Genomic DNA, 121,896 nt, shown 5'->3' with positions numbered 1-121,896 from the left:
ACATTAGATACCCACATAATTTACTAACAGTCATCATGCACAAGTATAGTGTTGTTTTTTTAACTTAATGATCCTAATAACTCAGAAGAAAGCAGTTCAATTGTATTTTCGAATGTCTTTTAAAATCTTCAAACGATCAATATTAATCATTATAGTCAGACAAATGTGCGACCCTCTTTGATTGCAGTAGATAATGTAACTACCAAATTGGCGCTTTTGTCACTGTGCTTAAACATGTTATACAGTTTTACATAATAGCTCAGTTCAAGCGTGATGTTCTGACTACAAAACGGTTTATTACCTCGTATACACCTGTTTCGATTTAAACTAACAGATCGATACAGATATTTATTACATACCTTACACAAAATAGTATAACAGAAGTACATTGATATTGTTCTCATATACACAAAAGATGTAAAAGTTACCAGTTGGTATCTATAGCATGATCAAATCACGGGCCGTCTTAAACTAAAAATGAAGTCATTTAAAACGTGTCCAGTTGATCATAACATTTGTAAATGTGATATTTGTTGCATTTTAAGAGTCGCGATGAAGTGGACTATAATTTGTTTCATGTGTCGCTGCATATATATTGTATAAGCCGCTGTATTGGTAAAAAAAACGTTGCAATCAAAGATTGAATAGATTATTAATAACATCACTCGGAAGCATTCGATTTGCTTCTAACACTTGGGTAAACAATTTCAGACATTTTTATGGTTGATTTTTTTAACACTGGTTAATTGTTAAATAACCATGTCTATTTTAGACCTCACTCTTGTATGAACATTCAACAATAACACCATATATAGACTATTCCATGATCTTTTAAATATCTGATTACGTTTCATTTGCGCGTCCCCTAATCAATAGGTATTCCACTTATTCAATAGTGGTCAATTTAAAATGTTCAGTTGTAGTAAAACAAATAAACATTAATAAATATCATTAACTCATCATTGATTTATTTCAGGTTCCCTTATGGAGGTTGTTGTGGTTTCAACTCGATCATAACTGTGTGAGGAACGCTCTAGCGGACAAGGCTAATACATTTATTTAAGAAACAAATATATATCTCAAAACAAAAAATATCCGTTTTATATCTACAGGAAAGCATACTGCTTCCATGCAATACATATTTTAAAACGGATTTTGTTTAAACAATAAAATAAATCGTTCCTACAGTTTTTATCGTTATTTTGGAAAGCGCATATATCAACCAATTACTTATTACAGTGTTAATATACAATGTGTTACGTGTAAAATAGCAAGGGGTAAATTGTGCAAATCTGTTTAGATCACGACGGTTCACTTTTAAGACACAATAAAGACATAGCATGATTCAGTATTGTATAGCTAAAGACATTAAATACAGTAACCACCATGGATAAGTTCTTCTGCCTTTTACACTTCTTTTGATTGTACAATACAGTGGAAACATGTTTGCATATAGTGAGCGGACGGACGCATGGACTTGACGAGAAACTAGTTTAGAGTGTAAATAAATAAATTTATTTGAGAGATCTAAATATATCATTGTGTGTTGCAGATCTAGCTTTCAGATGGATTCCTTAGTGCTAACTTTATTAATTCCATTACAGTATCAAATTGCGACGGCCGACCGGACAAGACATAGAGTTAAAATGGTTGAATCACTGTTAATTTAATATATATCTTCATCATAGTATATATTGTCTTAATAGCCAGGTAAAATTCTCTCTCTCTCTTTATATATAGGGAATTCAAACGTGTTACATGTAGCTAGTTCAAATAATAATTATCATTATAAGATCAATAATATTAAACGTATTATTCATGAATAGTTTAATATAAATGAGCATGTAATTGAAACATATTCAATTATGTTGTTTGTGTAGTATGTATGGCGCATCAGATATTTCTTCTGTTGAACATTATTTTAAGTGACAATAAGATAGCGCAGCATAATGACATTCTTAAACTCGCATTCCTTCGGCATATGAAATGAATATCAATGTAAAGTGAAACTACTAACAAAACCAATAATGTCGTCGAAACATATATCTGGTTGTATACACCATGACAATGGCGTTTAGAACCATTGAAAACCAACGTTTCATATAAAAATAGAGGATATTTGTAAATGTCAGCGTAAGATCGATTGTTATTTCACGAGTTATCATAGAAATATTATTTTTCTACGATCACGAGTGAAATAACAAACGATCTTACACTGACATGAACAAATTTTCTGTTTATTTTATGCCCCTTTTTTCAAGAAAATAATTAACAGGTGTTTTCTTTTCGCTGAAAAGTTACCCTTTCTCCCGTGACGTGCCTCAATACATTTCAATACACAAAATGACGTCATTATAGCAGCGGTTTAACTCTTTTACAATGTAAATAAACGATGAAAAAGCATTAAATAAAATAAAAAAATGTGTTGGATTCGATGGAATATCGTTTTTAATTCACTCGTAATCATAATATATATATATAAATATTGAAGTGAATCTTGATATGATAATCTAAAAATAGAAAAAGTAGTTCCCCAAATTTATTTTCACCGATGAAAATAACAATTTGTTTTTATTTTCGCTGCTGTTATTTCACTGAAGAAATGTCATATTTTAAGATTAGGTATAAAAGATACAGTGTTTTTTTTGCAATTATTCACATTAAATGTTGTGTTCGTTCAACGATGAATAAAACATTAATATTCATAAAAGCTTGTATTTTCCTTCTGTTCATGAACAATGCTTGTTCAACATTGCAGACGTCACCTGAAAAAAATATTTGGCGGAAAAGAGTAGTTTGGATAACGTTGATACTCTTTAAGATTTAATGGAGCATCATACATACATCACGGTGTGGATATGTTCAGCGATTAGTTTTAATAACATTTCACGTGATACAAAACGCAATGGTTTCTTTCAGCGAATCTGTCAAGAGATGGTTTGTTCATCGTTAACAATGACAACATATCAAGGTTTTACAACCATCTTCCGACCGATGTAGAATGCTGTTTTTTAGAGTAATGTTTAATATCCAGTCAAACTTAAAAACTTGATTTCATGAACACCTGTACGAGTATATTAATGCAGTAGATGTCGTAGCCTTTGAACTTTAAAGGGATCTTTTCACGTTTTGGTAAATTGACAAAATTTAAAAAGGTTGTTTCAGATTCGCAAATTTTCGTTTTAGTTAGGATATTTGTGAGGAAACAGTAATACTGAACATTTACCATGCTTTAAAATAGCCATTATATGCATATTTTGACGATTTAAAAACCTGAAAATTATAAAGCGTTGCAACGCGAAACGATTGAATAATTTGGAGAGCTCGGTTGTTGTCGTTGAATTTTATGAAACTACGCAGATTGCCTATATAAAGTATAAAATACGTCTGTCTATTATACTTGGCAGGATGGCCTAGCGGTCTAATTGGTTGTTACTCCAGGACTCCGGGGTCACTGGTTCGAGCCCAGCTGCGGGCTACTTTGTTTTCCTTTTTTAAATTTTATTCTTGATTTTTTACTGGAGTTTTTTAGATCCAACGTTTACATTTATAAATATAAAGCATTTAATGGCAAACTTCAAAACATGCCAAAATCTGTGAAAAGGCCCCTTTAAGATGAATTTAAAGTGGATATCGATTTTTGGATCTGGATCAACGTGGTAATCGGCGTTTCTCTTTTGAATTGGCGTTTTTCTAGCAGGACTTGATCTCTCACATACCTAACGGCCCTGCATTCTGCCAATCGCATGTACAAAAAACTTCATATAATGTATGTGCATGTGAAAAACGTACTGATAAATGTGGTCAGTAGGACCATTTACGCATTCCCGGATACGAGATTTGCGAATCAATACACACATGTACGACCTTTGAAGTTACTATACATCACGAGAAGAAAATCAAAATTGCAAATACTAATTGGCAAAATATGTTACAATATTCGCATTGACATTTCGGCATTCGATGACATTAATGTTAAAAGTGAGTTCGATAAAATAAAACGTACTGGGGGCACTTAGTAATGCCTGAATTTCAGTACCAACATGCGCTGGTTTGTGCAAAAGAATGTTTGCTACAAGTAGACCCAATTACAGGCCAAACGTTTCGTAATCATTAAACTCTCTTATACTATTCGGCTGGCTGCCTTTGGTTCCTTGCTTCTATTATGTACCACATGTGTGATATGCAGGTGGCTTATAAATTGAAATAATTAGCTGTAGAATGTAACGGTTACTGCTTTCGTTGTTACATATAAGTGTGTGAACAATTAAACACATGAATAAGTTACAGCGGAGACATTCTCTACTAGGTAAGACCTGACACCTCATATTTTCTTGTTTATCGAGCAAAACTAGACAAAATTCAAAGCAAGCCATTTCAACGACGGTTAATAATTCATCGATTTTAAGTATTATTTTTAAAAATTATAATTACTTTGGACTGAATGCAATTGTCACATTTTAATCGAAGGCCGTTCTCGACGTGCTTTGTCGATTTAGAATATACACATTAAATAATCAGTTATTACATACATCTTAAATGCTCGCTGTGAAAATTGAGTAGCTCACTAGAGTATGTCAATTATTGGATTGTCTGAAACCAGATAAAAAGTGAGAATCGAGCGTTTGGTGGCGAATATTTCATAGAAGATAAACTGCAATGTTAAACATTTCCCAGCTAGCACAAAAACGTTCTTATAACGTTATCCTAACGTTAGTCCAAACGTTCCAGAAACGTTGCACTGCAACGCTCTCCTAACGTTAAAATGTATGGTTCGCTTATCGTTCCCAAAACGTTGCGGAATAACGTTATCATTTAACCTAAAACGAACCTAAATCTAATTTTCATATTGAGGTTGAAAACCAACACATCTGTATTCTACACAAGTTCATTGCATGAATGTAATTTATACAAATATATATCATCGCAGTGTTGTTGGTTTTTGTCTTGAATCTGTTCGAGTGTCTTCCCAGTTGTCCTGGAAGTGCAAAACATATCAGAATAACCAACTGTTCTTTTTTAAATAAAACGGAGAAACAAAAGACAAGGCATACATGTACCACATGAATAACACCACGGACTCTAGATTACACGGATATGAAACGGGACCGTTACGCCAAATATCTTGTTGTGTCTAAGTCACGTGACCGTGTCGTATCTGTCGATCTTTTATCGAAGCGCCGATGTTATACATTTGATGTACCCACTCACGTATTTTGTTAAATTATAGTTTCATTTCTAGGCCGATTTTGACAAATTATATATCATTAGAAAGCTTACGTAATGTAGTTTTCAGATATATAAATATATATTAAGTTTTTCTTCTGATTTTGGCAGCTCGGCGAGTTATAACTTTAACTTTTGCAAATATCATACCGTTTTGGAGTTTTAGAATCTAGATTTACGGTTGACATGTTCGTACTTTATACCGATTTGTAGCGTTTATATTTGGAGTTCAGTTTTAAAAATAACATCTTGCTTAGGAGAATAGAATTCTGTATATGATAGAAAAAAAATTGGTTTAAAAATGAAAGCAAGTAAGGAATGAAGGCGGAAATAAGTAGCGCGCGGTCCTAACGAACCGAACTGATGGCTATTATGCTTTTGTTTAGATACCGGCCATTGAATTTCCTTTGCCACGATACTCAGGCCCGTACCCAGGCCATGGGCCCAGGGGCTCGGGCCCCCCCCCCCCCCCAGCTGGCTGTCGAACTATGATTTTTTTTAATAATCGGCCCACTGCAATTTTTTCTCTCGTGCAAGGGCCCACAGTACACTTTCCCTCAAAACAAAAGAGCAGCTATGTTTTATTGTCTCTGATAAACAAGGGGATTAACGCTCGCCAATCGAGATAAGCCTCTAGGCAATGTTTTCTTATCGCCTTGTACCCACATCCCCGATCAGTCCCCCATTGTGATCATGAATGCTTCATCTATCGATGGTTGACATGCATTTTGATACGTGCAGCGAATGGAAGCAACTGCCACAGGAGTTCGTAGACTATGGTCTGATAATTGCCGACGCAAGTTATTTTCCTTCTTTGAGAAGGCCCTAGACGTATTTTCCCTTCTAAAAGTTTAATTTTTTTTTTAAACATTTTATTGGGAGTTTTTAGGTCCCAATATATACTTTTTGCATTGAGAATAGGGCCCTGAATTTGAACCGGAACGAAAACACTGACAAAGGTATTAAACATAGTATTTATAGTATAGTATTTATAATTTTTGAAAGGAAATCCCTGAAAAAGACTACGATGAGATAGTTAACATGTTTGTTTAAAAGAAAAACAGATTCATAAATTTTCCGAGCAACAGATAAGAATTTGGCAGAATTCAGTATTTAATATAATTGAGTACCGAGAATTGAGTAATATCAACCTATTAATGGCTCATTGGTAAAAAAATGAAAAATGAATCAACAAATCGATCTCATTATATAAGTTAACCTGATCCAGTGTAGACAAAATATTGTATAGTTAAATTATCACTTTCCTTGAATTTGTTTGAAAACAGTAAAATATGTTAAATTGATTATTTAAGACTTTCATTATTTCCCCCAAAAATTAGGCGTTTCGCGCAATTTTTTTCCTCAAAAATGGCAAGGTCTTACCCAAAAAAAATCAGATTAAAAAAAACTGTGACGTTATTGATTTGTGAAAAAAATGGTGGAAGCAATACGAGAGTTGATGTGGATAATCGTCAGTTTAAACTTGTAAGTTTCGGAAATCTAAAGCTTTTAATATTGTTGTGAATTCACACCAATGTTTAAAGCTTAAGACTTCCGCAATGTGCTGATTTACTTGTTATATTCCATAAATTCATATCACAAAATACGTTTTTATAAGCATTAAAATTCACCTTGCAAAGTGCCAAATTAAAAAAAGTATATATATAGGGATGGGGGGATCCCTCCCAAACTCTCCCCGGTTGGGCCCCCCCAGTAAAAAAATCCTGGGTACGGCCCTGATACTTATATATTTTATGGAATATATTGAAATATTTTGTTCTAGAGACATATCCATAAAGCTAAGTATTAATGAAGCTTAATAAATTTACGATTTCAGCTCTTGATTATAACACAGAAAGGGTGTTAATTTTATGATGAAACAGCGTATACAAATGTATAGCGGACCCTCTTGATATTTTTCGGCTTTGCATACTTCAAATATAATGGGTGTCAAAACATTCATCGTTTGTTGTTTATTATCAAAAAGGTAATTATGTAAAATTATATGAAAGGTTATTAACCATAAATTATCAATTAATTAAAATTATTTAAAGATTCTTGAAAATCACGGTCAACTGTCTATGCATGTATATTGAAATATCTTTATAAGTTCACAGAGTTATAAATATATAGAATTCTAAATTAAAACTCTGTATTATTTGTATTTTTCGGAAAGATTATTTAACCCCGTTGTGGTCAAATGAGAACGCTGTTTTTAATTATGTTGTTCCGTACACTACCATACACTCTTTATAGGACTACGAAATGACGGATTTTTTTTTACCGGTACCCGCTAAATACGTTAAATGTTAAGTATTAGATTTTTTAAATGTTTAAAATGTACATGTATAGGTATTAATCACTTATAAATAATGTGATTTAGCTGGCTGACATCTATACAGTATTTAGTTTATGGCAATCTGTATGGGCAGATGACTATAAATGTTTTCAATACGCTACATATCTTATAAACGCAAAATTGAGTATTTGGCGTTACATTACTCCAAGAAATGACCACTAATACCACGAGAAGACATGGATGTATCATAAAAAGTGTAATCTGACCAGACATTGCCACCTGTGGTTAGGGACCAATATACAAGTATAGGTCCCTGCTGTGGCGTATGACACCATAGTGTTATTTAGTATTGGTCGGCACAGTTTCTGATCATAACGAGATAATTGGTTTGTGCTGAACACAGGGGCAATAAAACCACAGATCTATCAATAAACAAGATTATTGAGATATCTTTTTTTTGAACACCGCGATAAAAATGCTCAAACCATGGACTCTAGATTACACGGATAAGAAACATGGCAACATTCTCAGAATCATCACTGCTATATGTGTAATCAGATAACAATTCGTCTAAAAATAATTTATATATTTGAGTTGAAGACGATGTACTGTTGTTTATGTCTGAATAAACTATCTGTCTGCCTGTCTAAATCCAAGCCGTCATCGTCCCGGTGAAAAGAAATCTGATTTTCAATAGTTGGACATGATGCCCTGATGTCAAAATACGAAATGACCCGCGTAACACCGACCGTGATTTTCAAGAATCTTTAATAAATTGATAATTTAAGGTAAATAACATTTCAAATAATTATACATAATTATCTTGTTGATAATAAACAGCAAACGATGAATGTTTTTGACACCCATTTTATTTCAAGTATGCATGCAAAGCCGAATAATATCGAGAGGGTCCGCTATATACGCTGTTTCATCATAAATTTTACACCCTTTCTGTGTTATAAACAAGAGCTGAAATCGTTAATTTATTAAGATTCATTTATAATAAGCTTTATTGATATGTTTCGTGAACAAAATACTACAATATATTCCATAAAAAATATAATAAGATGGCAAAAGAAATTCAATGGCCGGTTTCTAAACAAAAGCATAATCGCCAAGACCGTAGCATCAGTTCAGTGCGTTAGGAACGCGCGCTACATTTTCCCGCCTTCATTCCTTAATTACTTTCGTTTTTAAACAAATTTTTTTCCTATCGTATACAGAATTCTATTCTCCTAAGCAAGATGTAATTTTTAAAACTGAACTCCAAATATAAACGCTACAAATTGGTATTAAGTACGAACATGTCAACCGTAAATCTAGATTCTAAAACTCCAAAACGGTATGATATTTGCAAAAGTTAAAGTTATAACTCGCCGGGCTGTCGAAATCAGAAGAAAAACTTAATATATATTGATATATCTGTTTACTACGTAACGTAAGCTTTCTAATGATATATAATTTGTCAAAATACGCCTAGAAATGAAACTATAATTTAACAAAAGACGTGAGTTGGTACATCAAAATGTATAACCTCGGCGCTTCGCTGTACGCTAATCGTAAAAGATCGATAGCCACAACACGTTAAAACGCGCGGTGGTAAAACATAAAATGTGTATTTCTTGTGTTTAACTCGCTATAAATCCATTAATAACAACGGGAATATACTAAAAGTTATATTTTTTTGAAAGAGGAATTAATAAGCAACAAGATAACGTATAAACCAATAAAATCGGATGAATAGTTTTTGCATAAGATTGAATTTACTACAGTAAGGGTCAAATACTCGATTCATCTCCTGTCAATATACACTCCGTGATAACACCAAGAAAACACGCATATCATATGCGTCATATTGAACATACACATATATGAAACCGAATTTTCTCTCATACATGGTAAAATAATCAAGCGTTACAACATCTTTAAATTAAATAATATTATATATATATATATATATATATATATATATATATATATATATATATATATATATATATATATATATATATATATATATTATGACTGTATCAATTCATAACTAAATTTGAAATTAACCTACAAGATCAATATTTTAATCATGTCATGACCAACAAACACTTTTTATAAACTACATTTTACAAAATTATATATTTCAATTTTCGAATTCAATAAAATTTATTATTGAGGTTAAGATAAAATTTTGATTTGTATTTCTTTTTCAATTAACGGTGTATTCGGATTATCGGTGTTCGAAATAACGGCCTTGAAGTGTACCTGTTTATTTTTCACGTAATTACATGTGTTTTCAAGAATGCTTTCAACAACAAATTGCTACCAAAAATGACTTAAAGTGAACGTTAGTATATTCAATAGTGGTACGAAGTCTCCATGGTACGAGTTTCCCGATAATTCCGAATTTGAATTTAAAGCAAGTGCATAATGATATCAATTTAAATATTATAAATTGAAATAACAATAAAAACCTACCTCGCAAACTGTTGTTTATCGTCGATTGTAGGTTCCAACTTCTCTTATTATTGAACAAAAAGGTTTACGTTCAATAACAGCAAAGTTTGAAAATCCCATCAGCCAGTAGGTCAGTGAACAAAGGAATCGAGTGGCGCGCACGAGATCTGCTGGTTTAGATAACAAGAGAATCGCGCATGCAAACATTCGAAGATACACAAACGGGTCGTGTGTGAATGTCAGAGTTTATTTACAGGTCATCGCTGTGTCTTCACGACTACCTTATGTGCTGACCTGGAACTCACACAAACGGGTCAAAATGCAAATATACTTATAAGCGTATTTTGTAAAAAAAAAAACGAAAAAAAACGTCAAATTCTTTATGAAACATATTTAATGTACATGTTTATATTGTGTGATTTTTATACGTTCTTATAACGTTCTGCGAACGTTAGGAATGTAACGTTGAAATTTGGTTTCCCGATAACGTTCCGAAAAAAACGTTGTTAGAACGTTACAGGAACGTTACACTTTTAAAGTCCACCAATATATCCTAGGATCGTAAAAAATACTGTTCAAATGTGACTTTCATAACATCTATTTCACACAACTAAAATAAGTTACAAATACTGATAGTTTTATTTTTGTTACAACGTTCTGGGAACGTTCTGTGTGATCATAACCTAAATAGAACTTAAGCGTAACGTTATTTGAACGTTACGTGCTAGCTGGGTTGTTTGTGTATAATTTAGAATCTGAGTTTTAAATAATACAAAACTGAACGGAGTATTGCATGCTCGTTTAATGAATATTGCATTGTATCAATAGTAAGCCTATATACTGGTCATCGCATTAACACATTTTAAAATAGTTTTTATGATAAGAAAGTATTTGTGTCTTTATATAAAATAGTGAATATAGAAATTTAACTTACTGAGTCTCATACTGGATAATATTTCTTCATAATGGCCATTGTATAGGCATTAGGTATTTGCTATATCTATTCAGATAAACCAACGCATATGCGTGTTCCTATAGTGAACAGTCTACAAAAAAAGTTAAGATAAACGATAACCCTTCATTTTTTTTTTTAATATATGGAAATATAAAATAAAACAATGAGTGACACAAATATCTAAGTAAAAACATCAAACACACAAATATGTTTAAATTTAACACTCACTATCTTTATAAAAACATAGCTATTTATATGCTTGGGTCTTTAAAACTTTTATCCAAAGCAAGGGTCAAACATTCCTTTTATTGTTGTTTTAGGTGTTCTTGTAAGATTCATTTATAAGAGACTTGAAATAACATTAGGTTTTATTCTCAGAGTGAATAAGTTCAAACCAGGGCTTCAAATAAACCTAATAGTGTTTCGATTCTTTAGAATGCCACCCGACAGAAAAAGTCCTGACAGCATCCAGACTTTCTTTTATTAATTGTATTGTTCCGATAAACAATATTCAACTTAGGCTTAAAAAAACAGCAGATTATAATAAATATGTAATTGTGTATAATCAGAAGAAAATGCTATAATTATTAATTTCAAGAATGATAAACTTACTGATATTCAACAGGCATAATGAGTATTTATAGTTGCCATAGTTGTATAAAATTGCGCTTAAATTGACTTTTTTATTGGTGAACAACACTTAACAACAAAAGAGCAGACAACTAGGGTATTATGTGCATTGCATAATCTTGTAAATGGAGGATATATATTTGGGTTGTTTTGTTACAAAGCTTATTGTGAATAAGTTTATATCAATCATATTACTCCGGATGTGGCCAGTTTTGTCCGTCAATAGGGTCAATAGTTGAATAATCATGCTGAAGAAAAGAATACGGGGATATACACCAACTATTTAACATCTGGGTCATGTATTTGCATCATTATTATAATTATAATATTATCATGTATGAATAATTTGGTTCACTTAATGCGTAACTCCACCTATTTGCGTAGTTGTAGCATTTGGTAAGAATTTCGTGCTTACCGGCGACAGCAGAACAATATCATCACCAGTTAAAGGCCGCATATTGTCAGATCCCATTTTCACTGTTAGAGTTCATTCATAACGTCATTCACAAAACGGTATAGTACACAAGAGCTCCATTTACTTGTGAAAATTGAATGGCAGTGACAGATCACCAATTGCGAATACTCTACTTGAGCAACCACAAAATATATTGTGTATTATTCTGAGAAGCTGACTTAGGATACCACGTTTGTGCAGCTTTTATATGACATTTTAAACCCGCACCTTATGGAAGGAAGATCATCCATTTAGATGACAGCCATGCAAGTCGCTGCTACGCTGCCAGCGTATGAATATCAATGTACAATGATAAAATGAAACTTAAAACAACCAAAACAGATAACTTGTTTTTTTACACCATGAAAATGGCGTTTTGATAACTATCGAAACAATGTTACATATGAAAAACAGTGATGTATGCAAGCATTCACATTAAGCGTTTTATGTGCTCAAAGATAAATAAAACATCAATGTTCATTTAAGCAACTTGTATTTCACTTCTCTGTTTAAACAATGTTTTTTTTTAATTTTGAAGACGGTAGTTGAAATGAAAATTATTTGGAGGCGGCATCAACATACTTAAACAATATCCTGGAAAGAGAAAAATATTGCATTTGAATATCAACCGTGCTTTCGTTTTGACAACTGACGACAGAAATGATTCGTTTTACGATGTGAATCTAAATTAAGTTTTAGTGTAGATTCGTTCATACGACACAAATACACTATTTTGTTTTACGGATCATTTCTGCTAAGAGGACTGGGTGAGTCATGTAAAATATGGAATATAATATGATTTTTTTAATGAACAACTGGTAGCAAGATGATTTGCAGATACTTGGCCTGTAACCACATTTTAACTAACTCGTTTGACCTGTTAATTCTTTTCAGCGTAATACAACAGTGAAAGATGCCCATAATCTCACTTTAATACCCGGAAATACACGCGCAAATTATTATGATCCGCACAATATACAGTGATATAAAACAACAACAACAACGACAACAGCGATGAGTGCTTCAAAAGTATCAGATTCAGAATCGAAAGACAAAGATTCTGAGACAGTTGACGACCTAAATCCTGAAAAGGTATGTATTGGATTTTTAAATTGATGGATATGTAAGACATTGATATACAATTTTGTTATTATGATCAGAATATCATTGCAACTTGAAACGACATTCGTACCCTGTGCAATTCGACCTAAAAATGAATTTCCAACCACTATGTACGCGATCGAGGTATGATAAACCATAGCAAAAATAAACAAATCATTTTTATGAACTGTGTAAACTTGGTATGCTCAGGATTACTCTATTAAAATTTAGATATGTAATCAATAGTCATCTCTGAAATAGCATTTTTGCGGGATGTGTTGAATTGAAACAATGAAAAGGACATTTGCCAAATGATTCAGTCACAAGTTATTTATTACAGTGTCCGACAAATCCATTGCCGGGAGCCCGGGGGCTGCCCAAAATTTTTTATCGGGCTTCTGAAATTTTCCAGCTGATGCCCGCCGGGCTACTATAAATCTATAAGAGCGGTAGCCCGGTTTATTGACAGACATACGTAGAAAAAACACGCTGACCATGTGTTTGTACACTGTGTTTTTCTTATAACCCGATATCAAAGTGCAATTAATTATCTAATCAGTCACCGATCACTTGCGGTAATGTCGATTGTAAACAGTAACAGTGTATTTTAATCATCCAATCAGAATCAACATTTGTCGTCTGCTAATAATATAATGAGAGCCGGTTGGATAGTTAACGCACATGATGCAACGTCATTTCGCAATTTGGAATTCTTTGTTAACCGCAACAATGAGTAATAGCAACAACGTTTTTGATGTCGTTAAATATCCAAGGACGCCGAACATTAAAATATCAAAACAATAGCGGATTCTTCAAAACGGTAAAGAAACCGAAAATGAATATTAATTCCAACGGTGTGAACGCGGTTAATACCTGCTAATTAGTTTGCATTGTCAATTAATAATTGGATTAATCGACTGTTAATCGATAATCCCATATATGTCGATTTATATTTTTTAAACCAAATTATGGGTGGGTAATATAGACGATAAGAGTCAGAAACACAGACGTTTGAAATTTTCAAAAGTGTCAAATGAATTTCGGCATATGGTTCTATTTAAAACTATGATGAAATAAGCTCCCAATCAGGACCGTTGTATTGCAACATGCGTAAATCACCTGACATGGTTTGCACGTGTCGTGTACAGCTATTTTATGTTACAAATTATACATTAAATAAATGAATTTCTTTGTCCAGATAAAAAGCGCGCAAAAATTGGCGTGGGTGAATTTATTTGTAAATAAAAATTTCGTAGCGGTTACAACATTGAGATAATTAAATTTCCATTAAAAGTTTCGTTGTGAATTTTAACTAAAGTACCGGGGTATCTCGCGAATTATTTGGCATTGACATTTCCTCTTTATAAAATATAATGTAAACAAGCTGTATCGTTACCGTTACGCTGTATCAGTTCCTTCATTATTGGAACAATTATTGTATTGTATACTGACTGCACACAAGTGTCGTAACATACGGATGCAATACGTAAATTCGGACAGTACTTAAAGTCGGACACAAGTAAATAAATAATTTAATACTCTCTTGATTTCTTTGAAACTCGGTATTTGTTGTTAAAAAGGGCAATGGCATTGATTAACACCATAAGAGTCAATAGTATTGATCATCTAAACGCTTTATTTGCGTTTCCGACTTTACGTACTGTCCGAATTAAAGTACGCATACATGTGCACATACATGTAATATCTACATGTAGTATATGATTTTCTTTTGTACATTTACGTACGGTGCCTGTACTGTAACATTAATTTATGATGTTGACTGTGTACATCAGACTACTTGCTGTATTATATATATGTATGTATACAACTATACATATTATGTATATGTAAATGAAGAAATAAAATAAAGATGAAAACTTGCCTCTAATTATTTTGTAGGTAAATTTTATGGGCTACCAAATATTTGTATTGGTAGCCCAGTGGGCTACCTGAAAAATAAGAAATTTTTCGGACACTGTTTATTATATTCATAATGAATGATTGTTGTATGTTGTTTAATTTATAAATTGTTAGGTTCATTCGGCAAACAAGTGGGAGGCTGTAGACCTTGGGGATGATGATCGCAAAAAGAAGTTTTTAAAGCTTATGGGAGCTGCAAAGGTGAGTCATGGACTTCAGCCACAGTTGTACAAACATATAAACCCTGTATAACAGTTCTTTTTTAACAATTAGTTCATTTATGCTGAAATATCAATTTTTTATATAGCAGTACCAGTGCTCCAGCTAGGCCTAAATTGAAGGGCGCCGCGTCCTGCCCTCCCGAACCTCCGCCCTGCCCCCCCGAACCCCCGCCCTGCCCCCCCCCCCCCTCTCAAAAAAAAAAAATTTTTTTTTTTTTTTTTTTTTTACATATGATAATTCATAAATCTCTTATTTCAGTGTAATTATTTTAATCCTCATTGTAGACATTATATTTGAATGGTTTAATAATAATGGGAATAATACAATTATTTATAACATATAAATTAACATGCAATAGGAAGCATTCCAGAAACACCTGCGCGCTCGAACGTGCCCTTTTCACAAAATACTGCGCGTCGAAAGTGCCCTTTTGACAATATTCTGCGCGTCGAAAGTGCCCTTTTGACAAAAAAGCCCCCCTGCCCTTTTCAAATCCTAGCTGGAGCACTGCAGTACATTTGTAATAAATTATAAATATATTTTAGCTGTGAATGTTGCAATATTTGGATGCTTTCCCTGCGTTTATTTTTGTAGAAAAATATTTTCCTGTTCAATTATTCTAATGTGGCTGCAATCATGAAAGCCCAAAGCACTGTCATATTTCAATCGATTCTTAAAATAAGATCCATGCACCCTTAACCTATTATAACAACATTTTCTGGGTAGAAGTAGTAGTGCTTGTTTCTAGTGGAGATCACTGGAAGAACTTTTGCAAATCCTTGTACGTAATTATATAATCTTAACATGCCCTCATAAGAACATGATATGATAAGAAAATCGTAACATTTCAAAATTGGTCATTTGCTTTCAAGGACATCAACTCAGAATGATTTTCATATCATTGTAATATTAATTTAAAATGTTTGTTGTCTGTATATTTTTCTTCATATTGTACTGTATAAGATGAAAATTACTGCAGGCGATGATTTGGACAAATTAAGAAATTCACAATATTCTTTAGCTTTACGATTGACTAGAACGCATATTTGCATACATATTATTGTTTGAAAACGAAAAAAAGGGCAATGTCAAAATGACTTTTTTACCGGCTTAAATGGCATTTTTTTACCGTCTTAAATGGCATTTCAATATTTTACTCTTGAAAAATGCACTCCCATTTGCAGACTAGCAATAGATGAATCAAGCTCCCTCTTCAAAATTGTTAACTGGCCATAGCAATCTGATGTGTAGCATTGTACATCCCTGGAACTGATTTACTTGGACAAGAACGATGTTAGAAAAGTCTTCAAGTGTACACTTACACTGTCACTTTGAATTGTATTTTCTTGCAGCAAGAGCACAGAGGCAGGTTTGTGATTGGTGACAAGGAACCTGTGCATGCACATACCAGGGACAGTAAGTTTGTGTTTTTGAGGAATACATGTATATGCCACAATCATACGAATTGGTAAAATGCTGATCTAAGTATTTTATCAGACCTTTTAACATATACCTGTATATAAAAGATTAAGTATAAGTTATACATATTTCTGTAGCAATTCAAAACCAATTAAAGTTTTTTTTAAATAGGAAAATTTCATGGTGTTCATTATGTTGAACACTGCTTTTTTTAACTTGTAGGGACCTGATAAGACACTTTAAACCTATACAGAGGAAGTTTAAAATAGTGATTATTTCTTTTGTGTACTAAAATTGAAAATTCTGCATGCCAGTACAACACAAGTTTTTAAGAACATATACCTGTATATGAAGGGTTGAAAATGTTGAGATGTCTGTTTGCAGTTAGCTTGAGGTTTTTAGGATGAATAAGTAGGCACAATTGTAGTCCTGAATTAAGATTACAGCTTGATTGCGCCTTTTGTCAAAATTTACCTTTCTTGATTAGAATTCTTCGCATTTTGAATATCTTATCTTGTTGGTTTTGAATATATTATCTGGTTTAATAGAGAAAAAAATGTAGCCAATTGAACGTTTATTCAACTGTATTTGCTTAGTGGCAGCCAATGACTTATTTTATACTTCTGTTGACAGATAAAGAGACTGAAGAAATCAACAAGCATCTGGAAGAACAGTTCAAGCAAACGTTTGAGCATCGGGTCACCAGGCATTCACACAAAGGGCTTGGGTTTGCAGATGGAGAGTCAAACTCGTCTTCAAGTGGCCTCGACAGTAAAACTGATAAAGATAATGATAGCTTGGAAGAAAAACAATCAGAAAAATGTGAAAAGAACACAAGTGAGGATGTTAATAAAAAGCGTCAACATGATGAGGCTGCTGAAAAGACTGAAACTCCTCCCAAAAAGCCCAAGATGATCATGAATTTTGTAAAATCTAGCGATTCAAACTAGTGTAGAATGCAGGGAAAAAAAGCAGTACTAGTATATGAATTTTATGAATTGTGCATCATATTTCATCCCATCATTTAGGATTGGATATACCATTGTTTGACTTGCATTTTATTATTAAAATGACAAAATGTAGTCTGTCTTGATATTAATTTTTCTTCTTAAATATTCTTTAAAAAAGGGATTTCTGATTTTCACAACATTGGATAGGTTAATCTAGATTAAGGAAATGATGTGTTAATTTCACTTCTGATTTGGTCAATGGAAGGTTGAATGTTATGCTTTTGAACTATTACCACTTCCTTGAGTAAGACTGTTTTAATACGTTTATACAAATGTCATTTAGCACAAAGTGGATGATGATCTTTACGGGATTTGTTGTCAGATTGTAAAAATTACATTTTAAAAGCGTCTTGTCAAACATTAAACAAATAAAACAACACTTTTATTATATAAGGGAGCGAAATGGCAATAATCACCTAGACTCGTAATGAAAATACAGTTTCGGTTATGAAAAATGATGATTTGTTGTTGATAAATCAATAAATTATACATGTGGGTTTCTGATGTAAAGAATATAACGCAAGCATCTTATGACAGTTTTGGCAGCTTTTTAATCCAAAAGACACCGTTTCAAGCCCAGATAGGGAACAACATTTCTCTTTTATTTTTGTTCTTGTTAATTTATTGGAGCTCAAGAATTGTTCAAATCTGAAAAGTCCTTTTAACTAACTTCACTTTTTGTACGACTAGAATTACTATTTTAAATTGATTTTCTACATCATAATACAAGGTATATATCACGATAGGATTGAAACATCCTAAAGCAACTTGAGAAGGGAATGTTTATGAGTAATGATTTTTGAATAATTATTTTTGCTCTTGTTTGAAGGACAGCTGCGACAGATGCAGAAAAAGTAAAGTGGTGCTTTATGAACAGTTCTAATTTTTTTCCCAAGTTGTACCTGTGTCAGGATTATCATGGATTTTACTGGAACTGTTGCAAGAAGATTAACAAAAATATCACAACTTAAAGTGAGAGATAAGCATATAGATAAGAATTTTTTTTGGGGGGGGGATGTGTGGAATTTATTGACCTTGATTATTGATGACTTGTTTAGTATTTTTTGTTACTGCTTGATACCTCAGGAACTAATGATGCACCTGGACATATTTTTAAGTAATAGTGTTTTGAATTTTCCGATTTTTGTCCGATATTACATTAGAAGTAGGAAATTTACAATTGTGTACATCTCTGGAACTAATAAAGCAACTTCAATGACATTTTTAGGCAGTTACCCTACCATGGTTTGATGCACACATTACGTAATTTTGTTTCTTCCTGTCCAGACAATCAGCCGGTACATTGACAAAAGGCATTATCAAGAAGCATTGATCACATCAGTTATATGAGCGGCACTCTGGCAAAATAGAGTTAATGGAAAAGTGCAGTGTTGTCTCAGATAAGCCTGTGCAATCCGCACAGGGACAAAAAAAATTCCATTCTAATCAGAAAGTGTCGTCCCTGATTAGCCTGTGTGGACTGCGTGGGCTAATCTGGGATGACTTTAGACTACAAACCTGCATTAAGCACTGTTTTTCCAGGGCAATACTTATATTCTTGTTACGATGTACATGTACAGCAGCATCAACAAGAAGTCACAGAAATACTGTTAGACTAGAATTGGTGAAAATTGTTCTGCATGAAAGTCTTACCCTTTTCCAAGTCAGTCTTCCATGAGAATTAAATGCAATAACAACAAGATAATTATTGTTCGTCATTGTTGTAGATCTTTGAAGGGCTTTTCAGATGCATCATCTTGAAATATAAGGCTTCTTTCCTATATTTACTCAATGTGTCAAAAATTGTGACCGATAGCACTAAAACAGTTGTCATATATTGAGGGCTTGCGGATTCAATTTACTCCCAATTATTGTCACATGACTTCCTAACTAGGAAACACGGAAGTTCTAGGACTTAAAAAAATACAGATAAAAAGCTAAGAAAAATAGAAAAAGATTCCTCAATTAAATGATTAAGCATATGAACACCTTATAACAAACAACTTACTGAAGTCTGAATTTCTTGTTTAATTTCAATTTTGAAATGTTCAGGATTAGTATTGTGCAGTCCAGTCAAAACTTCAAATGTTATGAGGCTAACTTTCATAGTAAATTTATCAGAGAGTTTATTCTTTATTTTTGTTTTCAAAAGTAAATGCAACTAATTTATACTTTAATTTTGTCAGATTTCTGTCTGTCAGTCTGCAATATGTAAAATATAACAAACAAACTAGCATTTTACGCATTTAATAAACATAAGGGTATTATCAATAAAATTGGCCAAATACTGCCTATTAACAAAATAGTTCAAATTGATGAAAATGATAAAAGTTGTTGATATTGTGTTCAAAACTATACACACTATAACAACCAAGATAGGCAAATCCTTTGGATCAAGTTTTGAATGATATAACAATGGCTTAAACCTTGAGGCAGATATTTCAAAAAACAATATTTGTAGCAGATTTAAAAGATTTAATGAGCTGCCAAGAATATTGATAAATTTCACACATTTATGCAATTTAACACATTTGTAGAAAAGCATTTGCCAACTTTGGTCAATGAAAAAGTGACAGTTAATCAAATCAACAAAAATAAATGCAATCTTTAACAACTCTTCACAGAAAAATGACCACAGGCATTATTTTTCTGATGACCAAATTATTAATAATAATCATAAACTATACAAACAGTTGGTATACATTTTAATCACACTATTTTATGTTAAATTACAAATCCTCTAAAGATGACATACTTAAGATATAAATGACATTTTCTTTCTCCTTGTAAACTGTTTTAAGCAATAAACCGTCCATCCAAAATAGTAATGATATTTATTACACCAAACATGTCCAGGTACATGTAGATCAAATCAAAACAGAACATAATTCTCACAATGATGTTATTTCTTGAGGCTTCCACTGTAAAATACGTTTTCAAAATTCAAATTTGTTTGGTTGTGTTTTCAAAACTATCTTTTGACTCTCACTTAAATTAAAACATACCAATGAAATCAGTTGACAAGCAAATTGAGTATAATGCATCATTTGTATCAGATACATTGTACTTGAGTTAAATGATGAAGTCCTCATCCAATTAATAGCTTTACATTTGAGCCAGCCCTAAGAAAAGAGGGCTTTATACAAATGTGTAAAGTTTCATCCCGTATTAGCCTGCGCAGTCCCCACAAGCTAATCTGAGAAAACACTTTCAGCCTAGACTGTGTTTTTGGAATGGAGAGAACTGCACAGGCTAATCTGGGATGATACTTTACGCACATGCCTTAAGCTCCATTTTCCCAAAGCTTTGCTCATTTACAGTAGACTATAAATATAAATCTTGCAAAATAGTCTAATCACACATGGCTAGTAAAAATCTTTGTATAAAAATTCATGTTGGAGTCAACAGCACTTTGAATACACAATAAGGTCAATAACTACGTTCCTTTGTTAACCTTAAATAAATGACCAGAAGTAATCAAAATGATGAAAAAAAGTGAATAATTAATGGAAATACGCTTGCCGTGTGAAACTAAAATTAAATGAAACCAAACAAATATTAAAATCAAATGGCATGCATTTCTATTGATTGTTATTGTCAGATATGCTATCTACCCGGGGCTACATATTAGTATTATTACCAATACAGTTTCTATTAGTACACTCTTTTCATAGCATTTTCATAAATAAAATAAAAATGTTATTTTTAAATCTATAAGGACAAGTACATAATTTAACACTTTGCCAAAAAGCAAACGTCAGGCTATCTTGAAACTAAAACATAATTATGGTTATTCCATGGTACTAGATCCTTCATCTTGATACCAACATGTATTCATTTTGAAATTCACTGGTATTATTGATTACACTGTTAGTAACTGATGGTGCATGGGATATACACCCTCAGTAATTTCATACCATACGATAGCGAAGCTTGAGTATAGTATGAAAGTACTGAGGGTGTATATCCCATACACCATCAGTTACTAACTAACGATTATATCTCAACTGACTACTCGATTACTCAGGGTGTATGGAAATTACTCGGGTGTATGGAAAATACACCATGGGCACGTGACCGCTCAAAGCCAATCGGATAAGGTCATTTTTGAAGGAGGTAAGATATAAGATGTCATTTTTTTAATCCAAGCAGGACATAAATTCACATACTTGACCATTGGAAGTGCACTTTACAGTGTTTTAATGTGGACATCATAACAAAAACTATATATGTTCACAGTATTTAAATTCCCATTGTTTTATTTGATAGGACAATTTAGTTATAATTGAAGTCTGATCAATCCAGTTCATATAGAATTAGCACACAATACCTAGGAAGCATTAAATGGTAATGTTTAATTCATGATGTTGAAATATTATAAGGTGTAATATTTTAACATTTTGAAAACAATGTCAATGGAAGTAAATGAATTCAAAATTATAACCTATAGGAAAGTACATTCAGATTCAAAATAATAGTTCATTTGACATATGTTGTCAGTAAACTAACAAGAGGTACACAATTGGAAGAAAAGGGCATTGAAATACTGCATAAGGAATAAAGGTTTCAAGTACGCTCTGGTGGCCATGTATTGGTCACGAACATTTTTGAAAATAGTTAAATGAAGAACCAGGAACATTATTTAAGAAGAACCTTTAGAGGTATCGTTGTTTATCAGTTGATAAACATGATAAGAACTTTTCATGTGTAGGAATACAGCAACATGGGAGCCAGAATTGATTTAAAGGCCTACATCAGAATTGTTTATTGACCGACTCATGAAAAGTTATACACACAAATTTTTCATCTTAACATGAGCTATATTTTACCATTTTGTGTTCAGATTCGGTACATTGTGTAACTATTTCTTTTATGTCTATGAGTAATTTTACAACGCTCTTGCATCATGTCATTCTTTGTCTTCATGATACCAGTGTCCCACTAATTGTTTTGTAGCAGGGTCATTATAAAGACAACAGCCTTTTAAGACATGAAAGTAATTGTTATCCAACTGATACTAATATGTCACTTGTGTTTTACGTTTTGACAGTGAAGTATAAAGTGAATATTCACAATAAATAAATGCAAACATGTGCAAATATCTGCACATGGGTAACAAACAAATGAGGGTATGCTATTTTTATACAGTTCATTAGAAACAGTAAAGTATTCTCCTGAGTCACTTTAACATGATTTTTTGGTAAACAGGAACAAAATTATGAATGCCTTTATGCACGAGGTGTAATGTAAAGACTTTGGCACAAAAGTGCAAGCAATATGGACAGAAGACATGAATTGATACCAATAACTGTACAAGTAACTTTATATAACACGATATTTCCTGAAAAATTTGACACATTACGGAATAAATAATGATATATTTCTAATTTGTAGGTTGAGTTATAGATATTTGCATATGAATACTAAGTTTAAGTCTTTATAGTTAGCCAAAATTGTACGTTCTGTTTGTGATAGCGCCTTTTTTAAGTTTTAACAGACAAATTAAAACGTTGATACAGAATGCACCAACATGTTTGGTCAATAAAATGAAGAGGACAAAAATTAATCTACTCCAAAGGAGAGACCATTATGATCAGAAGCACAATGGTCTGCAGAATAAATCCATAGATCAGACTCCCAAGATGCCAATAAAGTTGTACAAGAACAATGCATATGCACCTTGTTCAGGGAAAATGGGGCTTAATGCATGTGCCTTAAGTGTCATTCCAGATTACACAGTGCAGTCCACTGATCATGTACCACACATTCTGTCTAAACTGGATTTTTCCTAAGAAGAGTCTTTCTTAAAACAAAATATACCATAAAAGCGGAGAATGTCATCCTTGATTAGCCTGCGGAGACTGCACAGGCTAACCTGGGACAACACTTTACACACATGCATTAAGCTTTGTTTTCCCACAGCCAGGCTCACATGGACCTTGAGCAATCATACACATTGTAATCACACAGATTACATAAATGAGCTGTGCTCTGTGAAAAGGGGGTTTAATGCATATGCGTAAAGTGCCTTCCCAGATTAGCAGGTGCAGTCCTCACAGGCTAATCAGGGACAACACTTTCCACTTTTATGGCATTTTTCGTTAAAAGAAAGTCTCTTCTTAGCAAAAATCCAGTTTAGGTGGAAAGTGTCGTCCCTGATTAGCCTGTGCGTACTGCACAGGCTAATCAAGGATGACACTTTACGCACATGCATTAAACCCCCTTTTCACAGAGCATGGCCAAAATATACTTGACACATGAAAACGCTAATACATGTACATTCACAAACTGATTGTTTAAAAAACACATTATATTTGGACAATAATCACAGCAGAAAAAAACAAGCCTATCTGGACGGGAGAGTATGAACACACTTATCTGCTACACAGCAGTCTTTTAAATAATTTTCCCATTCATTGGCTTTGCATGCCAACAAGGCCATGCTTGATGATAAGCTGAGTTTAAATAATGCTGAAGCTTCAAACATATAAAACACTTTAACTTATTATTTCACTCGAGTCCTGTTTTCGTGAAAACTTCGTAGATGGGTCACAGTTCTATCTGTCAGTCAAATGCAGCATGTCAAAGTAATGATGTCGAAAAATACCCATTATTACGTGAACCTTGCATTAGACAGCTGAATATTGGTCGCCAGTTGTATATCAACTTAGTTTATGAAGCAGAATGTTTCAGTTTTATCACTAGCAACCAGTCATCAGCTCTTGAGGCTATAAAACACTTATAGGCAGCAAAACCTTTTTCTTTGATCATTTTTTTTTTAAATACACTTTAATAACAGCAGTTTGATCACATTCAGCAAACCTGAAATGATGTTCACTTTAGTTTTCAAGATGATATCTCTCTGTTTTGCATTATTTTTTCGAAGGATTTCCTTTTGTAGTGGGTCTAGACTGTGTGTTTAGTTTGTTAGGTGTGGGAGTGGCTGTGGCCCGTAAGCCCATGGGTGTGCCTGCAGTGTTCCTAAGGGGTTGGGGGGTAGCCCGGGGTTGACTGGCCCCACTGGAGGTCACCTTGCTTTGCATGGGTGACCGGGTATTGTTGGCCCGCGGGGTTGTACTCGGAATCTTCAGGGAGTTCCCTGTTGTCTTTGGAATGCTTCCTGTTGACGACCGACCAACTGAACCTCTGTTTGAGCTCTACAAAGGAATACTGGATATTCAATGTTAAATAGAAATTCATTGGCGGCTTAACATCCCCAAAAGAAGTTGAACTTTTAAATAAGTGCAAAAACGTTCCTTTTCTTGCAATATGCAAAAGAATTAAGACTGAAGGTTCAAAGTATATAATTTATTTTTAGAAATAATGATGATAATATTCATTTGTTTCTTATATATTTCATATTATTCAATACACAGTATTCCAGATAAATACATCTTATATTCAACAATTGATATAGTCATATAACAACAATTACGGGACAACACAAGCACACAAAACTGACGAAAAGATCTAACATCCCTAGAAAAAGCAGCCCACCTGTCGCCATTAATGTTTGCTATGGCATAATGGATATGGTGTCCATCTAGCAACAGATAGGTCATGGGTAAGATCCCCACTGCCAGAGCGTTCTTTAAAACTCCCTTATGTATCAAGCGCTGGTTTTACCCAGGAAATGGACTTGAGATCATTTCAATAAGCCTTAGACTCTCAATGCAATCAAGCTGAAATAAATAGGTTTAAATCTAAGCCCACCTTTCCTTCTGAGCCAGGTTTCTTGGTTCCCCCTGACCCCGTCCTCTCTGTGGAGTGGTCTGCCTCGTTGTTATTGGCCTCGTTATGTCCCTCCTCGGACGGTCCTGAGATGACCCCGTTTATTGCACTGTTGTCGTTGTCAGCCACATCTCTCTCTTGTTTTATGTCGTCCTTCCATTCCCTCATCAGTTTCAAGACATTGGTTGACTTACTTTCGCTGTCACCCTAATTTTGACAAAAGTGGACATAATTTTCCAATGATATATTGCCACATTATAATTACCAGTACTGGGGCCTAATCCCTGCCTAAGAAACATAGATATGTTAATGACTCAGACTGATCATTTTAATTTAAAGGTCACAGAATGACATTCAATGATCTTGTTGTAAGTCCTTATCTGTTAATGTTATATTTCTTTGAAAGTCCATACACCATAACAGACAAGGGTTGTAATTTGCACATTCCCATAACTGTTTCATTGTTATTCATCAGGGCTTGTTAAGACACTGTTTCATATTGTAAGTCAACATTTTCTGTCTCTCAAGTTATAATATCAAGAATTCAGGCCTCTTCTTCCACACTGCTACTACAAGACTGCCTACAAGGGTCCATTTGAAAATACACATATATCTTTGTTAGAAGATAATCTTTGTGTTGAGTTTTCTAAATTTTATACTGATGTACCGGTATGATATTAGAACAAAATTAGGTCTGTAAATGCACACTGCTATTATGTTGAACAAGGGACAAAATTGTCACAAAACCAGGTTTTCATTGTGAAAAAAAAATGTGATAAAGGGAGAAAACTCAAACTGAACTTTTGAAATGAACAAACAAAATTAACCCCCTTTGTAAGTTTGTTTTTAAAAAAAATCTATTTTTAGTCGTGGCGACCTTGACATTGGAGATATTGACTTGATTCTTTCGTGCGACACACCGTCCCATGATGGTGAACAAATGTGCCAAATGATTTTAAAATCTCACAATGAATGACATAGTTATGGCCCGGACAAGCTTGTTCCGCCAGCCAGCCAGCCAGCCCGCCAGCCAGCCAGCCAGCCCGCCCGCATTCGCCAATCTAATAACCAGTTTTTTCCTTCGGAAAACCTGGTTAACAAAAAGACATTATTTTGGATTTGGTGGAGTATAAATTTTAATTCATGAGTGGTCATAGAAAATATATTTTTCTATGATCATGAGTGAAATAATATCAATATTCCACCAAATCCAAAATAAAGTCTATATATCTACAACCTAGGAATGCAGTAATTCTTTGTTATACCGTAATCCAGTGATGGCTAAGTATTTCTCCCGCTGTAAATCGATGGGCTGGATCTACGATCAGCATACCTCGTATACAGTCTTTGGCTGCAAAGATTATTTTAATTATACATCAGCAGCGTTCATGGAAAACTGAGTTTCAAGCATGTGACTCAAGTGTCATCTTAACGTAAAAGCTAATCAGGAACGACACCTTCCGCAGTTACAGACTTTTTTAATAAAAGAAGTTTCTTCCGAACTAAAAATCCAGTTGAAGCAGAAAGTATCGTCCCTGCACAGGCTAATCTGGGACGAAACTGGGCACATGCATAACGCCCAGTTATCTAAGAATTCTGCTCATAAAAGCATGTGTACAGAAATTAAGTTTGTCAGTCATGTTAATGTAACAAATGCTTGAGACTTAAAACGATTCTCTGATGAAGAATACAAAGATTTTAGCATTTTAATCAACAACCAAATTTTGCTAGGTGAACATGAACTTTGGTTTATACAAAATTTACAAGACGATTAATTTATATCTATACACAGTTTAGCAATATTTTGTAATATAATAAAGTCAAATAATTATTACTTTATTTCAAACTCATTAGTTAAAAAAATTCCTGATATACAACAGACTCAAAGCATTCCTTACTGAATCTTTTTTTTGTCATTTAAAGGATCTATTATTTGTTAACCGTTTCCCACTCAAAAGCAAAGTAAAAATGGCTCTGTGAAAACAGCATAAAACCAGAACAGCTTGCCAGTAACTCGCAGCCTGTTTGGTTTTATGCTGTTTGCTGCTCATCAGTATCTAAGGGTTGGAAATGAAGCCTTTAAAACTTGAATCTAGAAAGAAAGGTCTTTAATTAAATATAACTTTCTAAGGGACAAAATTGCCTGAAAATAAGAATTTTAGTGGTAAAGGGTTTAATCACATCAGAAACATTCATGGAAAACTGGGCTTAATGCATGTGCCTTAAGTGTTGTACCCGAGTACAAGATAATCAGGAACGAGACGATCCGCAGTTACAGAATAAAAAAAAAGAGTATCTTCTAAACTAAAAATCTATTGTAGGCAGAAAGTGTTTTCCCTGCACAGGCTATTCTGGGACGAAACTGCAAACACGCATTCTTAGAACACTGCTCATATTAGCATAAGCACAGAAATTGAGCTTTCAGTCATGTTAATGTAACATATGCTTGAGACTTTGGATGATTCTCAATGAAAATTACAACAATATTTAGGCATTTTATCGACAACCAAGTTTTGCTAGGTGAACATTTTATCCAATTACAGTTTGTCAATATTTTGTAATATAAAAACTTCAAATTACATTACATGTATTTCAAACTTATGTGTTAAAAAATTCATGATACACAAAAGACTCGAAGCATTCATTAATGAATCTTTTTTGTAATTAATGATTTATTAACAATTTAGTCAAAAATAATTATTTAACTCAAAGCTAACAATTTAGATTTTGTAATAGAGGTTTCCATCGTCTCTTATTACCACACTTACAATATCGCTGCATGTTAACCCTTGGCCACTCACTTTGACAATATCGCTGCATGTTAACCCTTGCCCACTCACTTTGACAATATTGCTGCATGTTAACCCTTGCCCACTCACTTTGACAATATTGCTGCATGTTAACCCTTGCCCACTCACTTTGACAATATTGCTGCATGTTAACCCTTGCCCACTCACTTTGACAATATCGCTGCATGTTAACCCTTGCCCACTCACTTTGACAATATCGCTGCATGTTAACCCTTGCCCACTCACTTTGACAATATTGCTGCATGTTAACCCTTGCCCCCTCGCTTTGACAATATCGCTGCATGTTAACCCTTGCCCCCTCGCTTTGACAATATTGCTGCATGTTAACCCTTGCCCACTCACTTTGACAATATTGCTGCATGTTAACCCTTGCCCCCTCGCTTTGACAATATTGCTGCATGTTAACCCTTGCCCCCTCGCTTTGACAATATTGCTGAGTGCTAACCCTTGCCCCCTCGCTTAAACAATATCGCTGCATGTTAACCCTTGCCCCCTCGCTTTGACAATATTGCTGCATGTTAACCCTTGCCCACTCACTTTGACAATATCGCTGCATGTTAACCCTTGCCCACTCACTTTGACAATATTGCTGCATGTTAACCCTTGCCCACTCACTTTGACAATATTGCTGCATGTTAACCCTTGCCCACTCACTTTGACAATATCGCTGCATTTTAACCCTTGCCCACTCACTTTGACAATATCGCTGCATGTTAACCCTTGCCCCCTCGCTTTGACAATATCGTTGCATGTTAACCCTTGCCCACTCACTTTGACAATATTGCTGCATGTTAACCCTTGCCCCCTCGCTTTGACAATATTGCTGCATGTTAACCCTTGCCCACTCACTTTGACAATATTGCTGCATGTTAACCCTTGCCCACTCACTTTGAAAATATTGCTGCATGTTAACCCTTGCCCCCTCGCTTTGACAATATTGCTGCATGTTAACCCTTGCCCCCTCGCTTTGACAATATTGCTGCATGTTAACCCTTGCCCACTCACTTTGACAATATCGCTGCATGTTAACCCTTGCCCACTCACTTTGACAATGTTGCTGCATGTTAACCCTTGCCCACTCACTTTGACAATATTGCTGCATGTTAACCCTTGCCCACTCACTTTGACAATGTTGCTGCATGTTAACCCTTGCCCCACTCACTTTGACAATATTGCTGCATGTTAACCCTTGCCCACTCACTTTGACAATGTTGCTGCATGTTAACCCTTGCCCACTCCGAAGCGAAGTGTAAATGGCCATATTTAAACAGCATAAAACCAGAACAGCCTGAGAGTTACTTGCAGGCTTTTACGGTTTTATGCTGTTTGCTGCTCTTTAGGATTGGAAATGAAGCCTTTAAAACTTAAAAAAATTAGGAAAGGTCTTTCATTTAATAAGATTTTCTAAGGGACTACAAAAATGACAAAATACGAAACTGAGTGGTAGAGGGTTAAAAAGTGGTAGAAAATAAAAAACATTTGAGGGGTGTCATGGAAAACTTGATTTCATTGACAATTCAAAGAATTCTATTCTTCTCACAACTGTATTATTGATGACAGTACCTAGCTGTGCTAAGCCTGGTTATTCAGAGATATCCCTCATTTGGTCAACTGAAGATTCTGATTTAGTTTTTGAGGTTTTCGACATTTCTTATAACCAAATTTGTACAATATTCCTGGGTGTTTAATTACCACCCAGAGATGCCACCTCTCCCTCAATAATTCAACGTTACCTTCGTCAGAGACCTCCTCCCACACGTCACTAGACGTGAAGTCCAAATCTCCCTTCTTGATAAGCTCATATAGGTTCTCCTCGTCTTTAGACCTGAACGGTGGAACACCACAGAATCTGCAACGCATTCAGCACAGACATCACTGATTGATTAAGAGCTAAGAATACTGCCCATATCTTGTTTAAATAGTTCACAACTTTAACCATAGGACAAAAATAAACCAGTCAATTGCATGTGAATATTTTGAAAGCTGACAATACAGAAATACTAAGCAAAGATACAGTTTTACCCCATTGTATACTCACAATATATAGACTATTAAAACATTGTATACTAACAATATATATACTAGAACCCCATTGTATAATCTTAATTAATCAACTATTACCTCATTGTCTACTCACAATTGATAGACTTTAATCCTGTTGTCTACTCACAATAAATACACTTTTACCCTATTGCATACTCACAATGTATACACTATTATCACATTGCATACTCACAATGTATACACTATTATCAAATTGCATACTCACAATGTATACACTATTATCACATTGCATACTCACAATGTATACACTATTATCACATTGCATACTCACAATGTATACACTATTATCCCATTGCATACTCACAATGTATACACTATTATCCCATTGCACACTCACAATGTATACACTATTATCACATTGCATTCTCACAATTTACTGTAAACGTATAGAAATTTGTTGGTACGAAATTTCGTGGTTTAATAAAAAACAACTAATTCATTGACACGTAATTTCGTGGATTTCAAATTTTTGGGGAAGACTGACCGTCATAATAGTTACACTTTTATTAAAACAATCAGAGTGATAACGAAGCATATTCTGCTAATCTGTCTTGACAGCAAGATGTGTGGTTAATGTGCACTGAAGCATGAAAGTATCGCCGATAATTGTCGATAAAAGCGATAAATCGGCGCACTTAACTTAAATGGTGGGTCCCCGCTAGCTAATTGCCATCAATGTTGTTTTGACAATATTTGCAATTCTAAGCGCAATCGTTCCCCTAGTAGTAACAATTGAGTAATAAGGTCCCCAAAATACACATGTGAAAACTGTTATGTCTCTTTTAACTTTAATTGGCACTAATTGACATATGTGATAAATCTGCAAACTGTTAATTTGACGATGTCACGTAAAAAGAGAACAATCGTTGATGTACAGTTTAAATACCGTGCTTGATTTTTCAAGTATTATTACTAGGGATGTCAACAAATATCCGAATATCCCGGACCGAATATTCGGATACTGTTTTCCAAATCGAATATTCGGAAGAAAAAATAAAAAATCTAGTAATTTCAAAGACTTTGTATTCGTAAAATTTGCTTCAAACATTGTCAAAAAAGTTGTTCCTCCTCACACTTTTACCCCATTGTATGCTCACAATGTACACACTATTACCCCATTGTATACTCAAAATGTTAACACTTGTACCCCATTGTATGCTCACAATGTATAAACTATAACCCCATTGTATACTCATGATGTTCACACTAGTACCCCATGTATACTCACAATGTATAGACAATTACCCAATTGTATACTCACAATGTATACACTATTACCATAGCATACTCACACTGTTCACACTTTTACCCCATTGTAAACTCACAATGTTCACACTTTGACCCCATTGTATGCTTACAATGTACACACTCTTACCCCATTGCATACTCACAATGTTCACACTAGTACCCCATTGTATACTCACAATGTTCACACTTTTACCCCATTGTATGCTTACAATGTACACACTATTACCCAATTGCATACTCACAATATTCACACTAGTACCCCATTGCATACTCACAATGTATACACTATTACCCCATTTTGTACTCACAATATTCACACTTTTACCACATTGTATGCTTACAATGAACACACTATTACCCCATTGCATACTCACAATGTTCACACTAGTACCCCATTGTATACTCACAATGTATAGACTATTACCCTATTGTATACTTACAATGTATAAACTATAACCCCAAGGGCCCACACATCACACTGCTGACTGTACATCTTGTTATCGATAATCTCAGGTGCTGAAACATTCAACAACAGTGAAAACATTTCAACTGGAACCAGTGTTATAAATTTTAAGCATTGGTTGAATCAACCATGGATAACGTTTAGGGCAAACACATCTCTTTCCTTACTGGTATTATAAAGGCTAAAATGTGTAATATTTTGTGCTAATTTTGTATGAGTAAAAAAAGTTTACCTAATATTATGTGGGAACTTTGAATTCCTACAAATGTGTGAACTGTGTAAATTTGAGGTTAGTTAAAGGCCTCAAATAACCATGTGTGTACTGAGTGATAAAAGTCTCACATACCCATGTGTGTACTGAGTAATTTAAGTCTCACATACCCAAGTGTGCACTGAGTACTTTAAGTCTCACATACCAATGTGTGTACTGGGTGATTTAAGTCTCATATACCCATGTGTGCACTGAGTGATTTAAGTCTCACATACCCTTGTGTGCACTGAGTGATTTTAGTCTCACAAACCCATGTGTGTACTGAGTGATTTAAGTCTCACATACCCATGTGTGTACTGAGTGATTTAAGTCTCACATACCCATGTGTGTACTGAGTAATTTATGTCTCACATACCCATGTGTGCACTGAGTCCTTTAAGTATCACATACCAATGTGTGTACTGGGTGATTTAAGTCTCATATACCCATGTGTGCACTGAGTGATTTAAGTCTCACATACCCTTGTGTGCACTGAGTGATTTTAGTCTCACATACCCATGTGTGTACTGAGTGATTTAAGTCTCACATACCCATGTGTGTACTGAGTGATTTAAGTCTCACATACCCATGTGTGTACTGAGTGATTTAAGTCTCACATACCCATGTATGTACTGAGTGATTTAAGTCTCACATACCCATGTGGGTACTGAGTGATTTAAGTCTTAACATAACCATGTGTGTATTGGGTGATTTAAGTCTAACATACTCATGTATGTACTGATAGATTTAAGTCTCACATACCCATGCGTGTACTGAGTGATTTTAGTCTCACATACCCATGTAGTTTGGAGTTCCGCAGAAGTCCTGCATCATATTATCATGACCCACTCCTGACTTCGTAATAGACAATCCAAAATCTGTAACCTGAAAATGTTTGGAATAAGTGGTAAACTCAGAAATGTACATTATTAGATATGACTATCAAATTGCTCTATTCAACATACTTTGCTGTCACTCAATTATAAAAGTAACATCCTGAACAAAAAAGAAACAAAAGGCTTAATTGAGATGTAACAACTAGGGATGGGAATGAATATCGAATATTTGAAAATCAACAGAATATTAAAATCCCAAATTCATATTCGAATATTCATTTTTAAGCAAACTTGCAAAAATATGTATAAGTGCAAATTTTTTTTTTTCAATGCAGACAACTTTTGTGTATCAATACTTGTTGAGATAAGAGCTGCCATCAATCAATGAGATGATAATTGGCACACTGCAGTTTGCAAGATGTTTATACACCAAGATAATTGACATGATATGCACAGTTCAGCGTTTACAACAGAGGCAACCCGGCTTGCTTTAACTAAAAATGACCAATCATTTTAATTACGGGTTCTATATCCATGTATATAATCCATGATTATCTAATCAGGATCTAGTTACTCAAATGTGAACCAATTAATTTTGTTTGGAATGCTCATTTGTTTCTATTATTTTACAAGCTCAAGTGATACGACGAAATGCATGAGAACTACATAAATATGTATACCAGAAATATCTTATATCTTTTGAAAATGTAAAATTTTAAGTGAATATAAAGAATATAACAAGAGCACCGCATATCGGGTGCCAACTCACAGCTGCGGGTGCAGTTTTGAATAAATGGAAGCTTGTCAGAAGAATTTTTTTTTTTAGAGGTCACAGTGACCTTGACCTTTGACCTAGTGACCGAAAAATGGGTGTGACATGTAGAACTCATCGAGGTGCAGCTACATATGAAGTTTCAAAGTTGTAGTTGGAAGCATTTTGATTTTAGAGCAATTGTGACAAAACCTTAGCATTTTGTTTAGGTTTTAGCACACTGTGGACGGCGGACGACAAGCTGGCTATGACAATACCTCGGGTTTTCTCCGAGCTAATAATCAATTATCATTTTCAAAATGATTACTCTATCCTTTTAATAAAAGCTGCATATAAGGTTATAGTGGCATTTGTGCCAAATAGGAACAGTACTTATAAACTTTGGACATTCGTAAATGCGGATATTTAAATCTAATATTCAAAAATAAAATATTCAAATATATTTGAATAATGAAGAACTAATATTCAAATAACATTTTCAGTAATCACTCCCATCCTTAACAACAATCAAATTTGCTAACATTAAGTTTCTTTCATGACCCACTGATGTTAGGATTGTAACATGATTTTACTAAATATATCACATAATAGTCAGTTATTCCCAATAATTAATTAGGCAATTATCAGATATGGAAAAATCCTTATTTATTTCTATACACAGTTACTTACCTTGATTTGTAGGCTGTCTTCTGGATTTGATGGTGAAGCAGATTTACTGACAAGAATATTTTCTAATTTAAGATCCCGGTGCACTATATCTGGAAATATAAAAGTACATTAAATATAGCTATGAACAAGATGAGGTGTTAATACTTAGTGAGAGAAATTAACGACACTATATTTAGACGATTCTGTCAGACAATCTTAACAGAAAGACATTATCAATTTACAATAAATCAATCATTGCCTCAGTTTACATATATGAAAAATACTGGCCAATAAGATTTCGCTTTCTTGTAATTTAAAGGGGCCTTTTCACAGATTTTGGCATATTTTGAAGTTTGTTATTAAATGCTTTATATTGATAAATGTAAACATTGGATCTTAAGAGCTCCATTAAAAAATCAAGAATAAAATTTAAAAAAGGAAAAAAAAGTAGCCGGTACCAAGGCTCGAACCAGTGACACCCGGAGTCCTGGAGTTAGTATGAAGTTAAACGCATTAGCCCTCTCGGGACTTGAAAAATCTAGTGCATTTAAATAAAAACAAAATCAAATAAATGTCATAACAAAAGTTGATATTGTTTCTACCCTAGTTGATGACAAATTTTGCAATTGAAAAATTCTTTTTGTAAGCTAAGTCCATTTCTGCTATAACAATTAAATGGGCTGAGAATGTGCTAATGAATAATCCAAGTAAAATCAATGGTGAAAGTATAAACAATCTATTTTAAAAAACTATTATGAATAATTCACAAAATTCCAGAACATCAAGGCACCATATTTCAAAGGCTACGTATTCTGGGTAACATGCCAATTTAGGTCGCATGAAATATGAGCATAGCTAATTCAGGTCAAATCCCATATTTATGAGGCAATAAGTCCTCAAGAGCTTAAAATAAAACATGTAAGATATTTCGAGATGATTGCCTGAGAAATGTGTTACTTCCACCATCATTGCTTCATAAACGATTAAATTTCAGTGACATGTCGTATTTATTGTTCAGCAAAAAACCATAAATAGTAACAAAGTAACAGTTATGACAATAAACTGTAAGCTGTGATAAGGCCATACTTTTAAATTGTTAAAAACGGTGAGCAGTTTACATCATATAATTTCGTCTCAATAATGTGCATTATTGCAATTGAGCTGTGTAATGCAAAAATGAGTTTAAAGCCATTTATTATGAAGTGGCCGGCCTAACTCCAGACCAGCCTACCCATTAGGACAGTCTGGTCAGGAGCTTCCCCGTCTGCAGTAAAGTCACACAAAGTTTTAAGTAGTCTCATTCATGGACAGACTTTAGCTCCATACCAGACTGCACAAATGTGTAGTCTGGTCTGGAGCTACGCTGGCTGCATATGGTATGAGACCCCATTTCCACATTATGCCACTTAATATAAGTCACTGAGATCTTTACCGAAGGTCAAAATGGTCTCTTATCAAGTAAGTCTTGAAATGGCTCGTGCTCTAAAAAAGGGGTTTAATGCATGTGGGTAAAGAGTTGTCCCTGATTTAGCCTGTTTGGACTGTCAGCTTAAACTGGAGTTTTTATAAGAAGAGGCTTTCTTTAAATGAACAAGAGATGTGTTTGTCAGAAACACAATGTCCCCTAATGCGCCGCTTTTTTTTTTTACCTTGAAGGATGACCTTGACCTTTCACCACTCAAAATGTGCAGCTCCATGAAATACACATGCATGCCAAATATCAAGTTGCTATGTTCAATATTTCAAAAGTTATTGCAAAACTTTACTGTAAGGTTTAAGTTTTGGGACAAAATGACAGACAGAAAGAAAGAAAGACAGACAGACAGGCCAAAAGCAATATTCCCCCGATCATTCGATCCGGGGGCATAAAATATCATTAGCTTATAAAGTGTCCTCCCTGATTAGCCTGTGCGGACTGCAGAGGCTAATCTGGTACGACACTTCACACAAATGCATTAAACTCCCTTTTCACAAAGCACAGCTCAAATGTATTGCCTATCCCGCTCCTCTTGTCGGTCTTTTCTACCGTACACCTACTTGAATATTTATTAAGTTACCATCCATACAAAGCTGACTTCAATGTGACACTCAATGCCACTTAAAATTAATGGTCCAAGATGTATTTTGACAAATAGACGTTGGCTCATTAAACTATTTGAAGTTCGGTAAAACGACAAATCAAATAAAGTGTCTACTGCATTATATTTGCATTATAATTGAGAACAACTTTGAGACTTTAATTAGCAGATTGTGAGGTAATCTGGGTTTAAACAGATACTTGATGGAAACTGTATGAATATGTACTTTGCTCGTAATGCTGGGTAACACTGAGCATATCTCTCATGATCAAACATTCATTTAATAGCTTGTTATCTGCAGTTTAGAGATTTGACTGTAAAAAAGTCCAATTTTTTTTTATTCCTGTCATTAATTTACACCTTGCATTCAGTATGCATGTTGCTATATAAGTGTACATGAGCTTAAAAAGCTAACACTGAAGACTACTAGTCAAAGCAATAATTGCTGTGAACACAATACTTGCTGTGAACACAATACTTGCTGTGAACACAATACTTGCTGTGAACACAATACTTGCTGTGAACACAATTCTTGCTGTGATCACCATTATTGCTGTGAACTGACAGAACACAATACTTGCTGTGAACACCATTATTTCTGTGAACACAATAATGGCTGTGAACACAATAATGGCTGCAAACACAATAATGGCTTTGAACAAATTATTATTCTTGAATATTTGCAGTAATAGGTACAATAAAGAAGGTTACTTGATACTATTATTCATTATTTACACAGTTACCAAGTCAAATCACTTCATACTGTGTTTTTTTTAAAGGACCTCGAATAGAAAATATTAAATATGCAAAAACTTGAAACATGCTGTAAAATATTGAAATGTTGCAAGCTTGGAGAATATATAATAATAAATTCATTGTCATTTAAGTTCAAGCAATGTTTTCATATGCATGGCAAGGAAATCAGACGTACAGCAGACATTTTCAATAAGTGCCTTGACATGCTTATCTGCTCCTCAGGATTATGACGAGGGATCAGTTAATTGATCCAGCATTCAAAGTATACTTTGGTTACATCAATAACCGCAATAACAGACACAATCCATTGAGCCATGCTTCAATTTATTTCTTAGCTGTAAAATATTGAGCGATTATCCTGATGTATGGAAGTCTCTGATTTCCTATTAAATAAGACAGCAAAAAGGTCCTGCTGTCTAACTCATAAGCCTTGACCTCGTCAAATAGGTAAATGGTAAGGCCATAAAGTCCTGATAACAACATGGTTTGACATTTGATGGAAAATGACATGATATGAAATCTAACTCAATTTTCAAATCATCACTTATGATACTAATATTAGAAATAGTTTCATTTCAACAACAAGGTAATCTCTATGAAGCCTTGTACCAATTAAATGCCACATTTCTGTGTAAAGTAATATCAACTATGCTTTTGTAAAATTGTAACCAAAACAATTGAACAATGGATTTATAACATATTCCTTATCAAATATTGACCACAGTTAACTGTTGACCCCATTTAATTATCATCTGAAAAGAGTGCTACATATCATGCACTTAAGATCTGTTTTAATAAATTAAGTGCTCAACTTTTCTCACCAACACTTTAATGTGAGAAAGGTAAAACTGTCAACGAATATGATCAATACAGATGTTCAAATATCAATTATCTAAATTTAGTGGAAGAAGTACTGATACATGAAGTATCATGTCAAGTCCAGCATGTGGTCATGAAGTCTAGCATAAGGTCATACAATTTGGTACTACAAAATGAATTAACACTTTATCCCTTAGATACGTATTTTGACGCATTTAAAGTCCCTTAGAAAGTTAAATTTAATTAAAGACCTTTCTTACTAGATTCAAGTTTAAAAGGCTTCATTTCTAATCCTTAGATACTGATGAGCAGCAAACAGCATAAAACCTGAACAGTCTGCGAGTTCATCGCAGGCTGTTCTGGTTTTATGCTGTTTGCACATAGCCATTTTCACTTTGCTTCTGAGAAAAGAGTTAAGTACAGATCAAGCTAATCACACCACAAGTAATTTGTCTGGGAGGGCATATGTGAGCTGCATAAAATTGCACCAAAGCATAAATCTACATTAGCTATCACATCTTCTATAAGTAGCATGGGTACTGTATCACCCTGTTATGATACTAAATCAATCCTCATAAGCTAATCATGGGCACTGCTTAATTTAACAGTGGATGGAGCCCCGTGTAGATGACACCAAATGATTCTCTTTTTTTTCAACAAAACATAGATTTTGACCAAAACCAAACAATAAAATATTTGTTTTGTATAAACTGTACAGTAATGGATAAGACACAATTGTGAATAGCTGCACATGTCACTTATAATGACCATTTGTTCAGTGAAAGCCAAATGTTTTCTTTGAACATAGATTGAGAAGGTTTTCTGGCTTCCACACGACATATATCCACTTATATATTATTGCTGACAGCAATTCAAAAAGTTCATTGTAAAGAATAATATGATAGGGCATAACATGATATTAATGCATGATTGCTGGTGAAAGTGAAGTACCTGAATATAACAGCTGTAAGAAAACTCCAGGAAAAAAAGCAATCATAACACAAAGAAAACAAGAGCATCGCATAGCGGGTGCCAACGTTCGGCTGTGAGTGACCTTGACACAGTGACCTTGACCTTTGACCTAGTGACCCAAAACTGGGTGTGGCGTGTAGAACTCATCAAGGTGCAGCTACATATGAAGTTTCAAAGTTGTAGGTGGAAGCACTTTGATTTTAGAGCCAATGTTCAGGTTTTAGCACGACACTGACGGCGGACAAGCTGGCTATGACAATACCTCGGGTTTTCTCCGAAAACAGCCGAGCATAAAATCACTTTTCGCCATGAACACATTAATTCTGCCAGGTATTGATACCTACCGTTTTTATGCAGGTAGGCTATTGCACTTGCTAGTTCTTTAGTGATGAGTCTAACTTGGCTCTCCACGAAGAATTTTCGTTCCTTGAGCGTATCGGCCAGCTCGCCCTCTGTACACAGTTCCATTACAAGGCACATTCTCTGAAATAAACAAATTCAAATAAACTATATTCCTTCTATACTAAATACCATTCTAAAGCCACATTCTTTCATACTTTCAAATCATACTGTTGTTTTTTTACTAAATTTCATTTTACCCATGAATTTTTATTTCCCCCTGCATATTTGTTGCAATTTAAATGCTAAGGAAAAAGCTATTTTCGTAAAAGGTGCTAAAATAAAGCCATTTTTAATCAAAATGACAAAAATAAAGCCATTTTTAATCAAAATGACGAAAATAGAGCTATTTTTCCCCAAAATGAGATGGCATTCCTAATGCCAAAAATAGGTACAGAAGGTTTAGAAACTTGCTTCAGGATTGTTCAAAGTCAAGAAAGCATTGCACAAAAATAGTTGAAGATATAAAGGTCTGATAGCATTCATACCACAAGATAAAAACAAATATTGTAGCAAGGTTCACACATTTCTTCACAAGATGCCATAACCAAAAAAATCTGACGAAAAATTTCACTAGATGTGATAACTCAAAATAAAAAAAATTCAGAGGGAAGTTTCTCTTCATACTTAAAAACATTTAGACATATTTCTGCACGATTCAGCTTACAATCCCATCATTAGGTGCAATCACTGACATATTGCAGAAATTGAAAATATTCTGAATAAGATAGTTAATGGTTTTGCAAGGTTTTGGACAGGATGTCTTCAATCGTGTTTGAATGAATAACCTAGAAACAACCCTTGTCCATACTGCAGAACACAAATATTTTAAGAAACGACAAAGTCATATGCAGATTGATAATGAAACTGTTGTGTTGTCTTAACCCTCTCCCAAAAAGAAGCAAAGTGAAAATGACTATGTGTAAACAGCATAAAACCAGAACAGCCTGCTAGAAACTCGGAGTCTATTAACAGTTTATGCTGTTTGCTGCTCATCAGTATCTATTAAAGGGTTAGAAATGATGCCTTCAAAACTTTTATTCGCAGTCTGTTCTGGTTGTATGCCGTTTGCTGCTCATCAGTATCTAAGGGTTAGAAATGAAGCCTTTAAAACTTGAATCTAGTAAGAAAGGTCTGAAATAAAATTAATCTTTCTAAGGGACTACAAATGTGTCAAAATATGTATGTACATGTACGTGGTAAAGGGTTAACTGAACTATATAATTGAACTACCAAATCTAAGAGGCTGAGATAACATTCAATTCAGGTAAAACATATCTATCGTAGTACTTAACTGTGATTGAAAGGCTCAAGTTTGATCGTATTTTATCTTCAAGCTGAACATCTGTTTGTAATGTTTCTTGACCCTAAATTCTTTAAAAAATACTTGAACACTTCACATCCCCTGTATCGCAATCTATTATATTAAATTTATCAATGATTGCTGGGGGATTTTGAATTTTTTACAGTCAACTTCACAATAATTTTTTGTATCACCCAACTCCACCACCCCCCCCCCCCCAAAAAAAAAATCTAGTTTGTTTTGGATACTTGCACCTACATTCCTGTTATGTGTATGTACATGTTCATACATGTACATAGAGCATGCCATCCATAATAACGTCTTCTGATTAAAGAATGTTTAAATAATTCTAAGCATATCTCAATGTATTATGCACTCAATTTTTTTCATTGTCAATCCAAATGACCATACTCTTGAGGGTGAAGTTGCAGAATAGATGCAAATATGAGTCGCATTCTGAAACAAGAGATGTGTTTGTCAGAAACACAATGCTCCTTAATGCGCCACTTTTTTTTTACCTTTGACCTTGAAGGATGACCTTGACCTTGACCTTTCACCACTCAAAATGTGCAGCTCCATGAGATACACATGCATGCCAAATATCAAGTTGCTATGTTCAATATTTCAAAAGTTATTACAAAACTTTACTGTAAGGTTAAAGCTTTGGGACAGAAAGACAGACAGAAAGAAAGAAAGACAGACAGGCCAAAAACAATATACCCCCGATCTATCGATCCGGGGGCATAAAAACTGGGCATAATGCATCTGCGTAAAGTGTCGTCCCAGATTAGCCTGTGCTTTAGCCTGTCCGCACAGGCTAATCAGGGACGACACTTTCCGCTGTTATGACATTTTTTAATTTAAATGAAGTCTCTTCTTAGCAAAAATCCAATTTAGGCGGAAAGTGTCGTCCCTGATAAGCCTGTGCGGACTGCACAACATAATCTGGGACGACACTTTACGCACATGCATTATGCCCAGTTTTCTCCTAACGCGATTCATATATCAAATATGTTGCAGGGTTTTCTCCTTGATAAAAAGATGTTCAAGCCTTGATATATAACTATATTTATACAAATGGTTTGCATACAAATCATATACATGATATTTTTATTTATTCAAGCAAATGCCACATTAATTGTTATCCTTCAATTGAAGATCCTTCTCAATAAAAACATTCAAAAGCTTAGAAACTTAAATACTTCCAAGAAAGATTTACTTTATTAATTAATTTACTCTTTTTGGATCAACACATTGCTTTCATGTGTTTTCAACCGGAATGGAACATGTAGCAGTATTGATTAACACTTGTCCTGTTTATAGTACAAATCAAAAGCTCAAAAAGAAACAAACTTTTAAATCACTTTCCACTCTTCTAGTTTTATCTAGCACTTGATAGTTGCATTCAAATTTGCATTTTTATCTCACTTGTTAACAAGTCATTAGATGGCCATAATGTATGCATTCTTGACAGTGAATGTAACAAACACAGAATTTGGTTGGTTCTCAATTTAATATTCAAGCTTAAACCAGAATTACCCTTCTCAAAATAAAATACACTTTTTAACAAAATACGCTTTAAAAAGTGTATTTTTTCTGCATTTTTACCGAAAAGTGTATTTTTTCTGCATTTTTTTCATAATTAAGTGCACTAAAGTGCATTTTTTCTGTATTTTCATTATCTTTAAGTGTATTTTACTGTACTTTAAGTGTATCTTCTGTAGACAAAGTGCATCTTTTTATGCAATAAGTGCATTTTTTCAATAAAGTGCATTTTTTGTGCATATTAGTGTATCTTCTGATTTGCAAAAAAAAAATTCTTTCTGTACAAGTGTAGTTTTAGTGCATCTTCATAAAAAAGAGCAACACTATAGCAAATAACTGAAGTTAAAGGACAGAGATATAGTGTTTAATAGGAGGATTGTACTGAATTCTTTTTTATCTTCACATAACGTTTATGGTCTTATTATTACAATTTGTCTGCTCATAAAATATGTGATTCAGTAGAGCAGCTTTTAAAGGGAAAAGTACAACTAAATCAGGCTGTGGGTAAATAATTAAAAATATTGAAAGTGTCAAAAAAATTATGTGGTCTTGCCAGAATCAATTATATCTTCACAACATAAAAAACAAGTATTTGAACTTTCTTACACTGATATTTAACCCCAATTCAATTAATGTCTACCACATTGACTATTAACATACATTTTAAAAGACAATTTAAATAATATTTATAATATTATATTTATTTCCTAACACCATTCAGTATGTTATATTGAAATATTCACAATTAAATATAATATGCTAAGTGTGCTGTGTATTATTCAATAAATATCAGATAAGATCAGGATCAGATAAGAGATCAATTAGCATCATAAACACTAATCCCTATCAGTGCTCCATCTAGCCAAAACAAAGGGGTGTTTATAGAATTTTGATTGGTTCTGGGACCATCTATTTGAAAACAAACCACTTTTGATTGGTTGGAGCACAGCAAGTTATTTGGAGCACAGGAAGTTATTTTTGTAAACAATTTGGTTTCAGCAACTTAAATTGAGCTAAATTTTTAGGTATAATTCAGCAACATTAATTCTAGTGTCAAATGTCTTGAAATTCTTTCAGCACATGAACTATTGTGTGATGAAAACAATGTGTATTTACTACAATGTGTAAATCAACAATAAGTTTGTTGCAAAGAAGATTCAAAGTGGGTGGTTAAAGTGATCAACAACTGCCGTTTTTGTTTTTTTGGAATGCTGAAGAACAGCTGTAACAGGTTTGTATTTTCATTTCTGCATCTCTTTTTAATTAAATTAATTATGATCATTATCATATTTATGTATTGTCACTGGGAAATGTAACTGGATGAGTAAATGTAATGCAATTTTAAGGAAAAAAACACCATTTGAATTATTATGGCTGTATTTTATGGTTATTGTCATCTTAAAATTTATTTATACCTATTTCTTGTCATTAATGAACAGATTTCTTTCCCCCATATTTAATCAGAACTTTAATATTTTATATTTGAAGGTTAAACCCCAAGGTGAAATTTACATTGATCGGAAGATCCATTGGACAGAATGTGCATCATCGCCTGCCAAAAAAGGGAGCAAAAAAGGGACTACCTGATGTATGGACATGTATACCAGGCCAACTTGAGGGGAACAGGAGTGGGAAACCGTGCCCTGTAGCTTGTCCTTGACCAAGAAAAGATGGATTTGTTGAGAGATAAAACTATATAATAAAGGTTATTGCAATTCAAAGAAGTCACACTTCCGACCAGTCCACACAGCCAAAGGAGACCACATATATTAGTACATTTATTAACAGTATTTTCTATCAAACGTAATTTCTTTAAATTATTTATGAAAAGCGTTAAGTCACATGTGATCACGAGATTAAAATTGCAAAAATAAACAAACAAAAACAACAAGCCAACAAACTTGTTTTGATTTAAATTTATGATATTTATAGCAACTGTTGAACAAGATTACCATAACAGCAATATTTAACACTTACATTATAAAATATCTTTCAGGACCTGAACCTGATCTCAAATGAGATCATGCACGAGAAGCGCCTCGCAGACCATGACAGTAGTATTCAGACCTGATCAGCTGGTGAAGTGCTCTATAAAGGGTTGTTTATGAATGCATTCTTTGTAAGGAACAGTGTATAACAACAAATATAGTGACAGGGGCTAAGCTGCTAAATATTGTCAGCATGTATGCAGTGATTTTCTTTGGAAATTCAAAACAACCTGTACGTACTGGCTCTCAGAAGGGCATGTTTTAGCGCAATAATGAACAAAAAAGGAAGATCTTAAAAATAAGGTATAGATTTATATAAATTTCACGAATACTGTTCATTTATCATATATTAGGATCCAGAATATGATTGAATTAAATGTACTGCTTTTGTCCATATTAAAAAGGAATTAATGTAATATATAAAAATCTAGTAAATGATAGGGAAAACATTTCAGCTTAAGGAGGGGAAATCTTTAATATTTTTGAAGTGGAAACCACCTGTATTTGGCTGTTAATCAGTTACCGATAATCAGGGGGGAGAAAAATCACTGGTATGAGCTTGATATTTTCAATTGTTAATTCCAGATAGGCAATAGCCCGTTTGAATCCTCTCTTTTATGTAGATATGTAACATTTGTTTTTGTTTTTTAAGGTTTAACATTCTAATAAAAGTGTGTATTTATCTATTGAATTGTACTTTTTGTTTTTTATGTATGTGTTTACACTAACCTTTCATTTAAAGAATGAATGCTGACTTCAAAATGCTGGGATTTTTTTTAAATTTGGTTAATTTTTAAGCATATTAATTTGAAGTGATGAAAAGTACACTTGAGCGTATAATGCGCTTAAAAAATTCACTTCCAACACTTCAAAAAGTGTATCATTTGTATGACTGAAAATGCACTCAAGTGTATTAATGCGCTTAAAAATTCACTTTTAATATTGTAAGGTGTATTATTTGTATGACCGGGAATGCACTCAAGTGTATTAATGCGCTTAAAAAAATTCACTTTCAATTTTGTAAGGTGTATTATTTGTATCAGTGGAAATGCACTCAAGTGTATTAATGCGCTTACAAAAATTCACTTTGAATACTCAATGAAGTGTATTATTTGAATGACTGGAAATGCACTCAAGTGCATTAATGCGCTTAAATAATTTGCTTTTAATTCTGTAATGTGTATTATTTGAATGACTGGAAATGCACTCAAGTGTATTAATGCGCTTTAAAAAATTTACTTTGACCATGAAGTGTATTATTTGTATGTCTTAAAATACACTCAAGTGTATAAATGCACTTAAAAATAAACTTAAGCGCACTTATTATCATAATAAACGCACTTAAGTGTATTATTTCGTGGAAAAAAAATACACTTAAATGTATAAACACACTAGTAAAAAGTGTTTTTTTTTAACAGATTAAAATGCACTTGTTAAGCAAAAAATATGGTGCCAATAACATGCGCATTAAATGCGCATTTAATGTGCATTTAATGCGCATTAAATGCGCATTTAGTGCACTTTTTCGAGAAGGGTATGCTTGATATAATTTCAAGGTTATTGAACCAGACGATAAACAAACATGTTAATTAACAGAAATTTTCATGTATGAAATAATGTAAACCAAAGGTAATATTCAATTAACATACCAGTAACTTAATGGTTCCCATTGAATAGAATTTTTTTTGGAAAAAGCACATTATTCTATATACCAATTAATCATTGTGTTTATACATGTAAACTCTTATTCATCAATCTGAATGTCAATACTTTGTCCAAATATTATTCAAAATGAGAGTTTACTAGTGGTCATTACACATTTCGTACAAACACAAAAATATGTTTCATACATTATTTATACAAGTTCAAAATTACATTATCAATTTTGAGTATTTTTATGTATTGCATTTTTGAAACTAAATACAGGTGAGGGAACATACATTTTGGAGAGCAGGTATTTTTGCTGACAAAAATATAATAGAGCGAAGCAAATTGTTGCAAATTGGTAATTTCATTCCTTTACAGTACTTTTCGCATAAAGGATTGGTCAGCTGAGCAAGTGTAAGCAAAATTCCCCAAACATTAAGCATTTCCCACTCAGAAGCAAAGTGAAAATGGCTATATGCTAACAGCATAAAACGAGAGCGCCGATGGCGTTAAAAGCATAGGTGCAAGATACAGGGAAGAATGGCGTCACGTGGTATAATGTAGTTCGATATCGCCATCCGCGAATTTCTCAAATCAATAATTTCAAACAATTACCGACTATTTAAATAGATAATCTTTCCATTTTCATCAGTGTTTGAAACGCTTATGAAAAATAATTACCCAAGCCTTTCAAAATTTAAGCACGGACAGATCTGTATCGAACTATTCTTTTCACAATGAAAAAAGACGCTACCCTATTTGTCTGCGTCAAGAATTTGTCGTAAAACTTGTGGTAAGCGTTAGATGCAGACGTGCACAACAGATTGAGTTCTGAATACATATGTCTGAATGCAGATTTTTATAGAAACTCCTCACAGAAGTTACTTCCCTTGCTTCGCCCGGTCAGTAACTTCTAGTATAAGGGAGGCCACTGCGTAGGAGATTGAGATTTATAGTGCAGATAGAATTGTTTTACGAACGAAATTTGTTTTAGGTTATAAGAAGATTTTTTAACATAAAACGGTCTTAGAAAAATTCACTAAAAACGGTGTCAGCAATATTCTTGGAAGAAAACGTTAGAAAAACGTTTCCAAAAAAAAATTGTAAGAATGACCATATACTAAATTAAATAGATATTTCGTCTGATTTTTAATCAGGTAAGGCTTCATAAAGGGCAACCGATCGATGTGGATTTTCGAAATGTGGTATATACCATAAGCATAGGTGCGTAAACGCACCTATGCTAACCAGAACAGCTTGTGAGTAACTCGCAGTCTGTTCAGGTTTTATGCTGTTGGCTCCTCATCAGATTCTAAGGGTTGAAAATGATGCCTTTAAAATTGTAATCTAGTAAAAAGGTATTTAATTGAATTTAACTTTCTTAGGGACTACAAATGCTTCAAAATACATATCTAAGTGGTGAAGGGTTAATGAGATGTAGAGTCTACAAACATGGACCAAAACCCAGCATACTTGTGGCGAATAAAATTTAAATGTGGTATTTACATACACTGAACAACAAGCCAATGTTATTTTAATCTCCAGTGATATTTAACACTACACAAAAATAAATGATTTTGCCCACACAATCATTATTAAATATACAAGATCATTAAATCAGTAAATATTTGCTATTGTTTTGTGCCTGCATGTCCCATCTCCAGACTGTCGGAGAGACAATGGAAGGAATGTCACCAAATAAGATACAATATCAATATGTTTAGATTTATAAATATTATGAAAAATCCTGTCCTTTTGCCAATCAAATTCATTTTTTTAAGCCAAAAAGGCTACACATGTCCTTAACAATTAAGCCATGTTATCTCCCTTGATTGTAAAGTTCTGTTTGGACCAATGATTAAATTGTTGCTTTTTTGGGTGATCCTAAAAATAGTCCAGGACAATTTTTGTTTAGGTGTAATAAAGTCCCATTTACTTTCTACTAATTTCTTGCCTAATTAATAATAAAATCCCATAATAAATGGCCTTTAAACAAACAACTTATGTTAAATGACATGGAAATCCAAAGCAATGCTATCTTCTAATCATCTTATTCCTCCCACTTTGTCTTATGTTTAAAAAAACTGGGTCAAACTTTAACTGAATTATCAGATTTCTTAATGGCTTAATTAAATAATAGCCAATTTAAACCTTCAGGTTGATGGAATGTATTGCAAAACTAACCAGCGATAATTTAGACTAATTAAACATGAACACTGCCATCATTATGTTACTGTTGTATTAGTTTCTGCTTTGAACTGAATGGGACAGTAGAGGGCAGTATAGGATATGGCAATAATGTATCTGCTTCTGATGTAATGATTCATACACATTGCTTCATACATGAATTGTGCCTCAGTCACTGTTCACAAACATTTTGACTTTGAACTTTAATTTTGAAGTTGTTATTCTTTTCTGTTGTTTTTTGTGAAGCAAGTTTTTATAGCTTAAACACTATTGTGCACTCAATGATAATAAAACTGACACTGTTGCCTAGATTGGCTTAAAAATGAAATATTCAAACACATATAACACTTGTACATATGTATTCATTGTAAAAACACAAGATCCACAGACCAGACACAGTGGTGATTAATTTATTACAGAACTCTACATCAAAATTATACCCACAAACGCTATTTTCAAACAGGCATAAGGCAATTTGAGTGCACTTAACTTGAAAGTGGTTTTGACAGTAAACAAAAAAATAATGTTTTTTTATTTTAAAATACAACAAAGCAACTGCCTAAAAAACTCCTTTTAAGTCATCTCAAGATTGCTATTCAGTGCATTTGCTAACATTTTTTTGATAATATAAACCTCATTAGAAAGCAGTTTACAATTGTTATCAGTCAAAACATGATTGCAATGACACGAATAATCTGTAGATCGATGACTAATTCAATGTTTTATCTAAAGACAACATGGGCGCGTAATAGAAGTGAATTTGCGGAGCTTTGGCCAACATGCATTTTATCATGGCATTAAATGCAGACTACATGACACAGAACATTGATTATAATTTCAATCATCTTGATAAGCAAACATGGCTCTCTGCATCAAAAACATTCTAATCAAAAGTCCACAGTTTCATGTACGCCATGTCTCCCATATGACAGATACATATTTTACCTGACAATACCATGTATCTTCATTTTAACACTTTGCATGTTGGGAAATTTGTCTTCTGCTAAAATGTCATCTGCTGAATTTCTAAAATAAGCATTTTCTTCGATTTTTTTCAAAAAATACTATCAGAATAGCAAACAGTTTGGATCCTGATCAGACGCCACGTTTTGTGGCGTCTGATCAGGATCCAAACTGTTTGCAAAGGCCTTTAAAATTCGGTTCCAGAACTGAAAGAGTTAAAACTGTAAGCTAAGAAGCTTTTGTAACTAACTAATAAGCTGCCTGTCTGCAACATTTTGCACCGATTGTAATAATGCTTGCAATGATTTGACAAGCTGAACCATGCCCTTGTTTGACCTTCAATTGGCCTTTAGTGTTACCTTGACCTTTGCACAAAGGGTGTCATGCCTTATCCACATGGTGTACATTTGTGTTAAAATATTTTAAAACTGCATGCTAAATGATGAATTAAAGTCTGGACAAGCTGTTTCATGGCAAGTTTAGAGCTTTGACCTTTAAGTTTGACCATTACCTATGAGTTAGTGGGATGGATATTACACTGGGCATATTTACAAGGCATGATCAATGATGATTGGAAAAAGTCCAGACAAAATGTTTTATGGCAAAATTTGATCTTTGACTTCTAATAGTGACAGGTGTTGTGTGCCACATGCTCTCTCATTTTGGCGGTCAATTGTGTTCAGTTATTTTAAAATTGAATGTTGAATTACCACAGACAGGACAAGCTGTGTTATGACCAACTTGACCTTTGAGCATGTAAAGGTGGGCTTTAAATTTATGGTAGAGAGACAGTTGTTACAATCAACTTAATATCTTAATAGCATTTGTGGCAAATTATTTGGAAATTGTGTGTGAATATGACAACTGTAGTTCCAACAAGCTCGGACACATACAAAGCTTGATGCACACACGCACATATAAACTGGTCTGGTACCACTAATTTGAGTGTTAACTGGGATGCCGGTAAATTGTATTTTTTTATTTTCCTGCATATAGGATGTAACACTACACAAACAAGAGACCACATTTTATCGTGATATCTTTAAGACAAAAATCTGTCACTGCGGGTAATTGAACAAGAGCATCACAAAACGGGTGCAACGCTCGGCTGCGGGTGCAGTTTTGAAAAAATGAAAGCTTGTCAGTTTTATTTTTATTTTTTTAGAGGTCACAGTGAATTTGGCCTTTGACCTAGTGACCCCAAAATGGGTGTGGCATGTAGAACTCATCAAGGTGCAGCTACATATGAAGTTTCAAAGTTGTAGGTTGAAGCACTTTGATTTTAGAGCCAATGTTCAAAACCTTGACAAAATGTTAAGGTTTTAGCACGACGCGGACGACGACGGACACGACACGACAGGACAAGCTGGCTATGACAATACCTTGGTTTTTCTCCGAAAACAGCCGAGCTAAAAATTGTTGTTTCAATTAGCAAATGTTAAGTGGGCAAAAGAAGTATTGGACAAGACAATATTTATAGTATTTTCACATTTGTGGCAAAAATGAGAAAACAAAGATCCAAGGTATGTACCCACTATAACAAATTGACAAAATTTAATGTCAACAAAAAATCAAACTATAGTAATTGAATAAGACTTTTCACAGAGGAACACCCAAATGTATGTGACATGCAGTAACGTTTGTAATTCATCACATATTCAGTCATTGGTTAAAGTTTGTCTAAGTACATTTGTTTCCTTTCAATAAAAAGGCAATATGACTTTGATCAAGACATAGGCATTTTCTAAATGATATCTATTGAAAGACAAGTGCCTTAAACAAATAATAGCATGAAAACAGTCTTGAAAGCATTTTCATTAACTTCAGGATTTTGATATATTGATACTCAAACGCTAACATGAATAGGTTTAAAATGAGTAACTTTGATCCTCTCATTCTTACTTTGGCAATATTAAAGTTGTAATATATTTATGACAGTGGATACATTTTTTGTGAAAATGTGTTGATCAACATTAAAAAAAACTAAATTGTTTATCTATGCCTTGTTTTTTTAAAGTATGTAAATCCTAAGGGATTATTTAGATTATGTCTTGCCTTGTTGCTGCAACATACAATCAATATCTTATAATAAATTGCTAGAAGCCCATTTTTAATCGGTAAAGATTAACTCTTTTCAATCCTTGCAAATCGTTTCAAAACAATAAATCAAAACCAACTCTGACATGATTTAAGCAAGTCAACAAGAACATATTGGACTAATCTCATGTGCCATGGTGAAAATCTAAATTGATTTGATACAATTACAGTGCATGGGGCAGGGATAGAGGCAGCAAAGCAAATAATTCTATCCTTTATTCTCTTAGTTACTGGATAGCTAGCTGCAGACCATTTATGTAAAAAAAAACCTGTGACTGTTTCTGGTTATCTGGACAAGGTTATAAATAAGCGGTTAAAACAAACATTTTAGCACATGAAATAACTTTTCCAAAACAAAAAGGTTCAAACTACTTATTTTTGGTGTCTAAACACTACAAAAGCCACCAATTTTTTTCTCTTACAATTAAAGGGGACACTATGATAATTTCCTGCACAATATTACGCACAAAACAATTATAAACATACATGTGACATGTTTAAAGACTAAAAAATACTCATACATCCATTTAACATCTTCACATTTAACATTTTAACCATATGCAATCATGAGTCATATGTACCTTTGATGTTTCAAAGACTTCGTTGAGCTGTATGATGTTGGGGTGTGACACCCGCTTCAAGATGGCCACCTCCCTCTCCAACAGTTTGATTCCTGACCCTCCAGCCTGCAATATTCATGGAAGGTTAAATCACAATATTTCACCACACAAATAATCCATTACATTAAAACAAGAGCACCGCCTTGAGGGAGCACTGACCGCTCATCTATTTTCTTTTTAAAGGTGAAGGGACTCTCATTTTCAATCACAAAGGAGGGAGGGGTGGAGTGAAGAGGGGTGTATAGTGTGGGGGGTGCGATAGTTGTACTGTATTTCAAACATAAAATAATAAAAATAAATATTTGTGTTTTTTAACCGTTTCAAAAAAAAAAAAAATTGGGGAGGTCGGGTGGAGGAGGGGTATAGTATAGTGTGAGGGTGTGGTGGTCATTTGTGAGATGATCTTAAAAAACAATTAGGGGGGGGGATTCAGGGGGGAAGGTGGGGGGGTCTAGTATAGTGTGAGGGTGTGGTGGTCATTTGTGAGATGATCTTAAAAAAAAAAAAAAAAAAAAAAAAAAATTAAGGGGGGGGGGGGGGGGGGGGATTCGGGGGGGGGGCACGGGGGATGGTTTGGGTGGAGTCTATTGTGGTATGTCAGGTAAGAGTAGTTTTGTCAAAGTATCAATCAAATCTAATCATAAATAAAGAAGTTATGGCATTTTTAGCAAAATTTAATAATTTGACCTTGAGAGTCAAGGTCATTCAAAGGTCAAGGTAAAATTCAACTTGCCAGGTACAGTAACCTCATGATAGCATGAAAGTATTTGAAGTTTGAAAGCAATAGCCTTGATACTTTAGAAGTAAAGTGGATCGAAACACAAAATTTAACCATATATTCAAAGTTACTAAGTCAAAAAAGGGCCGTAATTCCGTAAAAATGACAACCAGAGTTATGCAACTTGTCCTTTTACTGTACCCTTATGATAGTTTGCGAGTGTTCCAAGTATAAAAGCAATATCTATGATACTTTAGGGGTAAAGTGGACCAAAACACAAAACTTAACAAAATTTTCAATTTTCTAAGTATAAAGGGCCCATAATTCCGTCCAAATGCCAGTCAGAGTTACATAACTTTGCCTGCATAGTCCCCTTATGATAGTTAATAAGTGTTGCAAGTATGAAAGCAATAGCTTTGATACTGTAGGAATAAAGTGGACCTAAACACAAAACTTAACCAAATTTTCAATTTTCTAAGTATAAAAAGGGCACATAATTCTGTCAAAATGCCAGTCAAAGTTACATTACTTTGCCTGCACAGTCCCCTTATGATAGTTAGTAAGTGTTGCAAGTATGAAAGCAATAGCTTTGATACTTAAGGAATACAATGGACCTAAACACAAAACTTAACCAAAATTTTCAATCTTCTAAGTATAAAAAGGGCACATAATTCTGTCAAAATGCACGCCAGAGTTATCTAACTTGGCCTGCCCAGTCCCCTCATGATAGTAAGTAAGTGTACCAAGTTTGAATGCAATAGCATTGATACTTTCTGAGAAAAGTGGACCTAAACGCAAAACGCCGACGCCAAGGTGATGACAATTGCTCATAATTTTTTTTCAAAAAATAGATGAGCTAATGAAACAAAAAACATGTGCTTCTTTTGCCAGTGTTTGTACAAAAATCATACAGGAACACCTATTTAAACTTTGGTTCCAAGGATGTTTACAGACGACAAGGAATGGAAAACAGGTGAAAGACAGAAACAAGGGCACAATAAGGGCAATTTTACTTGCAATAAATTGTCTTATGCAAAAGACTAGGTGTGAACAAAATAATAGATTTGTCCAGTGCATGTGTATTTTGAAGTTTACGAGAAGCGTGTCCAAGCACTCCTAACTAATGAACTATTTGACTCACAAAAGTTGGGCGAATTTTGAATTTTAGCTGCCATTTCCAGCCATTTTTTTTAACGACCAATGCTTTATGATTGTTAGTGTGGTCTTGTGTTGTGTGGGGGAAACCCCACTTGTCCAGTAAGGTGACCACCAACCAAACAAAAATGCTTCCTGAGGAACGGAGAAAGAACCAGAGACGCCGTGGTGGGATGCACATGTTCTAACCACTTTGCTCATCGGACAGCTAGATAATCAATTTTTCATTAACAAAATGTGATGAGAAATAAATTTTGATTATCTTTTTTCATATTTTAGAGCAAATTGGAAGCAAGCATTACACATTTTTCAAAATCCTCTATACATATATCACACCAAACACTCACCTTGTCCTTATTGACAAACTTCATGGCCCACATGACGTTGGTGGACTTGTGGCGCACCTGATAGACCTTTCCAAACGAGCCCTGACCCAGTTTTCTGACGTTCTCGTACATCTCCCAGATCATGGTCTCGTCCTCGAGGCGGGTGTGCGGGATTGTCTTGTCCGCACTGCCCTTTCGCTGCAGCTGACCTGTGGTGGATGTCATCCTTTTTCGTGTGGAAATCTCATCTGCAATTAGAAACACGGGAAATTAGAGAAACAAATAAATTGATGCATTTTTGAGATGAGAACCTTCTGGGTGTGACCAGACAAGAAATTACTGTCACGGTTCCATAAGATGACAGACAGTTTGATAAAAGAAGACAAACATAAATGTGATTCCATAATAGTCATTACAACAGAAATTAGGATTTTCAGAGAATAATCAATTCAACAACAATCTCTTCAGAAGTCCTTAATCCATAGTTTGCCACAAGGGCTGATAAGCTGGTTACTTTTAATGATATATGAATTCCAATTTAATTTTCAGTAAACAAACAAGAAAACCGCATAACGGTGCCACGCTCGGCTGCGGGTGAAGTTTTTAATAAATGAAAGCTTGTCAGATTATTTTTTTTAGAGGTCACAGTGACCTTGACCTTTGACCTAGTGACCAAAAAATGGGTGTGGCATGTAGAACTCATCAAGGTGCAGCTACATGTGAAGTTTCAAAGTTGTACGTTGAAATACTTTAATTTAAGAGCCAATGTTCAAAACCTTAACAAAATGTAAAGGTTTTAGCACAACGCGGACAGCGGACGACGAGCTGGCTATGACAATACCTTGGGTTTATCTCCGAAAACAGCCGAGCTAAAAATTGGAACTAATTTTTTTTTACTACAAGCGCCAGTATTCTGGATATGTTTTCGGGACCTCATAAAGTTTCACATACTTTGTGCATGGGCTGAAGACTTTCTACCAGATTGCCACGTCAAAAAATACTATTTGAGCACACAAGAAAAAGATTCCACAAGAGAAATAATGATTCCATAAAAGTTGTTAAGATAATACAAATTAACACAAATTATGCTTTTTCTGCAAGAAAAATCTTCAACAACATAATACATTCTGACATTACAAAAACAAGAGGCCCATGAGGGCCTGAATCGCTCTACTGGCTGGAATCAATAGGGCTCAAGCCCTTGATAGTATGAACAATCTGAGTAAGTTTTAGACAAACAGACCCAAAATGGGAAATTCATCGCATAAACAAGAAGAAACCTAAAATTTAAACTTAAAATGGCTCCTTTTCAACAATAAGTTGTACAAATTTTCTTCACTCTCAATTGGGTTCTGGCCCTTGATGATATATAACATCCGTTGAAGTTTCAAAAGGATTATGAGAACTTTATATGTAAACAAACAAGAAATGTGTTTGTCGGAAACACTATGTCCCCTTCTGCGACGCTTTGATTTTTTATTTATTTTTTACCTTTGACCGCGAAGGATAACCTTGACCTTTCACCACTCAAAATGTGCAGCTCCATGAGATACACATGCATGCCAAATATGAAGTTGCTATCTTCCATATTGCATAAGTTATGGCAAAATGTTAAAGATTTTCATTTTTTTCTCAAATTCAAGAGGAGATAATTCTGGACTTACAACTCCGATATTGCTCATTTCCAAAAGGGTTTGACTCATCATTCAGATAAAGACACTGTGCAAGTTGGGAAATGATTGGATGAAAACTGTGGACTTTATTGCGTAAACAAGCCTTATTTCACAATTTTCTCAAATTCAAGGGAATATAATTCTGGACTTTTTATTCTGATGTAACCCATTTTCAATAGGGTTCGAGTCCTCATTAATATCAACACACTGAACAAGTTTGAAGAGAATCAGATGAAAAATGTGGACTTAATCGGATAAACAAGAGAAAGTCTAACGCACAGACAGACAGACAGACAGACAGACAGACAGACAGACAGACAGACAGACAGACAGACACCATGCCATCCCATAAGCTCTTCTGGCCTTTAGCCAGTAGAGCTAATGACATGTTTGTCTTTTCTTTGAACGCAAAATGTAGTAAAAATTTCAAATTTCATACACTCTCTACAACAACTAAATAAATGCAATTAATGTACACATCTGATGCGCTCCTTCATGTGTGTTTAAGTGCCTCTCCAAATGAGAAATAAACAAACTGTGGGAAATTTAAAACCTTTGAATGGATAAAACTATACCTATTTTAACATTCCCATAAATGTACTGTACCTTTCCGCACCCAGAACTGTCTTTAGCATGAAACTGATATCAGGACTAAATTTTTTTCTACTAATTGTTCAATTGGAAGTTTGTTATTGGTACATTTTTGTTCACCAGTTACATCCTGTTTCATTTCTTTTTATGATTATTAAATCCTGTATAAGGCAATACACATCTTTTTCTTAACATAAACTACAGCGATATTTTTTGCCCAATTGAGAAAAGTACAGGAACATCATGTACCAGTACAATTGGCAAAATTGTGTGAGGAAATCCCGGAAAAAGGGAAAATTCGCGTCGTGAAGTCTTCATATTGGGAAATTGGTGGAATTGATTTTTTGCTCCCAAAAACTTTAAAATAGGTATCTAAATGGTAACAATTAAAATCTTATAGCCTTTATGGAATATCTCATAGCCATGACCCAATATATCATAGCCACATCTCAATATCTCAAAGCCATGACTATATCTCATAGCCATGACTTAGTATATCATCACTATAGCTTACTCGAAGCCACAACACAATATTTCGTAGCCAAGTCATAATGCAGGGTAACTCTCAATAAATTTTTAGCTAACAGGCCCTAATGTAAAACCAACAGGCCTTCTAGGGGTGTCCGGGAGCATGCTCCCACTGAAAATTGTGCACTTGATTTCCTGCATTTTGGGCCATTTTATGGCTATTTTAGTGGTCAACCAGGCTCTTAAATTTGAGCATTTTTGTGTGCATTTTATGAATTTTAGCTTTTTTAACTAACAAAAGATAAATGAAAAAAGCTTTTTATTACTTTTGTAAAATTTTAACTCAACATGTGATGACCAGAACGTCCAAATATTTTACTGCTCCTTGACCGATTCCAATATGCGCCTTTTCATTGTTGTTGTTGTAATGTGTTAAGGGAGATAATGAAGCAGCGTCTTTATTTAATAGCAAATAGGAGGAAAATTACAGAAGACACGCAAATTTCGAAGTCAATTGCCGATTTTCCAAATCTGAGCGATTTTCAACCGGCCCAAATCTGATTTCAAACGCCCGATTTGGCCAGCGGCCGGCTCTTATTGAGAACCCTGCATAATGTCACATAGAAAAGACATAATATCTCATAGGTAAACATAATATTTTATAACCTAGTCTATAAATCACATAGCCAAGACATATTATATCATAGCAAAGATGTACACTATCAGAGCCAAGAAATCATATTTCACAGCCATATTAACCAAGACATTAGTAATCAAGTATTACTTTACTGAATGCCTCATTCTATTTAATCTAACACATGCAACCAACTGTCATCCACTGCACAAACAGCCTACTGCACATTAAGTCAACTGCCATCCATCGCACCATCGCAGGCAATTATTTTTTAACATTAGTGATATATGAGCTGATGAATTCAGTTAAATGAACAACATCAAGACTAACTCAAGACAGACAAGAACAATAACAAGGGTAGTAACACTGAAAACACTTGAGGGATCTTTAAACTGAATCACAAACAGCAAAACACTTATAACAATATTTTTATAGCATTTACCTGTTCAAACTTTACAAAAACTCCCCAATTTTATCCTGTAGAAAAAACCTGTCTTATCTATTGACATAGCATGTAATTATGAAATCCTATTCAAAATAAGAGCAAACAATTTGACATTTAGAGTTGATCAAATTACTGTGTCAAAAAATAATGAACAAGGTTTTATGAAACTGTATCACAACTGAGAAATGTCAAGTTGTTCGATAAAATACTTAATGAAGTTATTTTCTTATTGACTCATTGAAATAGTATCTTTTTTTCGAAGTCAATAACAGTAAATAATTTAAGTAGGTTATTATCAGTTACTTAAAATGTATCAACGTCTTCATAAATCTGATGCCTTTTTAGTTATGGATAATAGCCTACTTAGGTTTAAAAATAGTAAAAACTGAATTGAAGCTTTAGAGATTAGTTTAATGGAATGGATTTACGACAATAATAATTATCTAGCCATTATGCAATGCATTGATATTATAACCAGAAATAGAATAAGAAACAATGATTAATCAAAAGCACAACCAAAGGTATTTAAGCCATGAATTAAAACTGTTTTAAGGCTTATTTGCTACCAATAATTAAGGGTCCATTTCTAAAGCTGTAGAAAAGGATTTTTCACCAACAAATCATAAAAAAGATTTTTTAGAGAGGTTGCATCAATGTATGCAAGTGGTTGTGTGGTCCGATATGATCAGGCTCATGATCTTATGTGAATTGTGTAGCATGATCATGGATATGATCCGATTTCAGTGGCTGTGTTATTTAACCCTTTCCCACTTAGAGGCAAAATGAAAATGGCTATGTACAAACAGCATAAAACCAGAACAGCCTGTGAGTAACTCCCAGTCTGTTCAGGTTTTATGCTGTTTTCTGCTCATCAGTATCTAAGGGTTGGAAATAAAGCCTTTAAAACTTGCTTCATGTAAGAAAGGTCTTTAATTATATTTAACTTTATAAGGGAATAAAAAACACGACAAAATATTTATCTAAGTGGTAAAGACTGAGGGTTCAACAAAATCTTGTAGTTTATTTTAGATGCCCTTTTAAAGTCCCCGTTTGTGGAAAAGATTGTTGTATTGCATATAAATCGAATATCGAGAAATAAATTTTACAAAAATTCATTGAAATATATTTTTTATCGAGGTTGGTATAATAAATTTGGTCCAAATCGGTGTTGATTCGATTAAAATATATATAAATGATCATACATACATGCAATAGGCGAAAATCATTGCAGTGTCGCGAAGTATGCAAATTATATCTATATTTAGCTTTCGCTAAACATTTATTAGCATATGGAAGATAAATACATATATTTAGCAAAAACGTAGCGTTGCAACCCAGTTTCCGTCTGTAACAGATGTGTTTGCATTTGTTCTTTACTTCTCTCCGCTAAATTTGCCCGTACCCGCAATTTTGTTTGCTTAGGTTTGAATAAACGTGCCAAATCATAAATATTAATTAGGTCGTTTTCGTACTTTACCGTACTCGACCCCAAAATAAAAATTGCTATATTGTTTGTTTTCGACCAATTTTAATTGGATTTTCAGTGATATCCTCAATAAAAACATGTTTTCTTACGATTCTGTCCATATATATCTCTGCAAATCGGGACTTTAAAAATAAACATCACTTAAGGCTATATTGATGTGTTTTGATATATCAATTGATTATATTACTGGTGTTAATTCAATATTGCAGACCACAGACAGCTAGCTAGTATCATAATATTATCATGTCAATATATACATATAACAAAACTCACAGAAAAAAAGGATATTTCTACAGTTTAATAGATTTTAATTCATATATAATACTCCAATTTCAATATAATTATGGTTTCCTGTTCATTACCCACTTTCCTCCTTTCTTTTGGCTTTGTTTTCTTTGGGTTAAATAGGTAACACAGTGCTCACTCAGATGACCTTGTCAGGCATAAAATACGTAGAAAATGAACACTAAAAAATCTTCAGTAATTCTTTAACCATTCAGCTCTAATGAGTATTTATCTGTTGATCTATTACCAAACCTTGTAACATTATTTGGCCCACATTCCGTCCTTGTGAAATTTATTTGGCAGCAGAATTTGTGAGTTGTCCAATAATCATGTGTATTTAAATAGAGCAAATTGTAGAAAATTGGGTTAACATATTAAACATAAGTGTATAGCAAAACTGGCATTACTTATTTCCCTATGATCACTAGGGCTTGTTCTTTTCAGTTGACAATGTCAAAAGTACACAAAACAATGGTTCTGAACTTAAAAATCATAACAAGACAGTTTTCAAACCATAACAAAATGTTAACTATTGATTATAAATACATACAATTGCACAATCATTGCATGTTAAGTTTCTTACCTATAAATTAGTTAATGTGGTATTCACTGTCATACCAAAACTTATTTAAGAACATCAAAACCTTTGTGCAGTGGAACTTTTATATGCAGCATTTATAAGTACAATTTATAAACATAACATGCAGTAAACTTCGGAAGAACACACATGCAAATACTTTAAATATGTATTGATGATTTATTTTTGGCAAGTTACCCTTGATGTTTTCATTTTATTTTTCACATAGTATTCTGTGTTTTATCTATAGATACATTATCGTAAGTATCTAAATATTAGAAGTTAGTCAGCAAAACTGGCCTTCAATCAGTAATACCTGCGGGTGTGATGCTGCTAAGCTCTGGGCAAAAAGCAACACCTGCAATCTTTGATCTCAATGATTATTTGTTATAAAAGGAAAACCAATATTAATGATTTAATGGTCAACATTACTTGACTGATCAAAATATAACCCCCGCTCACCATGACTACTTCCTACAATACTATGAATAGTATCAGGATCAGACAGGGAATCAGATGAACATGGCTGGGAACAGAATAGACATAGACCCAAGAAAATCACTGATTTCACTTTGATAATGTAATTTTACAGTACAGCTAACGCGGCACAAACATAATCCGCAGCTACGCCACGGCCAGATTATAAGTACGCGGCCGCCGAATCGTGTGTTCACGCCGTGTATCGCCGTGGCACTCGGCATCAATACGCGCAACGACGCCGAGTCTGTATTCACCTCGCGTACTTTCGCGGAGTAAATCCGCCGCATACGTACGCGGCGGATCGAGTGTTAAGATATCCACCTACATGTACATACATGTATGTGTAGCGTAGAATACATTACGCGCAACTGTTAATGTTTCGTTCGATTATCATTATTAAATTTGTAATCCGAAACACACTTCCAACACTTTTAATGCTAACGCGACCTTTGGCAAATTCTAGCGTCAAATAAACAGTGCTAAAATATCCTTTGTTTCATAAAAAGCGCGCGAAAATTATGCAGACATGTAGAATGTCGTTTGGAAAGTTTGGGTGTATTTTGTGTTGTATAAATACATAAACATCACGTCAGGCATAAGTCGCGTGTTCAGTGGAAAAAAAAACGCCCCGATTAGACGTTATTTCATCATCTCTATAACAAGTAACAAATGCCAAAATGTATTTGATACTTAAGGAAATATCGAGAATGTTTGTGTATTGTAAACATTTACCAGCATTTGCTTTAAAACTGGAATATACGGGATTATCGGGTAATTAGTAGCGATATTAACTGTATAATATGAACAAAATAAAATGTGTTTATATACGCATATTCAAACAATAGTTATAATAAGCTGATAATTAACAAAACAACAAATACGTTGTCACCGTCTTGATTATTGATGTGGCTTCAAACGGCTAATTTTCTCAGCTTAAATATTATAGCAAAATCAACATGCATTTAATTTATAAATCCACCATATGCTGGAGCCTTGACCACTTGTATGTGCGAAAACATAATTACGTGACCTTGTTTATGTGTGAAATACATACACTACGGGCCGTAAAAAAAACTTAATTGGCCAGACACATTTATAATTAACTATGCTTACATGTATATGCTAATACAATCCGCGCACAATAAATTAATTATGATTTTAATTATTATTATAATTGTTCTTTCAAAATTGGTTAACTACATGTAACTAATAATTTTAAAAAGATTTTTTATTTCATGATGTGCATCGACTCGGCATCATGTCGCGGATTGCGGCATGCCTCGGCAGACAGATGCGAAGTTTCGCGGCAAAATGCGACTTGCCGCCGCATACTGACGCGGCTTCAACGACTGACGCGGCATCGACTCGTTTTGCCTTGCCACCTCGGATCGCGAAATACGTTTGTTCCGCTTTGGCTGTACTGTAAATCAGCAATGAAATGTCCTAAATTATAAAATGTGTAATTACATATGGTAATAATCCAAGTTTGTCTTAAAATTAAAGCAAATATTGAATTTAAATCAATTTAAAGAACATTTCTTATTTTTCTTAATCTTACGTCTAAGAATTGTTTGGTGAATATAGGCTATGTGTTCATAAAAGAATAATGATCTCATAATTTATAAGGTTAGGGAGAAATATGTTGACATCCAGTCTGAAAGAACACTAGTTGAAATTGCATTCTCAATCATAAAAAACACATCTCTTATATAATGACACCTATCATAAAGTTTTATGTTCAAGTTGACATTGTTTTAAAGAAGTAATTTAAATGAGTATTTAAAGATAAAAAACTAAAAATAGTTGCTGTAAATATTGTAGAGACTGTAATTACCACATAAAGAACTGCACATAGCTAAATAAGCCTCCGTTAGAATTGATTGATAAATTTTGTCGTGATAATTGTTAAAATTTGGAGTGTGAAACTTTAACATCTTAAAAACTAGCCATTCAGAAAGCGTCAATTGTTTGACTGCAATGCCTTGCACAAACTTCTGTATATTGCAAATGTGGTGTGTCTGATGTCTGCCCCTGCGAAATGTTGTTCTGCAGTTCACGAATAATTCGTGAACTGTTCATGAACTGAGTTCATGAATTGTTCAGGAATAGTCAGTGAACAGAAAATGAGCCACGTCTGTGAAATGTTCTTGAAATTTTAGTTCATGAACTGTTCATGAACACTAATGGCATGAAGTGTTCATGAAATATTATTGAAACCTAATGGCATGAAGTGTTCATGAACTATTCTTGAACCCTTATGGCATGAAATGTTCATGAACTATTCTTGAGCCATTATGGCATGAAATGTTCATGAACTATTCATGAACATCAATGGCATGAAGTGTTCTTGAACAGTTCATGAACAACACAATTCTTGAAAAATTCTTCAGGGTTTTGCTGTTCATGAACAGTTCATGAACATTTTTCTTCTATTTTTCAATGGCTTATTTTCTGTTCACGGACTGTCAGTGAATAGTCCATGAACCATAGTTCTTCAAGAGTTCATGAACTGAGGTGGCATGAAGTGTTCATGAACTATTCATGAACAAGAATTTGTCAATTTATGCAAAGGTTACTCAACAAACAGGTCAGGGTAAGAAGAAACAAGTCTTGTATTAGCACTTAACATATTGATAGCAACATATAACAATAATTTAAATATAACACTAATAACTGAGATACAAGTGGTTTGATAATACTCTTTAAATTTCATAATACAACTTTGCACTATATGTTCATGAATAATTCATGTATTGAAAAGATTATGAATTGTCTCATTTTCAGTTCAAGAATCATTTACTAATCAATGGTTTCTCTGAAATGGTTACACTTACAGTGCCAAAGAACTTGAAATGGAACCAATGGCTGATCAGTTCAGCCGGTAATTTATTAAAGACTTACATTTTCAAATATAACATAAACCATGTGCCTTCCGTTTCAACTTCCTGTGCACACAATATTCTTCCTTTGTAAAAACAGCAATGCAATGTACATGTTTGAGTTCTTGATATCATCTTAAACCGTTCTTGAAATAAGATGTCCTTAAAACGTTCTTTAACTTGTCTTTTAAGTCTTCCAAGAACAATGACAGATCCTTTTAAGAACATATTGGATTCTTAAAAAGTCCATCATATGTTCAAAAACATTGTGTAGACCTGTTTAAGAACATCAGAAGGAAACATGTTGTTCAAAAAAGTTCTTAAAGTGTTCAAGAATAGTTTAAGAATAATTCAAGAACAGGAAAGGTCCTTAAAAAGTTATTGAACTGTTCCTGAAGGCAGTTCTTGAACAGTTCTTGTACACATGTTCTTAAAATTCTCTAGAACAGGTCAAGAACTCTTACTTACAGTGGTGAAAATACTATGCATATTCATACTAACTTCACAGGTTTCACAAATCTACAAGATTAGTATGCTAGACATTTCAATATTACTTTCAAAAATATTTATGAAACATCTAGCACAAAGGAATTCATGAATTATTCATGATGGATCCTCAAAGTCTGTCTCAGATAAGTCATCGGAAATAATTGTTCATGAAATGTTCATTACTAAGTATTTATGGTTAGATGAAGAACTGTTCATGAACTTTGAAGTGTTCAACAAAAATGCATAAACTGTTCATGAAAGTGTCTTAAGAACAGTTCATGTCCAAAAGTTCATGAACCAAGATCAGGAACTTTTTGAGAACGGTTCATGAACAATTCCTGATTGGCTTGAAGTGTTCATGAAATCATTAACAACATTTCGCTAAGGTGAGATTGATCAGAGCAAATATTCTTTTTAAACCAATTGTATCTGTCCATGTTTTATACAGAATCCTTTTAACAAGTGCCGTATGACAAGGTTCAATTGACAATGTGCTTATATCCATGGATAAAGCTAGACATCAATTACATTTAGGACTTGCCTTGGAGAAGTTCATTTGTATACTTTCAGAAGGCACTGAAGGACTTAAGTAAGTCCAGGTTTTCTAAAGTGACCTTGACCCTTTGCTTCATTTTAGTCCAGAAATTCAACAAACAAAAAACTACTGTGAGTTTATTTTGTTCAAAACTTCAATGTATTTCTGTTTGTATTAATCCTGTATGTCGCAACCCATGTTTGTTCACTGCTTTTATCAGTCAGTTTTCCTTTTGATATTGCTTCAAAAAAAAGATCTGACAATAAATACAGCCATCAGCATAAAGAATCTACAAAGACTATTTAATCTGTACATTTTAACATTCAGCAGAGAGTTGATGGTTGTTATGAGTAAATTCTATTCAATGTGTATTTATTATGTGTAAATCAACATTGATTTAGGGTACACAATTTACTTTCAATGAATTAAGTACAATAGTTGGGCTGTTTCCTGTCAGTCAGAAACAAGAGCTGTCACCATAGGATGACTTATGCCCCCTATAAACGCTTGATAGAAGTTATGAGCTTTTTTCGAAACCTAAACACAGATTTCGAAACCTAAATGCGGACTCTAAGTTCAAGTTCAAGGTCACAGGGGTCAAAATTTGTGAAGGTCTTGTCCATATACACATGCATGCCAAATATGAAATTGCTATCTGAAGTGACATAAAAGTAATGAGCTTTTTTCGAAACCTAAACGCAGATTTCTAAACCTAAACACAGACCCTAAGTTCAAGGTCAAGGTCATAGGGGTCAAATTTTGTGTGCGTATGGAAAGGCCTTGTTCATAGACAAATGCATGCCAAATATGAAATTGCTATCTGAAGCGACATAGAAGTTATCAGCATTTTTCGAAACCTAAACGCAAATGTGTGACGGACAGACAGACGGACAGTCCGATCACTATATGCCCTCCTTCAGGGGAACATTTTGGTATCTGTTGCAGTTGTTGTTTGTTTCCGTTCACTGATATGTATTAAACAGTATGGACAAAAATGTTCACTCCTCAGAATATAGCTCTCTTACCCACTCAAATCAGCAGCTGCTCTATTTTAACAAAATACCACCATTATTTTGGAACATGTAAATAAACTCTTACTTAAACACATTTTGGAATATACCTACAGAATAACAAAACATATTCAAAACATATTTATCTGGCCAGCCAAAGACATCATCAAACATGCATGGTTTTCAGCGTTTTTGCCCAAAACAGTACACAAATCGATAACGTAAAACAAATTCATCTAAAGTACCACCTTATATTGCTCAATTTATCACAAAATGACTTACATATCCCACTTAACACTTCTAATTTCTAATCCAAATAGTCTGTAGACTTGGGACCATATTATAGCTCCCATTTTTCTCAATTTACTTCCATATTTAACAAAACACAAAATTTTGATTTCAAGTATTTCACTTCAAATCTTCACTATAAAGCATGCATACAAATTCAGTTTGTGTGTATGATCTTTTCAATGCTTAGCAGAAACGATTAAAAACAGATTACTGACATAATAATTGTCAAACACTTCTGAACTTTAACCCAATGGGTTTGTCTCACTACAAGAGTAATTGTTTTAATTGTTGTAACAATATAGCGATCAGAGTCGCAATCATGTAAGCATTATTGATTTTGTTGCAACTATAGGACTGAAGAACCTTTTGTTTAAGCAAAGAACAACTATCACACAGTTCTATGCTTTTGAAAGATAATATTTTAATAAGTTAATTACGAGTAAGATATTAACCAATATTTACCAATGTTGCCGTTTGTTTTCTATTAAAGGGATCTTTTCACGCTTTGGTAAATTGACAAAATTGAAAAAAGTTGTTTCAGATTCGCAAATTTTCGTTTTAGTTATGATATTTGTGAGGAAACAGTAATACTGAACATTTACCATGGTCTAATAGAGCCATTATATGCATCTTTTGACGATTTTAAAACCTAAAAATTATAAAGCGTTGCAACGCGAAACGATTGAATAATTTGGAGAGTTCTGTTTTTGTCGTTAAATTTTGTGAAACTACGAAGATTGCTTATATAAGGTATAAAATACGTTCAGCATGCGTACTCGGCGGAATAGCTCAGTAGGCTAAAGCGTTTTTACTTCAGGACTCTGGCAGGACTCCAGGGGTCACTGGTTCGAAACCTGGTCCGAGCAAAGTTCTTTTCCTTTTTTTAATTTTATTCTTGATTTTTTACTGGAGCTTTTACGATCCAATGTTTACATTTATCGATATAAAGCATTTAATGAATAAGTTAAAAAATGCAAAAATCTGTGAAAAGGCCCCTTTAAGAGTACACTGCAAAAAAATAAGAAATATACAAATCTAATAAATTTAAAAAAATGCTGGAATATTTTAGGCACAACACATATTTTATTCAACAGGATGTTGTAAAATCAAGTATATAATTAAAACTCTGCCAGCATGTGAATTATATGACTTATACTATGAACTATAAACAAGGTAGCTGCTACTACTGACAAAAAATATTGTCTCACGATCTTCAAAGCATTATTATTAAAAATTGAATTTGCTTCCATCAAACAAGTCATTGTAAATTCTGCGAAGCAACGCTTTATGAAACCTATAAATATGAAATACTTGTTTGTGGGTTTATAAAAAAAAAAAATCCAAATGATTTCATGATAACATCATTTAAGTATATTATATCTTACATCAACAAAAAATATGCAGAAGTTTGATAATTTTGAGCTTTTACTGTAGACTGATATGACATCGTACAAGTGGATTTCTTGCAGGAAAGGAATATGGGACAAACCAAATTCCTCCCAATATTTACATACAACAAAAAACTGAACATTATATCTTTAAGGACTACACAAGATTAGATCTCTCAAAGATTGCAATGCTCTACATTTTAAATATGCAACAAATCAATAACAGGTGAAAAATTGAGCAGGATAAACAAACGTCGTCACTGAAGAGCGGACAAAGCATTGGTTTAGCACACAGGCATTGTATTTTCATATGCTTCTCTATCAGACAGAGTAGCTATATCACTCAACCGTACAAATCTGGATCCCCTAGCCCCTTATCTGGCAGTTAGCCCCTTACTACTCTGAGCCCTGAAAATATCGATACCTCATTCCCTTATCTGGCAGTAAACCCCTTACAAGTAAAGGACCACAAGCAAGGTCATAATATAAATATTAACTCTTTCAGTGCTGGAACCGAATTTTGAAGGCCTTTGCAAACAGTTTGGAGAATGTGGCGTCTCATCAAGATCAAAACAGTTTGCTATTCTGATAGTATTCTTTGAAAAAAATTGAAGAAAATTTTAGAAATTCAGCAGACAACATTTTAGCAGACGACAAATTTCCCAGCATGCAAAGGGTTAAACGCTTAAATTCAGTGTATGAGGCAAAATGACAATCGGTAAATAATTATTAAACTGTATAGAATTATTATAAAATCAAAAGTTTGAAAAACAGCAACAACTGTATAAAGTTGTATTTTTAGAATTATTTGCATTTATTTGCAAACAGTGTAATGCAATCTGTGTGACAAAATGACGGTTCATGAGTATATTTAATTCATTTTAACTAATAGTTTTTTTTTACATAGTATTTATTTCATTTTGGACAGTTTCATTTTAATAAAATTGTGATGATTCATTTAAATATTGCAATAAAAAACAAGCAGATTGTGAAAAATTCAGTAACTAATTTAGGTGAGATGGCGACAATACCATAATACGATGACGACTGAACGACAATGCGAAAGTACGATGGCGACAATGCGATAGTACGATGGCGATAATGTGATGATACGATGGCGACAGTACAATATGACTGTCTGATTGTCGCCATCGTACTATAGCGTTGTCGCATTGTCGCCATTGTACTATCGCATTGTTGCCATTGTACTATCGTACTATCTCATTGTCGCCCTCTGATTTAGCGTTGTCGCCATCGTACTATCGCATTGTCGCCATTGTGCTATCGCACTATCGCATTGTCACCCTCTGGATTTAAATGTGTAACCATAATGGCCCTAACGGTATTCTGTAATATTGCTTGATTTACCATCAAAGATCAACCTAATACATCTACAACGAGACAATTTATTAATGAATGTCATGTATAGTAATAAAGTCATGTACAATACGATAGCATAATTTATCTCAAGTCCTTTTCATTTATGTTTACTTTACTAGTTTTCTAACATAATTAAGTCAAGTTAAGAGGCCAACAATGACTTTAGTGTATTGATGTCCCTTTCAACAGAAACCATAAACCATTGTCAATTTTAATGTCCTGTATATTCATTTTAATCATATACAAATAATTTTACAAGCCATAAAGCCTTAACTATTGCTGTAGTGATATAATTTCATAACATATGAAGCGGACACTGGTCTTGGTTCAATGAAGGATTATCGCCATTATAATCTTTCATGAATACAATGGGGCAGGGGAATAAAATTAAGTTGGAATGAAAACATGATAAGCACTACTGTATTACAGTTCAAAGGCCCGCTATTTTGACCATTTTTGCTAGCTTGAGCTGATAAAACATTTTACAAACAAGAACAGTGTGAATATTAAAATATTAAAATACCAAAGAAAGGCATGGAAGCAAAATATGTTTAATTAGTGACAAAGTTGAAATTATTTCACTGTTATTTCCAATTAATTGAAATTTCAAACTTTTTTCTGGTCCGAATATTTTGTCTAATTTAACTATAAACTACATTAATTAACTAATTGATATAATTGAGAAGAAGAGGTTTGTGATGGCCTTAAGCCCTGACCTAGGTTCAAGGTGTGCAGATCGTTGAAGGCTTGACCTGGTCACCAAGTTTTTGACCTTAATTAAACAAGATCCATACTTGACCTTAATTAATTAATATTGTTATGATTACCGGTAATATTCTGACCTGAGGTTCCACCAAGATTCTTCGTCAAAAATGTTACTTTTAAAGTGATAATTTTATTGTTTTAAAGATTGGACCCAGTGACTTTTTTGTGACCTTACTTGACCCAGATTTAATCTTTGCCTAGATATTGTCAAGATAACCATTCTCAATGATTTTCATTAAAATTGAACCCTGTTAGTGAGGCTGTTTCTGTATAAGTTATACTTTCTCCCTGGGTTTAAAGCAATCTTTAAAATTGTTTGAAAATGCTGACCTGACTGAGACCAAAAACTGCTAATGATCGCCATTGTTATATAAATCAAGGGCCTTAATTATACACCTCCTATGACAATTTGATAAAATATGCAACTGGTATAAAAATAACAACTCCAAATTTCAACATGAAATTTGATTGCCTATATGAAAACTGATGAAAATAATTATTTCAAATAGTGCAAAGGCCTTAAAGGGATCTTTTCACGCTTTGGTAAATTGACAAAATTGAAAAAAGTTGTTTCAGATTCGCAAATTTTCGTTTTAGTTATGATATTTGTGAGGAAACAGTAATACTGAACATTTACCATGGTCTAATATAGCCATTATATGCATCTTTTGACGATTTTAAAACCTAAAAATTATAAAGCGTTGCAACGCGAAACGATTGAATAATTTGGAGAGTTCTGTTTTTGTCGTTAAATTTTGTGAAACTACGAAGATTGCTTATATAAGGTATAAAATACGTCAAATATGTGTACTCGGCGGAATAGCTCAGTAGGCTAAAGCATTTTTACTTTAGGACTCTGGCAGGACTCCAGGGGTCACTGGTTCAAAACCTGGTCCGGGCAATGTTCTTTTCCTTTTTTTAATTTTATTCTTGATTTTTTACTGGAGCTTTTACGATCCAATGTTTTACATTTATCGATATAAAGCATTTAATGAATAAGTTAAAAAATGCCAAAATCAGTGAAAAGGCCCCTTTAACTATATAGTCCAAGGTGGATTTGGTTTATTAACGCTTTTGAACCATTTATGATAAATTTCTGCCCTCATTTTTGAAAAGATCCTATAATAAGGTAAGACTTACTTGTAAAAGGTAGTTACACATAAAAAGACTAATATTTGATCATTCAAGGGCTGTCACAACACAACTCAATGCGCCATTTAACCATTTATCAATTTGTGTAAGATATTAGTTATACAAACATTTGCATTAAGTTTTATAAAGCTTATATAAAAAATGTTGAAATGAGAGATTAGCAACAGATGTCAAAGAATAACCTACATTTAACTAATGACAGTAACCAAATAATAAAATCTGCCATGTTTAATAGAGGGCACAACATATCTAAATGCGACTGTTTTGAAATGAAATATTTAATAGACTAATTCGAGAATGACCTAGACGACGTTGAAACACAGGAACACTTATCTTTGGCACCTCCAAAATAGCACATTTAAAATCCTAGACCCTTTCCCATTCGGAAGCAAATAAAAAAACAGCTATGTGCAAACAGCATAAAACCAGAACAGCCTGCAAGTAACTTGCAGTCCGTTCAGGTTTTATGCTGTTTGCTGCTCATCAGTATCTAAGGTTGTAAATATAGCCTTATAAACTTGAATTTAGTAAGAAAGGTCTATAATTAAATTTAACTTTCTAAGGAACTACAAATGCGTCAAAATGGAACGGGTTAAAAATCACATGTTGTATCAACCATTATTACCTCAATGAGACTCACCTCCTTTACAAACACTTTGATATAATGTGGCCCATAGCAGGGTATGTGTGTAGGTAGGTTACGTTTAATCAATTTTATTTTATTTTTTTTTGTAATGTAGATGATTGATGATCAATGATGAATACACTTAAAGACTGTCCAATAAAAACAGTTCATATAACATCCACCCTTATCATTTGTGAAGCCATAACAAAGAGGATGAATTGAAAGTTGTTTAAAGCTGATTGAAGAGCAACTTTAGGGTGTTGCCAAAAAGATGCAGCATGGGAGTTAACACTCGAATGTCTTTCCAGTGAACTTGGGAACAAAAAATCATATACAACTCAAAAATATTTGGGGTAGGGGCAGTTTGTTTGGGTTATACAAAACAAACAATATTTTAAGGATGGCCTGGATGAAAAGGCATAGTTTGTACCTGCAGAATGGATGGATTTTAGCAAAGTTGTAGAGATCCAGATACGACTTTGGTCCTATTTGATGGTTATTTTAAGTGCCTGTTTATGAAACTTTCGCACGGCATTAAAGTAAAATTTCACTCACTTTTAAAGCAGAAAGATATCAGCCAAGACCACAATAATTCCACCAATTGTTTATAAGGTATGCACAGAGTATGTAACTCATAAAGACAATAATATAAAAATGGTTCAAATTCAAAAACTTGTTCTACATCCAACAGTTCATGTCTTCTAACAGTTAGTTTGTACAATATTTGCATATGATAATAAGTTTTGTTTTGGGTTAAAAATCAATTTTTACTAACACTTGTAAGCATTATGTTATCAAAAATTATTAATAATCAATTTCTTTACTTGTTTTACATTTACTGTTGTGAAAAAACTTATAATCAGCCAAAAGTTTTATTTGGAACGATTTTAAGAATTATTTTTCTGACTGGCTATTTAACCCTTAAAGCGCTGGAGCTGAATTTTAAAGGCCTTTGCAAACAGTTTGGATCCAGATGAGACGCCACAGAACACTTTTCAAAACAACAGCAATCATAATATGAATGTATTTTTACCTGAGAAAACAAAGTTTAGATGCCAATATATCCAACCCCATTAAATACTTAACATCTGAAAAGTTCCCCATTCAGAGTGTTGCCCTTTTCAATTCTTAAATGAATGGAAAATAAAATAAACACTGTGCCATTGTAATCTATAATCTTCAATACCTTTGCGTTAATTAAGCAAATATTGAAATCGCCTGAGTAGTTAATATTCACAATTTCGTTTCAAAATGCATTAGTTACCAAATATTTAGTTAATGTGACTGATTAAGTTAAATATTGATGAAGTTGGTTTTAGTTTTGAATTTCACTTGAGTTCATGTGTGTCATTAAATGCTTTATATAATGATAAATGCAAACATTCAGGATCTAAAAAGCACCAGTAAAAAAAACAAGAATAAAATTAAAGACAGAAAAAAAGTAACCCTCAACTGGGCTCAAACCACTGACCCCTGGAGTAAAAGTCTATCGCTTAGACCACTTGGCCATCCGTGCTCATACAATTAGTTATGTATTTTATACTTTATATAAGCAATCCTCATAGTATCACAAAATATAACGACAACAATAGAACTCTCCAAATTATTCAATCGTTTTGCGTTGCAACGCTTTATAATTTTCTGGTATTTAAACCGTCAAAAGATGCATATAATGGATATTTTAGAGAATGGTCAATGTTCAGTATTACTGTTTCCTCACAAATATCATAACTTCAACAAAAATTTTGTGAATCTGAAACAATTTGTTTAATTTTGTTATAAATTTACCATAACGTGAAAAGGCCTGGCCCCTTTAACTGCTTCTTGAAATGAATGTGAATGACTACAAACCCAGTCTATTTTGTTTAAAGAAATGTACATTACCAGTACTCTTCGCAAGTGGATCCAAGGGGGGGGCTGACGCAGCGTACTGGCCCCCTAAAATCGCCAAAATAAAGTCAATTCATTTGATGTTTAACACTTAACTTGATATAAATCACCTATTTAAACTCATTTTTCTTGTTTTTCGTACAAAACATTTCCAAATAATAACACTAAATGTTTTAACTTAAGACTCTCTGTCGCCCAGTTTTTCAAGTCGAGCTTTGCGATTCTGATGTATCCCTCTTTTTGCACATTGATTCTCTTTTTGCTGCATTTTATGTCAACAAAGCTCGAGAAGTGGTTGTCAAAGCCTTCAAAATCACTAAAATCGTGGAGCTTCCAGGGGGCTTCGCGCCCCTGGACCCCCTAGGAAGGCTTTGCCCTGCACCCATCGGGGGCCCTATCGGCCCCCTACACCCCAGCAAATATCCCGCCCCCCCCCCTAACCAGAAATCCTGGATCCGTCCCTGCTCTTTTATAAATATAAAGAACAGGTTCTGTCACTATCTGATTTCATATAACCAAACAATCTTCCTGTGCCATTGAAAAAGATCTTTGTAAACGAAATGTGAATAAAAATGGTGTGATACTTTAGTCAAAGATTATTTAATGGCTGCTGTGGAAAAATTCTTGAAGCAAACACACTTTATACATTTAAAAAAAGGGTGTCAGTCTTTACAAATACACAATTATCAGAGTTATGGGAATAACAGATGGAACCTTTCCTTAAAACAAACAAACAAAACATTAACAACAACAACAAAAGGGTAACAACTGTTAAAATATGAAAGCATGACTTATGTCTCTTGCTCATTGCACTTCCTCAATCAAGTTTGAAGTTGATACCCAGGCCTTTTCCTAACGTATCTACGTGTCCGATAAACAGACCCATTCCCAAAATAAAATTGTAAAAAAAAACTCCCAAAATAAAATTGTAAAAAAAAAAAAAAATTTGCCTGCAAATTTCCAAAAAAAGCAATACAAAAACTAGAAACAAAATAAGTCCATTATGATAATTATACCTAAATGGTATGTCAATTACATCTAACAAAGTATGAAACTATATTACTATAATTTATATGATTTTGTTCTTATCATTTTAATTATTTTTAAGAGTAATATGGATTTATTTTTGTTCTAAATCAGCAGACTTTTCAATCAAAAAATGCCCAATCCCAAATGGGCACTTTTTCCCAAAACGGCAAAATAAAAGCCTGATATCTCTTCCAGTTTTCAAGTTACCATATTTGTTCCATTTTACATGCATGCCCTATTAAACGTTCATTCCTAAATACATGTCTACCATTCAAGGGAAAAATAAGAAGGAACCCTAACAGCTCATTTGCCTCTATTGTTTACTCACACCGAAACAAAAGAGAATCACTTACTGCCGACACACAAATTTTTGGTAAATGGTATTGAGAAACATGATAAATTTAAATTCATTTAAAAGCACTAAGTACCGTAAAAACGCAGTCATAAGTCTACCCGGCTCATAAGTCGGGGGGTATACTTTGGTACCAAAATTGGAGATTTTGAGTATGTTAGCTTCATAAGTCGAGTCAGAAATTTTCTGTTTACGAATTTCATAAACGGACGCCATTTAAAATGTACATGAAGTTGCCGTAGTATTCTATACATTGCACATGACGTCAATGACGCACTAGTTTCTCACTTATACCAAACTCACGTTCAGCAGCACTGTTGTTATTTAAATTCTCCGGAAACTCTATCACACGTAATTTAAATGCATTGTCATAAGCCTGGCGTTTGCGTTTGCCAGGCATTTTCAAAGATTTATCGTAACTCCAGTTGTGTTTTTGTTTATCTAATTAATAAATGGTTGCACTCAATAATCCACGCTAGTAATTATCCACAAACTATTTTCCGCTTTTAATCCGATGAAACAATATTATCACTGTATTCCAATCTTTGTACTTTTAATCTGACTGTCAAAACAATTGATTAGTGTCTCGGTAAAACGTGTTTTTATAACAATGATTGACATACCCAAGAGACCGCTAACTCCACCTTTTTCTCTGAAACAGTTTCAAAGGCGGAGCTATACACGTGCTCAAGCATAATGGAACGATTGCAAGCGAGTTACAAACCATGGTTAAGCATATCGCTTCTCTAAACAAAGGAATCCAATTTTGTCGGCGAGAAAGGTGTTCTTTATGGCTTCTTGACAGGAAACGGCTTTCCTTTGATGACGTCAAACTGTCGATTCACACATATTGCGAATTTTCACGAGACTTTAAATGATGTCCTTGATTCTTTGTTTACATGAACAGTAAAAAAACAACACCTGCTTACATGAAGACTTTGGATTAAATTATCAAAATAAAAACAAGAGTTATTGCAAACTGTGATAATATTAATTGGGAAGTATCAGTAAAAATACGACGTTTTGTTAGTCGTAAATCAACGATTTTTTTTTATACAACAACAACAACTATTGCCGCGGGGATCAATCTTCGTCGAATTTCATTATTTTTTTCATGGAATTTCATTATTTTTTTCATGGACAACCTCATAAGTCGATACCGGTTTTTTAATCAAATTTTGGAGGTAAAAAATCTCGACTTATGACTGCGTTTTTACGGTATTCCTATGGTTGGAGGACTTTAGATCAATGTACATCTTTATCAACTTTTATGCATTTTTTATTTAATAACAATGACTATTAAATAAAATGGTTAGTAAACAAGCGATTGTCATTAGTATTTTCAAATGCAAAATAATTAAATTTGCAGTTAAAAACACATTGCCAAATGTTCTCACTCAAGAAAAGTTTAAATAATTCTAGCTACAAATAAACACTTCTTATGTATTTTGGATAAACCCTTTGTCCTGATTAAAAGCAGTACATGTAATAAATTATGCTTCTTCATTTTAGAGTGTTATGTCATCCTCATGGAAAGCCTAGTCCTTAATATTCAATTGCAGAGTAAAAACTATGTAGTTCAGAGAACATTAAGATCTTTAGTTTAGGTAAAAAAAATGGAAGTGTGTTTTGACAAAATATGGAACACTTTTTCTCCTAATTAAAAAAATGAAAAGTTTATGCTTTATATACAGTGCAACAGTTTTTGAGATGGATCAGTATTGATGTGCGACATGTATCAATAAAAAGTTTCCTGATTATGAGTCACGTCATGCGAAAATGGGTCTTATGCCATATGTACCAAGCATAGGAGCCAGACCAGAGAGCAATTTAAATGTTTGCTGTTTGTCATCCAGTCTAGAAATATTGCAATATACAATAAAGGTGCAAAAGTCTGGACCAAACTGGATTTTTTAATGAAAGTTGTCAGATAACAATAATGTATTGTGATATTTTGGATCTGCAGTGAATAATATTTTTTCTTATTTTTAAGCACAAATAAATATGCTATCTATAATGCAAGCATCACTTTGTAATTTTTTGCTAATTATTGTTTTCGGTGATTTTCAAACACCTAAAACAAGCCGTGGGGCATATGCCTGTTGTTTAAAAAAAAATGGTTATTACTCATATCCTTTAGGAATGGTACTGTTACAAAGTTAAACAAGAGCACCGCATAACGGGTGCCAACGCTCGGCTGCAGGTGCAGTTTTGAATAAATGAAAGCTTGTCATATTATTTAAATATTAGAGGTCACAGTGACCTTGACCTTTGACCTAATCACCCAAAAATGGGTGTGGCGTGTAGAACTCATGAAGGTGCATCTTCATATGAAATTTCAAAGTTGTGCATTGCCACGGTATAAATAACAAAGTTTTTGGCAATTTAAGCTGATTTATGTTTATATTTTTTTGTAAAAAGAAATATCTTTGAGTGAATACAAATGAACAGTACATATACATTTTTATATAATGTTTAAATGTTGGCAACTATTTCAAGTCAAATGATCATAGCCACCAATGAAAAACCCTTGTTCTATTTCACTTCACAGGTAGTCAATACAAGGGCTGTTTGTAAAACATGCATGCCCCCCAAATGGGCTGTGTGTTGTACTGGCAGCCATTGTGTGAATATGTTTTTGTCACAGTGACCTTGACCTTTGACCTAGTGACCTGAAAATCAATAGGGGTCATCTGCGAGTCACGATCAATGTACCTATAAAGTGTCATGATCCTAGGCAAAATCGTTCTTGAATTATCATCCGAAATTCATTTTACTATTTTGGGTCACCGTGACCTTGACCTTTGACCTAGTGACCTCAAAATCAATAGGAGTCATCTGCGAGTCATGATCAATCTACCCATGAAGTTTCATGATCCTAGGCGTATGCGTTCTTGAGTTATCATCCGGAAACCATTTTACTAGTTCGGGTCACCGTGACCTTGACCTTTGACCTAGTGACCTCAAAATCAATAGGGGTCATCTGCAAGTCATGATCAATGCACCTATGAAGTTTCATGATCCTAGGCCCAAGCGTTCTTGAGTTATCGTCTGACAACCACCTGGTGGACGGACCGACTGACAGACAGACCCATTTTACTATTTCGGGTCACCGTGACCTTGACCTTTGACCTAGTGACCTCAAAATCAATAGGGGTCATCTGCGAGTCATGATCAATCTACCCATGAAGTTTCATGATCCTAGGCGTATGCGTTCTTGAGTTATCATCCGGAAACCATTTTACTATTTCTGGTCACCGTGACCTTGACCTTTGACCTAGTGACCTCAAAATCAATAGGGGTCATCTGCAAGTCATGATCAATGTACCTATGAAGTTTCATGATCCTAGGCCCAAGCGTTCTTGAGTTATCGTCTGACAACCACCTGGTGGATGGACCGAACGACCGACCGACATGAGCAAAGCAATATACCCCTCTTCTTCGAAGGGGGGCATAATAAACGGACTCCCAGACCCTTTGATAATTTTTGCTATGACGACTCTGGGAGTCCATATGCACTTTTTCCCAAAATTTGCTAAAAAATTCCCATTTGGGAAAAAAAACGCTAATGACATTGGCTATTTTGCATTTTAACAAAGCGTAGCCTGATCCAGTCTCTTACAGGCTTTAGACTACACCTTAATTTGGATGCGCTACATTTGTATATTCTCCGTGTTGTTCCTGGCGCTTATTATATTTGCGATGAAATTCAAGTGTTTTGTGATTCTGCTGAATGGAAAACAAAGGAGTCGCGCAATTACAAATATTACGTGATAAAGATTCCTAAGCAAAAACCTGGCAGCAAAAGGAAAACTGTTTATTTTTTTAAGCAAACGTCATTAAATAAACAAACATCGTCAGAAGAACAAGTCTTCCCATTGAAACTCCTTCCATTGTTAATGATTGTAATTTAATAACAAGTGACTCTTTTGTGCATGGCATCATTGATTTCCGAAAGGAAAGTGCTGACTGATATTCAACATGTTGAAAGCAGTAGTTCTCCAGAAAAAGATTAAGCGCGTCCTAATAAAATGGTGCCTGATGTGAGTGAAGACTTTGTGAGAGCTTATTATGTGGAAAACTGTTAATCATGATGGTGTTTGTGATTAAAGATGCTGAACTCATTCATGTAGTTTTTAACCCAATTTATTTTCCCAATTTCTTGAAAATGCCAATAAAATTCCCAATTTCAAAGCCATGGGCTATCTTCCCAAAAAGCTGAAAAAAAGCCCTGGTACGAAAGAATAACAACGAAAATAAAAGCAATTATTTCTTGCTTTAATGGTACCATTTGCATGAGTTTGTGCTTTAGACAGGTAAGCCATGATAAGTTTTTGCAGTAACAGTGTTCCTCAGCCCTTGCAGTGGTGATCAAATTTTGCACCAGGGCTATAGATAACTTTTGGGGTATATTGGGTAATCAACCCCCTGCTTTTTTTAAAACAATAGGGTTTTGTAAATTCAATAGAGTTTTAGCAAAAATTTCACCCCCTACTTTTGAGCTTAAAGGGATCTTTTCACATTTTGGTAAAGTGACAAAATTGAAAAAAGTTGTTTCAGATTCGCAAATTTTCGTTTTCGTTATGATATTTGTGAGAAAACAGTAATACTGAACATTTACCATGGTCTAATAAAGCCATTATATGCATCATTTGACAATTTAAAAACCTGAAAATTATAAAGCGTTGCAACGCGAAAACAAGTAATTTGGAGAGTTGTGTTGTTGTCGTTTAATTTTGTGAAACTACGAAGATTGCTTATATAAAGTATAAAATACGTCATTCATATACACTTGGCAGGATGGCCGAGGGGTCTAATTGATTTTTACTCCAGGACTCCAGGGGTCACTGGTTCGAAACCTGCTGCGGGCTACTTTTTTTCCTTTTTTTATATTTTATTCTTGATTTTTTACTGGAGCTTTTTAGATCCAATTTTTACATTTATCAATATAAAGCATTTAATGACAAACTTCAAAACATGCCAAAATCTGTGCAAAGGTCCCTTTAATTGGGTTTTTTACTCCCAGTTTTTTAACTCAACTGGGTAATTTAGGGAATGACATATATAATAAAAATTTACTAAGGTTACTATAGTTTTTATACAAATGGAATTCAAAAAGGTATCTGTACATAACTACAAACAATTACTGAATTTCTGATCAAAGTTCATTCATTTCTACGTTGAATAAGACCGAGCTCGTGAAAATCGCTGCACAATTGATGAAGTTATGGCTGTTTAAAGCGATGCACCCCGTTTTCCATTTTGAGTTGAATACCTTAAAAATGAAAGAAGAAATCAGACAGGTCAACGAATAATTACAATAATACCCCAACCATTGAAAGCCGCTGGAAACACTGCCTTCTTTTCTTCATAGGTAGGCATAATTATAAACTATCTGGTACATTTTTGTACAGAAAATAACCAGTCTAAAAAATATGCCAGGTGTTTGTAAGAATTGCGTTTCATGACGCAATGTTTTTTACGGGAATTACGTTATTAAATTTGTATTTGTGTTTTTGTACGCTTTATTTTTAATTTAATTACGTTTTTGGTTATTTCAATTGCATGGTAACGCAAATATGCTTGTTATCTATAGCCCTGTTTAACATAAAGAAAATAGACAGCGCGTTGCTACTGTCAGCAACCCTTTGGGTTGTAAAGCTGAGAGTTGAATTAATGCACCTAACTTCACATGTAGATAGCAATTATGCTGGTCTGGTTAGTTATAAACCATAATATTTTGTGTAGAAGAATATCAGACACTATCGTACAAAAAATGCAACAAAATATCGTTAAAGTACCTCTTCTCGAACCTCACCTCTTTTTGAACCCTTGATTTTTTTACATTTCATACGCATGCTCGCACACGCACTTCGTCACTGTTTTTTGTGTATAAGTAATTTGTTTACAGCAACTGGCATGTAGCGGCAAATCAACAAAAATGCGTCAAAAACCTGTAGAATAAGTAGATTAATCATAAAACATGTAAAAATCATAGTATTCCTTAATGCTTTTTACATACCTAATGATTTTTATTAAAAAACTTAAAAAAACATGGTCTTATTTTCGTTCTCAACTTTGCTTGACAATTTACACAAATCGGCTTCTGTAATAAGTCACATTACCATGGTCAAATCATGGGGCGAATTAATTTTGAATGGTGTACACTAAAGGGTTTGAAAGCAGGTAATCATTGTTTGGGCTGCATTGAGAGTTTTACATGATATGGTTGTGCTGGAAACTTGCAAAAAATCTGTTATCAAAAGAGGATTAACATAACAATTAAACTTAAAGTTGCCAGCCATGTGGAAACAAGTTATTTTTCACTCTTAATTGTCACTATATTTGATGTGTCAAATATTAAGAGGTTAGAAAGATGGTTCGTCCATGAATATATCAACTTGAAGAACTTCATATGTAAAATGGTTGTTAAGAGCTTAAAACTGACCTGTTTCTCACAAGTTTCTGTTCCACTATCCGCTGTGAACTGATTTTTTTATTTTTATCACATTAAATGCCATTTTCTTGTTCAAAAGTGTATGCACAGTCACAACTTAATACTTTACACAACTTAATAATATGAACAACTTTTGACAGTTTCCAATAGCAGGGTGGCAGACGTTTCTCCCCCAAGACGTTTCCTCCCCAGACGTTTCCTCCCCAGACGTTTCACCCCCAATATGGGGGTGAAACGTCTGCATAATATGTAAATGTATATTAGCAACAGTTATTTGTAATAAAGTGAAAATAAAGTATTAGTATTTTAATTGAGTGCATTTTATGTGTAAAAAAATGATGTTAGTTGAGTCCTGACTAATTGAAATATTAATTAATGATTTTATATGGTTGTTAAGGGAAGCCTCTAACAAATTTAACAATTAAATAGATCTAATTATACTTGATTTTATAAGTGCCTTAAATTGTTCTTGCATTAAGTAAGCTCATTGAAAAATTGAGTCAAATCAAAGCTTTGATGTTCTTTGATGGTCATTTTAAATGGAAAAGTATGTTACAAATTAAAATAATTATAACTATTGTATTAATCAATTGAGTAAAAGCACACCTTTGATGTTCTTTGATGGTCATTGTAAGTGGAATGGTATGCTACAAATTAAACAATTATAACTATTGTATAAATCAATTGAGTAAACAAACACCTTTTTTTTTGATGATCATTTTAAGTGGAATGGTATGTAACAAAGTAAAGAATTACTATTATTGAATTAATGAATTCATGTTGCTACAAACAAATCTATAATTTAAGTTTAATAAGATATTTTCCATTACTTGTTCATTAACAGTGATTTAATTTTTTTCATTTAAAGTGTATTTTTGCACGGCATGGACACTGTTTCATTTTATGAGGATTTTTTTTTAATTAATAAAAAATCCAGTTTCGAAGTAAAATCAATTTAAATAATGCTTTTATAATCAGAAAATTTGAATACGGAAAAATGTTTATTATTTTAATAAAATATCTTTGTGCTTCTCGTGAAAATTTAACAAAATGTCACTTACGCTACTTTTTACATTCAGAAAATGACATGCGTTTGTTATGTCAATTTCGAAAATTGGATAAAAACATTATTTTTACCAAAAAGGTTGACTTAATATTTTATCAGTTGATGTATGTCACCTTAATAAACACAAAAATGGAAAAAAGTAAAAATGTATAAAAATGTCAGTTACATGACTTATTACATTCAGTAGGCGATATGTTTTAATTATAATTTGTAAAACTAGATAAATACAACATATAAAACTGCATATTATGCACTTTTGATAAAACACAATTTATTCCCAAATTGATGTCTTATTCCCAATTCACATAATGCAATGAAGATAAGCCATAAGTTATGATTTTTAAGAATGAATAATAACTATAACATATTTTTATTTTTGAGTAAATAAAGTTGTTATATGACATTAAAATTATAATTTATTACAGCCAGTTTTGAATTGTAGTTCTCAAAAATAATTTTGATAAATAACTATCAGTGTGTCATAGATCTTTATTAATACCATTTACCTTCCAATTTAAAAATTAATTTAATTTGAAGCCAAAAAAATGTGACAGCATTTTCATCATTTGGCTAATATTAAATAACAACCACACCTACCATTATACAAGATATTAGGCACTTAGGGTGCAATAAACAAGCATTGATTAGATTAGCAAGTGTAGTACAACAGATAACAGCTAGATTATGGGTGCAATATACAGGCCCTTTAATCAGCATTGATGAGATTAGGTGACAGGGGGATAAGATGAGATTAGCACATTATTATGCAAAAAAACGTTTTTAAATAGTTTATCACTGTATTAAATATTATTAATGAATAGATTTGATTTGACTTAATTTATAGTTTTATATATGGAACAGAACAGAACAGATAGCTATGTAATATGGAATTTTTACACCCATTATTGCTGCTTCTTCCTGTATTTGCGCGATGATTATCTGAGATATTAACTCTATGATTCTACATTCTCAAATCTTTTCTATAAAGAAGGAATGTAGTTGACAATTGTTAATAGTTTTATTTGATCGTTCGTCAAAAAGTTGTAATTCTGTTACTCTTGTATCTTCAATGCAATTGAGTAATTAAATAGTAATTAAATTGAATGCGTTTTAATTCCCTTTTATTATTGTTTAATTTGAGTTACAATGCTATGACGTTAAATTTTATTTACACTTCAATGTATTATGAATATTGCTGGGCCAAGTGTGAGGTTGAGCGCTCTATAACCAGGTTTAAACCCCCAATGCTTTGCATTGACCGTTCCAAGGCGGTGACCCCAGCTTTATTCATATTTTGTGTTTATGTTGGTTTGTATTGTGCTGTATTGTGCTGTTTTGTACTGTTTGGGCAATCGGTCACTTGCCTTAAATAAAGGACCAACTAATTGTTTTTAATGAAAATTCAATACTGTTCCAGCAGCTGGAGTTTCACTTCTTTATATTGAACATTTACAGTTCATCGTTACATATACAAAACTGACAATATAATAAGCAATAAGCACATGCATAGTAATGCTAAAGTGACCAAACTAGTACATTAAAAGGTGTTATATATAATATACAATTAGTTTGTTTAACAGTATACACTTTTATGAAATATTTTATTATTCGTACATAGCGATTTATATATAATGGGTATCGCCCTAGTTCCCCGTACACAGCTGAATTAGCGGTACTCATTTTGACACCCAGTATTCGTTTCAAATATCTTCTGTGAACTCTTCGCAATTAAAGAAATCTGACAACGTCCCCATATGTCTTACACATAATTTCACTTCATCATACATAGACCGAATAATTTTTAACAATCTACCGTTTATTTCGCTCTTAATAAGCTTGTACCATAGTCCGTTTCAATATATTGAATCATAACATTTCATAAGGTTGATATAGCAACAGTATAGTTTCTTTTTAGTACTAAATGTTTATCTATAAAAGCCTTTAATAGGAAAATAGCATCCACAGTGCTATAATTGGTTTTGAATCCAAACTATGGTAGTCGTAGATGCATCTGTTGTATTTCACAGTGACATCCAATCATTTTATTATATACATACATATAAATGCATGAAAAAAATAAAATTGTTGACAATTATATAGTTTATTTATTTATCATATTTAACTGTTACAAGGAAAACAGTTTTGAAATTTATATAAATGTGATTTAACCATTTAATCAAATTACCAATTGACCCTATTTAATTGGATTAATTGGATTAAAAACAACAAACAACTACAGTTCCTCAACACTAATGATTTACATGCATTCCATTCACAGTTAAACCAAACAAATAATCAAACAAGCTGCTTCATAAATAAAGTTAATTGAAAACTTCATAAACAAAATAATTATTTTGATAATAAATCAAGAATAAACTTCAACCAAACAATCATACATTTATCGGGGGGGAAACGTCTGCACTGAAACCAAAGTGGGGGAGAAACGTCTGGGGAGGAAACGTCTTGGGGGAGAAACGTCTAGGGGAGGAAACGTCTTGGGGGTGAAACGTCCGGAAACCCCAATAGCACAAGCGGTTAGAAAGTTGGTAAATAACAATATACACTTTAAGGTCTTCTGATGATTTTTGCCTGTCTAACAAGTAGCCCAATACATCCGATGTAGGCTTCAAATTGAAATAGCAATTTAAAGTAATGTCTTTACTGTTTAAGCACCAATATTTTCATTCGTGACATTCATGTCTCCATAGGCGCTATCGGCTTCCATGCAAGGTGCGCAGTGTTATGCGCATGGCGGGTTATCAATTTTACACTTAATAATTATACATGCAAATACAATAATGTAAACCCGACAATGGAGTAGTAAACACAACACATCAAAATAAATCACACAATATAATTTTAATTTAAAGTTAAGATTTTGGGTTTAAAGTAGTTTCATATTGATGGCTTATATGCAGCCGACTGTTTAATTTACTCTCCCTGATCATCAGTTGTTTATATACCGGTGATTGTTATTGTTAACAATCGGGCTTTTCCGCTCAGTCATACTGACTGGTTGGCAAAAACAATGGGTATTGCATCGTTAAACATATGCATACTGGCATGTATTAAAGGGGCCTTTTCACAGATTTTGGCATTTTTTAACTTATTCATTAAATGCTTTATATTGATAAATGTAAACATTGGATCGTAAAAGCTCCAGTAAAAAATCAAGAATAAAATTAAAAAAAGGAAAAGAACATTGCCCGGAGCAGGTTTCGAACCAGTGACCCCTGGAGTCCTGCCAGAGTCCTGAAGTAAAAACGCTTTAGCCTACTGAGCTATTCCGCCGAGTATACATACTTAACGTATTTTATACCTTATAAAAGCAATCTTCGTAGTTTCACAAAATTTAACGACAAAAACAGAACTCTCCAAATTATTCAATCGTTTCGCGTTGCAACGCTTTATAATTTTTAGGTTTTAAAATCGTCAAAAGATGCATATAATGGCTATATTAGACCATGGTAAATGTTCAGTATTACTGTTTCCTCACAAATATCATAACTAAAACGAAAATGTGCGAATCTGAAACAACTTTTTTCAATTTTGTCAATTTACCAAAGCGTGAAAAGATCCCTTTAAATCAATAAATGTATATAAAATTACGAATTAAAACATTGAAACGCCTTAATTATAATTAAAATATATCATTTTAGTACAAACATTTTCTACATTAATGAATATGTATTTTCATTTTATTAAAATACGAGTCGGTAATTATCATCACGTATAAGGGTTCTCAATAATAAACATCGTCAATTTAACGAATTAATACAAAGCCATACATTTACCGTGCATTTTCTTGTAAAAGAAATAATTCAAGTAGTTAAAAAACAACAAAATCATAGTTTAAATCCTGAAAGTCTGTGTGCCAGAAATAATTATCCGTGTACTGGTTGTGCTAGTGGGAGTAATTTCTCCTGATCAATTGAACGTGTAAAAGGTTTTTTAGTCTTATAATAAGTTATTCCCTATAAAAGCAAAACTTATAATCATAATAAAGTAAATTTTTAAAACGTCTTACGCAATCTTCTCATGTCTAGCACCTCAAATCTTGGATGTACATATAACGAGGTATTAAGTGAGGAAAGCTTTGACGATGTAGAAATATTTGTGAATAGTAGTACCATCTTTAAGCGATTTTCCAAAATGACTTTTGCTTAACTGTTTCAATGAGTCTTCTGTATGAAATGCCGAGGAAAGGTTATAACACAGATTGGTTAATGGTGACAAAAATAATATAGGACATATCATTTCCTATCTACTGTATATAGCGGACGGTTATCTTCAGCATCCCGTAAAAGGATGCTATGCCTTAAATGATTTAATTTAGAACTAAGAGTTTCCAATTTACCAAGTATATTTTAAGGAAAAACTATTTAGTGGCCGCATAATCGTGTTATTTCAATAATTAGTAATTTTATGGTAAACCTAAGTATTGAAAAAATATAAGATAAGTATGCATGTCATGTGAATGGTTAAATAAAATGTGAAGGCACACAAAGTCGCATGTGGCCACAAATACGCACAGCCACAACTATTTCTGACAGAATAAATTTGAGTAAGAAGGTATTTATGGATATTTTCTACTTGATTAATTTTAAATTTTGAACAGAACAGCGCATGGATCTAATTGAAATTTCCGATTTTATCTGGATATGGGTTGTGTTCCCAGAAAGTTTACTTTATCTAGAACGTTTAAAAACACATTTCCTTTGTGCGTATACTACTACACTTTTTTCTAAGAATTTAGGTATTTTGGGGACAATACAGCCATTTTTGTTTTTTTAAATGTTTCGAAAGGACCATTCTTATCCACACAAATTATATGCCGTCATCGTGGAAAGTTATTTATAAATGCTTGCAATCATCTAAAGAGACTTGGTAAAAAACTTTTGTATAAACAGGAAATAGATACATGTACACTTTTTGTATACGTATTTGCATACATACGGAATTATTCGTACGTACGGTCGTTCTTACACTTACACGCACGAATGGATACGCGCAAGCAAGCACACATACAAACGCATGCACGCACACACAAACAGTTTTCATAGTTTTACTTAATCTACGTGTAATTTTTGATCCCGTTAATTATTGACATAATAACGCTCAATGGGTCATTGTCGACCTGAAATGTTAAACCAAATGTTCTTATTAAACTTTTCAATTTGATAAACTTGTTTTTATCTAAAGGATACGATGCTTATGGACTTAAAAACACGTGTTTGATGGTTTTCGATTCACTATATATTTCTTCTCTTAAAATTTGGAATCATTAGTGATATTATGGGCATTTTTCACTATTGAACAAAATTGTGTCTTTGTGTCGTATGCACAAATCTGCATGAAAACTACATTTGGACTCGCATCGTACATCAAGTCATTTCTGTCGTCGGTTGTCAAAACACCTATATACTGTTTGATTCCAATAGTGTCGCTTTAATGGAATTACCATTTTAATACATTTGATACATTTTAATATTTAATCAACTAGGCTTGTTTTATTGGTGGTTCAATTTTGCAGTAGCCCCCCATTAATAGTTTTATTATTACTTTACAGTACTGCCCCTGGATTTTGTTCACGTCATTGTGTCTTTGCTTGTCAATTACGTCATAACTCTTTCTCTGTTCCTGGGTACATGGATTTTTTTACGTCATACGATCAACTTTCCAGTTGTAATCTAAATGCATAGGTCATTGGGTTTATAACGTTCAATTTTATTTATATTTTCTTTCTGATAGACGTTTTTTGTTTGATTTAATTATTATTATTCTATTTTTTAGCAGTCACATAAACAACCAAGCAATGTAATATGGACTTTTTACACCCATTATTGCTGCTTCTTCCTGTATTTGCGCGATGATTATCTGAAATATTAACTTAATGACGCTATATTCTTAAATCTTTTTCTATAAAGGAGGAATGTAGTTGACATTTGTTTGTAGTTTCATTTGATCGTTCGTCAAAAAGTTGTAACTCTGTTGCTCTGGTATCTTCAATACCATTGAGTAATTAAATTGTAATTAAATTGAATGCGTTTTAATTCCCTTTTATTATTGTTTAATTTGAGTTACAATGCTATGACGTTAAATTTTATTTACACTTAAATGAATTATGAATATTGCTTGGCCAAGTGTGAGGTTGAGCGCTCTATATCCGGTTTAAACCCCCAATGCTTTGCATTGACCGTTCCAAGGCGGTGACACCAGCTTTATTCATATTTTGTGTTTATGTTGGTTTGTATTGTGCTGATTTGTACTGTTTAGGCAATCGGTCACTTGACTTAAATAAAGGACCAACTAATTGTTTATAATGAGAATTCAATACTGCTCCAGCAGCTGGAGTTTCACTTCTTTATACTGATATGGCCCACAAGTCATCCGGGGATAATTTGAAGATGATTGATTTTTGTCACCCTAGGGTGACTTCAATATAAAGAAGTGAAACTCCAGCTGCTGGAGCAGTATTGAATTTTCATTAAAAACAATTAGTTGGTCCTTTATTTAAGGCAAGTGACCGATTGCCCAAACAGTACAAAACAGCACAATACAGCACAATACAAACCAACATAAACACAAAATATGAATAAAGCTGGGGTCACCGCCTTGGAACGGTCAATGCAAAACATTGGGGGTTTAAACCTGGTTATAGAGCGCTCAACCTCACACTTGGCCCAGCAATATTCATAATACATTTAAGTGTAAATAAAATTTAACGTCATAGCATTGTAACATGACATGAAACCGATTGTAGTCACCCAGGGGTGACATGAAGCCGATTCTTGTCACCCGGGGTGACTTCAAGCCGATTCTAGTCACCCTCGAAATCAGCATAAAGTCACCATCGGCAACAATTTTACTTTTCCAAAAAAAACAACATGATTTGGTCATTCATATGCGACGTAATTTGTGTAAAAGTATTACAAAAACGAAAGTAGAGCTAAATGTCTAAAAAAATATATGTCTATATTAGATACCTTGATGCGGTGCCGTTTGATAAAAAATGAAACATGAATCGGCTTCTAGTCAACCCCGGGTGACTTTTGGGCCATTTCAGGTCGACAATGACCCAATGAGCCATAATAACATGACCTATACGTAAATAATTTAAATATTATATTTATTATAAACTGGCAAAAAAATAATCAATTATACAATTTGTTTATAGTTTGTTTAAAACAATTTTACACGACTTTTAAAAATGTAACATGTTCTCATATATGTCATGCACACGGTGGCAAAGAGAACCCGTTTATTCCTAAAAATCAAAGGTATTCCCTTCCAAATTACCAAAGCGGCGGGGACAATGGACTACAATGCGTCACATATCTGGAATGACGTTTGAAGAGAACGTCATTTCCTAGAAATGATATTATGTCTGTATTAGGATTCGTTATAAGGAGAACTTATACTGCCTTGCTATATGAGCTAGCTTTTATAGCGACGCGGTAGAGTTTCTGCCTGATTTGGAACCGGGAGGTCCCGGGTTCGATCCTCATGGTGATCGGGGATTTTTCTGGCTGGGTTACATGTCATACGCTACATTGGATGAACACACGTGTTCACGTTTATAACATGTTGCATAGAGTTAAGATTATAAAGTTGATATATTTACATACTTTATATACTGCAACCATAGGAGGTGTTGGGGATTCCGGTAGAAGCATCACTGCTAGATTAGGATGAGACAAAGGCATAATCATGTTGCTCTGGTTTACATGCGACCATCGAGTGGTACAATAGTAACTACATTGGAACATATATACTCTTTTATTTCTGTTTGATATTGTTATAATACACATCTATTGTTTTCAATAATGTTATGCAAAATGCACGTTTTGGGCCTTATTACCGTTAAAATGACAAATGCTATACTTTTCAAGACGGTGACCTCATTTGTATTCCTTTGTGTTTGTAGTTGTTTTTTTGCTTTTGCGCCATTCATAATTGTTGATCAAATAGTCACTTTAATAAATACTGGATCTCGTTATGATAGTGAGATTTATATCTTGGTAACGAGATTTATCTATTGCAAATACATCATGAGATTTACTATGTTTATTTGTGTCGATCTGATGTATATGGTGTTGGTTTCTTCGACATATGTAAATATTTTTATCACGGCGCAGAGATTATACTGAAACCAACATAGCTATTTCAAATCCCTGCCGTTTTAAACAACCACGTGATGATAGCCGAGCCTAGTGTAACAATAATTTTGCCGATGTTGTGTTTTCCAAAGATCTTTTAATAACCATTTTTATTGACAGATCTTTACTTTTAGTTTTTTAATATAGGAAATTTTTCATTATGAACATAAGCTTATACACTATTTTCAAAATATAAAAGAAAATGATACTACTTTTCATATTAAAAGGGCCTTTTCACAGATTTCGGCATATTTTGAAGTTTGTCATTAAATGCTTTATATTTATAAATGTAAACATTGGATCTTAAAAGCTCCAGTAAAAAAATCAAGAATAAAATTAAAACAAGGAAAAAAAGTAGCCGGTACCAGGGCTCGAACCAGTGACCCCCGAAGTCCTGGAGTTAGTCTGAAGTAAAAACGCATTAGCCCTATCGGCTATTCCGCCGAGTATACACAGAATAAGTATTTTATACCTTATATAAGCAATCTTCGTAGTTTCGTAAATTTAAACGACAACAACAGAACTCTCCAAATTATTCAATCGTTTCGCGTTGCAACGCTTTATAATTTTTAGGTTTTCAAATCGTCAAAAGATACATATAATGGCTATATTGGACTATGGTAAATGTTCAGTAATACTGTTTCCTCACAAATATCATAACTAAAACGAAAATTTGCGAATCTGAAACAACTTTTTTCAATTTTGTCAATTTACCAAACCGTGAAAAGATCCCTTTAAATTATCTTCCAGATCTGGGAAGATTTTCTTGTGATGGCAAAGATTGTGTGTGAGAGCATGGAACGACAACTCTAATGGAGATTAATAATCCTTTGTTGAATTCAATCTCATTGATGTGTCTAGTGTGATATATGCATTTCCGGTAAAAAAAGAAGTAAGAATGTCAAGCTTGAAACAGACTCCGCTCACGTGCAGCGGACACACACGACCTGTTGTCTTTTTATCGTTCAGTGACGTAACCCCTTTTGGATATTTCCTAATTAGCGCGTGTAAAGGTAAATTGACTGCATTACAAATGCTTTCCGATTACTTACTAGTAAGATTATAGTATTCTGGATAGACTCATTCGGATATGGAGTCCATATAAACGGACTCCCAGAGCATTTGATAATTTTACTTTGTTGGCTCTGTGAATCCATATGCACACCTTCATAAACACAACAGTAGTTCTCCACAGATGATCAGTGCGCATCCCTAATCAGATGTTTTTTGTAACAAATTAAGGAGAGCAATGAATAAACCTCAAAAACACATTAAATTTACCTGAATAAAACCCTATTGACATTATCCTTTTACATGCAATTGAAAAAAACAATAATCTTTCAACACACTATTTTTGTTTACATCATTATATTGAAATTATCAACTTGGGCTACATCAGGCGTAACAAAAAAAGTTGTTTGTTTCCGGTGGCCCGACCCTACCTATTTTTTTGCCGCCGGTCCTAATCTTTTTTGAGCCCAAAATTCGAAAATAATCGGACCGCGTATCTTTCGGCGCGCTCAATAAGCGTTCAACGTTATCGGCGCCGTACATTAAACTTTCAACATAAACAAGATGGCGGCGCCCAGCGCTAGCACGTCGAAGGCAGCATCGTCAGTTCTTGCGATAACATTTTTCAAATGCAAACATCTGGAGGAGCAAAAACTAATAAAAAATGTTTCTCACTCAAAGCAGATGGACGATTTATTCCAGGAACATCACTCTCGAGACAAAACTGTCACTTACACAGTGAAGTGTAAGACGGACATGTCAAAATCGGCTGAAAGTTTTGAGATCGAAGGTAGGCCTACATTAAAGCAGTTGCAAACGTGTCAATTTTACAGTAATACTGCATCTTTATTATTAAATATATTTTAAACAGGTATATATCATGTTAGAATCGGTATGTGTTTATTTATATGGTGCAGTAGTTTCGTATTACCCCACCCACTTATTTATAAAATATTAAAACTTTGTATGACTTGGGATAAAGTTGGGTGAAGGGATGGGGGGTTGAACTATGCTGGCATGGTCCCATGGGGAACCCTGCTCGATTTTTTCAGAGGGCTGGACTTTATTGTTTTTTTAGAGGATTTTTTTTCTTCAGGTATATAATTTTGATTTGTTTGTGAATAGCCCGTCTAAATAATTGTTTAGCCTCTCTTTATATCATTAAATTTCTGCTTTTCTGTGCTTGGTGTGATTTGATTTTGTGATTGTTTATTGATTTGTGGGTGTGTAATTGTATGTATATAATACAAGTCGTAATAAATTTTCTGTTCTGTTCCTGAAATTCATGGGTAGATAGACCCCACGCCACCAGTACATAATATAATCTGAAAATGTGGTCCTTTGGGAACATTAACTGCATCCAAGAAATATAAAAGCACATCCGGTTTGATTGGGTCTTTCCATGGTGATAATGTTAAATGCAACACCACTGGCGTTCCCGTAGCACTGCTTTTGAGGTATTTAATATATAATAAATAATATAGAATACACTGCATGAACCCAAAGGACCAGAAAGTATAACAACACTGAATCCCTATAGACACTGAGGGTCAAGCTCTCTGTGACTTGTTATAGTTATGCCTTTTATTGGTCATAAAATGGTATATTTAAGCTGTTGCCAGAAGTCAACATTAAACTCGGAATTAAGGAAAGCAACACATTCAATATTAATGAACAGCAAGTTTTTATTTCATAAAAGCATTTAAATATAGTCATAAAGCATTACAGACATCATCAAATTTATTGTACATACAGTTATACACAAAACATGAGAAGAAAATGCACCATGTACGACAATTTCTTAAAAAAAAAAATATTTTTAAAAATAAAATTATTTGCCTACCTACCTACCCTAATTTTTTTGGCCATGTCAGTGGAAACAAACGATTTTTTTTTTTAGGCCTCATGCATAACGATGAGTAAAAGCTTGTATACTGCCAACCAGCCCATAGCGACACTTTAAGTCTGCAATATTGCAACAGTTTTCTAATATGGTGGATATAGCATATACAAAAGAAAAAACAAAGTAAATAAAAAGCAATTAGTTTGTGCTTTAATGGTACTACCGCACGCATGGGTTTGTAGTTCAGACAAGTAAATGTTGATACGTTTTTGCAGCTTCAGTGTTCCTTAGCCCTTGCATCATTGATAAAATTTTGCACACAAGGACAATAGACGGCGCATAGCAACTCTCAGCAACCCTTTGTTTATAAAGCAGATAATTGAATTATTGCAACTATTGGATATTATCCTGCATTTAAATTAATTCAAATTGATAAAATAGGCTCAATACACTTCAGATGGAAAGCCAATGTTACGACAAGGTGATACAGGAGACTGGATTGGGACGTTTGAAGGTCACAAGGGCGCAGTTTGGGGGGCAGCTCTGAACAGAGACGCAACCAAGGCTGCCACTGGGGCTGCAGATTTCACAGCGTAAAGGATATTGACTGTTTATTCCTTACACATAATCTTGCCATAAAGAAAAGCTATTATAATTAAAAAACAAAAATACACACAATTGAATATTGTTCCAGTTAAAAACAACAACAACAACAATTAATTAATAAATTAAGGACTCTTATTTAAATTTATGGTATTATACCCCCACCCCCATTCTAGGACTCGTTGGAGGGCCATATACTGTATTCACTAAGGACACCAGTCTACTAGGCATCACCTTTTGATAGCTGCTAAGCACTCCTGCCTTTTTTGCCATACATTTGAATTTGCTGCATTCAACAGTCTGTAAACCTGTCATGGCACTCATGTACTTATAGACATACATTTTAGATAGAATGCATTCACCATTCACATCAGTCTGTAAACACAACATAGACAAAGTACTCATTTGAAATACATGCACTTAAAAAATAAATAAAAGTCTGTTATTAGGTGACATTATCTACAATAATAATAATTTTTTACCCCATACAGTTTAGGCCAAACATGGCCGGCCAAACGGACATGTCCTATAAAATTTGTAACATCAGACCTGTTGGTCTAATTAACAAGACTTATTGTCCGGTAAAAAAATGAGAACAAATTTGTTGGTTTGTCTATGTTTGTTTCCGGCTCTGAAAGTTTTCCACAGTGTAAAAATAGTGAAAGCATCTTCATACACGTTCTTTTTCATTAAAACGCTCATTGCTGGCAGAATTTTCAGAGGGCATATGGATGGTCCATTTTTGTGCATCGTTATTATCTGACAAAATTAATGCTGATCAGGACGGTCCAATCCTTGACTGCCCAGTTGTTTAACAAGATAATCATCAATCTGATAATTAAATGACACAAATATCAATTAGTGTGGTTGATATTGGAATAGTAATTTATAATTATGATCATCGTCATTTGCACCATCATGATCTTGGCTGTCAATGTCCTTGCATTCAAAAGGCTGGTTGTCAATTATCTAGGCCGTCATCGGTCAGGGCCCTCAATCTATCAAATCTGCCGCCGAATTTCGGCGGCAGTCCCCCACCTGAAAAGTATACTTTTTTCCCCTTTTAGGGGGAAAAATTCCCCCTAAAAAAAAAACAAAAAAAAATATTATTTTTTTTTTTTTTTAATAAAAAGATGTGTCTCATGATTATTATATCTCAATTCTATTTCAATTTAATCGTTTCAAACATACTAAATCATGAAAAATGCAATGAATATAGTGCAAACATGTACAAATGAAATAATGAGAGAGTAAGTACAAAAATCCCCCAAAAACGGAAACGCCGCGAAAATTCCCCCTCCTAAGGGCTGCGGACCCCTTCCCCCAAAGTAGTGTGAGGGCCCTGCGGTTTAGAAATTCAGAAAAAATTAAATTAATGAAGTATCACTTGTACATGTAGCATTTGTTGTTCACCATTTTCTATGTTTAGTAAAGTGTGGTGCGCTGTGAGTGGAGAAGAGTTGAAGACATTTCAGCACAAGCACATCGTGAAATGTGTGGACTTCTCCCATGATGGGGACTACCTGCTCACCGGAAGCCAGGAGAAGATTCTTAGAATATTTGACTTGGAGAAAACGGATGCAGGTACATTGTACTTCTGTCTGCCATGATTCAATCTTCTGATACATTTATACTATCATACTTATCAGGGAAAATTGCCTCTACTTAGACTACTATACCTTACTATATTTTTACTAACCGAATTATTATACTAGAGCCTTAAGCTCTCTGAGTAGCGTTTGTGAGTATTTTTTTTCTTCAAAACTGTGATATTTAAAAATCATTTGGCACATTTGTTCACCATCATTGGACGGTGTGTCGCGCGAAAGAATTACGTCAATATCTCCAAGGTCAAGGTCACACTTTGAGTTTAAAGGTCAAAAATGGCCATAAATGAGCTTGTCCGGGCCATAACTTCATTGTGAGATTTTAAAATCATTAGGCTCATTTGATCACCATCATTGGACAGTGTGTCGAGCGAAAGAATTACGTGATATATCCAAGGTCAAGGTCACACTTTGAGTTCAAAGGTCAAAAATGGCCTTAAATGAGCTTGTCCAGGCTATAACTATGTCGTTTATTGTGAGATTTCATAATCATTTGGCTCTTTTGTTCACCATCATTAGACGGTGTGTCGCGCGAAAGAATTAGGTAGATATCTCCAAGGTCAAGGTCACACTTTTAGTTCAAAGGTCAAAAATGGCAATATATGATCTTGTCTGGACCATAATTATTTCATTCATTGTGAGATTTTAAAATGACTCTGTACATTAATTTTGTTCAGCCATTGGATGGCGTGTCATGGGAAAAAATTCAAGAGTTCAAAGGTCAAAATGGCTGTAAATAATAATAGCATAACAATCTTAAAAATTGCCATAAATGACATTCTCTTGTTTTGTGAAGACAGCATGCAAAATAGTCTGTGTCAATGCGGCACGTGGGGGTATACGTCACGTCTGTGACAAAGCTCTAGTTAATGACTGTCAACTAAAAATTGTGAAATGTATGTCCTGTTACATTTATGACAAAGACTACCTATTGCTTACTCACATAATTACGATTAAGGTTATCATAACGTTGATCTAAAGACTAAATGTTTCAGAACCAAGAATGTTTTCTGGTCATACCGCGTTCATTAAGAATGCCCTGTTCACCCACGATGGCAGGCAGATTGTGAGTGCAGCAGATGACAAGACTGTGCGGTAGGCAAAGTGTTACAGTTACTGTGTATAAAACAATAAATTGTATATAACAACATGTTTGCCTTCTTGGAGTGGGTCTTTGAAGCCGGACCATTTATTACATAGACTGCAAAACATGTAGGAGTCTTATGTAAAAATTAACTTTGAAAGTTTTTGTTATACAAATCTAAAATGAAACAGATATATTAAAAATGTTTAAGAAATTGTATGTCATTGAATTATTTGCATAATTTTGTAAAAAAAAACAACACATAAATTATTACGGTGTGTTTCTTTTAAAAAATGAACGTGTACAAGGCCATTAATTTAATAGCATATGTAAATAAAAAATGATACACTGCTTTTGTAAATTTAACATACACATATATACATTTTTTGTTTTAATAGATATATTTCAAGCTTCAAGTTTACATACACTATATTACTACCAAAGACTTTTCTGATTTGTTTCACATGCAGAATCTGGGATGTTAATTCCTGTTCGGAAGTGAGAAAGCTGGAGTTCCCATCAGTGCCCACTAGTCTGGACCTGTCGCAGGATGGCAAGATCATAATTGTCACCCACGGCAACACTACTGCCTTCTGGGATGCAGAGAAGTGAGCAGATCTTTACTTCTATGTCGCTTCAGATAGCAATTTCATATTTGGCATGCATGTGTATATGGACAAGGCCTTTCCATATGCACACAAATTTTGATCCCGGTGACCTTGACCTTGAACTTAGGGTCCGCGTTTAGGTTTCAAAAAAAGCTCATAACTTCTATCAAGCGTTTATAGGGGGCATAAGTCATCCTATTGTGACATCTCTTGTTATGTATAGATGTAATCAAAACACATGGGGAGTGTAAGTGAAAAAACTTTAAAAGAGTGGTGAAACAAACACCCGTGGCTGGTGATGGATATGGAAAGTGGAGTTATGAAATGTACATTATGCACAAACATGAAACGTAAATTAAAACTAACTAATGTTGCTACAAATGTTGATTTATTTTTCACATGCACATAATAATATAGTTATCTTAGTAGATTTTTATTATATTATAAATGCCATTCCCTTAATTACCCAATTGAGTTAAAAAACCGGGGGTGAAAACCCCAATTAAGCTCAAAAGTAGGGGGTAAAACATTTTGCTAAAACTCTATTGAATTTACAAAAGCCCTATTGTTGTCAAAACAGGGGGTGAAAACCCAATTACCCAAAAAATTATCTATAGCCCTGATAGTTGAAAGCAGAAGAGTTCGTTGGGCTTTATATTTGTTTATGTAATCACATACAATTGTTCACTTTCTGTTCTGCTAACTGGGTACCAACCAGTTGAAGTATCTCCTTGCAGGTTTGAGAAGATAAAGGAATATGAATCTCCGTCACCTATCAACACTGCCTGTCTCCACCCTGATAAGTCTATCTTCATTACTGGAGGAGAGAACTTCATCATGTACAAGTTCAACTACGAGACCGGTGAAGAACTGGGTACGCTGTTTTGTTAAATGATAACATAATAATGTTGTTCTGCTTATGTAACGGGGTCTTCTTACATAATTAAATCAATCATGATATAAGTACTGTACTTAATCATGCATTACGCGCAGATTTATAATCCAAAATTTAAGTACCTGTAATAATGTAGTGTTTAATTGATTTACTAAAAAAGAACAAAAAAGTGGGGGAAGGTGTGGTAGGGTATTTTCCTTCCTTTATGTGTAATCAAAACTTCAACACTAATGACTATGAACAAATATTTTACAACAGAGGCATTTAAAGGACATTTCGGACCAATCCACTGTGTGCGATTCTCGCCGGACGGGGAAGTGTACGCTAGCGGTAGTGAGGACGGAACGCTGCGACTGTGGCAAACAACTGTGGGGAAGACCTATGGACTCTGGAAGTGTGTGCTACCGGACGAGATCCTCAACAATAACGCCGATTCAACACCGCTAAAGCCTGAAGCTTGATGCATTTTTTGTTATTTTTGTTTGGAAGAGGAAACCCAGCATCTGATTATGAATCAGATTTGAAAATATTGAATTGCAGTTGAAATCAATGCACTACCTTATTTTTGCAGGTAGTGCAAGATATAACTGGCTACAGTGCCAATTATTTATATATGCTGCTTACTTAAGGGAATATTAAAATCTATGTTAAATACATCAGTCTGTAGAGATAATATTTACAAGGATTGCAGTTTCTTATGTGACACAAATGTAAGTGGCATCTACTGGTGTAGGATTAATATGAGAATATTCTACCTGTTGGTTGCAGCATGTCATTTTCGTTGTAATACAAGATGTATTTGGCAGTCTGGATACAATTGTTAAAGGGCTGCACGAGAAGTGATCTATAAATCATATCTTCAAAGCCATTCAATATGTATGTTTGTTTTTTTCTGCTGTAAGAGCTAGTATAATTGGGGTATTGTGTAATAGTAAGGGATGTATTGATATTACCAAAACTGTTATGCCTGGGATTCAAGTGTTAAATATGTGCTCTTTATTGTTGTATAAATAATATTTATTTGTTGTGAATCAAAACATTCAGTGAATTGTAGCATTGAACAAGGCGAAATATCACAAACTATTTACCTTAAACCACTAATTATGCTTTTTTTCTTCAATTTAAATAAGCATATCCATTGAATGGTAAGAACTATAGGGATAATACTGCTTTTGATATTGTTCATGATTGCAGTATTTGGAAGTAGAAATACTGAATGTGAGGCCAGAGACTTTTATCTAGTTTAATGGGAGCGCCGTATTGAATGTTCCAAAAAGTGAAATCAGTCAGAAAAAGTAGATGCTTATGGTGAGCCTCTGTGATCACCCTTTGTCCATGGTGCGTCAACATTTACCTTGTGAACACTATAGAGGCCACATATATTTTCATTTTTTCATGACACTTGGTCTGACCATATCTCAAATGTATCTAGGCCAAGTATGAAACTGGGGTTTGGGCGGCAAGAACAAATAAAAGAAAAAAGCTTTCAAACAATCCAAGGCCACATTTATTGCCTAATCCTCCTGAAACTTGAAAGTTAAAACATTTGTCCCACAGATACATTCAAAACTCGGTCATGTTTTGTCAAAAAATAGGTCACTTGGTAAATTAAAAAACAAGAGTGTCTGAAAGGCCCAAAGTCGCTCACCTGAGATAACAAGATATTATTGGGACAAATCTGACCTAGTTTAATGATGATCGGAAAATAAATGTGGCCTCTAGAGTGTCAACAAGGTTTTACTATAGCCATATAAGGAAAACTGCCCCGCCCCCTGGAAGCCATGTTTTTCAACCAACCGGCATCATTTTTGAACTCGTCCAAGATATTATCAGGATGAATCTTTTGACCAAGTGTCAGAAGATCGGACAGTAAATGTGGCCTCTAGAGTGTTAACAAGATTTTACTATAGCCATATAAGGAAAAATGCCCCGCCCCTTGGAAGCCATGTTTTTCAAGCAAACATAATTATTTTCGATCTCATCCAAGATATCATTGAGACCTATCTTCTGACCAAATTTCATGAAGACTGGACAATAAATGTGGCCTCTAGAGTGTTAACAAGGTTTAACTATAGCCATATATAGCCATATAAGGAAAAATGCCTTGCCCCTGGTGGCCATGTTTTTTAAGCAACCAAAACCATTTTTGAACTCATCCAAGATATCAATGGGACAAATCTTCTGACCAAGTTTCATGATGATCGGCAAATAAATGTGACCTCTAGAGTGTTAACAAGGTTTTACTATAGGCATATAAGGAAAAATACCCCGCCCCCTGGTGGCCATGATTTTCAACCAAAGGGCATCATTTTTTAACTTGTCCAAGATATTGGGATGAATCTTCTGACCAAGTTTCATGATGATTGGACAATAAATGTGGCCTCTAGAGTGGTAACAAGATTTTACTATAGCCATATTTACGAACCAGCATCATTTTTGAACACGTCCAAGATATGATTGGGATGAATTTTCTGACTGAGTTTCATGAAGATCGGACTATAAATGGGGCCTCTAGAGTGTTAAAAAGATTTTACTATAGCCATATAAGGAAAAATGCCCCGCCCCTTGGCAGCCTTGTTTTACAAGCAAACGTAACCATTTTCGAAGTCATCCAAGATATCAATAATAAAAAATCTTCTGACCATATTTCATTAAGATTGGACAATAAATGTGGCCTCTAGAGTGTTAACAAGGTTTTACAAAAGCCATATATAGCCTTATAAGGAAAAAGGCCCCCCCCCCCCCCCCCCCGGTGGCCATGTTTTTAAAGAAACCAAAACCATTTTTGAACTCATTCAAGATATCATTGGGACAAATCGTCTCGCCAAGTTTCATGAAGATCGGAAAATAAATTAGGCCTCTAGAGTGTTAACAAGGTTTTACTATAGCCATAAAAGGAAAAATACCCTGCCCCCTGGCGGCCATGTTTTTCAACCAAAGGGCATCATTTTTGAACTTTTCCAAGATATTGGGATGAATCTTCTGACCAAGTTTCATGAAGATTGGACAAAAAATGTGGCCTCTAGAGTGTTAACAAGATTTTACTATAGCCATATGAGAAAAAATGCCCCGCCCCTTGGCAGCCATGTTTTGCAAGCAAAGATTACCATTTTCAAACTCATCAAAGATATCATTGGGACAAATCTTCTGACCAAGTTTCATGAAGATCGGAAAAAAAGGGGCCTCTAGAGTGTTAACAAGGTTTTACTGTAACCATATAAGGAAAAATTCCCCCCCCCTTGGCGGCCATGTTTTTCAACCAACAGGCATCATTTTCGAACTCGTCCAAGATATTATTAGGATGAATCTTCTGACCAAGTTTCATGAAGATTGGACAATAAATGTGGCCTCTAGAGTGTTAACAAGATTTTACTATAACAATATATAGCCATATAAGGAAAAATGCCCCGCCCCTTGGCAGCCATGTTTTTCAAGCTAGGGTTACCATTTTTGAACTCATCCAAGATATCATTGGGACAATTCATCTAAGCAAGTTTCATGAAGATCGGAAAATAAATGTGGCCTCTAGAGTGTTGACAAGGTTTTACTATATCCATACAAGGAAAAATGCCCCGCCCCCTGGCGGCCATGCTTTTCAACCAACCGGCATCATTTTCCAACTCGACCAAGCTATTGGGATGAATCTTCTTACCAAGTTTCATTAAGATCGGGCAATAAATGTGGCCTCTAGAGTGTTAACAAGATTTTACTACAGCCATATATAGCCATGTAAGGAAAAATGCCCCGCTCCTTGGCAGCCATGTTTTTCAAGCCAACATAACCATTTTTCGAACTCGTCCAAGATATCATTGAGACCAATCTTCTGACCAAATTTCATGAAGATTGGACAATAAATGTGGCCTCTAGAGAGTTAACAAGGCAAATGTTGACGCTGCACAACTGACAACGAACAAAAGGCGATCACAAAAGCTCACCACGAGCACGTTGTGCTCAGGTGAGCTAAAAAGCTTGTGAACACTATAAATCTTGTTTGTTTGCGAAATCTTATTGAAACTTTTATGATTCCTCTGATGAGTGAGATATGGTAATTGTCCTTTGAAAAACATGGCTACCATGAGAACATATTACTTGCAATTATGTTTTTTAATGCTATAAACAAACCCACATCCCCTGACCTCATTTTTACCTTGACATTGACTGATTCAGAAGGCTCGACATTGACTGATTCAGAAGGCTCAAATGTTTGGTTGACCCAAAAATGACACGTTTTGTCTGTCTTACATAGGTAATTCTTCCTCCAAAGCTTTTTCATATTTCAAAGTTGTCTATGACCACTTAAACCATCAACCATATCATTCAGTAACATTTCATGTCAAAATGTGTCTGGTTCCATGAAAACAATCGACCATATTCTTCAGTAACATAACTATATAATTCAATAAAATTTCACCTTGAAGTTCTGAATTATTTTCACACCATTGTATTGCTTGTACACAAGTTGTGGCTACAATTAATCTTCATACCCCTCCCCCAAAATAGCCCAAATTACACAATATTTGCCAAAGCAAAATTAGGCTGAAGATTTTGTATAGCAAGGAAAATTCCGGCTCTGCATCTGTCTATTCATCCCTTCTGATAAGGGTTCAAAGCCAAAAACTGTAAACAACCAGGGGGCCTTTACATAAGGACAGAAGACACAGGATTTGATGAGAGGGGAGGGGGCACAGTAGGGAGTGACTGAGAAATAGTTAGCATATTTTCCTCAATGTAAATAAACAAACAAAATTACAAATCTTTCGCATTGACCCGACAATTTTCATTTCAAGACAATTACCCATGTACAATTAATATTTTATTTCAACTTCTTCTCACACTAAACTCATGAGTCAAAGGTAAACAACCATCTGTCAAATAAAAACCTTTTTTTTAAACGGTACTTCAGCTTTAATAACCTATTCAAACTTTCCAGATACTTTCACAAATATTTTTTATACAGTTTTCATATCTGTGTCTTTGTCCATGTGCACAAAAATTCCTTTCAGACGCACTGCACAATAAACCAGGCAGCTTATGGCTGTCTAGTCAAGGGGCTCGAAGGTGTAATGTTTAAGCCGCTTGTTTGTGGGAGGAATAATGACACCCCCCTCTGCCCATGCTGTCCTCACTTTGTACTCTTCATAGGGGTACACCTTGTCCATCTGCAATTTACATGATCAAGGCTAATGGCGCTTAATGGATGTGTATAAAATGTCATCTAAGATTAGCCTGTGAAGTCCATAAGGCTTATCCGGGAAGACACTTTCTGCCTTAACTGGATTTTCGTTTAGCAGAGACCTTTAAACGAAAAGTGTAGTCCATGATTAGCCGATGGGGACTGCACAGGCTAATCTGGGATGACACTTTACACACATGCATTAAGTCCAGTTTTCCCACGAGGCTCTTAAATCAGGAGATTTTACACAAAACTGAAAAATATAAAGAATATTTCTTCACCAGACTATTGTACGCTCACAATTTTTATTTTTTAACGTTTGATTTTTTGCCATTTTCAACAGTCTTTCAAACATATCACTGATGCCAGTTTGCCAAATCACACTTTTAAAAGCTGGTTTACAAGAACTAAGTGCACACATGTATCATCAGGGGTGTGATTGAGGCAAATTCAGAGGGGAGGAAAATTCTGTCGACTGATTTCGACTACGCGAACGGCGCGCATAAGGCAATGACAAACATTAAAACCTACATTAAAATAAACAATTTTTTGAACTTCATAACAATATTTCTTTATAAAAACCTGTTAAACTTCACATTTAACATACTGAGGATGCAAAGTAAACAGTATTTATTGTGATCAATAGCAGCAGTTTTTCAATGTATTGAATTACAGTAAATGGACTAAATATAAACAAGCACACTTGAGTGTTCTACTTGTGTTAATGATGTATTAAACTGAGTTAAATTAATATATTGAATTTGTTTACCTTTCAATATCTTGCATTGCACATCTTCAGTTCGGTGCTATTTCAGTTAACTGAACAGCGTGAAAAACATAATAAAGCAGAATATGCATATGAATCTGATAATACACAGATCCACAGACATATAAATCAAATCATGTTTGTCTATTTCCATGTTGGAACGATACTCTTCTAAATTGTTTTACTTCTCGAGTAGACTGAACTCCAATTTGCAAACACTGGTTTCCGTGACACAAATTCACTGCGCACATTTCTAAACAAAAAATGTGTTGCTTGTATCTAGAAGGTTGTCTTTTTCGTTGGCAAACACATTTTATTATTCCTATCAAACTATATGATGTCAGTCATTAATTCGATTGTTACTTGTCATTTCAATAATCTTAATTTTCGCTTCACAACGGTGCCTTTTGCAAACGAATCAGCCTTAGAAATACCAAACACATTTAAAGAAACCGATTTTAATTGGAAGATTGGGAAACGACAGCCAGTTTTAAAAATGCTTAGGCAGAATCTACCAGTGTAAAATGCGGAGCGATTTCGCGGGCCGCGGATATTTCGGGCTGCTTATGATAAACGTCCGTGGAATCGGTGATACCCCCTCTCCCCCACATTTTTTTAAACGAATCTTCGCAAATCTCAGAAGTGACCCCCGGTAAAACCCAATCCGCGGAAATCCGCGGAAAAATCACACCCCTGATCATGTAATTGATAGCTATATACTATCTATTAATTCAAATAAACTGGAGTTACAATAATCATAAATCATTTCTTTAAAAATAATAAAAATACAGATTTTTGTCAATTGGGATTTTTTTTACCATTTACTTGGAAATGGGTCTTTTAAACAGACCAGTAGATATGGCTGAAAAAAGCCTGTTTCCATGTACTTACCATAGGCATGACTTTTGGGTATCTCATCGAAAGGAGCCACGTGAAGAAGAACATGGAGTACACAAACAGGAACATCGCGTACATGGACCACCTGGAAAGGGAAAGCATTAAAGGTTGCCGAGGTGTAGTAGCTATAGTGTCTGTCTAGCAAGTGGGAGGTCATGGGGTTGATCCCCAATGTGGGAGCGTTCTTAAGATATCCCTTAAAGACACCAAGTACTGGTTCAACCCTGGAAACAGACTCAAAGCTTTTAATAAGCCCTAAGATTTTGATGCTTTTTACATAAAATAAATAGGTTTTTCACAAAAAAGCATTTGAGCTTTCATATCAAGGACAGGTATTTGATGACAAATAGGGCAATAAGTTGTATGCTATTGAGATATTAAAGTTTATTATGCAAGTTAAACAAAGCCTAAAATGCCTACCATCATGTCTGTTTCTTGAATTATTGCAAAAGCATGGGAAGTCATGCTTTACAAATAAGACTTTCTTATCTAAAAAAAAAAACATCATGCCAAACTGCAAAACAAGTCCATTTATAAAATCTCAAAAATGTTTACATACAGAGGATATCGGTATCGTTTTGCTGGGTCTGCTCGGTCAGGTACAAGGATATCGAAGTCAATGTGGACCTGAATAAAACAAATAGATACACTTACTTATACTGAGTCAAGAAGAATAACAGCAGTTTAACATACTGATTATATGACTACATTTAACTTTTTTTTTACATATTGGTAATTGTATCCGAGTCCCTCTGTAGGAAAAAGAGGTTTAATGAATGTGGGAAAAGTGTGGGCCAGGCTAATCAGGGGCACACTTTTCACTGTTATGGAATTCTTTCTTGAAAGGTCTTTAAAACGAAGAAAATTTCTATAACAGCGGAAATTGTCATCCCTGTTTAGACTGTAGGGACTGTACAAGCTTATCTGGGACGACAATTTACCCACATTTATTAAACCCCCTTTCCTACAGCGGGACTCAGATTTACTTACCATTATGTCGAAACGTACTCATTATATCGTAAAGTTGTTTGAACAGAGGAAGTCTGCTTTTTTTCTACATAAGTGACCATCACCATGATTGTATATTCAATCCAAATGAAAAAAAGGAATGTGGACTTTGATCTAAACTTTCTTGACAAAACCTGAAATATTTGCTGAGTTTTTTCTGCCTTATAGTTTTTTTGTAAACCACCTTCATACAATAAAATTATGAGATAATCAAGAGTGAATATAGAGACTAAACAAGGATCCCCATTAAAATTTATATCAATTTGAACCACAGACAACTGAGTATCAACTCAATTTGAGGGGTCCTGGAAAAAGTGGTCTTCAATTAATATACATGTATGTGCTTATAGTGACTTTCAGGAGCAGCCTTTAAAGTTTGGTTAGGCTTATCCAAAAATGACTGTTTCTGCTTACAAATCCTGATTGCTGATTACAGAGCTTCCCCCGCGCTCAATTTTATTGGCAAAATTTGCCTTCCTCATCTGATTCCTGGCTATTTTGAGGGTTTTTATGAACAGAAAAAATGTAGATAAATAGAACTGCTTTCAGCCTAATGGCTTTATTTGAAGGCAAAATTATCTGGCACATGGCAAAGTAAGCCCTGGATGATTATTAGAATATTTTTGTTAGGTTTAGAAATTAAAATTAAAGTTCAGATCTTCCTTACAGGATCCCCCCAGTTTCTTCTCATTCTCGGGTCGTCCCAGTCGGTCCAAGGACTCTTCTGTTCCTCTCCGATGTTTGGAAGGGCAGGATAGTCACCTGCTCCATAACCATCGTCTGGCAAGGGACGATAGTCTTCCGGCAACAGGTTGTATTTTTTAGCAGCTTCTTCATGTTCTTTTTGGGTTTGGGGGTAATCTCCTGGCTTCCAGTCAGGATGATAGGCTGCAAAAACACAATGATACAAATTTACATCTGCTGCAGAGGCGTATTTAGGTGGGGGGCTAGGGGGCTAAAGCCCCCCCAGCTGGCTGGCTAGACACGATTGTTAATAAAAATGAGCCCCTTACAGTTTCAATCCACTTGTGTATTTCCTGTCATATGTCCCTTAATAAGCCATAAACAGCTGTCGATTTGTGTGATTAGCCCCCAGGCATGTGTACAGACGATCTAACCTTCGTCAGCTAAAGTGCACGCTTCATTGACTGTAAGTAATAAACTGCGCTATTTGATTGGCTGAAGAAGATACATTCAACTAAGAAATTCATCCATACATTTAGCTATAGATAAATGTTTTCAAATGGCTGCCGCATGAGACTTGTGAAAAACAATATTTCAATTTGTAGCTATTAAAGAGTTTAGACGAACACAATGGACAATCATTATTATTTTTTCGGTAATTTCTTTGATGAATTTAGTTGGTATTAGCTCTTTAGAGTGAAAATCCTTTTGAGTAACAAGTTATTGCCAGTGAAATTCAACTGCACACTTTAAGCGGGTATATACGATTTTGTCAAATATTTATAAATTTATATAAAATGTGTAAAAAACGTATTATATATATTTCAATATAAATTAAAATAAAAGTTAAGAAGAACATGTGTCGAAAATGCGAAATAAGCCAGATATTTAATTCTGAAATTGAAAACGGCTGTACAGCCGAATTCGCCAGCATGTATACCATACATGTACGATGTGAATCTAAACTTAGTTTAACGGTTTGAGTTCCTGCAACAATATCTATTCATACGACACACGAACACCCACCAAAAAACGAGAATATCGAAATTACAGAAGTTTTAAAAATTTTGATATCATTTCTTTTCAAACTGAGTTAGAAACACTGCACACTTTAAGCGGGTATATACGATTTTGTCAAATATTTATAAATTTATATAAAATGTGTAAAAAACGTATTATATATATTTCAATATAAATTAAAATAAAAGTTAAGAAGAACATGTGTCGAAAATGCGAAATAAGCCAGATATTTAATTCTGAAATTGAAAACGGCTGTACAGCCGAATTCGCCAGCATGTATACCATACATGTACGATGTGAATCTAAACTTAGTTTAACGGTTTGAGTTCCTGCAACAATATCTATTCATACGACACACGAACACCCACCAAAAAACGAGAATATCGAAATTACAGAAGTTTTAAAAATTTTGATATCATTTCTTTTCAAACTGAGTTAGAAACACAACTTTCACGTGTCGACTTTAACGAACCAGATGTAAATAAACTTTATAATACTTTTGAGGAGCACTTTTTAAATGTAGCTGATAAACATGCACCAATTAAAATGAAAAAAGTCCAAAAGAAACCAGTGCCATATATGAATAAACAATTAAAAAGTGCAATTTATAAAAAAAGAATGCTCCATAACAAATATTTAAATAACAAGAATACAAAAAATTGGGAAAATTACAGACAACAAAGAAATCTTGTAACCAAAATACAACGTAAATCCTTAAATAATTACTTCATTGAAAGGTGTACAGGGGGATGCAAATCTCAGGATTTCTGGAAAACTGTCAAACCTTTTTTAACCAACAAAGGCAGTAATATCAATAAAGACACCATTCTAAACGAAAATGACAAGCTTATTACTAATCAAGAACAAGTAGGGGAAATATTTAATAACTTTTTTGTAAACGTGGCACAAAACATAGGAAATGAATCCATAACAGTTGATGAAAATCACCCTAGCATATCTATGATATCCTTAAATATCAAACCTAATCAATGTTTTACCTTCAACCCTGTCAGTGAAGATTTTGTAGGAAAGCAAATTGGAAAACTAAACACTAAAAAAGCAGTAGGCATTGATGGTATATCAAGTAAATTGCTAAAAGCAGCTCAACCTGTTCTGACTGGTCCTTTAACCGTTATTATAAACTCTAGTATTAGTTATTCAACATTCCCTGATAAACTTAAAATAGCTCAAGTAAAACCATTACATAAAAAAAATAGTAATTTAGATAAAGCAAATTACAGACCAGTTAGTATTTTACCCACACTGTCCAAAATCTTCGAACGATCAATAAATGAACAATTAACAACATATTTTAACAATCATTTTAACCCTTTTTTATCTGCTTTTAGGAAAGGCTATGGTTGCCAAACTGCACTTTTAAAAATAATAGAAGATTGGAAAAAATCCTTGGATGAAAATAAATTTGTTGCTGCAATTTTAATGGACCTATCTAAAGCGTTCGATTGTCTCCCTCACGACTTGATACTGCTAAAACTTAAAGCATATGGTATGTCCGAACACTCAACCGCTTTGCTAAAAAGTTACCTCTCACATAGAAAACAGTGTGTCCGTATGGGAAATTTAAATAGTCAGTTTTTACACCTATACAAAGGAGTTCCTCAAGGGTCTATTCTTGGGCCGGTTTTATTTAACATTTTTATAAACGACATTTTTTATTTCATTTCAAATAGCAGCTTGTATAATTATGCTGACGACAACACCCTTTCATACTCAGGACAGAATTTAACAGACGTTGTTAGTACTCTTGAAGAAGATAGCAAAACACTAATAGCTTGGTTTTCAAACAATAAAATACAAGCCAACCCAGATAAATTTCAAGGCATTGCCATTGGAAAAAAATCTAGAGAACATATTACATCCTTCAATCTTGGAAATAATCACACTATTAAATGTGACGAAGAAGTAAAATTATTAGGTGTCACAATCGATTTTTAACTTAAATTTAATAGCCATATATCTAACATATGTAAAAAAGCCTCAAGGCAATTAAATGTTTTGAAAAGAATTGGAAAACACCTTTGTAAATTAGGTAAACTTACCATCTATCATTCTTTTATCCAATCCAGTTTTAACTATTGTCCTGTAGTATGGCATTACTGTGGGGAAGTAAATACAAAGAAAATGGAAAAAATTCAAGAGAGAGCATTAAGATTTATTTATGACGATTATGTTTCAACTTATGACGATTTATTGAATAAGTCAAAATTGCCTTCATTAAAAATTAGGAGACTAAGATCAATTATTTTGGAAACATTTAAAATAGTCAATAATCAAACTCCAATTTATCTTAATGACCTTGTAAATCTTAAATCTAATTCCTATTCTTTTAGATACACCAGAACTGCTGAAATCCCCCAAGTAAGAACATCAAGTTACGGCATCAACTCTTTCCGTTTCGGGGCTGCCAAACTGTGGAACTCTCTCCCCCAACATTTCAGGGACCAAGTACATTTCAACCAGTTCTCCAGTTTGGTTAGCTCTTGGGACGGTGAGAGCTGCCGCTGCTCCTATTGCATGTATCAAACATAGCTGCTAAATTTTTGCTTTTTGATGTTGCTTGAATGCTATATGTTTTCATGCATACTGTGATATAAGCTTATCATTGTGTATTTAAAAAGTGCTTAAAGTGATTAATAAGCCAAATACAAGTACTTATGAAAAAACTTTTTATTTGGCTTTTTGTTGCTAGCTCGTTTAAAGTGCTACATTTTTTAGATTTTGTTGCTTGCTTGCTTTTGTGTTGCATGCACACTGTGATATACCCTTTTCTTTTTACTCATGCAACGAACCTGATTTTAATATAAATATGTAAGTTAAATCATTATAAGTAAAATAAACTTTCATTGAATATGTAAGTGCTTAAATTTTGGCTTTTTGTTGCTTGCTTGTTTAAGTTGCTAAAATTTTGGCTGCTTGTTGCTTGCATGTTTCTTATGTTTCATGCACACTGTGATATATGCTTTTTTATAAATAAGCTTAATCATTATTAAGTAAATATACTTTCATCACAACTATTATAAATCCTTTAAGTAAATAATTATGTTTTAATTACAAGCTTACTTTTTTATGTGTTTATATCTTTTATATAGCTGCTAAGTTATTATATAGTTGCTTAGTTATTTTATAGTTGCTAAGTTATTATCATGTGCTTTGTTAGTAAACTAAATATGCCTTTGATATTTTAACAAGAAATATGAAAATTTATTTATTTATTTATGCCTTGTACATAACCATATTACTATTTATATGTGTCGGTCAATAGCTATACATAGCTAATGTTATACTGTTATGACAGATTACGGCGATTTGGTTGGTGCTGTTATACTGTTATTTATTGTTAACCGACTTGAAATAAAAGTTTGTATCTTGTATCTTGTATCTAACACTAACTCCAATCCTAATACAAAGACGAATGCTTCGGTTATTGTAGGAAAATATGTACGTCACAATCGGCTCGGGGCGCTAATTTGTCTTTGCTGCATTTTATGAAATTCGGCTTTAATGTATAATTTTTCTTGCCTATTTTGTGTTATTGTAACATATTTTATAAATATATTACAATTAAACACATATAAAAAATCGTATATACCCGCTTTAATGTCAATGGCAATTATTTTTTTTTTGTTTTGATTTGGTTATTTTACAAATCGGGCTAACTGCTTTGATGTTCATTCATAGTTTTTAAAATTAAAAAAGACTCAAAAATGAAGAATTACTTTGCTATATGAAACTAAATCATTTTCTTAAAGCGTGACAACATCGAGGCAGCAACACCCGAATTAAACTACACAAGAAACCTAACGACTCCCTTTGTTGACACTTTTGTGAACGAAATGGACACCCAATTCAGTGATTTGCAGACTAAGGCAGCCATGGGATTGAAGTTTATACCTAAACAAATGTGCTCCTCTCCTGTCAGTGCTTGTGACCTTGAATGGTTCAATGATGATCTCCCTTCCCCTCAGTCCCTCCCTGCGGAGTTGCACTTTATATGGCAGGCTAGGTGGAAAGGTGTACCCAACCCACCTACTTCCCTTCAGGGCTCTGTTGCACATTGTGATTCCCAGCTGTACCCCACCATTTACACTGTTTTGTCCATATCATGTGTGTTCCCTGTCACATCATGCGAGTGTGAAAGGAGTATCAGTGCCCAAGGACTTGTTAAGACAAAACTAAGATCATCAATGGGTCAGGACAGGTTGTCCGCTGTGTGCCTGCTTTCCATTCATAGGGACATGGACATAAACATTTTAATGTTGTACCTAAGTTGACCTAGTAGGATATCCAACAAGGTTAAATAGGAGGTCCACCCATCTAACTCCGTTAAAAAAGTTATTGATAAAGATAATGTCTCCCACCACTTTAGTGGTTTGAGAGACATTTGATTTACCGCTGTGTGTCTGTCTGTCCGTGTGTCTGTCACACTTGATGTGTGAACTCAAGTTCTTATTTGTTTCACATGCACTTTTATCATGCAAAATGCTGATTAGATAGCAGGGAATCGCATCATTTCAAGGTGCCATTTAAAAAAAAAATCGACGACGGAAGGGGACACCCCTCCCGCACCCTCCCCTGTTGAGCCCCCCCTCTGAAAATTTTCTGGATACGCCTCTGTGCTGTGCATTTTGTTCGGATTCAAGCATGTTTTAAATTAATACTTTGTTTAAGTTTTAAATACCTTTATAGTAAGTCAATCTATTTATAATGTTTTATAAATAGTTTAGAAATAATACTCCCATTTTGAATGCATCAACCATAAAACACTGGTTAGCAACACCTGATCTATGCATTTAAAGTTGATTCTTTATGGACATATTGAAACCTTTTTTGAAAAACTTCCTCACAAGGTGCATTTACAGAGGAAGTGTTTCACTTCAGTTGGTCAGAATGATTATATTAAAAGACTCATTCATCACCCGATTGATTTATGCATTCAACCTCAGGTGTAAACAAGGAAAAATAAAAGTGATCTTTAAGTAAATGTACATGCATTAGACAATACAGAAGTGTAAATTCGGGTTGAAATAAAATAGGTCGATATACAGTAAAACTCCGATAGCTCGAGATAGCACGGGACTGACCTCGATGCTCGAGTAATTGCAGGTTTCAAGTAATCCACGTTGTTTTTTTTCACTGCTTTATAGTTCTGCAGCATGCTTTGTAGCTTCTATTGGCATTCTTCTAGAGACTTTTCCTTCTCATGGACACTTTTTGCCTCCCCACATAATATCTTCCCAAAGTGGATGCCATGACGTTGCTTGAACCGGTCTAGTCACCATGTACATGTAGTTGCGTTAAAGTATGCGAGACCTAGCTCCTTTGTGTATTCAGATGCCTTTGTCTTCAGCATGCAGGCTGTTACCACCGCGGACTGCTCACATGCTTCGGTGAACCACTTCACAAGAGCTGTTTGAAGACTGTCCCATTTGCCTTGCTTCGTCAATTTGCGTTTCTGGCCAAGGTTTTGGTAGCAATCCTTTATGGCTTCTGCATTCTTTAGCCAGGTGGACAGGGTGCTGCTACTGATACTGAGATCTCGAGCTATTTCAGCCTTCGACTTGATGCCTCTCTCTACTTCCAAGATGGCCTTGAACTTAGCCTCTATTGTTCTTGTTTCCAGCTTGCGTTTTGTGGCCTTTTTCCAGTGAACGATGTCAAAGGGCGGCCACTACTTCCGTTACCCGAAACAGAAGCTTTCCTGATATAGCTATCCCGCTACAAGTTGGTCCTTCATTAGATTGCTCAGGAGTTTGATAATTTGTAAGACTATTTTCTTTCTGTGTTGCCATGATGCAGTGCAAATTACAAGAAGGAATTCAGTTAAGAGATTCTGATGTATTATCTGCTACACTCTCTTTTATACCATACATTTTATCATAACTATCGTTTGCAGGTAATTATTTTATTATCATTGAAACTGTGTAGCTTTTATCTGCATCTCAAAGGATGACAATTTGCAGTGTTTCTCAAACTGCGACTAACTTATCACCTAATCAAGCGTTTTTTGTTTGCTTGATTGCGCCGTTTTCATAACTCAAATATTTTCAGCACCGACCAGACGAGAAAGTGTCTTCAAATAATTGCCAGTTAATAAGGTGTGAAATGCCTTTCAGGGACCAGCACACATCCTCTAGTTAACGAAAATCGCATGTTTGAGTTATTGCTGGTATTTATATAAAGACATTAAAGGAAAATGTTAGGGACTTTCTTTAATGCTCCAGTAATTGCCAATTTTCAAGATTTCGCCGACTCGAGTTATTGCAATTTCACTGCATATGCCAAGTTATCCAAAAGAACAACAAGAGCACCGCATAACGGGTGCCACGCTCGGCTGCAGGTTCAGTTTTGAATAAATGAAAGCTTGACAGATTTTTTTTATTTTATTTTCTTTTTACAGGTCACAGTGACTTTGAACTTTGACCTAGTGACCCCAAAATGGGTGTGGCATGTAGAACTCATCAAGGTGCATCTACATATGAAGCTTCAAAGTTGTAGGTTGAAGCACTTTGATTTTAGAGCCAATGTTCAAAACCTTAACAAACCTTGACACGGACGGCGGACAGGACGAGCTGGCTATGAAAATACCTCAGGTTTTCTCCCTAAACAGCCGAGCTAAAAATTTATGAAAATGTGAACATACTGGATTCCACCACATACATCAGTCTAACAAATTTAGAAAAATATCTGTTAGAACAAGAGATGTGTTCGTCAGAAACACAATGCCCCCTACTGCGCCGCTTTGATTTATTTAATTTTTACAAGGGAAGTTATATTTTTTAAAGGGATATAATAAAAATATTACTTCCCTTGTAAAAATGATCTGTACCTGCCGAATGATTAATAGAAATTATCTCCCTTTAAAGCTTGTTACTTCCCTTGGATTTGTTTTTTTAACCTTTGACCTTGAAGGATGACCTTGACCTTTCACCACTCAAAATGTACAGCTCCATGAGATACACATGCATGCCAAATATGAAGTTGCTATCTTCAATATTGCAAAAGTTATGGCCAATGTTAAAGTTTTCGGACGGACGGACTGACTGACAGACAGTTCAACTGCTATATGCCATCCTACCAGTGGCATAAAAGTATTCAAAGTATTGCTAAATTTGAGTCAAACGTCTCATTTATTACACAAGACAAAGCTTGAATCTAGATTTAATCACTTGAAATGCTGTTGCATCTGAAAGAAGGGTGTTACTCTACAAATGTAAGTATGTTCACTTACGGCGTGTTAGGCAACGCCCATTTTCGTATTTTACCCTATTGAACACCAGGATCAAACACTTTTCAGAATGCTTAAAGATGGCGGCCCACATAGAATTAAAATTCAGTATGACTTATAAATTGTGAAATAACATATATTTATGCATTTTGATGCAAATACTTAAGTGGTTAATGATAACAACCAGGGCTTTTTTTCACATTTTTTCAAATTTTCACATTTTCAAGACGTTCGCGTCTCTAATTTTCATCATTTTAGAAAGTTCACAAATAATTTTTTAACAATTTTAAACAGTTTGCGACTCATTTTTTCACAAAATGGAAGGGGGGAGCCAAGGCCGCTTCACAAAAACAGGAAAAAAAGCCCTGACAACAATGGCAAAGAAGTTTACTTAGGACTAAAGTTATATGTTCTCAGTGAATTTACTGTTCAATTAAGAAACAAGTGCATATTAAATGCTGAATAAATACTGTTGAATGAGTATATGACAGAAAAACATTTTAAAGATTAATCCTTGGACATTTTCTTTATAAGGCATTTAAGATTTTATATTGTTGGTCTTGAATGCTTTGAGCTTAAATGAGTATATACAAACAGCTAAAAGTTCTTCCTGATAAGACCTTATTCCATGTAAAAAAAGTCTCAGGTTTTTCTTAAAAGGGGCCGTCCAACAGATAAAGCATCGTATCGACGCGATTTGATATTTTGAGAAACTACGAGGATTGCTTATATAGCTAAACAATCCATCCGCTCTGAATATGAGCGTGGATGGTTGAGTGGTCAAGGCGGGAGGCTTTTTACTACAGGACCCTAGGAATCCAGGGGTCAGTGGTTCTAGCCCTGTTGAGGGTTACTTTTTTTTTCCTTTTTTTAAAATTGTATTCTTGGTTTTTTACTGGAGATTTATAGTTCAAATGTTTAAATTTATCAATATAAAGCATTTAAAGCATTTAATGACAAGCTTCAATACATGCCAAAATCTGTTGGACGGCCCCTTTAAAATCAACCTAAAATATCGTAACAAACTCATCACCTGTTACCAGTGACATCAATTTGCTTGTTGTTTGTGGATAATTTTTTTTATAAACAATCATAATCAAACCAAAAGCCAAAGCAGGGCCCTCAATCCATTTTTAGGGGAAGCGGGTCGCTACCCATAGCAGGGGGAATTTTCGCGGCGTTTTCCCTTTTTGGGGTATTTTTTTCTTACTATCTAATTATTACATTTGTACATGTTTGCACTATATTCATTGCTTATTTCATAATTTAGTATTTTTGACAAGATAGAATTGAGATATAATAATCATGAGACATCTATCTATATAAAAAAACAAAAATTTTTTTATTTTTTTTTAGGGGGAATTTTTCCCCCCAAAAGGGGAAAAAGTATACTTTTCAGGGGGGAATGTGGCCGAATTTCGGCCGTGGATTTGACAGATTGAGGGCCCTGCAAAGTTTTGAAATGACGATTCATTCTTCTTTATGGAGGTTCTGGGAGAAGTAGGTGTAGCATGATTGGTTGATTAGACACAAGATCTATCTTGCCAAGGATTCCAAAGTAAGTCGATGTACTATAAATTAGCATATTTTCAAATTGGAAAGTCAGCATTTTCATTGCAAAAATTAACACATTTTAATGAATCAATGAATCATTGACATGTTTGAATCTTGGATTAATATCATAATTCTGCGAGCAAACAATATCAAATAAAAAAAATCATTTTGCGTGTTATGGATATATTTATAATCTGTTTTTGGTTATTTATGCCAGAAAATAGTTTATGTTGCTCATTTTACCTATTAAAGAGCTGCCTGGGTTCAAGGTGGCAAACTTTAAATGAAAAATGCTGTTACCAGTTGTAACTCCCAGCAGCCCGGAAGGGGATTTGTATTATTGCAACTAAGATGTTATGAACCAAAAATTTACTATCAAACTTTTTGATATACAGGAACATTTTTTACATCCTGCATGGTTTTCCTTCTTCCGGGCTCATTTAACACTTTTGTCTAAATCAACAGTATTTCAAAATCGGCAACTTAATTTTTACATTACTCTCTGAATGAACAGCCAGCATGTAAGTTGACTAAATCCGAAATATGTTATCCGAAAAGATAAACTCGGGAAGGTCATTCATATCTACACAATGAATTAAATAACATTTCGGGGAAATAAACGATTAAACAAGATTCTATCTTACCGCCTGCTAAAAGAGATTGCGTGCTAGATATTTCCCGGAGGTGCAGCGCATGTTTGTTTTTAAGTGCATTAACCAAAAGCCAAGACCGACGGAGAGCGGCCATAATGCCTTACGGTCATTACAACTACCGGATTCTTAACGAATCCACCAGAATATACAGAAATGTACCGGATCTACAAACATATACCAATATTATATCAATATATGCACTAAAAAGTTAGATGTTATATGTGTAATGCTAATTTAGGATAAAATACACCACACAATAAGGTCTTTTGTTTTAATATTCACCAATTTTAATGAAAATATATAATAATATAGCATTACTTAGATTTATTTCGGCAAGGAATGCATACATGGGCATTAACAACATGTACAAAATATAAAAAATATCACATACATGAAGATAAATATACCATGACATACACACCAACACCAAGGATAACACAAAAATGAATAAACCCATATTTCCATTGTGGTCCTTTGTGCTGGTGGCAGGACATAGTGTGGCACTTATAAAAATGGAAAATGCATAACATTTATGGAAGATATGATCAATGTTGATAAAAGTTGATGACTAGAAATGATTCCTTAATCCATAAAAACAACAACAACAAACAATACACATAAAAAGTTACAGATTTCCTAAAAATGAGTTTTTAAAGACGACTTAAAAACAAACAATTTATCAATCTGTGTTATACTGGAGGGTAAATTGTTCCATAATGAGCATCCCGTGTAACAAAATGACTTTGACCCGAAACCTTTGACTTTGGGGACAGCAAATGTACCTTTTTGAGTTGACCTGGTCCTGTATGAATGAACAGAGGCCTGCGGAATAAAATGTTCTCCCATATAGTCAGGGGCCAAACCATTTTTAATCTTAAACACATGGCCAAGAACAATCTGGTCTACACGTTTATTGACTGGTAGCCAGTTGAGCGATCGAAAGTGTTCTGGCCCAATATGTGCCCTTGCATCGAGACCAAGGACAAACCGCAATAACTTATTCTGGGTGGTTTGGGGCTTATTTTGTAACACTTTGGTGAGACTATGGTACCAAATAGAGCAATCATAATCAAAATGACATTGGATCAAAGACATGACAAGAAGTTTCTTAGTTTGCTGGGTGAGATATTGTTTCTTTCTATATAGATATTTTAACCTGGAGTTGGCCTTCTGAACGACTGAACGAGCCATGGTTTCAAAGGACAAAGTTTGATCCAATTTAGCCCCTATAGTTATTTGACTGAAGAAGTAGATTCAATAATGGTACCATTAGAAAAAATATCGAGAGAAGGGTTTGACCTGATTCTATGCCTAGAACCAAAAAGAATAGACTCCGTCTTACCTAAATGCAGAGACAACTTATTATCAACCAACTACTGACTAACCAGATGTAAATCCTCTTTCAATAACCTTTCAATATCAGTTTGACACTTACCAGACACGAGAATACCTGAGTCATCTGCATATAGGTGGAGCTTATTTTTGACCACAGCAGACATATCATTAACATAGATTAGGAAGAGCAGGGGACCTAGAATTGACCCTTGTGGAACCCCACATGATATTGGGGCTGTTCCGGAATGAGGGCCTGAAACATCAACAAGTTGCTGTCTATCTGAAAGGTATGATTTGAACCACTTTAAGATATCATCACCAAGACCCGCTGCACTTAATTTAATGAGAAGTATAGAGTGATTAACAGTGTCGAAGGCCTTTTGGAGGTCTAGTAAAAATCATTCCTACGAGATTACCTTTATTAATTTCCAACCTGATATAATCAGTCAGATGTATGAGACAGGTGTCCGTTGAAAAACCACTTCTGAAACCAGACTGAAATTTATACAATTTGTTAACCTTAAAGTATGACTCAACCTGGTTATATACTAGGAACAACCCTAGCATACTTGAGATCCTCTGGAACAACACCCTGTATAAGAGATAGATTAATAACATGAGTGAGAGGTTGAGAAATAATCGAAGCCAAATCTTTCAAAAAACGTGAGGGCATACCGTATAAACCTGTTGCTTTATTAGAACTAAGCTGGTTTAAATATTTGAGCACTTGGTTCTCAGAAACTAAAGAAAAAGAAAAACTGTTAACAGCTTTTACACCAAGGCTAGTATAAAAATTAATGACAAATGATTTTCCAAACTTAAGAACACTAGTTGGTAATTTATCAACAAGCTTTGAGGCAACTGAAGTGTAAAAATGGTTAAAAGAATCTGCAATAATTTCCTTATCAGAGCATATATTTCCATCAATGTTAAGACAAATATTAGAAGAGGAAGATAATCCTTTCTTAGATGGTAAACCAAGATTCTTAATGATAGACCAGAGTGGCTTAGAGTCATTTTTGTTAGCTTCAAGAGACTCTGTAAAGAAGTTTTCTTTCGCTGTATCAATTAAACATTTACACTTCTTAATAACTTAAAAAGCTCAAAATTTTCAGCACTTTTATCGCTTTTGTAATTTTTAAAAGCCTTGTCTTTTTGGTTGATGGCCTCCAAAATGTCAGAATCTATCCATGGTTACTTGTTTGTTTTTTTAATAAATGTTCATTATTTTATTTAAATGAACGTGAAACAAATTTATTACTCATTATTTGTTGTTCAATAATGTGTTTAGTTCCAAATAAATTTTTAATTGTGGTGTTTGTAAACTGAATTAAAAAAATTTACGTGGATTTGAACAAACTTAATATTTATGTAAACTTGAAATTAATACAGTTCACCTGAAACATATTTTTTCCATAGATAGTTTTCTAGACACCATGCAGAAGCCAACACATTTTCCAATCATGTTATTCATAAAAAGTGTTTAAGTTTTTTTTATCATATTGTACAATTATATATAACTTAATTCAGAGAATCATATAGTATTTGTCAAAAAAGTTTTCAGATTTTGATACTATGGGTCAATGCCAATGTTCTCGTAAAACAAACACAACTAGTGTTTTTATTGAATATTGATGATATTACAGGGTAACATACAGTAATACTTGATATTTGCATCACATTTTTTATCAAAATGGATTATACCTCATAGGATATACACTAAATTGATAAATGAATATAAGTATATGTATTTAAGTTGGAAAAGCAAAATAAAGTCACTTAAAATAGTTAACCTTTCGATGATTTTGCGCGAAAGATGTCATAGCATCTTTACAGTCGCCTCCAGTCTGGCTAAATCTATATCTTGCTAATGTAACAAAACAGGTTTCAGAAAAAGTTTTATGTATGTTAAGTATGTAAACACATCAACAAAGACTTTGTTTATCTGCATCCACAATCTTGTGAACATTTTGTTGTGTTTTTATAGTCAAACAACATCGCATTTTTATCTGATAATAATCTTTATCAATTTGGAGCAAAATTATTATTTTCATGCTCGTTAGACACATTCTTAAACATAAAGTAATTTATATATTATAAAAGAACGTTTTCACTGGTAAATTCCATTATTGAATGCATTTCATAAGATTTTAAACAGTTTAGTACAATCATTAATTCATAACATAGAGGATATTTGTTTGAATCGGTGGATTATCGGCTGCGCCACTCGTGAAAATATATATTTTCTATGATCACTCGTGAATTAAAATCGATATATGCCACCGAATCCAACAAATTTTCTTTTTATTTTATGCTTTTTTCAAAGTTTATATACATTGTTAATGAGTTTCACTAAAGAATTTCGCTGGAATAATGACGTCATTTCGTCAAAAAAATGACATCATTTCACAGTAAACAGTGAAAATTATCGATAATTTTCACTGATAATTTTCATTGTTTGAAACAGTGAAATTATCAGTTTTAATCAACTGATATTTCCCTATAAACCACCGGAAAGCATAAAATAAAGCCTTGTTTTAGGTTTAATTTTGGTATCGTTTAAAAAGGCCAATTTGTCATGGCAAATTACCACGATATTCCTGTTTACAGAGACAGTGTATGCATCAAACTGATAAATGTCAAAGAAAACTGTAAACTAAAATTAATTTCAGATTTATTATGTGAGCACATTCTTATATGATTCTAATACATACGGATACTATATCAAAATTAACCAAACATTAAACGGTATACATGTATACTGAAATAATTGTGTATTACTCTCAAGAATATATTTTAAATTGGAGTGTTAAATAAACTCTAAAGTTAAAGGTTTTATTTGTATTCTTTAAAGAATGTACAAATCTAAATTGGGCTTCAATGTTCCTCCTATTCGTGCATTGCAGTTTAAAAATATCAGAATACCCATTTTTTTATTTGTACACTTTTTCGTTAAAATAAAAGAAAAACAGAGTAAAAACACAACTTAAATATAAAAACATTTATAATTGTTCTATTGTTTTTTTTTGTTAGCTAGGACAATTTTTTGTCTAAACATTTGTGCCGGTAAAACAGCGGGGAGCTGTGTTAAAATACATAAACAGCATTGAACTAGAACGAATTGTGTTGCTATGCAGCAAGTTAAATATTACAACAACAGGTTTTAATGGACAGCTTTAAAAAACCTATGCAATTTTATATTTATTGTGAAGTAAAAAAAACCTGTACATATTCATATATGTATATATTTCTGGTTCAAGTCTGCTTCGGTATTACTCGAGTCAACGCGAAACAATTTCCAGTTCATTACTCGGTTTATATCGATTTAATGGGCTACCGCACTCGGTTTTCACTGAACATGCGACATACCTTTTTAGAAAAACGAGTGGACCAATGGTGACATTTCGAAGAGCCGTGAATGTGAACAATATCTCGACCAGGCTCTTTAATAGATGCAAACGACTGACATTGAGACCTTACTCAATCTGTAGTTATTCGTCATGGCTCAAACTGTATTCAGACGGTTTTGCACTGGAACTGAACACGTATTTTGAACCATAAATGGCAACCACTAGTACTAGGATCTGTGGGCTTTCCGGTTAGTTCAGTTGTTGGTTAACGCATTTCTGACCGAGATGAACCGGATGCGAATGTGAGTTTGGTTTGTGGTCAGTTTGGGTTTGCTACGGGTACTCTGGCTCCCCCCCCCTCTGAAAACGAACAC

General features: G+C 34.0%; 4 protein-coding genes across 6 annotated transcripts; 2 read left to right on the top strand and 2 right to left on the bottom strand.

Annotated features, from left to right (window-relative positions):
- Positions 1–12,996: 12,996 nt before the first annotated feature.
- LOC127854164 (small acidic protein-like) lies at positions 12,997–18,142 on the top strand. Its single transcript, XM_052389159.1, has 4 exons — positions 12,997–13,104; positions 15,148–15,234; positions 16,608–16,671; positions 17,308–18,142. The coding sequence occupies exons 1-4, from the start codon at positions 13,027–13,029 to the stop codon at positions 17,622–17,624; spliced, it is 546 nt and encodes a 181-aa protein (XP_052245119.1). The 5' UTR covers positions 12,997–13,026; the 3' UTR covers positions 17,625–18,142.
- A 1,792-nt stretch (positions 18,143–19,934) lies between these two features.
- LOC127853400 (serine/threonine-protein kinase 33-like) lies at positions 19,935–84,782 on the bottom strand. Of its 3 annotated transcripts, XM_052387913.1 has the most exons (12): positions 80,952–81,106; positions 73,117–73,170; positions 54,101–54,327; positions 51,842–51,946; positions 39,476–39,614; positions 34,528–34,616; positions 33,048–33,135; positions 31,978–32,053; positions 29,959–30,074; positions 26,681–26,766; positions 25,398–25,622; positions 19,935–24,841 (listed from the first exon to the last, which is right to left on the bottom strand). In XM_052387913.1, exons 3-12 carry the CDS (start codon positions 54,302–54,304, stop codon positions 24,557–24,559), a joined length of 1,413 nt encoding a protein of 470 aa, XP_052243873.1. In that variant the 5' UTR covers positions 54,305–54,327; positions 73,117–73,170; positions 80,952–81,106; the 3' UTR covers positions 19,935–24,556. The 3 variants fall into 3 exon arrangements, with proteins under 3 accessions (XP_052243873.1, XP_052243875.1, XP_052243874.1); XM_052387915.1 differs by lacking the exons at positions 73,117–73,170; positions 80,952–81,106 and adding an exon at positions 84,589–84,782; XM_052387914.1 differs by lacking the exon at positions 73,117–73,170.
- A 6,255-nt stretch (positions 84,783–91,037) lies between these two features.
- LOC127854148 (serine-threonine kinase receptor-associated protein-like) lies at positions 91,038–98,709 on the top strand. Its single transcript, XM_052389150.1, has 7 exons — positions 91,038–91,198; positions 93,497–93,632; positions 95,072–95,226; positions 96,245–96,344; positions 96,804–96,941; positions 97,679–97,815; positions 98,095–98,709. The coding sequence occupies exons 1-7, from the start codon at positions 91,084–91,086 to the stop codon at positions 98,295–98,297; spliced, it is 984 nt and encodes a 327-aa protein (XP_052245110.1). The 5' UTR covers positions 91,038–91,083; the 3' UTR covers positions 98,298–98,709.
- A 3,927-nt stretch (positions 98,710–102,636) lies between these two features.
- Positions 102,637–116,974, bottom strand: LOC127854152 (NADH dehydrogenase [ubiquinone] 1 beta subcomplex subunit 8, mitochondrial-like). The gene is made up of 5 exons (XM_052389154.1): positions 116,829–116,974; positions 106,348–106,568; positions 105,232–105,299; positions 104,667–104,757; positions 102,637–102,995 (listed from the first exon to the last, which is right to left on the bottom strand). Exons 1-5 carry the CDS (start codon positions 116,929–116,931, stop codon positions 102,876–102,878), a joined length of 603 nt encoding a protein of 200 aa, XP_052245114.1. The 5' UTR covers positions 116,932–116,974; the 3' UTR covers positions 102,637–102,875.
- Positions 116,975–121,896: the final 4,922 nt, after the last annotated feature.

The sequence above is a fragment of the Dreissena polymorpha genome, chromosome 12 (genome assembly GCF_020536995.1).
Source record: "Dreissena polymorpha isolate Duluth1 chromosome 12, UMN_Dpol_1.0, whole genome shotgun sequence".
NCBI classification, from domain to species: Eukaryota; Metazoa; Mollusca; class Bivalvia; order Myida; family Dreissenidae; genus Dreissena; species Dreissena polymorpha.
This window is presented reverse-complemented; position numbering and strand designations above follow the sequence as displayed.

Bases quoted from the DNA above. Each gene is read 5' to 3' on its own strand.
- LOC127854164 (XM_052389159.1), top strand. From the start codon at position 13,027: ATGAGTGCTTCAAAAGTATCAGATTCAGAATCGAAAGACAAAGATTCT. The intron at 15,235-16,607 runs GTGAGTCATGGA...ATTTTCTTGCAG, and splicing joins AGCTTATGGGAGCTGCAAAG to CAAGAGCACAGAGGCAGGTT. The intron at 16,672-17,307 runs GTAAGTTTGTGT...TTCTGTTGACAG, and splicing joins GCATGCACATACCAGGGACA to ATAAAGAGACTGAAGAAATC.
- LOC127853400 (XM_052387915.1), bottom strand. From the start codon at position 54,304: ATGACATCCACCACAGGTCAGCTGCAGCGAAAGGGCAGTGCGGACAAG. The intron at 51,947-54,100 runs GTGAGTGTTTGG...TGAATATTGCAG, and splicing joins AGTTTGTCAATAAGGACAAG to GCTGGAGGGTCAGGAATCAA. The intron at 25,623-26,680 runs GTATAACAAAGA...TGTCAAAATTAG, and splicing joins TTAGCCATCACTGGATTACG to GGTGACAGCGAAAGTAAGTC.
- LOC127854148 (XM_052389150.1), top strand. From the start codon at position 91,084: ATGTCAAGCTTGAAACAGACTCCGCTCACGTGCAGCGGACACACACGA. The intron at 91,199-93,496 runs GTAAATTGACTG...AATACACTTCAG, and splicing joins CCTAATTAGCGCGTGTAAAG to ATGGAAAGCCAATGTTACGA. The intron at 93,633-95,071 runs GTAAAGGATATT...TTCTATGTTTAG, and splicing joins GGGGCTGCAGATTTCACAGC to TAAAGTGTGGTGCGCTGTGA.
- LOC127854152 (XM_052389154.1), bottom strand. From the start codon at position 116,931: ATGGCCGCTCTCCGTCGGTCTTGGCTTTTGGTTAATGCACTTAAAAAC. The intron at 106,569-116,828 runs GTAAGATAGAAT...GTGTTTTTGCAG, and splicing joins GCAATCTCTTTTAGCAGGCG to CCTATCATCCTGACTGGAAG. The intron at 102,996-104,666 runs GTAAGTACATGG...TGTAAATTGCAG, and splicing joins ACCCAAAAGTCATGCCTATG to ATGGACAAGGTGTACCCCTA.